At 40.1% G+C, this 144,179-nt stretch overlaps 2 protein-coding genes across 2 annotated transcripts in view; one reads left to right on the forward strand and one right to left on the reverse strand.

The window, feature by feature from the left end:
• The first annotated feature begins 13,538 nt into the window (after positions 1-13,538).
• On the forward strand, positions 13,539-119,032 carry LOC100564185 (cytochrome P450 7B1). The gene is made up of 6 exons (XM_008108519.2): positions 13,539-13,831; positions 87,032-87,168; positions 98,761-99,357; positions 99,825-100,031; positions 109,018-109,196; positions 116,983-119,032. The coding sequence occupies exons 1-6, from the start codon at positions 13,554-13,556 to the stop codon at positions 117,268-117,270; spliced, it is 1,686 nt and encodes a 561-aa protein (XP_008106726.2). The 5' UTR covers positions 13,539-13,553; the 3' UTR covers positions 117,271-119,032.
• A 21,117-nt stretch (positions 119,033-140,149) lies between these two features.
• The window catches only part of bhlhe22 (basic helix-loop-helix family member e22), a 5,925-nt gene continuing 1,895 nt past the window's right edge, over positions 140,150-144,179 (reverse strand). The window contains exon 1 of the mRNA XM_003219622.3: positions 140,150-144,179. This exon is cut by the window's right edge and continues 1,895 nt beyond it. Coding sequence (XP_003219670.2) covers positions 144,010-144,179 — 170 coding nt within the window. The 3' untranslated portion in view covers positions 140,150-144,009.

Raw genomic sequence — 144,179 nt, forward strand, 5'->3', positions numbered from 1 at the left:
ATTCATCTACCCCTTTGGGTGCCTAAACAGCATTTGTGATTGGTCAGTCCAGGTTTGAGGATACTGCAATGCTGAAGGGTTTGGAGACTGCAAGAAAACAGAATAAGAGGGCAGAATTCAAATTTAGTGCAGCAAAGTTCCCATTCTTCTCCCTACAACCCTTGGGAAGAGGCAGGCAACGAAGGAGAAGCTTGAAATATATATATATTTTTATCCAGAGCTAGGAAAGTTACATTTTGGACTGCAATTTTTGCAATCCCCCAATCAGTTTGGGAGCTGTAGTCGAAAAGTAATTTATCCAAGTTCTGTTTATATCACTGTAGTAGAACCGGAAAGAGTACTGAAAACCGACACTCTGTTGATAAAATGTGGAATCATAATTATTCTACTATTTTGGAGACAGAGTTTTGTAGTGAACAAATTATTTGCTTAAAGGCATGTTAACAGGTACAGTGTTTCATAATTTCATTTTTAAAAACAACAACACTTGCTTCTGTTTCTTATTTTCAGTATTTTGCAGCAATTTAGATCAGGCATAGGGAATAGCTAGCTTGGTGTGGATGGATCCCAAATCCTTTATCATGGCTGTGCCCTCTAGGAATGATGGGAGTTGCAGTCCACTATAGGAGGACTCATGTTTGGAAGGCAATAAAATAGTTTTGTTCTTTTCAGGTTACATGAGTTAAAATAGATATGATGAGAAAAATAGTCACATTTGCTGAGGATGATGGGAGTTGTAGTCCAACAAACATAGAATCATAGAGTTGCTAGAGACCTCCTGGGCTATCCAGTTTAACCCCCTGCCAAGAAGCAGGAAAATCACATTCAAAACAACCCGATAGATAGCCATCCAGCTTCTACTTAAAAGCCTCCAAAGAAGGAGCCTCCAGCAGAGCCCGGGACAGAGAATTCCACATAGAGAGGATCAGTTTGTGAAAGGTTGCTTCATATTCTCATTCTTGTATTCCAATGTTGGCAGCTAGGACTTTGTATATCTGAGGTGAGTTTTCAACATTTTCTAGATGGATATTCATCTGTATGGAGGTTGATCCATTTTTGCAAAGTTTCCCAATTTTAAGAACCTTGTGAAGTCAAACATAATTATACGTGTTACCCCTAGGAAGCAATATGTATTTCTGTTCCATTTTGCCTTGGGTCAACATATTTTTCAGAGCTTTTTTTCTGCATGTTATTTCTTAAGGAGTTGCATTTCTGCCTGACCTGTCCTCCAGTGGGCTCAAGGTGCTCTCATTATCCTCAAAACAAGCATTTGAGGAAGTTGGAAGGGCTGGGGGGGGGGGGAGACTAACAGGCCCAAGGTCACCTAGTACGTTTCATGATTCATTAAGGACATTACGCAATAGCAATATTATATCAGTCCCACACTCATCTGCCTTTCATCATTTGCCACACTGTGTGATATCAACGTCACTTAAACCCAGAGATTACCTCATGGGGTTTCTTGCTCAATGGATGAATCACAAAATATTCAAAGTTGCAAACAGAGCAATGATGAGTGGGGAATAACTTGTAACCAAGCACACTGGTAACTTCATGTAAAGTGCAATATGGAAAAATGTAGACCAGAAGTACATGAGCAGGGATGCTGGGAGTATGTCCAGAGAGTCTAAGAATCTGGACAGTCTGGACTACACTTGGGAGTAGGCTAGGTTCAAATCTCTAGTAGATAAGTCTGGACCAGGCATTTTGGGATGTTTGTATGGGACCACCATGTTTCACAACACTAACTCCTAGAGCAGTTGTTCCCAAACTTATTTGGCCTACCGCCCCCTTTCCAGAAAAAATATGACTCGGCGCCCCCTGGAAAGGGGGGCGTGGCTTAGAGGGGTGAGCGTGGCTCCTGCTCAAGAGGGCGGGGCTGAGCTTCTCCCCTAGTCCAAGATGCAGGGCTGGAGGGGGAGGGGGAGGTGGGCGGGGCCACAAATGGGCGGCGAGGACTGGGATGGGCAGAGTTACGAGCTCTGAGGCAAGGCTGAGCTTCTATCCCTGTCCTGCGGCGCCTGCCAGGACGCAGGGGGTGAGACTAGAGGAGGGGGTGGGGCCTCTTCCCAAGTGCCTGACAGGGCTGAACCTCTATACCCCACTCCCATGTTCTAACAAGTGCCTCAGGGGAGGTATACAGAGGCTCAGCCCTGTCGCGCGCTCTTGGGAAGAGGCCCCGCCCTCGTCCCCACCCCTAGCCCTGCCCGTTAGTCCTAAAAGGCCTCTCAGGAGAGGTATAGAGGCTCAGCCCTGTCTCGGGCTCTTGGAATGAGGCCCCGCCCCCTTTCCTAGCTCCGCCCTCTGTGTCCCAACAAGAGCCTCAGGAGAGGTATAGATTCTCAGCCTTGTCTCAGGCTCTTGGGATGAAGCCATGCCCACTCCTTTAGCTCCGCCCCCTGTGTATCCTAACAGGTGTCTCCGGTGCTCAATCTTGTCTCTGGCACTTGGGAAGAGGCCCCTCCCCTCCCCTGGCCCCACCTTGTGTTCTAATAGGTGCCACCACCGCCCCCCTGGATAGCTGCAGCGCCCACCAGGGGGCAGTAGCGCCCACTTTGGGAATCACTGTCCTAGAGAGTCAGTGTTTGTGAACCACCTAGATGTATTATAGAATCATAGGCCTGGATGAGACCACCAGGGATATCTAGTTCAACCCCCTGCCATTCAGTAACACACAATCAAAGTACCCCTGACATTCAGACATTGTTGGCAGCAGAACCTTGAACTGGGTCTCATAGAAAAGCTGCTCTTTGTGTGCTCTTCTGGGGTCTAACATCTTCTTTTCTAAATACTTTTGCAAACAACCTCATGCACTTTGAGCTTTCCCCCCCACATGACTCAATAAAGGATCACTGGGCAGAGTCTCAGAAGATGTGATGACTCAGGTCTACATTCAGAACCCAGTACATTTAAGCAATGCTTGAATAAAAATTTATTTTTTTTTTGAACTGCAATTTCCAGAAATCTCATTCAGCACAGACACTGGTCATGCTGGAGCTGCAGCTGAAAAAAGATACCCCTTTAGGCTCAGAACTTAGCAGGGATTTGCTGTTCATTCGTTGAGTTTTCCATCTATGATTTTCATGCTTTGAGCTGTTTCAACTCAAGTCAAAATGCTCTATAGTATCCATGAAAAGAACATTGCCAATTTTGGATAAGTGCATGAAAAGGGAAAAAGAGGAGCATGTCTTGGAGGGTGGCTTTTCTTTAAAAAGTTGAGTAAAGGGGCACCATAAATTTGAGAAGTGTCACAGACCAGCAGAAAGGTTGAGAGGACATGTAAGGAAAGAAAAAGCAAAGAGCAGCTTTTCAAATGGGTAGTTTTGAATGTGAACATGCAGCATACAGCAATTCTGTAATAAACATTGTTTGCAGTGCCTAATTCTTTGTCAACATCTCTCTCGCACGCACACACACACACACACACACACACACTGATGCGGTCATGCCAATGCGTTTTTAAAAAGCAGGCATTGTAAAAACTCAACAGGTAAAGAGTTTACATATTAAAGCAATTTTGTTTCATTTTTGAAATCAGTATTTCTTCATCAGATAGATATTTTCTAAAATAATATGAAAGCAATAGGGATGATAGCATTGTTCTTTTCTTATCCACTATTCCCTCCAACCCTAGGTAAACCTCTTCAGATTGGCTTCATATTGTCCACATATTTAGCCTTGTATGTTACCTAATTTTTTTTAGCCCCGGTGCTATAAAGATACTGAGGAATTCACTGCAGTCATTTAACAAAGCAGCCTGGGAGGTTCTCAATGGAGAGCTTAAGGTTTTATGGATTTTCTCAAATGAAGAATCACATTTTATTGTTCTTTTTAAAAACTGCCTTTCTTCTTCCTGATGGCTCAGGGCCAGGGCCTAATGCCCCTAATTTGACAGTCTGGTGACCCCATGCCATCAGAATGCAACATGTGACACTCTTCCACACATAAGGAATCATCATGCGTTGATGTGAACCATACACCAACTTTCCCCACTATATGCTTTTTAAAAACCTTCTTTGAGGAAGAAACTTCAGTTTCAAAAACCTTTTTGGCTGGCTTAATGAAAGCATTCCCTATATTTTGGGATTTTTGAATTTTCTTAAGCTCAACACACAGGGAACTACGTACCACATTTTTAAAATTAAAGAGCTTTTATTTTACTATTCAAAAGATAGTTATAATCCGCAGCAAAGCAACAGCTAAGATTTTGTTGTATATCTCGATGCACAGGAGGTCTGTTCCTGGGTAGGTTCATTGAGGAGAAATACCTGGGTTTCAGCTTGGGTGGCCAAGATGGGAGCATCACAGCCTCTGAGAGTTCAGGGCCAATATTTGAGGCCTATCTCTGCCGCAATGTAACATCACAGAGAGGGCCTAAATACCCTAGGCACCGATCCCATTTGATCTTGGAAGCTAAGCATGGTTACCTGGTTAATAATAATAAATTTAATAACTTTATTTTGGTACCCTGCCTCCATCTCCCCAAAGAGAAGAAAGAAAAACACTACTTTCTGTTTTTGCATGGAAAGCATATGGTATTTTGGCTACTTAACTTTTCAATATTTTTTTTCAGAAATAAAAATGTGTGTGACCTGGTGTGCAAAGAACCACTATTCCAATTTAATGAAGGGATGCATTTTTCATACAACTATTTGAAGATTTTCTCTTGCAGCTGTCAATTGTCCAGAAAAGAAAAGCTGGTTACTGTTCCCCACTATTTAACTTCTTCTCAACCATCTCATACTGAGATATCTGAAGAATTTGGTTTATCCACATCTTTTCTCCTAAACAAAACAAATAACATCCATTTTGAAAATGTAATCCATGTTTTAAGAGTAGTGGTAGACATGCAAATAATTATGACAAGGGTTTGAAGTTATTAACAAAGGATTAGACCAATAAGTGAACACTATCATTCACAGTATTGGAGATGTGAAGGTCTAAGAAAACCAGGTAAAACAGAAAGAAATATAATTCTATTGTGCCCCTCTTCTCCTTTGCCATTGGAAAAATTGGGGAAAGGGGCATAAAGGAAAAACATGTTGATTTATCCATCCTATGCATTAGTGAAAGCTCATTACTGTCTCCATACTGCAGATGTACACAACATTCAAATCCAAGATGCATTTTTGCACTTAATGTATGCTGTCATCTTCATGAGAGGAGCATACAGGGGGCCTTCATTGCTTATAATGATAATATGCTGTTGAAGAGTTCAGTATTTTCAGTGTTAAATGTTACTTCAAAACATGCTGCTAACCCAGTTCTAAAGACCACAATGATATGGCACTGTTTCTGTCTGACCTCCTCAGGGCCGGCCCCACCATAAAGGCCATTGACGCCGCCGCCTCGGGCGCAGGTCCCGGGGGGCGCCGTCAGGCTGGGAGGGAGGCGGGGCACCGCTCTGACGGTGCCCCGCCGCCCGACCAGTGCGCCCTGGCCTTGTGGCTCCCTCTTTCGCCGCCCGGGGAGGGGAGGAGGGATCGCCTCCTTCCCTCCCCGGGCGGCGAAGCCTGGTTCTTTCGCCGCCCGGGGAGGGGAGGAGGCGATCCCCCCTCCCCTCCCCGGGCGGCGAAGCCTGGTTCTTTCGCCGCCCGGGGAGGGGAGGAGGCGATCCCCCCTTCCCTCCCCGGGCGGCGAAGCCTGGTTCTTTCGCCGCCCGGGGAGGGGAGGAGGCGATCCCCCCTTCCCTCCCCGGGCGGCGAAGCCTGGTTCTTTCGCCGCCCGGGGAGGGGAGGAGGCGATCCCCCCTTCCCTCCCCGGGCGGCGAAGCCTGGTTCTTTCGCCGCCCGGGGAGGGGAGGAGGCGATCCCCCCTCCCCTCCCCGGGCGGCGAAGCCTGGTTCTTTCGCCGCCCGGGGAGGGGAGGAGGCGATCCCCCCTCCCCTCCCCGGGCGGCGAAGCCTGGTTCTTTCGCCGCCCGGGGAGGGGAGGAGGCGATCCCCCCTCCCCTCCCCGGGCGGCGAAGCCTGGTTCTTTCGCCGCCCGGGGAGGGGAGGAGGCGATCCCCCCTCCCCTCCCCGGGCGGCGAAGCCTGGTTCTTTCGCCGCCCGGGGAGGGGAGGAGGCGATCCCTCCTCCCCTCCCCGGGCGGCGAAGCCTCCCTCTTTCCAACCCTGGCCGCGCCTCCCACGCTGCGTGGGAGGCGGGGCCAGGGCGAATAGCATGGGAGGCGGGGCCAACCCTGGCCCCGCCTTCCACCCAGCGTGCCCTGGCCCCGCCTCCCACGCAGCGCGGGAGGCGGGGCCAGGGCACGCTGGTTGGGAGGCGGGGCCAGGGCGCAGGAGGCGGGGCCGGCGGGGGGCGCTTTTCAGCGCCCCCGCTTAATATTTAAATTTTTCTCCGACCGGCCCTGGACCTCCTCCAACATAATCACTGTTTGATATTATTTTATCAAAAATCTCATTGATTTTGTGTTTTATTTTTCATGTACATCTCAGATGTGGTTATGTATCACAGACTGCAGGAGTATAGAATATCTTAAGGTTTTATATATTTAACTTTTATAAATGCATCCAATAGTTCAATATACTAGGCCAGGGGTCCCCAAACTAAGGCCCGGGGGCCGGATGCGGCCCTCCAAGGTCATTTACCTGGCCCCCGCCCTCAGTTTTATAATATAATATTTTATATCAGTTTTAATAATATATTGTATATACATATAATATTGATAATAATATTATCATTTTATACAATATAATACTAATAGTAATACCATATAATAATATTAATTATATGATATATATTACATATAATATTACAGTATAGTGGTATAGTTCAGTATGGTAATATATAATGCTAATATTGTGCTATGCTAATAATATAATATATTGTATGTGCATACGGCTGCTCTGAGTTCCCTTCGGGGTGAGAAGGGTGGGATATAAATGTAGTAAATAAATGTAGTAAATGAATAAATAAATAATTTTAGACTTAGGCTCGCCCAAAGTCTGAAATGACTTGAAGGCACACAACGACAACAATCCTAATTCACTTGACTATTTCATTGGCCAGAAGCAGGCCCACACTTCCCATTGAAATCCTGATAGGCTTATGTTGGTTACAATTGTTTTCATTTTTAAATATTGTATTGTACTTTCATTGTTGTTGTTGTTTTGCACTACAAATAAGACATGTGCAATGTGCATAGGAATTTGTCCGGTTTTTTTTCCCATATGATAATTCGGCCCCTCCACAGTCTGAAGGATTGTGGACTGGCCTTCTGCTTTAAAAGTTTGAGGACCCCTGTAGTAGGCTGTGAATGAAGCACTTTATGTAACTAAAGCAGTAAAATTCCTGTATGTTGGGCTTGATTTGGAAAATAAATATTGGATCTCAGCCAATTGTTTTCTCGAATTTCCAATTTTTGTTGTAAAAAGTGGGGGTACTTGGAGTTTTCAGAACTATTCAGGAACTACAGGGCCTAATTTAATTCAGTTTGCCTTGATATACTCTTCTCTTTCCCCTTTTTCCTTTTTAATTGTGTATAAACAGAACTGATATCTCCATTTCCTTCTCTTCCCTGCTCCCTCCCTCTTTCCCCCATCATTTTTAATGGAATGTTTTATTTTGTTTGTTGTGCAAACAATTCTGATAACATTTTGGTACAAAACCAGGCTTTAAATGCTTTGAGGAAAAAACAGTCCATACCCTCCCCAATCTACTACAGAAATAACATTAGAATGACAACACAGAATAAAAGGCAGACTAACACATATTAAAAAGCATACTATGGCCAAGAGCCTTAGCTTTTTTTTAAGGCAGGACATCTATAAGTTGGTTCTGTATTTGATCTAAAGTTGGCCAAGAAGACCATTGTATATCTGAAAGCAAGCCCCACTGAATATGAGAGAACTCATGTTGTTTCAAAATGTTTTCAGAGATGACAGATTCCCTGTGAAGCTCAGCTTCACTCAGTTTTTCCTACAGATCAGAAAACATCCTGCTGTTCACAGAGTTGAGATTTAAGAGCTTGGCCAGGGTGCTGTTATTTATATTAATGTGGTCAAACTGTAATGTGCAGGCATTCCTTGTAGCTAGGCCCCCTCCAAAAATGCAGGGCAGCTGTATTACTTCATAGCAACAAACCAGTTTCAATGTATTGTCGAAGGCTTTCATGGCTGGAATCGTTGGGTTGCTGTGAGTTTTCCAGGCTGTATGTTCCAGTTTCAGCCATTTTCATCACCAGAAGCAGGTATTTAATAATGTGTCCAGTAAAGACCAAGCCATCCCCAAATACTTGGAATAACCTGAAAGCAATGCACACAGCAACATGCCATTTCTGGGGGGAAACAAAACAAAACATTTTTTCTGTTTCTGTACCAGTCTTGAAGAGGATTGCAGCAGGGCTGTTTAAAAAGAGTAAATACTTTAAGTGAACCATTTTTCCCACACTTTTTAAAAGAGCCAAACAAATACAAAGCATTTAACACCTCATTTATATGCTGTCATTTCTGTATAATACTCAGTCACTCTTGTCTACTGTACTCCAACAGTTCAGTTTTGAACCTGCCTTAGTTCAGAACAAGCCAATGGCTCTTCCACTAATATACATCTCAACTCACTGACACTTGCACCGGTGGAAGAGTCATTCCTACTACTGTAATTAAATACGTACTGCCAAAATGAATACCTCTTCAAACCTGAACAATCAATTAAAATGCCATTAATCAAAATTAATGAAAGTGGAGATTCAAGAAACCAGAAGACTCAGGGGCACTTCTACACCGACCACTTATGTCAGTTTCAAACCAGCAAGGAAGAAAATGGTGTGCGGATGGTTAGATTGGTAATGCCAGAGCCAGTTTGAGCTCTGAATGGTGATCACACACCACTGAGGATGGCCTTGAACAAGTTCTAGGATCTACATATCTGCATCTTGACAGCTGTGAAGAATGACAGCCACTTTTTTCTCCAACTCCTCTTCTAGCCTATTCCACCCCAAATATCCATATACAGAGCAGTGGAGCACTTCACATTCACATTCGGCAGAGTTGCTTCCAGTGTGAAATATGGTTTATACTAGAGTGCGCTAATGTGCATTGAGGGCTCCATTTTGGAGTATCCCTTGATTTTGCTTATATCAATGTAAAGGCCTTTTAAAGTATGCTGCGGTGTGCTTTCGCTGCATGCATTGTATAGCCACCTCACTTTCAAGTTGACTTCAAACTGCATTAAATGGTCAGTAGAGATATGCCCTAAGACCTAGAATGATAACTCTGAAAGAACTGCTGTAAATAAGATCCTTGAGTATTAAGATACATATATAGATGAATGCCAAGATCAGAATAATGTATGCCACAATATTTTTAATTTCTTTATAAGGATGTGAAAGCTGGATAGTGAAGAAAGTTAAATGGAAGAGAACCCTTTGAAATCTGACGATGGAAGAGAATTCTATAGATACAAAGGACTGATAAAAAGGCCCTAGAGGAAATTATAACTGAATTATCCCTAAAAACCAAGATGATTAAACTGAGGCTGTATTTTAGACATACCTGAAAACAATATTTCTCATTGAAATAGATGGCAAAGATAGGAAGCAATAGGAAAAGAAGGAAACTACACTGCAGGTGGGTTAATTCGATCAAGAAGGCCACAGCCTTGACTTTGCACAACCTAAGCAGGGCAGGTGATATTCAGGGCTCTACAAGATCAATTATTCATAAGACGCCATAAATAAGTCAACTTGTTGACAAAAAACAACAATTTCCTCCCAACTTCACATTAAAAAGACTAAGGGGTGTAGTGACTTTGGGGGGGGGGAGGTAGGTCCTTGCCTCTTAAATAAGAATACTTCCCCTACATGTAATTTTCCTCCATCTTCCAATTCATAGCATTGCAGTAACTTGAAATCTCATCTGAGCATTTCAAAATATAGTTTAGGCAGCTGAAGAAAAAGATGTGGTATAATCCTACAAAATCCCAACACTAACATTATATGAAGCCACAATACCCTTTAGCTACAGCTGTTTCTTTCTTTCCTGAAAATTTGTGGACTGGCAGCCAATAACATATAGCTAGTAACTATCCACAGATCACCACCTTAAGTAGCATTACAGAAGCTTCTTTTTTGCCCCTCCCCTCCCATTATTGTATCTCCCACCCCCCATGAAATTTGTGTTGCTGCACTCAACCTGGCCTGCAGATAAGTTCAGAAGGAACATGGAACTTCAGTGCAAGTCCAGCCAGTTTTTCTTGCCATTGTGCTTCTTATGTATGTTTTCAAATGTTTAAGAGCGGAAAATGACCTTTCATTTGTAGCTGTTGATACTGGCAATGCTGCAGAAATCTGAAAAAGCTTCTTAACATTCAGAAAAAACTGTCTATCAGAGACAAGATATGCTGCCAGTGCATTTGATGGTTTTTCTGCAGGTGTAATCTTTTTCCATTTTCTACACCACAGGTCAAACTCTTCCATCAGTGTGTCAGTATCTTTAACTGTAAAGTTCTTTGCACTTCTTCAAGTTGGATTTTAAATGGCCACAATTAATAGGGAGGAACACTTGCAGTTCCTGAACTACTTCCCTGTGCCTTATAAACCTTCCTTGAAGCTGACTGCAGATGACAGAAGCTTTCTTAGGATGTGTATGGTTACTACAAATTCAGCATTCAGAATAGCTAAAAGAAGATGTCCAGTTTGGGAAGAAGTCTCACAGTTATTTAAAGGACTCTCTTGTAGTTCTTCAAGTGTTCTCACCACAACACTACAGTTCAACAAAACATAAAACTGCATCATGTCACTCAACCCAACAGGTTTCACAAAGCGGCAACAGGTTGTTTGCTCTTGATTCAGGGAAACTGTCTTTTATATTGTTCTTCAAGTTCCAGTCTGATGGATGCTACTCTGAAGAAATTGTACACAGATGTTATTGTTCCTTGGCAGTTTTTGACAGATAAAATGCTGCATATCTTTGCTAAGGCTAGATTTAGTGAGTGAGCACTGCAGTATATGTAGTCAGCAATTGGATACTTCTGCAATATAATTGCCTGCACACCTTGGGGGCCTTTCACAGTGCACCTTTATAGTAATATTTGTTTGCTTTAACTAGCAAGGCTGCATCTTATGAATTCAAGAGGTTTGTAGCTTGGGGGGCAATAAAACTTTGGCTGTGAATTCTAAATCCCAGGATTTCACTGACTGGGACCATAGCAGTTAAATTGGAATCATAATGCTATGGTGTGAAAGCTCTACAAAACATACATACCAACAAAGATATACAAATTTTGTGTATTATTTGAAAAGGAAGATGCAAAAATATTTCATATAATTCTTGTAACTGATATGAAAAAATAAATGTATTAAAAAGAAAAAAGTATTTTTCAATGTAATAAGGACATTAAGAAAACTCTATACATTAATAAATGAATTTCCTCATTTTCTTCAACCCTTTCCCCTCTTCTTTTGTGACATAGTTAATATTTTTCATGGTTTAATCTACTAACTCCACCTCCCACTTTTTCCTTTTTCCCCCTCTTTCCTGTTTTCCCCTTTCTCCTTTTTTGTTGAATAAACCAATTTTTACAAAACATACACACCAACTGTCATGATTTGTCAGGGACAGTCCCCATTAAACTTCTGCCACTCCATTTATTGCCATTCTATCCCACTTTCTCTTTTCTCTTCCCATTTACCAGCTTACTTCAACAGCTGCAAACTGAGTTCAAAGTACAAAAGTAGTTGGCACTCAATTCATTCAGCAGGAGGGAGGGAGGGCGGGGAACAGAACTATGCCTTTCCCAGCAACCTCAAGCAAAAGGAACCCATTGCAGAATCTTCTAACAGGTGTCTTCTTCATCCTTAATATTTGCCATTGTGGCAACCCTCCTGAAGTTGCTCAGCATGAGTGCTTTTACACTATAGAATGAATGCAGGTTGACACCACTTTCACTGCCTGGGCTCAATGCTAGGGAATCCTGTGAGTTGTAGTTTTAAAAGGTCTATTGTGCTGGGGCCTTATCCCACTAGAGCTCCCATGATTCCATATAACTGAGACAGGGCAGTTAAAGTGGCAGACAAGACAGAGGTACTCCTGGTCAGTTGCAAGGCTGACCAGGGTATAGGGTTACAGCCCATGCTGGCTGGGGTTACACTCTCCCTGAAGGTGCAGGTTTGCAGTTTGAAAGTTCTGGACTCATTGTTGAGCCTGGAACCCCAGTTTTCAGCGGTGGCCAGGGGAGCCTTCGCCCAATTAAAACTTGTGGGCCAGTTGTGTCTGTACCTTGAGAAGCCAGACTTGACCATGGTGGTCCATGCTCTAGTTACATCTTGCATAGATTACTATGTGGGGTTGCCTTTGAAGACTGTTCGAAAGCTTCAAGTAGTCCAACAGGTTGCAGCTAGATTGTTAACTGGAGCAGCGTACAGGGAATGTACAATCTCCCGTAACATCAGCTCCACTGGCTGCCAACTTGCTTCCGAGCACAATTCAAAATGCTTGCCTTAGCCTATTAATCCCTAAAGGGTTCCGGTCCAACTTACCTGTCCAAATGTATCTCCCCCTATGACCTGAAGGTTGCTGTTTCAAATCTACAAGACAGGGTGAGCTCCCATCTGTCAGCTCTAGCTTGAGAGGACACGGGAGAAGCCTTCCAGCAGGATGGTAACACATCCAGACATCCTCTAGGCAACATCTCTATAGACATCCAATTCTCTCACACGAGAAGCAACTTGCAGTATGTTCTAAAGTCACTTCTGACACAATTAAAAAATATCCATTGTGATTATTAAGATCTTCTGGGGAGGCCCTGCTCTCGGTCCCACCCCCATTGCAGGCACAGTTGGTGGGGTAGTCTCACAGCTGTGGAACTCCCTCCCCAGTGACATCAGAACATCTCCCTCACACTTATGCTTTAGGAAAAATCTGAAAACTTGGCTATTTAAGCAAGCCTTTGGTGATTAACATGACCCATAAGTATGACAGATCCTGTATAAGAACCAATTGCGAAAGCAATTGGTTTAATGTTTATAAAGCACAGCTGGTGCTAGACCTTTGATATGTTTTAATCATTTGAAAGATTATTTATAATCAATATGTATGTTTTTTTACAGTTTTATAATATTGTGTTTTAGTATTATTGTCTGAACCTGGCACTGAATTATTGCCATAGTTTGTAAGCTGCACTGAGTCCCCCTTCAGGGTTGCACTCTAGGTTTCATCTATATAATATTGGAGAGTCTGAAAACAACAACCCTGCCTCAGCCCTTTTAAAGCCTGCCTCCACTTCACTTCTAGGACAGCTCAATAGCTACATTGAGCTATCCTAAACCCCAAAAGAAAAGTCGGGTGGCAAAGAAACTCCCTGATTCGGATTGGAATGCTGCTTGGGATTTTCCCCAAGCGACGTGCTGGCTTTTTTTGCTTAGCACAGTCGATCCTGAACAATGAGTTCTTTCAGCTTGCAGAGGGGAGGAAGGAACGGGAGGAAAGAGAAAAGCCCCCCCCCCTTCTCTTCCCTTCTTCTTTTCTTCTCTCAATGGGTCCTTTGCTCCCCAGAGGCGGGGCCGGGCCTCTCGGGAGTCCCGCTGGAAGCCGCCCAGTCCTCCCAGCCTCCAATGAGAGAGCCCTCTGGCTTCGGAGGCAAACTTCCAAGAGCGCTGCTGGAGGCGGGCAAGGGGAAGGTCAAGGGGGAGGGCTGGGAGTTTCCCCGCGCTTGGAGTAACTTTCCTCGCAAGGAGGAGGAGGAGGAAAGAAAGGAGGACGGAGAAGCAACAGGAGCGCGGAAAAGCGACGGGATGGGCCTGGTTGATCTGCTCCCCTTGCCCCCCTTGGGCCTGGCCTTGGCCACTCTCCTGGCGCTCGGGGCGTTGTGGCATTTCTGCAGGAGGAGAAGGTAAGGGATGGAGAAGGCGGGCGAGAGAAGGCGACCCCTTCCAGCATCTCCGTGCCTTCCATCCAGCGCTCCCTGGGGCCGGAGGGGAGAGACGGGAGAGGGAAGCCCTGCCAGCCTCCAGGTGGAATGGACGTGCGTGTCATTGATGCAGTTTGATACCACTTGAACTGCCATAGTTCAACGTGATGGCATCCTGGAGCTGGAGCTTGGTGAAGCTCCAGCACGATTTGGTACCCAGGATTCCATAGCATTGAGCCTGGGCAGTTGAGGTGCTGTCACAGCGTATTAATTCTGAAGGGTTGTAGATCAGAGCTTCCCATACTTTTCATATGGGTGACATATTTTTTAGACATGCATCATTTCATGACACAGTAATTCAGCTTCACTAGCAAACCAGAGGTTAAACCAACTACTTATACGTTTCCATGGCTTTTGTTATTTCTTGTTATGTTTTCATGGTACTATGGAGCTTCCGGTAGCTCAGTGTGTTAAAGTGCTGAGCTGCTGAACTTGCAGACCGGGGAGCGGAGTGAGCGCCCGCTGTTAGCTCCAGCTTCTGCCAACCTAGCAGTTTGAAAACATGCAAATGTGAGTAGATCAATAGGTACCGCTCTGGCGGGAAGGTAACAGCATTTCATGCAGTCATGCCAGCCACATGACCTTGGAGGTGTCTACGGACAACGCCGGCTCTTCGGCTTAGAAATGGAGATGAGTACTAACCCCCAGAGTCGGACACAACTGGACTTAACATCAGGGGAAACCTTTACCTTTACTTTGCATGACACTAATGTGTTGTGATACACAGTTTGGAAAGCTCTGGTGTAGATGCACCCCGTGTCATCTCCAGGGGACCACATAACCACGTTGGACTCCCAACTCAGGACACCAGAGTTTGCATCCCCACTTGGCCATGGAAACCTATTGTGTGGCCTTAGGCAAATCATGCTCTCTTAGCTTCAGAAAGTGTAAATATTCTCTGAACAAGTCTTGCCAAGAAAACAATGAGTGCATCTAACTGTAGGATAAAAAATGGTTTCACACTACTTTCACTGTCATGGTATCCTGGGATTTGTAGTTTGGTGAAGTACCACCACCACTCGTTGGCAGAGAAAGCTAAATACCTCTTAAAATGACAACTCCTGCAATTTCATAGCACTGAATTGTAGCAGTTAAAGTGATGTCAAACTGTATTAATTCTACAGGCTGCGTGCACTTAATGATAGGTTCACAATAAATCAGAAGCAACTTGACAGACACCAGCAATAACAGCACCCTGGTCTGTGAGGAGAAAAAGGCACTCTTCCGAAGTAAGGGTCAGGCAATATGATTTGCTAGCCTAAGTCTACTTCCTCAAATACAGACTTAGGACATATCTACACTGAACAGTTTGATGGCAGCTTGACAGCATGATAATTAGATGACACATGTGGCAACACATTTTTAAAAAAATTAAACCAGGATAAGCAAAGTTGGCCGATACTCTGAATTAGAGCCCATAACATGCTTCAGCACACTTAAGTTTAAAATCACATTACATGGTGAAATCAATTAAGGGATGGGGTGATCTGCATATGCAAATTGTGGTGGGGTTTATTGTTGTTTATTTGTTCAGTCATTTCCAATTCTTTGTGACCTCATGGACCAGCCCACGCCAGAGCTCTGTCAGCCATCACCACCCTCCGTTCTTTCAATGTCAAGCCAGTCACTTCAAGGATATCATCCATGTGGTGGAGAAGGTGACAAAAACCTAATTCCTCCATTGCTGTGAAGCCACAGATACTGTAGATCAGTGGTTCTCAACCTGTGGGTCCCTAGGTGTTTTGGCCCAGAAATCCCAGCCAGTTTACCAGCTGTTGGGATTTCTGGGAGTTGAAGGCCAAAACATCTGGGGACTCACAGGTAAATCCTGGAACTGGGACTGGATTGACATTTCCATATAACGCAGTTTAAGAATACAGATTAATTGCATTGAACTGGGTTATATGGCAGTGTAAACTCATATAATCCAGTCAATACAGTCCATCTGCATTCCGAAACCACATTATAAGGCAGTGCAGATCCAGCCTGAGTCAAAGCCAACCTCTGCAGTATGTATATGAGTAAGCACTGTACATGTTTCAATCTGGTTCTAGGGCTCCACATGTCATTTATATTGAAATGCTTCTTCCTCTGCTGGTTTCCCACTGACTCAAATGGTTAGTGTAGATGTGCCCTCTCTATATGGAAGCCTATGTTACTAAATTCATTCTCTAATTTTTAAGGTGCTTCCAGATTCCTTTGCATACTGATATTCCAGACTAATGGAATAATCCAATCTAACAGCCACCTAGATCTGTTTCAATCTCTTAAAGAAAACATTTTGATTTGTTTATTTTTCCCCTTGGCCTAATAAAGGATATGGACCTCAGAATTTGTCTCATGGCCAAGATAGCTAGGCCTGTGTTTGTAATACTAGTCTCTTGTTAGAGAATAGAAGTGCAGTATAAAAGAAACATGATAGCTCTCGTATTAACAAAGTAGGTCATAAAATTTAAGTTGAACTCTAGGTTAATAAAATAGGGTAGCAGAAGAGCCAAACATTTTTTGTTTGTTTAGTTTGTATGGACAAGGGAGGCTGGCAACAGGACTTTGGCAGTTTTTGTCGTTCCCTCCCCAAAAGCAAACCATTAAGAGAGAGCTGAATGAATGTGCCTAGGTGCTGGAATCTGTAGTCTTTTTCTCTCTCAGAAGAAGTATATGCACTACACTGTTGTAGCAGTTTTGTAACACTTCCATGGCTCCATCCTAAGAAAACCTGGGATTTGTTCTTTAGTGAGAAAGTTAGAAAGAGGGTCTGAGGATAAAATCAGTTTTAATTCTGGACTGCTTTAGGAAATGTAAGGCTGGGAAGTTTTCAGAAACATGTTATTAGAAAATTCTTAGTACTTAACCAAACTACAGCTCTCAGGGTTCTGTAGGATAGAACCATGATAATTAAAGTGATAATAAAAGTGCTATAACCAAAGTGTGTATGTACTCTGGGTGCTATAGAGGGTAGGATGGAAGTCCATGAATCCCATACATTTGGGTCCCAAAAATGCAGTTTAGGATTTTGAACTGCGAGTGCCAAGGAGGGGAAAACATTGTCTTTGCTTAAATTCTTTGTCTTTTTCTGGGAAAGGTGATAGGGGTTGTTGGACTTGTTCAGTTCAGTCCTTACTATCATCATGTTCATTGGAAGTATGGAGATGTGGTAAGTAGTGAGTAATGACATCTCATGCAAGGAAACCTGGGCTTTCTGGTTCAGAGTTCCCCAAACTGCGAAGCTGCATTTGCAGGAAGAGTCTAACCCCATCTAACATAACCTAAATCCATATTCACAGATCTGTCCTTCAACTGATTAAGAGTACCTCTCCCTTGTCTGGAGCAAGTTTCAATTTGTATGCCTTCATTCTGCCCATCACATCTCATAGGCACCAGTGTAGCACAGGAACAGCTTCACTGGAATTAGGTGAAAAGGAATAAGAGAATTGGGTATCATCAGCATACTGGTGACACCTGATATCCAGAAACCTCTGAACAACCTCTACCAGAAGTTTCATGTAGATGTTAAAACATAGGGGACAAGAATGAACCTTGAGGAACTCCACTGGCCAATGGCCAGGAGGTCAAGCAGAAATCCTATACCACTCTCTGAGAGTGCCCTTCCAGGAAAGAACAAAACCTCTGTAGAACAGTACCTCCAATCTCAGAGAGTTGACTCGGGAGGATAGCTAAAGCCACTAGGAGGTCCAGCAGAACTGAAAGGGCCACACTCCTCCTGACCAGTTCTCTCTATGGGTCATTTAGCAAGGTGATTAAATTTGTCTCTGTCTCATAACCAGGCCTGAAACAAGACTGAATTGGATCAAGATAATTATTTCATCCAGGGAACTCCTGGAATTGAGAAGCCACCACATGTTCCAGTATCTTGTCCAGAAATGGGTTGGTTACAGAGTGCCTGATAGTTATCTAGTACAGTAGGATCTAAATGAGGTCTTATGACAGGATCCCATGTTGGGACCCTGCCTTGATGCAAAGAGTCATTAATCACTCTCCTTACCCTCTGGCCCATTTAATGAGCCAGGAAGGACAAGGGTGTAGTACATATGTGCCAGCTCACATCTCTCCAAGGATCCAGGCTGCACAAGTTTAAAAGTGCCCATCAACAATGAACAAGCAAGCACATAGTTACATTTACTAGAAATATATGAACTTTGGTATCTAAGCATGCATCCACACTTTCACTGCCGAGGCTCAATGCTATGGAACCCCATTTGGTGAGACTCCAGCAGTTAGTGGTATAAAACTGTATTAATTCTACAGTGTAGATGCACCCTAAGTCAGCATGAATATGAGCAATTTTGTGAAATGGGCACATTATTTGCTGTAGGCTATTAAAGTAGGCCTGGTTTTTTTTCCTTTGGGCCAAACTGTAAGAAATCCATAACAATGCAAAACATCTGTGTTGATTGATTCTATGCTAATGGAATGGTGTTAGTTGCTAGCACAATGATGTATAGTATAGTGGTGGCAGCATCATGCTGTAGGGATGTTTTTCCTCGGCAGGAACTAGAAAGCTGTTTAACATTGAGATAAAGATGAATAGAGCCAACTCTGGAGGAAAAACAGTTTCAATTGCAAGTGACAGGGGATTGGGATGGAGGTTCACTTTCCAGCAAGACAATAAGGAGCCTGAGTTCTGAGCCATTTGAAAGCAAACACCTGAATGTCTTACAATGTCCCAGTTGAGCATTTGTGGCAAGACTTGAAAGTGGATGTTCGCTTTTAGTCTCCAGCTAACTTGACAGAGCTAGAGCGGTTTTGTCAAGAAGGAGGGCAAAATGTCAAGATCCAATTTTCAGTGCTGATAGAGATTTATTCAAGAGGTGTCATAGTAGAAGCACCTTTGGCAGGATTATAGCTAAGTACTATCTCAGGATATATGTGTGAATTGTTATGTAATCAACAATTGTCAGTTTGATTTGATTTGCTGAAATGTGCCACGTTAAAAATAATGTACACATGAAATATCTTGTGTATATTATTTTCAGTCGTGCAGACATGGATGCTCTGCTCTCCTCCACCCTGCCTTCCATTATGCATGCAAACAAATGTATATTCTATTAAGCGGAGGTGTGCTTATACTGATATGGCAGAATCCACACAAACTTTCTTTTTTAAAAAAACCTAAAATTAATCCCAATAATTAAATACTTCTTGGTGAGAATGCTCATTTCCCAACAACCAGTTCTGCCCACCACTAACTACTCCCCACCAGTGACACAGCAAAGCAATACCATCTGGAGATTAGGCCACATGCCCAAAAATCTGGATTTTCTGCAAAAAGCAAGGTCTGAAACTAATTAAAGCCCAAAGAAACACAATGCAAATGAATTGTCACAGATATCATGTATCAGGATCAGAGCACCTGTGAGATGAGTATGATGCGTTTATAGAATCCCTTGGTTTCTGAACAAGAGAGAAGCATGTCTTGTGTTCCTGGTGCCCTGTGAACTGGGTCAGGAGAAAGAGTGTGATCTCTATAAGCATTGTCCTGTGCAGGCAAGCAGGGAGGTCTCACACATCTAAGGGAGCCAAAATTTCCAGGAGCTATGGTAGCACTTTAGAAGATTCAACTGAATTTAGTGTTTCCTCCATTCTGCATGTTACAAGAAGGCTGTTCTCTTCCTCCATGGGTTGTGTGCCTGACCTACAGCTTAAATTACACTTTGGGTGTACTGGTTCTGACCAGCTTTTATTGACTTAGCTGTAGGTACCTACTGCTGTCTTCCCACCCACATGTTCTGCAAATGGTTATGCAGAAAGAAAGAGAGGTTAATGTAACATCATAAAAACTATAAAATTATATGTCTGCCAAAATACAGCAAGCAATACAGAGAGCCTGGCTGTTAAAGCATTCACAGAGCAAATATCTTTCTCTGAAACCTACAGCTCTGGGATCCCCACACAGGACTTTGGTGCAACTTGATTCTGAAATGTAGTACCATACATGTCTAGAAAATTAGCAGACTATGAATCTGGGGTGAGAAATGGCAATTTATCACATGTGCCCTTCATCCACATCCATAAACTCTTGGTATATTGCTTGCACACTTTATGAGGGCCCAAAACTTATCTTGGTCACCAAATTTTTCTTAGCTTTGAGGAGTAGAAAGAGGAAGGAGAGGCTTCTGGGGTTGGACCAATCATAATAGGGGAAGCATTTAGCTTAAGGGATTAGCACAGATTTGAACCTATCATTCTTGTCCAAAGTGGAAGGAACTTTGTCATGGTGGGTAAAGTTGTGGATACCTAGAAGGAAGCACTGGGTCAGATCTGAACCTATTCAGTCTTTTAAATATTTAATTAATTTTTGCACCTTTAGACTTCCTGATGATCCAGTTCCCTGAGCAGTGTTGAATCCATTAAAATACAGAAAGTAAAATCAGAACACTGATCTGCTGAAGTCAGTATTCTGTGCCTTGCGGGGCCATGTTCAAATCGTCCAAGGTCATAAATTAATGCAAGACGGAAGTCTTTGACCTATAGGCCCTCCTAGCCACATGTGTATTGTTATTATTTGTATATATTTAGATTTTACAATGTATATATTTAGATTTTACAAAACGATATATACAGTCTCTGGAACTGAGCTTTCAATGGAAACCCTTGAGTCCAGCAGATACTGGGTATGAGTTATTATGGATATGATTAGCAAGATTCATTTTGTGATAGTCAACTTAAAATCCTTACTCCCAACTTTCCAGATGATCTGTTGAAGTAATTTATTTCAAACACGTGACATATGGAAATGTTAGCATGTGCGTACTGAATCCAGTTCTTTGCTTCCAGTGCCACAGGACTTCAGATCTGAAGTTTATTTCAGATTTTTGAAAACTTGTCAAATGCAAAGCTGTAACCAATAGAAAGAGTTTCAACGACTTGTGGGAACTTTCAAGACCCAGCCTTTAACGATTGAGAGATATTCATTGTGTGACAACTTGACAGAATAACTTGGTCTACTTCTCCATAACATTGGTATTCCTTATCTCCATATGGTGCCAACGTGGCTTATACTAACATGATTTAAAACAATAAAAGACAACAAAAGCACCAAATAAAGTAATGAAATTGGCCAGTGAAAATCCAAAGTAACATCAATAAAGTGGATGGCAGTAGCAGGTGTGGTCATAGGAGATTAGGGTGGATTTTGGTTCCTAAAATACAGTAGAATTGCTTTCATGTACATATCTACTGAGAGAGTAAATGCCACAATCCAGATGCCACTATGAAGCCCTGCTCAAGAAAATTCTGTTTTCATTGTTTTTAAACTTTCTCGTTGATGATGCTTGTTTTGTTTTGAATGTATTTTATCTTGTTTTATTGTAGTTATTTGGGCTTGGCCCCATGTTAGCCACCCCGAGTTCCTTCGGGGAGATGGAGGCGGGTTACAAAATAAAGATGTTGTTGTTGTTGTTGTTGTTGTTGTTATTATTATTATTATTATTATTATTATTATTCAACATTGTATGACACAGCAAACAAGATAGATATGCTGGATTTTGTATCACAAAATCACAAGTCGAACACTTCCCAAGTGTCTAGGACTGTGTGATGTATTTTTGGATGATGTGCGCAGATCCCAGTAGGGTGCGATATTTATTATTAATAATAATTATTATTATTTTCCAGTATAAGATGTAATTGTCATTATGCCACAATGTAGTCATTAGCCATATAGATGCATTCAGTCATCTCTCTCTCTCTCTCAATCTCCCCCCCCCCTCAAATCCTTAATGATTTCCATGCACTATGGTTGGTTGTTTTCTTTCTTTGGCACATACAAGTGGGGAGGGGAGAACCTGGACCAGATCTTATGGCTCTTCCTAGCAGCTAGTGGGTGGTTTTCTTTTTCTATTGGGAACTCAAATAAGTTGAAAAAGCTGACAGTGGTTATTTTGCCAACACCATTAAATCTGATTGATTCATTCCTCTTCTCCTTTGAGAAAAAAGACTGAAGTTCTGTAACATAAACTTTCTCATGACTGCCTGTGTTGCAATCTTGCAACATGGGATCAAGATTTATGGCATCCATTGAGCTTGGATGAGAGTGGAGTATTTTTCAGCCAGATTTTTTAAAATGCCATTGTATGTTACTTTGATCTCATGGTGGGATAAAGGTAGGATATTAAACAAATAAACAAATAAAATGCTTGTTTGGATGAGAAGCATGAAGACCTCTCATAGGGAGCAAAGCTGATTTACAAACTGATCCATGTCTGAAGGTACTTTTGGAAGCCTTTCCTCTCATCTGGGGTTTTTGAAATTTTAACTCATGCAGAAAAGATGAAATGCAGATTCTTTATAAACTTCTGAAAAGTTTGATCTTAATGATTTGGCATTTCAAGCAAGCTCACATTCTTCCCTTAAGAACTTATGAACCTTTTGGATACGAAGTAGTTGCTACATTTTGCTTGCCTTGGCATGAATAAAGGGAATAGAGCACAGAAATGACTTTTCACAGGGAGGCAATGCCACAGGATGGTTTCGTGTAGCCTGACTCTTAGCTGTAAACACCACTACTATGTTCACACCACCCATGGCATGGAGTCCAACTGCAGCACAGCTTCTTCATTCCTTGGGAGCTTCCAGAGAAACTAGATAACATATGGACAGTAACGCAATCTAGTTCTGTGGACTGCCTTCCACTAATATTACCAGCACTTGCATGCGCATTCTTTCATACATGTCAGGTACCAGAAGAAAAGGTTTGAACAATAATTTGTAGATGCTCCTTGCTCTTGTGTAGGAGGCAATTCTGACTCAATTGTGACAAAAACTACACAACCAGGCTATAAAAATTAAGGCCTTTGCTGATATTTCTCCAGTAAGGACATAATAATTGTGTGGATGTTCTGTTGATGGTTATCTTATTGCAGTGGCAGATATCCACATTTCCAGTATTTCTTTTTCATTCTGTACATGCCAAGGACTCTTAAAACAAATCCATGAATATATAATCTTCTTAGGATATATTAGCGTGAGTTAGATAAACCATTGCCTCATTCTCGTTTAGTGTGCACATTTGGATATCCTGTTTATATATTTTTGCACTCTTTGGAGAGTGCCTGGGCTATTCGCATGACTTTTGAGCCAAGAATGCTTCTGCTGTTTTTACCTTTAAATTGTGTCTTTTAACATCTTCAAAGGTGCAAATGGTCCATTTAGAGGAAGAACGTAAATGGCAAATGACTAATTTTATATCTGAAAGGATGTTAGATGTTTTTAATTGAAATGAAAATAGCAAGAAGGTTTTACTGGGTTGTAAAATGTTAACGGCAAAAAAAGAGTGGGTTGCTTGGAGAACACTCAATTTCTATTGCCATACCATAGTAATGTGCACTACTTAGTGCCTTTTTGTGATGGCACTCATTCAATAGCTTACTGCGTTTCCTGCTAGATTTTGGTCAAAATACCAGATTCGTAGTAGGAATGTCTACCTACAGCAGAGGTGGCCAAACCTGCTTAGTATAAGAGTCACATATGATAAACTTCAAAAGATTGAGAGCCATAAGACAGGAACAAATATTACACATATCATGTCATTGTAACATGCAAATTTTGTTTTAAAAATGTATAATAAATGTTAAGAAATGTGTATATATAATATTTAAATGTACTTTGAATACATTTCAATACACACACACACACACACACACAAAATGGTTTCAAAACCCTGATTAGTGGTTTAGCTACAGTGAGCATATTTAATAAGGAAATAACTATAGAAACATCTGAATACAATCTGAATTTTAGGTGCTGCCCCATTATCTGGGTGGAGGCCACTAGGGGGTGCTATAGAGAGAAGGATAGTCCATTTTATGGGAGCAGTTGAAGGAGGGAAACTATTTTCCCCGTTTTTGCTGGTTATTCCCTCCCTCCCTTCCCATATCATAAACAAATGTTGTTTCTTCAATGGGGACATGGGTGGGGGGGGGGGGAAGCAGGAAAACAGAGGGAAATAGTTTTACTCCTTCAAGCCCTCCCCATAAAATGGACTATCCTTCGCTCTCTAGCTCCCTCTAGTGGGCTCCGCCTGGATATTTGAATAGTACCATTTTTTCCTATTAAATGAGATTGCCAAAAACAAAAAGGGGGTGAAACCAGATATTTTGATTATGATTATTTATCTTAATATTAATTTGTCTTAATCCCTGACACACAACTAGAATTAAAGTTACTCTAGTGGGCACTCAGTTTATACCTGGTAATTAATAATAAAGCTCATTTACTTATTTGTTTTGATGAGTCTTGAGGGCACAGGACCCCTGTGAAAATGGGGGAAACATAAATAAAAACCCATATTTTTTTATTCTGAGAGAATACCTCTCTAGGAATTTCTTTATCCTCCAAGGCCATTGAAGATCTAGAGATTCTTAGAGAGGTCATATTAAACAAACCCATGAATAAGTAAATCCACAAAAGTTCAACCCACAGATATGGAAAACTGGGCGCACAGTCGAACAGTGCTGCTTTATAATCCATCTGCATGTTTTTAGGAGAGTTTTATGACTCTTCCCCAATGTCATCAGTGTGTACCTTCATTTGGATATTTGGATCCAGAACTTGGAAAATTGATTTTAAGAAGAATGACTGTCATAATACACTGAAGCCAAACATTACGAAGCATTTCTAGGATGGCTTTATAGGATTCAGAGGGGTCTCAGCATGTCATGATAGTCATTCTTCTTAAAACTAACTTTTCAACCTCTGTTTGGCACTGTCACACCATTGTTTCTTAATCAAATGGAGGGAGAGGTGTGACATCAGATGGAAGCAGTGTCATTTATGTTGTCTTTCTGCTTATTCATACAGCACTTTTTCATAACAGATGAGCAAGGTAGCTGACAATAATAACATGCAACATTGCAATAATGCACCATAAAATAATGCACCAGAGTCCAAAAAGACAATGCAATACCAGCTGCCAGATAACAGCTGAGAATAATCAAAAAGCCAAATGTCTGCCAGAACAGAAAGGCCTTTGCATATCAGAGAAGAGTTATTGGATAAGAGATTTCATAGGCTTAGTCACCGGAAAGGCCTTTGCTTGTTTCACTGCCAGAGGCACCTGAGATATTGGGGGAGCTGGAAAAAGACTATCCGCAAAAGCTTAATGCACAGGCATGTTCATGGACAAAACAAGCGTTTCTCAGGTAACCTGGTCCTAATGATGATGAAAGTTTTAAGAGTTCTTCCTGAATTGCAGAAAGAGCTCCACTGGACCATGTGCAGATCTTCTTCCTTTGCGCCCAAATATGTTTGCAGGTCTACATATTGTGCTTTCTGACCCATGTCTGTTGAGATCTTAATTTGGTAACTCTGTTGCTGTCATCAAATCCTACCCAAGAGAAGATCTGTTAGGGAAATTTGTGACTCACACACCTTATGGAAAATTGCAGCTCACTACATATGTACTATCATTGTGACATCAGCAATATTGTGACTAAAATATAGCATTTTTCTGTATTCTAATTCTCACAAATTATTTTGTGATGGGTTTGAAATTTTTGCTCTGTAATTTAACTCAACTGGCTCTTCTTTTATAAACCTATTTATTTAACCAACAAGTATATAACAACGTGGCACCATAAACACAATTTGTCATGTTGCTGATTTTTAACTATTTCTTACATCATGTAGTCATTGACTACAGTAGAATCAACCTGTTGAGTCATATCCAAATTAGCTATCATCCTGGAAAGCTGGAACAAATTCTACTCTAAAACATTCTGCATGTGGGGAAGCTTCCCAGACCTTCATATGTTGACTAGGAAAGCTAATAAAGCTGGATTCATAATCTTGAAGGCACTGTAACCATGTTCAGACCCTCACATTTGGTGAGACAACTGTCAGGAGCATGTTGACAATTGGAGTGAGGCTTATGTGCCTTCCTACATCCTTGCCTGTGGTTTAGTCTTATGCACAAGGAGGCAAATGCCTATAGAGTCTTAAATCATTTGTGAAACAAAGAGAAAAGTGTAAGCTGACAATGTTGTCATTAACAGTAAGATTGTCAGACCCCTGGCTGCTGGGCACCAATAACCGTACACGGAGGCCAATCTCTATCTAATATCTTTATTAAGGAAATATATAAAAGCAATAAAAACAAGTGAAGAATATAGTTCAGAAGCAGACCTTTCAAATGAGGTCAAATATAGTCCAAAAATGTATTGTCCAATAAATGATATTAGAGTTCAAAGTTTTAATCCTCTTGACCGAAACACACACTTTTGCCAAGCAATAGTGTGGCGAAATGACAGAGTCTTAGAGTCCAATGAAGCTTGACAACAAGGCTGGAAATAAACTTGGTTCTTGGCTAGGTCCGTGACTAGAAACAAGGCAAAACGTGAAGCGTGGAGCAGGGTCCGTGGTTAAACAGCAAGGCAAGGCAAAGGCTTGAAAGCTTGATCCGGGAAGCAAAGAACTGGGGTTACGAAGTCCACACACGATCTCTCTCCTGAAGCTGATCAATTGACTCCGCAAAGAATCTCCCGCGCCAAACACCTATATTGGGTCTCGTTTTCCCGCCAACAATCTCTTTCCCTAGAGAACGAGAAGCGAAACCCAACTCTGTCCAGATGCATGACTCCTTAGAATTTCCCAAGGGAAGCAGTCCTAATCAGCCTGTTGTTTGGCAGCGATCCGTAAACTTCTCCGATTTGCTTCTCTAACTCCTCTGTCTCTAGAGTAAGATTCCTTCCTGGGAAACGGAGGGGAGTACTGTCCAAGGCCTGTTTTACTGAATTCTTGAGGGCAAACATCAACATCCGGCAGGTGAAGGGACTCCGGCTCTTGTTGAACCGGCGAAAACCCCATGTTTTCATCTTCATCCGCCACGATAGTACTTGGAACAGGACTACAAGGCCCATGAGGCATCACAAAGATGTATGCAGACTCTTATTTGTAAAGGTGAGTTGAGTCTCTGCTACCAGGAAGATGGGTTTTAGAGTTCTGCAAGCATCATGATGAAACAATAGTTTTTTTAGTAGTGTGAAATAATTAACTTGTATGATAGGGCCTTGGTATTCATTGTGGAGCCCCGTGGATACCAACATCTGTGGATCTTCAAGTCCAGTTATATACAATTGCATAGTCAAATGATATTCCTTATAGAAAATGGCTTTTTGATTTTTTTTTAAATGTACAAGCTGTGGATAAAGAATCTATGGATATGAAGGGATAACCGTAATAATGACTTTATTGGACACTCCTCATTAGCACAGCAGTAAGAAGCTGGGAAGAGCTATGAAAGCTAGAGACAAACTGGGGGGAAGAATTTCCCTCCTTTGCTAACTGACTTGTATAGTTCTCATAGCTATTGTAAGGTCACACTTGTGCACTATGGCTAAAAGAGGCACTTTAGCCGGTCAAGATCTCCTCACAGTTTACCATGCATTTAACAAAATGGGCTTTGGTCCATGAAAGTTTATGCCACATATGATAGTCTGTTCAGATGTCACCACATGTATGACCTATAGGAATTATGGTAGGTCTCTTTAGATACACATTAGGCATTATTGTAAAATAACCAAATCTAACAGGCCTGAGACCTGTTTTCAGTAGGAGTTTCTCTGAAGGATGTTGAATACCTTAAGATTCATTTCTCATATCTGGTTTCACTTACATTAGCATAATTTAATTAAGGTACTTATTTAAGAAATATTTCTAATTCAGCTTTCTTTAATCTCTACTGACAACCACAAAGTAGTTGATTTATATCTAGAAAGTGATGCCAGGTTTAATTTCTATATTCTTTTGCAATGCACTGCCCATAGTCTTTTACAAACCAAGGCAAAGAAGATCCATATTGTTGTAATGATATATGCATTTCTGATTATATCTATCACATACAGCCATACCTCAGGTAACAATGCATCTGTCTAGAAAATCTCCCTTTTTATATAGCCTCTTTATGCCCATCCAGTCCTCCTTTCCCCCTTATCCTCAGTGTAGTTGCAAGCGTTCTAGCAGCATTGGCAATGGGAACATGATGAAAGAAAGCTGAATAAATACAGTTTTTAGCATAAGGTTACAGTAGATAAACAATGCACTAACAAGCTTAAAATGGTAAAAAGCAGGATTTTATTCTAGCCAATCCGACTGTAGCTGTGCATGCCTGCCTACAACAGGTAACATAAAGAGCAGTTCCCTCCAGAATTCCTTACTGAACATGCATGAAATGCAGAAATGGGCAGACAGATAAGCCTGTCTTATAAACTTCCAGCAGTATAGTTGGTATTCCATCTATGGGTGGGCCACTACTGTACAGATATTATGCATTTATGGACTGGAGATTATTATATGTAAAAACTGAGGCCTATTAAAACTGCAATGTTATGAAATATGCCTTTTGTGTGTGTGTTTATTCATTTAGTTGCTTCTGACTCTTCGTGAACTCACGGATCAGCCCACGCCAGAGCTTCCTGTCGGCCATCGCCACCCCCAGATCCTTCAAGGTTGAGTCAGTCACTTCAGGGATAACATCCATCCAACCTTCCTTCCCTCTTCCTTTTATCTTCCATTTTCCCTATCATCATTAACTTCTCCAAGGTATCCTGTCTTCTAATTATGTGGCCAAAGTAATTCATCTTTGCCTTTAATATCCTTCCTCCAGTGAGCAGTCAGGCTTTATTTCCTGGAGTATGGACTGGCTTGATCTATTTGCAGTCCAAGGCACTCTCAGAATTTTCCTCCAATACCACAGTTCAAAAGCGTTCATCTTCCTTCGATCAGCCCTCCTTATGCTCCAGCTCTTGCAGCCATAGATTACTATAGGGAATGCCATTGCTTTAACTATGTGGATCTTCATTGTCAATGTGATGTCTCTATTTTATCGAGATTGGTCATTGCTTTCCTCCCAAGAAGTAAATGTCTTTGGGCTGCCTGGCTGCAGTCTGCGTCTACAGTAATCTTCGTGCCTAGAAATACAAAGTCTGTTACTGCCTCCACATTTTCTCCTTCTATTTGCCAGTTATAGATCAGTCTGGTTGCCACAATCTTGGGTTTTTTAAATGTTTAACTGCAACCCAGCATTTACACTTTCTTATTTTACTTTGGTTATAAGGCTTCTCAGCTCTTCCTCATTTTCAGAAGTGGCATCATCTGTATATCTAAGATTGTTAATGTCATAGATGTCTAAGCTGTGAGAAATAAAACCCCTATGGTAAAGATGCGATAATCACGCCAATCCCCAATCTTGTAACATTGTGATTTTTATTTATTTAGTAACGATACTAATTTCCAGTTTTTCCTTCTTGAACTCAAAACATTACACATGCAACTCTTTCAATCCATTTTATAATAACAGTGTAAGATGGGTTGGGTTAGGAAAAAATGATTAACCCAAGGCCACTCAGTGAGTTTCACTGCTTAATGGATAATGAAATCTGGCATTCCCAATTTCCATTTCTTCTCTAAGAACTAAACTACAAGCACTGTCACCAGAAGGTTGAGTGACAGAAACTAAATCTGGGGCAGGCGTACCTTTTTAGACCACCAAACCAAATGCTCTCTCGTTTTCTCTTTGTTCAGTAGAGGAACATACACCATCCGTCCATAACTATGACGGTAGGCAAAGAAGCTTTAAATAGTGATAAAATGATGGTTATTTTTAGTGGTAACACTTAGTAAAGTGTTATTGATTTGCGTTCCTTTCTGTTTTATTTTGGAATAACCTCAAAATTCTTTTTGTGAGCAGAGCTACAGAACCTATGAGTATGTATCTTTATTTGTGCTTGGATAGGTTATAACGTTTATTTTTATTTTTCTGGATATTTAAATCTAGTCCTTTCCTTGGGAGTGTGTCATACCATATGGTGCAGAGCTGTATGCCAGTTGTTAAAAATATTCTGAGAACATAGGAAGCTAGCAGTGGGTTCAAGGAGGGTGATGCTTCTTGACCAAAGTATTTTGTTACACTCCCCTACCCCCTGGGTGTATTTCGAAATTAGGAAAGTTTGTCCAAGAGACCTTCTGTCTCTCATTTCTTTAAACATAGCTTGTGTGTGTGTGTGTTTAGAAGTGCAAAGTACAGTTACAGAAATTTATTGTGAAAAATTAGTTTCAAAGAAAGATAATCTTGCTTTTGACTTCTACAGTGTACTTGCCTTGTCATCCTCCCACTTGGACACAATTAGTCATTCTGTTCAATGTTGTATTTGATACCTCTTCTTGGGCATCATGTGGACCTCTGCGATTGCATTTGAATGGTTCTATTTTATGTTTATAATGTGGGGATGCTGTGATGGGAATATAATTCCCTTCATTTGTGTCAGTTTCTAAGCCACATGGTTGCTATTTCTTTTGTGGCTGTTGATACAAAACAGTACTAGGAAACGGCCTAATACTGAGTCAGGCCCAAGCTTGGAAAACCGACGTTGCTAGTCCCAGAAACCCCCAGCCACCATATCTAGTAGCCATGCTGGGCGAAGGATCCTCAGAGCTTGTAGTCTCTGTCCTGGTCAGACCATTTGTCCATTTAGTTCAGTATCATTTGCATTAATAGCCAGTAGCTCTTCAGGATAGAGGTATGTCCTTTTGGGACACATGTAATTTCGTAAGTCCAAACTGATCTCTTCAGTACTGAAAATTTTACCAGCCAGAGAAAGTTTCTTCTGGTTTGGGAAAAATAATGTTTACAACCTCTGAATCTTCCCATGATCCCATCGCTCCTGCAAGGTATGGGTGAACTAAGTCCTTTTTGAAGATGGCATGGCCCACACCTGGGAGCATTAACATGTGTTTTGACACTGAGCTAGGCCCTTTCCTTTCCTTGAGATTTCTGGATCTGTGAAAACGTTTCCACTCTTTTGATTCTTTGAGCAGCATGATGTAACAAAGAGGAGCGTGTATCTTGAAAGATAAGTCATATTCATAACATCCCTACACCATAACTCATTTCATTTCAGTTTTAAAACAGGGGTTGGGCAGAGTGTGTCTATGAGTTACATGTTGTTCTTGGACCTAACTTTTCCAGCCCTTGAAGCCCCTACCAGTCCAGCTCTCCCAAACCCCAAAATTTTTCAAAAATAATTATGTACAATTTTGCAACAGTCTTTGTTTTATAACTGCACAGAAACTCATCCAGACACTTCAAAACCTGTGGAAACACCCTTACCTCATCCATAGAATATTTCCAGGGCTCTTTACTACTTTCAAACATCTCCTTTTACCTCTGTAGCTCCTTTTACACAGGTGACCAGTTACCCCTGTGTTAAAAGACAACTTCCATGCAAGATAGCAAGCGAGGAGAGGCAGCTTGATATCTGAGAAATAATTGGCCTGGTATTGCTCAGGTATTGTTCTTCCACCTGTCCCAATGCCTCTGATCTCACAATAGTCCCAGGCTTTTACACAGACAAAAGGTTCATCCTGACCAATTCTCAGTAGGATTCCTACAGTATCAAACACTTACATAGTGCTTTAGACACCCTTCTCATAGCAGTCATGCAAAAATGGAAGAACTAAATGTAATTGTTTCCACATTTCATGAGTAAAGAAATATTTTTACTGATATTACCATAAAACACCAGAAGCGACTTGCAGTTTCTCAAGTTGCTCCTGACATGAAAAAAATAAAATATTAAGTAAATATCAAAAGAAATATTAATTTTAAGTTCATCTATATTTTTATTTTAGAAGTAGAAATAAGTAAAATTACTAACATCCATGGTACCTTGAAGGTTTTTAATTAACATATAACATATATTACTGCCAGTACAGTTCCTTTAAATGCTGGTGCTGGCAGTGGTTTTTTTTTTCCATCTTAAACGGGAGGTATTTATCACTCAGTGGGTTAGGTTTTTTTTTTTTATCTCTACCCCCCCCCCCTCCAGGTGGTAGTGGTATTTTGTGTGTGTGTATGTGTGGAGGATGTTAGTTTTGACTGGTTTCTAGAAAGCATGGGCTCTGGCCATTCCCTTTTACATTTAATGACCTCTATAATATTTTCATTCAACCCATGAACCCATCAGCAATTTGTTTTTACAGGTTAATATACTTACAAATGATTTTCTAATAGAATATCCTCATCAGAGGGCAGATTTATTGACACTCCTCCTCTTTTGATTGTCTTTTTAAAATCCCATCTCCAAGTATAATTTACTTCTTCCTTGGTGAGTGCTTAAAATAAGAAGCCTGTCTTGCTGAAATACTTGAGCTTAGACAAATTTGCCTTACTCTCCTGGGCAAGATATGTTCGCTGCAAGCACCAGTTCCTTCTGAAAGGAACATTAATATTAATTGAAAGCTTGTTGAGGTTAAAAGAGAAGTGAATGGGTTAAGAGTAATAGTCAGGTTCAATATAACATTTGCCTAACATTTGACAAGTGATTCTTTTCAGTTAATCCCATGAGTACATATGGACAAACTCGCCGACCAGGAGGAGAATTTCTTGGCATGTTTTCTAGCATCAAGTTCCCTGTTCAATACTGTTACAAGTACTGTACAAGGTTATCCCTTGTGTAAGTTATCACATTGCTTTAATGTGTAGAACTCCTGCTAGAAGCTTTCAATCCAGGCTAAAACAAATGTTCCTTATGCTGCCTCCCTAAGTAGGCGAGAAGAAATAAAATCCCCCTATTTCTCCTTGATCTGGGAACCCCTTTCACTAAGGTTTCTCTCTTAGTTTCTCTCTGTTTGAAGGGCAAGCTATGGGCCAGTGTGGTTGCTGCTCTAGATTTCAGTTTTTGATCCAGAGCATTTGAGCAGTAACTATAGCAGTGCAATAATTGAGAACTTTTAAAGTGATGGACTGATGGACCTATCCTGGACTACGATTTGGACTTGCGTGATTTTAATTGTTGTTTTAATTAATTTATGTTTTAATGTTTGGGTTTAATTGTAATGGTTACTTTTGGAATTGTATGTTGGGCATCAAATTGTTGCTGGTTGTGAGGCCGTCCTAAGTCCCCTTTGGGGTGAGAAGGGCAGGATACAAGTATGTGAAATAATAAATAAATAAATAAAACTCAAGACTTGCATGCTTCTCAGCTGACAGTCACAGTCCTATTTGAAATATCGTTTTCCATCTTCAATTCTCAATGTTATCAAACTAAACCAGAGGCGCAGAAATTGGAGATTCTATTAATATGCTCTTTGACATAACTATAAGTCCACCACCATGGAATTCAGAACCCTGATACAGTGCTATTTAGCCCTTTAGGATAAAAAAAAAAGCATTTTAAACGATTTAGAAAACACGATTTCCCATAGCCAGTATGTTGTACCTTAGAAATCTTCATATTCTGTATTGATAGAAAATATATCAATGGGACCTATCAAAGGGTTTCAGCTATTCTGAACTTTATCTTGAACGATCTTCCACGGCACTCTGCACAGTTTACTCTGAAGTTCTGTCTACTTCTCTATTCTCTGTTTCTCCATTGCAAACTTTACCACACATACTGATTTTACTGGTGCTCCCCATTGACCTTTACTACTTGTCATTATGCTGGGTGTGGAGGGGAAAGTATGTTTATTTGCTGCTCCAGACTACTGCAATATTCTCCAGGAACTGGCAAATAGCTGTTCTGAATTGTGTTCAGCCATCCAACTGGGGAAGAAGTCAGAGTGAGAACAGAGAAGGGCTGGAGGGTATCTCAAATCTACCTGTATCTGGCCAGTTGAACTGCTCTGGGTTACAGTTTTCCAAGGCAAAGTTCAGCTGGCAGTCATCAAGTTTGAACAGATACCAGTACTTTGCACAAAGATACTTTTGTACTAGGCCTCCTCTGTAATTTGGCAAACCAAGACATAAACATCCATTGTAAAATCCTGTTGTGTTCTTGCTAAGCAGCAATTATCAAGGGCTAGAGTGGGAAGTTGGCTTTCATTTTTCATGTGGCCTTAAGGTTTTGGATTTTATCTTAAAATTGTATGTTACTTCTTCCAACTGTGTTAATTAAGGCATAGTACTTTTTCACTTGGAACTCAGTTTTTAGCAATGGAAACAAGCTTGAAGACAATGAGGAAAAGTGGAAGGAAGAGAAAAAAATGGGATATGTTAAAAACGGCTGAAAAGGTGGGATGGCAAAAGCTTACTTTTGATTCTCTCTGCTAAATAGGGACAATTAAAAAGGCATGCTGCTTTGCACTTGTCACTGCTTGCCAGACAGTGTAGAGTTCTGCAGCATAATGCTAGTTATAGACTATGGTATTGAATACGGTCCACTTCATTACATGAATTTATATCTAATCTCTATGCTCAGCTAAATCTGTTCAAATTATGCTCATTTAGGGACTTTAAGAAATTGAATCTGCATCTGTTCCCTGGTTTTGGGTGGTTTCCATTTCTCCATGCTCTCAAGTAAAACAGTGCTGCCTTTTATTGTGCTCCTGCATATGCATTCATAAAGACACATGGGACCCTGTTCAAGTGTACTCCCATGTGCAATCCCATGTGCCCAGGTTTTCAAACTGGTTTTGAAACAAGCAATTAAACTGAATTTCCCCCAGTTTGAACTTTATGGGAAACTATAGTTTAATCAACTGCAAACTTTCCTCCAGATAATTAAACAGAGGAAGAACGGGAAGGGAGGAGGAGGAGATGATCTCATTTCTTACTTTGTGCTCTTTTTGCCCTATGGTTATTTTTTTGGACTTGGTATATTGCATCTGAACTAGGCTGTACTCTTTATTGGCAGTATGCACTTTACATAAGAGATCTATGTATGGTAACAGGCCATGTTGTCTTAGGGATCCTGGGAGTTGCAGTTCAAATAAGAAATTTTTCCAATGTGTGGTCTGTTGCACCAAAAGCAACAAAGAATTTAGTAGTCCAGGTTGAAGATCTTTTGTCTAGTATTCCAAACTACAGTGTTCCCTCCCTACTTTGTGGTTCGCTTTTCGCTCCCTCACTGCTTTGCGGTGAGGTGCCAGCTTCCCCTTTGCGCATGTGCCCTCCCTCTCATCAGCGGCCAGCCGGGCCACTCTGGATACCGAAGAGAAGGATGCGCATGTGCAAAAGGTAAAATGACAGACACCGGAGAGGAGGCCACCATGAAGAAGTGCAGGAAGAAGGCTTGCGAAGGCGAAAAAAACCACCTAACTACTAATATAATGTGTAAATATTAAAATAAATATAGTGCCCCTACTTTGTGGATTTTCACGTATTCTGGGTGGTCCTGGAACATTGAGGGAACACTGTACTCCAAAATTCCAAATTGTCCATATGGATCATGACACTTTTGCTTTCTGAAGGTTCAGTGTACATACTGTATTCTTTATTTCATGCACAAAATTATTGTTCAAATTTATCTTCAGACTATATATAAGGTATATATGAAACTTAAATTAATTTCAGGTTTAGATGTGGGGTTCCTTCTCCAAGATATCTCATTATGTATAAATGTGCAAATACAGGTTTTCCAAAATCTGAAAAAAATCCAAAATTTAAAACACTTATCGTTCCAGGGAATATTCCAAAATTAAAGTGAGCTGTAGTTTATATAATGTTTTTAAGGTGCCACTAGGGGTACTTTCATACTATACAGTTATATCACTATGAGTTCACTCAGCTACCATGACAACATCCTATGGAATAGTAGTGTTTGTAGTATTAAGTGGTAAGATAGTAGCACTCTCTGTAGTCTTACCTTCCTTAAACTGCAAATTCTAAGCTCCCATTGAATGGAACCATGGTAGTTACAGAGGAGTCATAGTGCTGTTATTCAGCAATGTGAAAAGGTTCCAGACTCTTTATTATAGTTTTAAGGATATAGAATCATATAAGCACATAGTTTTTAATGTACATATAAAGAAGTATTTTGCTACTGTACATATAAAAAGCCGCCTTGACTCCCCTTTGGGGTGAGAAAGGCGGGGTATATATGGGGCAAATAAATAATTAATAAATAATACTGTTCCATGCTGCAATCTAAGGACAGCAAAGTCCTTTTTATATTTTCCTGTTGTAAGGTTAACTGAGTCAAATTTAGCATCTCTCCTTCGTTTCTCTTTTTATGCTGAAGATGGCTTCTTACACTGATATAACCTGCAAAATACTTTCTGTGTGAGAACTGTTCAAGGCAATCTTCTTTTCTAGGACATGTTTGCAAGAATTCCACAAACAAATCTGTAGTACAGCTATTTTAGTTCATTTCCCTTAGGATAAAAAGTCACACAGGGAGTATCTTGAAAACATAATTGCTTTTTGATATGTAACAGCCGCTGCAAACAAAAGGATACTTTACATTACAGATTCTGGGCAGACAGTCAGACTTTGAACTTTTGGAACAGTGTGGCCTCTTTAAACATTTTCCTCAGAAGACTAATGCAATGACGCTTGCTTTAAAAACATGTAGCTTGGCACACAGTTGAAGCAAATGGTGAAATGGTGAGTGAGGTTTTAGCCAACTAGAGTGGCCAAAAACTTTGCTTTCTTGTGGAGTAGGGAGTTTTGCATTTCATTCTATTATGTGTGTTGCTTCCACTATATCTTGATAAGCGTGGGGCAGAAGTGGTCAATTTGTAGTTCTTCAGATGTGATCAAACCACAACACATTGATCCTTCATTGCTGGCTATGGTGGCTCCGTTGGATGCAAATTGCTGTCACAAGGCATCTTGAGGTGGGACAAGCTTTCCACTGGTGCTTCGGGACATCTTAACTATCAATTCACGGAATATCTCTTACTAAGACATCCTCTAAACTTGCTGCATTACCTGGATGACAACTTGGAGTAACAGAGATGTGTCTAAATAGGCTTAAATGATTTTTTGTCATTATGACATTATCTCATCATAGTGGCTATTCAGGAAGTGCTGACTGGCTATTGAAGATGCGGTGTAAATGTCATAATTAGATGCAATGCAGTGTTTATTCAAGTTGAAGCTGATTCATTCATGCTTTCAAAGCTTTCTATCTTCATCTCCCCACTGTAGATAATGTGTCACAACATCAATTCCATGACTTGCATTCCCTGTGTATCAACCACTAGCTCCAGATTATTGTTGAGATGGCCCTTCTGGCTACTTTTCTTCCACCATTTCCTAGATTCCTTCAGGGCCAGGCCTGGCCAGTTTGTGGCATCCTTGGTATTTGGGATTCCCAGCCCGCCAGTTTACCAGCTGTTGGGAATCATGGAAGCAGAATCCAAAACACCTGTGACCTCTTCACATGGCCCTTTCAGGCCATGCCGTTGCACCAGCAATCACTGGTGAAAGGAAAGGCTTGTGGGGTGGCTTGTGTCACCCTGCACGCCCTCCCTCCTCCCGTCCTTAATGGTGGGGATGGGAGAGGGTGGTTTGGTACCCTGTTCCTATCCTCATCAGATGGCAGAAAGGGTGGCAATTCACAGCAACGCATGTTGCCCTGCCGCCCTTTCTGCCATCACATGGCAAAAGGGGGAGGAAAGTATGGCCATCTCCATTGGAGCTACCCAAACTACACTTTTCTCCCCGCAGTGGAGGAGAAAGCACCTTTTTGGCACTTCCCCTCCACTTTGGGAGGAATGTGGTCAGGGCCTGCTGTGCTTCATGTGATGGTGCATGGCAGGCCCTGCCTGTCCTTGCTGTGAAATAAAGCAGCAACAATGGGACAAAATGCCCTGTAAGAGGTCCCTGGAGTGTCACAGGTTGGCCAGGCCTGCTTCAAGTTATTGTATAGCCCTTCCCTTCACATACCTTAATTTCAATGTACTGGAATAAAACATTTGGCTTTCCTCCAGGGGTGTCACACACTATTCTCTTTCCATCCATATAGACATTACTATATGTTTTTGCAGACCTGATGTAACTTGTTTTTGCAGATCTGATGTTTTGCAGACCTGATGTAACTTGTGCTTACACGCAGTGCCACCTCAGCATTTTATCTGGGTGTGAACAGTGGAACTTTTTAAAGTAGTGAGTTATTATTTATTACAAAAAGTGAAAAGTACTCTATGAGCAAAGAAAGGTATGAGCTCTTCTTGTTGTATCTGTTTCCTGGCATTAAGGAATGGAAATGCAGGGCCCCCATCAATGCTATCTAATGTTCATAATATTTCTGTGGGATGTAATCACCATTCCAGAAGTGTAAAACTGTTTTCATAATGAATCCATTTGGCAGATAAATGTTCACTTCATATCTATCACTTTATACAGCACTGCTCATAAATGGTTTTTCATGGGGAAGATTTCATAGGTTATAAACAACGAAAGTTTAATTTCTAAAAACACCTGAGCAGTATGGTACCAGAACATTTTGTCTTGTAAGTCAGCTTCTATAAACTAGACTTTTTTTCATTGAAAGCTGGGACTCTATGATAGCCAGTAGGTCTCAAAATGCTAAACTGGAATCTACAGCTCAGGGCCTAATTTGGTGATCTACATAATAAAAGGTTTTGATATGATCTTTCTGTCTAGATCTTTCTGTCATATCCCAGTAGCTCATCAAGTACCATCTAACCTGGGAGTTTCATCTCTTGGCACTATCTCTTATGTAAATTTGGACTGTATGATTCTAGGATTTTCACGGTAAAAATCATCAAAAGAAGGTTAACTGTGGCTTCCTCTGTAAAGTGCTAACAAGCCTTAACTATGATGCCACTGTCATTGTCTCTGAGAGATCCTCTGCTAGTGTGATCCTCTGCTACTACTGCTGCCTAGTAGCTGTTTGGCACATTTTGTCTGGCTTCTCAACAAAAGCTGATTTGGAGGCTCTGCCAGCAGCACTGCTGCCCATCAGCATAGCCTGTTGCCTCACTGGAGCACACAATCCCACCACCATGGAAAGATAGTACCTTTGCTGGGTTCATAATTATTATTGAAAATAATTAGGGGCGTGGGTGTTAGTAATAGCATTTATCACCCCTCTAGGCAGTGGCTGTGTCATGCTTAGAAGATGATAGCCATATACAGCCTCCAGAATCAGAAGAAGAATACCTGTCAATGTCTGTTGCCAGTAATCATGAGTAGGATGATCTTATTTTGTCCATGCCCTACATGGGGGCCTTCATAAAAACAACTTTACTGTGAGATCAGAACTAGACAGGACTTTGGTTTTTCCTGGCACAACTCTTCTGTTCTTCCCTATATAGTACTGTGCACACTCTTGGCTCTCTGTACATGGGGAATAGTTGCAAAAACGGCTGTTTCCTGGATGAACGGTAGAGGGCAGATCGCACAGAATCTGCTTAGAATCATTGTGCTGTCTCCAGGCTTGAGAACTTGAAGTCTATTTTGTCATATTATAGTGATCTAAATCAGCAGCTATAATTTAAAAGGACATTGTCAACCCCTTTGAGGAGCTTAATGTCCATTTTTGGAGCAATTGGAGGATGCTGAGTTATGACTATAGGAATTTAATTTCTGTGTTTAGATTGTAAAACCCACAGCATGAAGGCAGGAGGGGGGAAAGCCCATCCTGAACTGCTGCTACTGAGTAGTGTGAGAATTATTATCTCTCTGTTGAATTCTGTAACGTGCAATCGTTTTTTCTCCTGTGCACTCCTATATCACTAATGGGTTGGAGTTGTATTCTGAAAAGCAATGATTGTTTGTTTAAATCTTAGACACTGTAGCAGAAACTGTTTATGACTGCTAGATCACCGTCCTGCCTATAGAGACACACTTCTATGTGTGCATATAAATCCAAAAGTCTATTCTGACACTGAAGGAAGTCAGTGTCGCTTTAATACATACCTGCCTCTTGTAGTAATTGAAACAGTGTTTGTATTTCAGCTGGACAGAATTCTTAACAGGTTCTGAGTACAGGCTCAAATCATTGTCACATGTGATTAACTCAACAGGGGGAAAATTTGTGGAGATTTAAAGGAGCATTCTTCTTAATTTCCCCACTATCTCTTTCCTCTAAATACATAGGAAATCAAAAGAAGGTCATGCTCTTTTGAGGACACGTATTTATGCAAACAGATCTACAGTTCTGTTTTTAATTCTAAGCAGAATGTTTCATGTCTGTTTGAACTGGACTTTAGTTGGGAAGATCAGGAAAGCCAGTAAACATGCACACTGTGAAATGAATCACTCATGAACAGGGTCTCCCAAATGTTTATAATGGATTCCTGTTCAAAAGAACAAGATACAGTTATTGCATTTTTCCTAGTCAGGTGATGTACAGGGTGTTTGAAAAAAAAACTCCCTATTCTCCATTTAAATTAAATGGTAAATAGGGGGTTCTTTTTCAAACACCCTATATTTTAACAGATTTTGGAGGGACTAGAATTTAGAAGCCTCAGGCCCCTTCCACACAGCTAAATAAAATCCCACATTTTCTGCTTTGGAATATATGGCAGTGTGGACTCAGATAACCCAGTTCAAAGCAGATATGGTGGGATTTACTTCCCTGATATTCTGGTTTACATGGCTTTGTGGAAGGGCCCTCAGAAGACTTTAACTAGCACAATGACATGCATATATAAAGGGTATTCTAAGATCAAAACCCCTTTAAGGCAAGTGTTGCATTCATCATTAATGTCTATGTATTGTGGATATTTTTTCCCTTTCAGAAGTGACCACTGCCAGATAAAATCCAGATTATCTGATATTATAGTCTGGATTATATGGCAGTGTAGCAGGAGCCTAAGTGAGCACTGGGAGATGGACATGAAGACAGGGGCTGGTCTTCATGTCCTGCCTGGCATCTTACTACATATTCCTTATATCTAAACCAGGGTGGATGACTGTGTCCCCTTCGATAGTGCCAGATACTCCGGGTTATCAAAGCCAAAAATCTACATTATCTGATTTGAACTGATCTGCTTTGAAATGTCATATAATCCAGCTCAAAGCAGATACAGTAGAGTCTCACTTATCCAACATAAACGGGCCGGCAGAACGTTGGATAAGCGAATATGTTGGATAATAAAGAGAGATTAAGGAGAAGCCTATTAAACATCAAATTAGGTTATGATTTTACAAATTAAGCACCAAAACTTCATGTTATACAACAAATTTGACAGAAAAGTAGTTCAATATGCAGTAATGCTACGTAGTAATTAATGTATTTATGAATTTAGCACCAAAAAATCGCAATATATTGAAAACATTGACTACAAAAATGCGTTGGATAATCCAGAACGTTGGATAAGCAAACGTTGGATAAGTGAGACTCTACTGTAATATGGATTTTGTATGGCATTGTAGAAGGGTCCTGTGAGAAGCTAGAAGGAGACTTTGAAGGTTTGTGTCTCTCCATAAAAACATTCCCCAAACTATTGCTAGGGAATCAAGAGAATTTTCACCATATTTTCACTAGTTCTGGATCCATTTTAGGCTCATTTCAACAGGAAGTGGCAGAAGTTGCTTCCTGTCCACTTCCATGTTTTTCCACATTTATTTTTTCCTAAAAGAAATTGAATTCAGTGAGGTTCCAAAAAAGCCCTAGGAGTCACATATGGCCCATGGCCCACACGTTGCCCACCCTACTCTAGTCCTTGACATGTTCATCAAAAAGTCTGAAAAAGGCAGTCATAGAAGTGTGCAACTGTAAGCACTATTCTTGCTAGTGCTAAGGGTGCCAGTTGAATTTTAGAGCGTTGCAACTTACTATCATTCTCTAGGGCCTCTTCTACATTGCGATATAATCCAGATTATCTTCTTTGAACTGGATTATATGAGTCTACACAGATAATCCAGTTCAAAACAGATAATCTGGATTTTATATGTAGTGTAGAAGGGGCCTAGATTTTAAGAAGGGGAGACAAATTACTGGAGAAGCAAGTTTTATTTTTGCATTGAATATAGCTTTGCAGTTATGTAGGGCCTGCAGGGAAACCGCCCCAATAATTAATAGTGAAGCTTGTGCAAGTGCCATCAACATAGGGCCCAGAAAATCCTCCGGAAATACACATGATATGGAAATCCTAGCAGGAATTGCAGCAACTGCTCCAACTGCTGGGATCAATATGCTCACTGTTCCGTATGGACACCACCACCACCAAATCTCTGGTTCTGAGTTGTCATCTCTTCTGGTGATTTGAGATTTATTTATTTAATTTGTCTCCTGTCTTTTGCTCATTATGAGACCTGAAATGTTTTACAATGTAAAACAAAATACAGCTAAATCAATATATAATGCAAAAAATTAAGAATCCATTAAACAATGACATTAAAGCATTAAATCAAAAAGTTAAAACACATTTCAAATATAGTAAAGTACCACACATTGTATTGAACATATTTCCTTCTGCTCCAACCAGTGACAAACTGAGTACCTGCTTAAATATAAAGTCCTTACCTTTTGATGAAAAGATAGCAGAATGAAGGCCAAATAAGCCACTCTTGGGAGGGAGCCTTATAGTCTAGGACTCTAGGAGTAGCTATGGAGAAGGCCTTCTTCTGTGTGTTCACTATCAGTCTGTGGAGCTGAGTAAAATCCATCCCCTGGAGATTGTAAGACGCACACAGACAAATTAGAGGAGACTAGGCTTTCAGGTAGTTACCCAGATCCATATACTCTGATTCTCTTATGTCAGTTTCCACAATAAGCTGATCCAGCTGTGGTTCCAGCACTTCTCTCAATCTTTGCCTGCTCTTATGGAATCCTGGATGTTGTGGTCTTGTGGACTCTGAGACCTCTCTTGCTGAGAATTCTAAATACTTTTCTCTAGACTGCAAATTCCAGGATCCCATAGGTTGGAACCTCATCGTGGAATCATAATGCTATAATTGTATAGTGTGAAAGGGCTCCTAGTAAAGCACATAGGTCATGACTGGGAAGCTCACAAGCTGTGAGTCCCAGCTGCTGCTAATTTGCTTCTGCCATTGCTGCTTTTCCTTTAAAAATGGAATGCACTGACCTTGTTTACAAGTGGAATTTCACCCTCTTCTCCTCTAACCTAGTTGCCTTTCACTTTCCCTGTGCTCTTTTTCCTTTGCTCCTGTCCTCCTTACTTGCTGACCTCTCTCCACCTCAGTATAGATTCAGCTTTTCTTTATGCTTAACCTGTTTACTTTTTTCAAATACATATAAAATGTCTGTGTGAACTATGGGACACCGTGACTTGTAGTTATGGGAGCTTAATGTCAAATAGGAAAGATCTGTGGCTCAAATCTTTCTAGCATTTACTCATGTTCCAAAAGATAAATCTATTTTTCTTTCAGACATGATTTTAAGTGAAATGGAAAGAACATGGATAATGTGTATTTGTCTTAATTACTAATTGGCAGTAGAAGTTGTAGTGAATCTACGGTGAGTGCAAGAAGAACACACCATATAATCTCAGATATTTCCTTCTTCTTTGCAGTATATTGCTGATGTTGTATGTCTCCAAGATGTTTCTGATCTACGGTGACCCTATCACAGGGTTTCATTGGCAAGATCTATTTAGAAGAGGTTCATCATTGTCTTCCTTTAAAGATGAGAGATCTTGTGTAGGCAAACCCTCCAACGCTTCGTAGATGAGAAGAAATGTGACCAAACAACATCAGAGTGTGGTCACAGCTGGTTGTTTTCTGTGAAATGTTGGAGGGTATGCCTACCCAAGCACCTAAAGAGGACACATCCTCTTCTCATCCTTCAAACATTCCTCCTCTCTCTTTTGCACATGGATTCCAGTGCATTTTAAATTAAGGAAGGATACATGGAACATGCCTTGCAAAATCTGCCTCAGAGTGTGGTGGAGTCTCCTACTCTGGAGGTTTTTAAGCAGAAGTTGAATTACTGTCAGTTGGGAGTTTTTTGATTGTATGTTCCTGCATGTCAAGAGACTGGACTGGATGGCCTGTGTGGTCTCTTTTACTTATTATTCTACTAGCTGTGTCTGGCCATGCATTGCTGTGGCAAATTGTGGTGGTATTGGAAATAAAGTTTTTAGTAATTGGTGGTAGTTAGTATATGTTATTTCCTAAAGCATGTGAATATACAATTTTTCTGGTTGTTAATTGTTTTGTCTGTTGGAGGCAAGTATGAAGGTGGCAGTTTGTCAGAATGATTTGCATGTAATGGCGTTTATCTTCAAAGCCTGGCTGCTTCCTCCCTGGGGGAATCTTTTGGTGAGGTGTTAGCTGGCCCTGATTGTTTCATGTCTGGAATTCCCCTGTTGTCGAGTGTTGTTCAGAGTGAATCCAGTTCATAGCAGAAAATGGGCGATGGCATTCAGCTGTGTGGAAGGGACCATAGAATCTCGAGGCAGGTAAATCACACTTGCTGCTTTGAGCTGGGTTATCTGAGTCCAGACTGCTGTATAATCCAGTTCAATGGGGATTTTATTGAACTGTGGAAGGGTCTTTAGGCATCCCCCCTATATATTATTTCCTTGGTTTGAGAGCACCCCCATTACCCTTTACTGTGAGTACCCCCCGTTCTTATTATATTATAATGATGATGATGATGATGATGATTTTCTCTCCCACCTTAAAACACAGAACAATTAATTAAAACATTATAAGTAGATCGATGTTGTTTGATGAGAACCAGTGGACTCTATGGCTCAAGTGAAGTTGAAGTGTCATAGGATGTGCAATTTTGCCTGTTTGGTGTGGTTGTTAGATTCACCTTGTTATGAACCTGATCTTTAACAAAGGCTTTCTTGTGAATAACTTTACTTTGAGAATAGCCTCTCTGGTTTGACTGACACATAGAAGTCAACTTTTTAAAGTCACTCTCAGTTTGTAGAATGTACTTGAGCTGTGGTTGGTATCTCCTTATGTGGTTCTTAGAAAGGGTTGACATTTGAATTTTTTGAATACTTAGTTAATCTGATGACAATTGTGGTTATAGTGTTTAATTTGTTTTCAGTGATATTATATAGCAGTGGTGCTCAACCTGTGTCCCCAGGTGTTTTGGCCTACAACTCCCAGAAATCCTAGCCAGTTTACCAGCTGTTAGGATTTCTGGGAGTTGAAGGCAAAAACATCTGGGGACCCACAGGTTGAGAACCACTGTTATATAGTGACCTTAAGTATTGGATTTTGTTAGGAAGAGGTAAAATAAAAAATTCACAAATGAATAAAATGAAAAATGATAACAGAAAGTGGGAGGCTAACAGCCATTCTCCATTGTCAATAATTTTATTATTTAGAAGCTGGTCATTAAGTTTGTGCATTCCTTGTTGGGCCACTGTATGTGTGCGGTGTTCCCACAACAACAAATAAGCTATTCAGGATGTCATGTCAATTTTTTAAAAGAAGCATCTCTAATGCTAAAAATACATTTCAAATTCTGTTCATACATAGTGATGTCACAGAACTGGCATCCCCCTTCTGCTAGTCACATTGTTGTAAAATATGGTATACACAAAGGGGGCTTTGGCTTCTTTTTTTAAAAAACAACTATGTGGTGTCACTGTATGGACAGAATTTGGAAATCTATTTTCAGTTTTTAGTGTCAGAAAACACTCCTTTTATGAGCCTGATGATAACGATGTCTTGAATAGTTGACTCTGGGGTTTTCACTGAACTGCCCATGAATGCTGTAACCATCTGTTTTTCTGGACGTTTGTCAGGGTGAGTGTGGCAGAGGCAGCTGTCTGAAAAGGGACGCTTTGGATGATGAACCAGACCATTGTTTTGGAGCAATTCTCTTGCATTCAGAGGGTCTACCCAAGCGTGCTATAGAGCAATCAAAATCAAACTATTGTTTGTACCGATCATATTGATCTGAAAGGAAGGTGGTGGGATGACCCCATTGTCGATGCAAAAGACTTGCTCCGAGCAGCTGTATCCTGGCCAAGATGTAACCACAGTAGAAAACGCACTTGGAAGCCAGAGGGCTCATGCACCCTACTGGGGGAAAAGAAAAGATCATGCCAGACTAAGCTCTAGCTTAAAGCAAAAAATGAAGACACAGGTCTGTTGGCATTGCCAGCAATTTGCTTTTGCAAAAATTGTTGACATTACCACTGCATTGCCACTTATTAATCAATTAAAGGGGATTGGTCTTGCTAAATGCAAACTGGAATTGTTCATAAGCAGAATAATTACAAAATATATTTACTTGGACTTTTAAATGTCAGCAAAGCAGGATTTTTCGTAGCAAAGAAAGATGACATTTTTATTGCTCATTAAGAATAATTCACTCTATTTTCATGCACAGTTTCAAGATTTCATTATTTATTTATGGTAGAAACAGAGCAACTGAATCAAAACATATTGTGGTGTTTGATGCTCTATTAAATATAACTTTTGTAATAAATAAAATCCATGATATAGTCTGTATTGTGACTGCAGTGAAGATTATAGATTTTAGTTTAACATATAGCTGCATTTCATTCATTGACACTTAAGCTTTTGCAGTTGGCCTTGTCACTTCATTGCATGCATACTAATATCCCTTCATATAAAATTTAATCTGTTGAACTAAATGAAGACATTAGTATCTGAAAGACATCTTTCATTAAGCAATTAACAAATCTTTCTAACAAATCTACAAAAGCATATGTGTTTATATTTAATAAGTATTTGTATGATCAGCCAATTACTATACATGAGGACATCTTGTTTTTATTTAATTTTGAGTATTTCACATTCTAAACTCAAATTCATATGGCAGTAATGAGTTGGTAACTGTATCATAAATATCAGCACTTCTCATTGGAATGGATGTAATTTATTCATTGTCTTTCGCAGACAGAGAAAAATCAAAATAAGGATATGGTCATGAACCAGTTGGTAACTTATTTTACAACCCAGGACATTAGAGTAACTCTATAAGATTGAGTCATCTTCAAGGTCAATTTCATATGTAAACATTCTGATCAGACACAAGGAATCTCAGGGTATTATGAATATGTGTGTGTTGTAGAATCATAGAGCTGGTAGAGACCCCAAGGGCCATTCCATCCAATCTCCTGCCATGCAGGAACACACAATCAAGCACCCCCAACAGATGGCCATGCAGCCACTGCTTAAAATCCTCCAGAGAAGGAGATTCCATCAGACACCAAAGAAGCACATTCAAGTGTTTCTTCAAGTTGCCTGTAGACTTATGCTTACACCATGAGTTTCTTAAGTAAGGAATACTTACTGGTGATTTTGTTAGTTACTCCCTCAGAAATAAAGCCTACAACATCTGGTATTTATTAACAGTCTCCCATTCAAGTGCAAACCAGAGCTTAGCTCTCAAATGGAATCTGATGCCTTTAGAGTAGTGGTTCTCAGCCTGTGGGTCTCCAGGTTTTGTCCTACAACTCCCAGAAATCCCAGCCGTTAGGATTTCTGAGAGTTGTGGGCCAAAACTTCTGGGGACCCACAGGCTGAGAACCACTGCGTTGGAGCATTTAGGCTTCCCTGGATATATGTTCAACATATGAGCCCAAGAGTTTTTCACAGCACTCTTGATGAAAAAGTAATAGAGCTGTATTCGTTATTACCACCTGTCTTGTAATGGGATTTATTGCTCTCCCACACAGCCATATTACCCAGAATATCAAGACAGATAATCCACAATATCTGCTTTGAACTGGATTATCTGAGTCCACACTGTCATATAAACCAGTTCAATGTGGATTTTATACAGCCACGTGGAAGGGGCCTTAGTTTAACCTCTTCTGAAATAACACATTATAGAAAGTCAAGATACATTAAAAAGGGGAGTTAAACTAGAGGCTTGTCCTCATCTCTGCATCTTGATATTATGTTAACAAACAGAAGATTTCTGATAACTAACAAAAATAACACTGCAATCCTATATATTCTTGGTACATCCCTCAGAACAAACATTCAGTATTTCGTGGATGAAAGCCTGGACACCTGTAGGCAAGTAACCTCAGCGTGGCCAAGATGGCAAAAATTATTAATGAGGAAGAGCATACCAGGAGGGGCTGCAACCAGGGCTTTAGCCAAGAGGGTGGGGGTGGGTGGTGGGGTAGGAGTTCAACTTCCCCCAAATTTTTCAGGTTTTTTTAAAAAACCTGGATTACTCATGAATGTTAACTGGTTAATCAAATCCCCATGAGTGTCCACTGAAGTTTATTAATGGAACCTGATTTCTAAATTATTTTGCGTTATTGACCTACTCTTCATAATTAGCTAAAAGAAAGTTTCAACCCCCTCCCCGCTGAATTATTTTCTGGCTATGACCCTGGCTGCAACAGTTTTTTTAATCTGATCCTTTCCTAGTGTGGCATCAATTTTATCTGTTCTATGACCTCAAAACACCTTCTTCTCTTTGTTCCTTTTAGGATGCCTCAAATTAATGAAGTTTGACACCACTTTAATTGTCATGACTGAATGTGATGGAATCCTGAATGTTGTAGCTTGGTGAGGTATCAGCACTATTTGATACAGCAGTGGTTCTCAACCTGGGGTCCCCATATGTTTTTGGCCTTTAACGCCCAGAAATCCTAACAGCTGGAAAACTGGTTGGGATTTCTGGGAGTTGTAGGCCAAAAACATCTGGGGACCCACAGGTTGAGAACCACTGCAATCGAGAAAGCTAAAGACCTTATAAAACAACAACTACCTGGATTCCATAGCATTGAGCCATGACAGTTAAAGTGATATCAAACTGCATTAATTTGATAGTATAAATCAACCCTAAGTGTGGAAGAGATAACTTTTTGAGTAGCTGAAACTAAATGCAGTTTAGGACAAAAGCTTTCTGCCAAAAATCTCCCAAAAGACTGGGTCACAATATTGTGCACCCACAGAGATCATCCTTTAAATGTGATTTTCCTGCTTTTTGGCAGGGGGTTGGACTGGATGGCCCATGAGGTCTCTTCCAACTTTATGATTCTATAATTCTATGATTCTATCCCATAGGCATTAGAAATGTTTTGAGATGGCTGTATTTTACATTGTCCTCTGTATGACATAGAATGTATAATACTTGCACAACATGCACAAACACACATTTTCTCCTCCCTAAAAAAATCAAGTCAGTTAAAGATCTAAACAGTAGAGTTTATTCATTCTAATTTAACTCTGCAATCCACTGGTTCAGAGTTAATGAATGTATGGCTTATTAATCGAATGTATGTAGTTAAAAGGAGCCAACCACTGTTCACTTACAATTGAGATTTAACCCTGTTTTTAATGTATTTTAATGAGTTACAGATTTGAATGTGGGCTTTGTTCCTCTGTTGCTTCCACTCAATTGCAGTCTCGCCCTAAGAAAACACAAGACAGATTGATCAGGCTTCCTTTCATTGTGAACCTTAAATGAAGTGAGTGGGGCCTTATGTTTCAAAACTAAATGAGACAATTTTCTTTTTTTTAAAAACAACACTTTGTCTGATGTTCTTAAATTTGATCAAGCTAGTGTTAGTCAGGTGCTATATAGTACATAGTATCTACTAGACATGTTTTGTCATTAGGCACTGGAACCAGTGAACATAACTTGGTACAATTAACAGTAAGAAGTTTTGATTTGCAACAGAAAACATTTTTATACTAAAATAATGCTTGTTTTATTCTCTTCAGCTGCTTGTTGGAAGTTGCTCACGTGGTCTAACAGTCAGCAATTGGAATACACCTATGATTTCCAACCCATATTTCATTAACTTAAAGCTGAATTTGGTAGTCTGGTTTCTGAAACAAAATTTAGAAAACATTTCTTGACATAGAAAGCATGCACAGTAGAAATAATGTTCATCTGTTATACTTTTTAAAAGGTGTATCTAGACATAAGACACCAGAGGGATCAGTGAACTGCAATATGATATGGTGACTCAATCAAGAATTCAGAATCAAAAGTGTAGAATTGATTAAGTTTGTCACCACTTTAAGTGCTATGGCTCAATGCTATGAAATCTGGGGATTTTTGGTTTTTTGTGGCACCAACACACTTTGGCAAGAAAAGCTAAAGACCTTGTAAAACTACAGTTCCTGTCATTCCATAGCAGTTAAAGTGGCATTAAAACTAATTAATTCTACAATGTAATATCAGTGATAATAGGTAAGTTGATTTACTGAAAATGAAAGAAGACACTTCTGCAGTTTTAGTCATGGATGCATCAACAAGAGGAAAAAGGAATGCAAATGAACCTTGGGATAATTAATGCTAGTTGAACCATAGTGGCTGCTAGAAAGGGCCCTGGATCACTATGATTAAAGTTGAAATCAACAAAATAGTTGTGAGTAAGCCAAAGTAGTTATCAAAAGCATGTTGAGATTTACTCAGCAGCATTTCCTTAGAAGTTCAAGATTTTGTTGCTTGGCTATTCTGTCCCTCGGCATGTGGTGATAATACCAATTGCTGGCAGTACTGATACTATGTTGTCCTCCTAGAGGGCATATTTGTTGTGTCAATTTAAACCAGTGCTTGTTCGTCTATCTGAAGTGAAGGACTAACAGTTTTGGCACAACCTGTTTTTTCATTCCTGGAAACTTGACAGTGAATGGCACAAGGATCAACGTTGTTCCAGGGACCACCACTTTAAACAGAATTGGTTTAAACAGCAACAAAGGATGAAAACAAGCACCAACATGCAGAGCAAATAAATACTAGCATAAGAAAGGACCTGCCTCTATTTCAGGGAAAGTATATGCCCTGTCAAAGAATCTTAAAATACTCTTAAGATTTTGCTCAGCCTAGATAGTCCATGGGTTGGCTGCATCAGAATGTCTTGGCAGGAGAAAAGGCCTGAGTGAGCCCACTGAAGGTGTTATGGTTGCTTTGACATGGAAGGAGGGAGCTTAACTGTAAACCTGCAATATAGCTGTGCGTTTGTTAATGCCTGCAAAAACTGCCCCAGTTCTTCTCCTTGTGCTTCAGATCAGCAATTTGTCCACAAAGTGATGACAAACCATACTCTCTTTGACCTTAGAGACCTTTCTTGCCCATAGACTAGCATCCCAACATAAGTACAAATCCTTGCACCAATAAAAAGGGTGAAGGATATGCTTGTGAGCCCACTTCAGCTGCTTTTATTGGTTTTCATGTTCCCCTTGACTTGGCTCTTAAATCCCTATCTGAAAACTAGAGAAAGTGGAAGATTTGTAGTAGTGTGTATCTTGATGGTGTGTGACAATAAGTATTTGACTTAAATGATTTCATCTGGGGAATAGATGAAGTAGTCTCTAAAGTGCTACCTTTTGTAACTCACCACTACACACCTCTCCAGGAAACAGGCTGATACATCTTAGGAATTTTTTGAACCAATTTTGAATCTGCAGCTCATTTGTCTGGTGTCCATTACTCCCAACTTCAGCCTCTGCTGTCTTCTCTGCTGCTCTGAAGACTTGGACATGGAGCAAATTGCGGGGTGCGGGGGAGAGATCTCACTTAAAAATTAGGAAGAACTTCTGATGGTAAGTGCTGTTCAGCAGTGGAGTATGGTGTCTCAGAGCATGCTGGAGTTTCCTTCTCTGGATGATTTTAAGTAGAAGCTGCATAGCCATCTGTCAGAGATGCTTTGATTGTGTTTTCCTGCATAGATGGTACATGGATTTCTTCCAACTCTGTGATTCTATGATTCTTCCAAAACAAGTAAGGTTACCCTTCTGAGGGAAAGATTCTCTGGGTCAGACTCATTAAAAATCCCTTTCTCCAGGTCCACTGCTGAAGCCCTTTTGCAAGACTAGACTGATTCTGATCAGTCAAGTTGAGACCCATGAGGAGGTTGGTCCAAGCTGCCCCAATGGAGAAAAGGATCAGGCCTCTACTTGTCTCTGAACTTCACCACCCCAAAGGATCAAGCATTGTATTTGGCTTACATAAGCATTATTAATAAAATAATAGTGCCATTCTTGCATTATAGACTTTGAGCATGTATTAAATGAATTTGAAGGCACAAGAGCATGATACAACAGATTTTCCTATAATGTTTCTAGATTCATTTTTCTTCACCGTCAGGCTATTTGGTAGCAGTGAATATTTCTTTGAAGCTGCACAGTATTAAGCAAATTTCCCTTGACATTCAGTGTATGTATGTAACTGAGAATATAGTTCATTTCATTGAGTGTGCTATCATCTACTTTCAGGGCATTTTGGGATATTATTATTTAGCTTTAATCACACTTTGTAGATTGCACAGTTACAGGCATGCTGGGTGTTCAGCCAAAGTTTCTGTGTTGCACAGGTTATGAAGTGTGGCTTTTATATTATTATTGCCCTCATAATAAGTTCAAGGTGAGGTTTTCAGGCAGTAAGCTGCAAGTCAGTTTGCATATAAACACAGCAGAAAAGCTCTCTTGACGTCTACTGCTTATGCAGTCTTCCATCTATAATGTAAATGACTACACCTGTATTCTGTTCAGCTTCTACTCTGTAGAGGACATGTATTTAGCTTGCATTTTTTAAACAAACAAAAATCTGTACAAATGCATGTGAAAACAGCCCTCTTCTTTCCCTAGTCATCCAGATAAAAGAGATGTTGCCGTGATAAACATAAAAGGTCCATGAAATTGTTGTTATAAGGTTCACGGCTGTCTGCAGCAAGGATTTAATTTCTATTATGTTTCAAAAGCCTCAAAAAGACATGGGAAGGAATCAAAGTTTTAAGTCAAATAAAGAGCACTTAAGTCAAGATCACATGAATGTATAGGCCAGTAATGGACCTTTCATCTAGGAAATAAAAACAGTTCAATTCAATTGAAATGAGGGTTCCCCCCTTTTGAAAAAGTCTGTTTTAATGAGTTTCCATTTTATGCGTGGGTTGCTCTTTAAACGAAGCTGCTCCATTGAAGTTTTACCCCAATGAAGACACAAGACAGATTGTCCAAGCTTGCGGCTATTGTTGAGAGTTGATGAAGTGTGCGGGCCCTTATGGTTGATAACAGAAGTAGATGGTCAAAGCCGATAAATAAAACTTTAGCTCAGATTGTTGGGCGCTTTCCACTGAAAGGCTTTCTATTAGCATGAATCTTTGGTTTTGAAGGACTTGTGAACCCAAAGGCAGCGCATAGCTCTGTCACACAAACTAAGTCAGTCAGACAAGCAGCAATCTGTCCCATCCGATAAATGCTGTTTTGTCTTTTAAAATTCTCGACTTCTCTTCAGGAATCAACATTGTTAATGTCTTGACAGACTATTAACTTCATAATACATGGCTGTTGGGACTGCTGATTTTTTTATCAGAAACATTTTGTTTGTTTGTTGGCAGAAAATTATTTTGTCCTTGGTAGGAACTTAATGATGTAAACATGAAAATCAAAATCTAACTGTTGCCCCACTCCATAGAATTTGGGGCAAAAGTAATAGAACGTCCTGAATGATAATACTAATGAACAAAGCACATGCAGAGGAAAAGAGACATAGAGTGAATGATCCATTAAGAAACTAGCCTTGTTGTGGCTAAAGCAATAAATCCTAAGGTTAACCTACTTTTTCAATGACATATGTGGTTCATTCTGTGGAGACAGCATTACTAGAGCTGGTCAATTTTGCTTGTCACTTGGACTGAATAGATTCTAGAGGACAGGAGGGCAAATATAAATGCCATTGAAGTATTCTGCCACATCTATGCAATAAGTTTTTACTCATTTTATTGTTCAATAAGTCAGTTCTTTTGGCTTTTTAAGCATATAATTGTCCCCTACTCTTTGAAGTAGTTTTATATGTCTGCTGTGGCTGTTACATGCCTTCAAGTTAACTCCAACTTCAAATGACCCTGAATATTCCTTGGCAATATTCAGATGTTTTAGTGATGGCAGCAGCATTGTATTGTGGTTTGATTATTGGAGTGCAACTCCAATTCTTGCCCTGCCATGGGAACCCACTGAGTGACTTTAGCAATCCCACTCTCTCCTGACCCTACACTGGCCCTGAACCCCACATTGGACCAAAAGTTGCTTCTGTGTGTCTAGATGGCATCCAGGGAATTCTGGTCCATAATGCAGGATAAAACTGCCTCTAATCTGAACTTGTCTACACAGTCCAGCAGTGCCATCTGCAGTGTAGAGAAAAGGAGATGGATCAGGCCTATGTCACCATCCCATTGCTATAACAGATAGTCACGGAGGTCCAGAAAAGTCTTAGCCAACATACAGTGCTCCATGGCAGTTTGGCAGTAGTGACAGGGATATCCAAAATAAAGTGACTGTCCAACAGGGCTGGATGGGCTGGAATCTGCCCCCACTGCCATCATGGAATAGATACTAGCAGTGTAGCAATCCTTGGGGGTTGCTGAGAGGGAGGCAAAACATATTGATTCTTCTCTTTTTCTTTTAACCCCCCCCCCCCCCGACCCCAGTTGCACTTCCAGACAAACAAACAAATTCAGACATGCTCTTTGTCGACAGGAGATCCAGGATTTATGTTATTATAGATAAAGGTTTTTCCATGATATTAGGTCTAGTTGTGTCCGACTCTGGGAGCCAGCGTTGTCCACAGATGCCTCCAAGGTCATGTGACTGGTATAACTGCATGGAGCACTGTTACCTTCTTGCCGGAGTGGTACCTATTAATCTACTCACATTTGTTTTCGAACTCCTAGGTTGGCGGAAGCTGAGGCTAACAGTGGGAGCTCACCCGCTCTCTGGATTAGCTCAGTGGTTTAACCTGCTTATCTGGTAAATTCTCAGATCTTTCAGCAACCTCTTCTTCTTCTTCTTTACCCCAAAATGTAGTCTTCCAGGTTCCTTGTCTAGCAAGAGCCAAAGGTTTCTGCCATTGTAAGAGCCATTGCTGGTATGATTATCGGGAGGCATCCAAATGCTACCAAAGAGGTCTATTGTGCTCGTGTCCTAGTACCATGGCCCTGCCATCCCATTGCATTATCTGCTTTATGGTGACTATCTGTTAATACATATTACTTTTTATTTAGACTGGCTGTGAATGATAAAATGCTGTTTGGCAAATATGCACTATGTGTCCACAAGTTTAGCAGCCTTGCTGCGAATGTGAGCATCATTGCTTACATATTGGAAATAACAAAGAATGCAAGTGGAAAGAAATCCTTGGTGACGGCATTTAAATAACCACATAGCTTTAGGTCTTTTTTTCCATTCAGTGAATCACTTGCCTTCTACTAGTAGACACATCTGGGCCTTGGGGAAGACTTCATACATGATTTGTAAAACTTGGTGGTTTCAAGCATTTCTTTCTTAATATACAACCTGATGAGTACTTTTAGAAACACGCTGTAATTTCAAGCTATTGTTGTTTTTTGGATAAGGCATTCATACTTACTTTGTGATGAAGCTCCCCACATTTGCAGTTTTGACTGCATCATTTTCATAGAAGGATCACATTTGTACAATGTTCTTACATTTAAGCTTCCTGCAAGTAAGAAACTAGCACAGCAAGGAAATTATTGATGGACAGATTTTATTCCATTAAAAACACATTTTTGTGCTATATCGCTTTCTTTCTTTCTTTCTTTCTTTCTTTCTTTCTTTCTTTCTTTCTTTCTTTCTTTCTTTCTTTCTTTCTTTCTTTCTTTCTTGTTAATTAATTTATTTTGTACCCTGCTTTTCTGCTGAAATGTGCATTGCAGAAGTAGTTCTATGTGTTGTCGAAGGCTTTCATGGCTGGAATCACTGGGTTGTTGTGCATTTTTCGGTCTGTACGGCCATGTTCCAGAAGCATTTTCTCCTGCCGTTTCATCCACACCTTTGGCAGGCATCCTCAGAGGTCTCTGGGCATGCCTGCCATAGATGTGGGCAAAATGTCAGGAGAGAATGCTTCTGGAACATGGCCATACCGCCCGGAAAATACAAAACAACCCAGAAGTAGTTCTGTTCATTCAACTACCTTATTCTCAAATCATCTTGATGTGAAGTTATTTTTTTATCCTTCCAACATAAGCATAAATGCATAGTCTTGGTTCATGGGCTTCAGGAGCAAGCATACAAGCAAAACAAAATATCTGATTTATTATTTTTCTAGGCACACACACAAAAATAAAATTTCCTAAATTCAATTTCTATTTTTAGTCTCTATACAATAATAATTTGGTCTAGGGAATAATTTGATGTGGTGATGTAGAGTTTGACATAGTTAATTATAAAAAAGAAGAAACTCTATTAATGTTTAGCTTCAGCGATGTAACATTCCCCCCCCCTTTTTTTAAAAAAAATATATTGGCTTTACTTTCTCTCCTGTCTAGCTCTTATTATTGCTGAATATGTATCAGAAAGGTACAATTGGCCTTCTTTTGTACCCAAGCAATGGAGTAATGAGGACAACTGTTTTCATATGGTTCTTGACACACACCACCAGAAATTTGGTGTCATGCTGTCCAACCTTGTACATCACTGCCTAACAGCATCAGATTTTCTGATTGATTCTGACAAGTCACTGACAGATTTTGAGGTGAAACACATACATGACAAAGGGCAAGCAGAGGCTGTTTATGTCAGCCACAACCCTCTCTTGTTGACTTAAAGGGGTAAAATTGAAGATTGATTGTCTATATTTACCCCCATTTGCCACTTAGCCTTTACCATCTTATCTTTCATTTTTTATGTCACTGTACCTCTATGACAGGAGGTGCTGAATAATTATTTGGGGAGAAACTCACTGTTGCAGAATTAATTCTATATATGAATTCATTATTATGCCCATGAGGAATGCTTTTTATACTTGAGTCATGGATTTGTCACAAACCATTTGACTATGTTTTTTATATGATTGGAGACTAGAAAGCTGCAGAAGTTCCTCCCCCTTTCTATTTTCACTATGTAGCACTAGCTAGTTTCCTATTTAAAAAGGAGTTGATTTAGGGTCTGTTTCAGTAAAATAAGGACAGACAGGCATAATTTGTTCTCTCTTTTTCTAGCATATGTGCTAGACATAAAGCAGGTATGATGTTGTTATTTGGCTACCTGATGTCTATAGTCACATTTAGCATTTCACAGGGATAATGTAGGTATACTTGAATCTGCTGTCTATTAATACTGACAACATGTTCTGTTGAGCTTTTTGTGATGCATTGCTATCCATAAAATATCAGTGATACCTAGGGATGGGAAGAAATTTTGTTAAATTGGACAGGAATTGTTTAGGCACTGTCAATTAAATTTAAGTGATAGAATTTGGGTGAAAAATTAATTGGCCTCCCAAATTTGTGATATGTGTGTGATGCGGGGGGGGGGGGGGGCTTTAGGGGGTCAATGAACATCCCATGGACTACATTGGACACTTCAAGGGGGTTGAATACAGATCTTGAGCTGTACAATTCCTACACCTGCTTTAGTTAATAGGGAAAGATTATGCAAATTAGGAGAAATGTAGTTTAAGTGTAAATTTCATTATGGGAAGAAAGCACAAAACTGAGATTTTGGTATTCTACCAAAGTGACTTCTGTGGAGGCCATATGCCCAGTGGAAGAGCATGCCCTCATGGTCATTTAGTGGTCATGCTATGTCACCAGCAGGATTCTGTTTGGAATCTTGCAAAATGATGTAAAAAAAGATGCAATGAAGATGCAAGTGGAATTCAGAGAAACTCAATGAAATTGAGACTCATTGGTTTTCACATCCCTAAAATCTCAAATATGTTTTTTCAAAAGCATTTTTCTTGTTCTACATATTAGAAGTATGTAGAGGATGTGTTTGAACAGCTGGAAGCTGGAAAAGTTTACTGACCTTGCTGTATCTGAATCAGGTCACTAATGGAATAGCCATAGTTCTTAAGCTAGGATAGCATTTTTGTGAAGTCTTGGCTCTGCCTTTTCCTTGCCTTTGCTTTAGTCCGCCCTGTTTATAGGTTTTCCCAATAGTATAGATACCTCCATTTGTACTAGTTTTGGGTGGAGCATAAAAAAACCCCTAGAGGCCAGCCTTAGTTGGTCTAGTCCATTTGCCTGCACAGACCTCTCTTGCTAGACTCCTCTCCTTTCTGCAACAGAGCTACAATGTTTAGAGTCTTGGGCACTGTCTGGTAATCTTAGGCCCAGGCAATCCAAAACAGGCATCCTTAGCACCAAACACTGCATCCAGCAATATTCATATACCACCAGTCCCAGAGACAACAGAAGCTTTTTGGTCAGCCTAAGTTTCACAAAGTAAAAGATTGAGACAGCTTATAAACACCAGCTTGTAAACCATCGCTTTGCATCAGAGGGAGGACTTTAAGGACTCCAGAGAGATGACTGCAACCATCAAAATCTCCCTTTGTAATGTATAGTTTTAAGTTATTTTATAATAGTACCGGGTGGAGTTAATCCTTTATTCATCTTGCTTTCAGTAAACTCATTTGATTATCTTTTCACCTTGCCTAATGTGCCTCTGTATGGTAAGAGTCTTGATCTTAACAGAAGGTATACAGATAGCCCCTGAGTAAAGCAAGACACCCTAGTTTTTCCAGAGGTTCAGGCATGCCATCACAGTTTTAAACTATATTTCTTTATTTTATTTTTATCCAGTCTTTCTGACAATATGAAACCCCAAACAGCTTGCGATATAAGTTTTAAAATATTCAGTAATAACACCCCATGACTGTGGAACTGATATCCACAATTTGCACTTGGTGGGAAAAATTGTCCTGGAATTTGTTAGGTCATCCAGGAAATTCTATGGCATACATCCTCTATATGTTATTATACAGTTCTGTTGGAGTACCTAGCAGTAAATATAGAATTAACATGAAGGCAACCAATTCTCCTTCAGGTGAGAATCCTAGATTCGGCCACTGAGAAGGATGTCTGTTTCATCAGCCCTTCTTGTGATGGCAGTGGGACCAAAATAAAGCCTTCTGCCAAAGATTGTAAGACTTAACGATGGCCATATCAGATAGTCCTGACTCCTGAGCTAAACTCTGTAGGTCTTTATCACCACTTTGAATTCTGTCTGGAAACAGTCAGTGAAGCTGTCTGAGAAAGGAAGCTATATGTTCCTTGTAACCACCCCCAATCAGCAGTTTAGCCATAGTACATCTTTCACTTCAGCATTAATCCCAAAGTTTGCTATCACTACTTTATACTCAGTATGGTGTTCTGGTTGCCATACTGAGTGTAAAGTAGTGATAGCAAACTCTGGGATAAATAAGTAAAGCCCACAGATGGACTGCAAATGAAGATACCTGGTTCAAATCCTTGGCTGTGAAGCTCTCTGGGTGTTCATAGGCCAGTCACTATTTCTCAGCCTTATTTACTTCACATTATTATGAGTATACAAATACAAAAGAGGAACACATATACCACCTTGAGCTTCTTGAATGAAAGATAATAATGATAATAGATCTCATTTGACAGAAATCACAGTTCTTGGGACAAACAGACTTTGTATAACTTTTTTGTATCAAGTTTTGTAGCAAACTTTTATATAACATGCTTTTATTAATAGCTAGCTTTTCCAGATTTTGCATAACTTCGGAGATTTGTTGACACTTCCCATTTGTTCATTATGCTTTTTTTTTTCATTTTCAATGTTTTGGGTCTTTTGAGTATATTTGGACACTCTTGAGGAATACTCAAGGCTCCTCAGCCCCAGGCCTTAAATTAAGTCAAAATGTTTTTGAGTTGTCTCTTGAAACTAAGTCTATCTGTATTTCCAAAATATTGCTTTTTGTCTTTGCTCTCAACTCAGATAGCAAATCTGCATCGCATTTGTGAGGCTTATTGTACAAGCTAAATGAGAAGCGGTAGCACAAGAAGAAATAACATATTCATCTCATTGGAATAAACAAGAACATTAATATCCTCTTTCTGTGTTTCAATTCAGGGAGTCACAGTTGTAATGACTGGAGTGAGGATGACAAGCTCCTTTTTGTTTTTGGCATCACTTCACTTAGGCTGGATGTACACTGCCCTATATCCAAGGATCAGATCCCAAATTATTTGCTTATCCCAGATTATCTGGCAATGTAGATTCATATAATCCAGTTCAAAGCAGATAATCTGGGATCTTATCCTGGGATATAGGGCAGTGTAGATCCAGCCTAAGTTTCAGTTCATTTGGAAGATAGATTTTTAGCATGGCAAGAGATATCACGTGTTTCTAGGTATAAGGGCAGCTGAAAAACTTCTGACTCATTTGTTAGCACATAGTTTGAATGGTGGGATCTTGTCATCTGGATCCCATAAAACCAGGGCACCCTTGGCACCAATTTCTGATCATGAAAAACCCTGATTTGTCTTCTGTGGTTCTCTTTTTATTTACAGGATGCAACATTGCCTAATATGAAAAAGTTATGTTCCTTTTCACAAAGAAATTTGCTCAACTGACACACATATGCAAATGGTTTTAAACACATCATCTTGTTCCCAAATGATGAACAGGACTTGTAATGAACATTAGGAAATCTGTGTCATGGCTTTTTGAACTGCAAAAATGGGCACACTTAAAGCAAAATTTGGGCCCCTGGTGGCACAGTGTGTTAAAGCGCTGAGCTGCTAAACTTGCGGAACGAAAGGTGCCAGGTTCAAATTTCGGGAGCGGAATGAGCGTCCGCTGTTAGAGCTGGGGCTTTTTCATCTCCTTGAGAGATGAAATGCTTGAGTCTCCATTCAAATGATATTTGGAACTGAGGAAAATATTAAAGATACGTTTTCTAGACATCTTCTTGATCTCTTCCATTGCTTCCCCTTTTTGTGGGCAAAACCACCCTGTGAAAGAACCATTTAGGGTAGAAACAGACATTATAAAGAATGCTTAAAAGATTAGGGAATAATTTAATCTTTCTTTCTTTCTTTCTTTCTTTCTTTCTCTCTCTCTCTCTCTCTCTCTCTCTCTCTTTCTTTCTTTCTTTCTTTCTTTCTTTCTTTCTTTCTTTCTTTCTTTCTTTCTTTCTTTCTTTTGTAGGCCATGATAAAAGCATAACATTGACATTTTTCTTCCACTCTCAGTTACTTAGACCTATGTACATAAATCTGTTGTGTTTGAAATTAGTCCCATTTCCCCCCTCAAACCAACATTTGGAAAAGTTGCATTTTGGACTACAACTCTCCAAATACTTCATCTAGTGGCCTCAAAACACAACCCTCTAGATTAAGTCACTGTAGAGAGTATGAGGATCCATTGTTATATTAAGGTGCATCTTGATCAAGCCGTTTATCAAGTCCATTGTTTAGTACATCTTTGCTACATTGTAGAATTAATAAAGCTTGGCACCACTTTAACTGTCCTGGCTCAATGCTATGGGATCCTGGAAGCTGTAATTTTACAAGATCTTAAGCCATTTCTGCTAAGAGTGCCGCTGCCGTACCAAACCAACTACCAGAAAAGTGAAAATGGTATCCAACTGTATTAATTATACTGTGTAGATGCACCCTAAGTTTGATTTTTTTTAGTGAGTTATATTAAATATATATTATATATTATATATAGTGCCTAACAGGACTAATTTCTAACTCTTGAGATACTTTTGGCATTGGACAAGAATGAACATATGAGGAACTGTAAATGAACTGCATCAAAAATCCACTTGGTTGCTAAACCTTTCCCTCCTTCCCCCATCTTCAAATAATGGCCTTCTAGCCAGAGGCAAACTGCAATCTGGCAGACACACAAGGCCCTGAAGACTTTAGCCAAACAGAAAAGGGTTGAGTAGCTCATTTGAAAGCTTTATAGAATAGCTTGAAATCTGTAGTCCTCTGAGAATTTGTTTGCTTTAAAAAGTCTGTCTCTCAGTACAGTGAATGGGAGTGAAAGGATTAGACAGACACTTCATACTTTTATGCCTACTTTACTTATTTTGGTTTGCCATTGCTGAAATTTTTAGGCTTTAATAGGTAGGTCCATTGGTAGACAATGTTGTCATGGTCACAAATTCTCAATTGTTTTTGTGTCACCTGCCTTTTTCAGGTTTTAGTTGGATTTGTTCAGGCATTTTGTAGAAGAAATGGATTGTCCTGTGCACATAGGAACAACTGAGCATGTGCTCCTTCAATTCACTTTCTACAGAGACCTTAGAACTGATCTCATTACACCATGGCTTCTAAAATATCCATGGCGTACTGAAAAATATTACTCCACCCTGCTGCTTTCGGACTCTGGCACTACAATAACTTACAGTGTTGCTAAGTTTTGTGCTGCAGCAATTAAAATTAGACGGATGATGATTGACCCCACAAGGCAGCACTTGGTTGGGAACGTAACCTGTTACAGCTGAAATGCTGCTAGACTTGTAATGCGCCCCTCCTGTCCCCTTTAGTGTCCCTCCCCAGTGCTTTGACCCCTCCTATCAGTCTCCTTAGGAGCCCCTGGTGGTGCAGTGTGTTAAGGTGCTGAGCTGCTGAACTTGCGAACCGAAAAGTCACAGGTTCGAATCTGAAGAACAGAGTGAGCGTCTGCTGCTAGCCCCAGCTTCTGCCAACCTAGCAGTTAGAAAACATGCAAATGTGAGTAGATCAATAGATACCGCTTTGGTGGGAAGGTAACGCCGCTCGATGCAGTCATGCTAGCCACATGACCTTGGAGGTGTCTACGGACAACACCGGCTCTTCAGCTTAGAAATGGATATGAGCACCAACTCCCAGAGTCGGACACGACTGGGCTTAATGTCAGGGGAAAACCTTTACCTTTACTACCTATCAGTCTCCTCCCCTCTCCCCCCAGTTCCATTCCTGCTACATTAACCTATGTTTTAAAACTGTGATTTCAAACTGTTTTCTAATCTATTTTTTAATAACTGCTTCGCTAGGAAACTGTGTTTCCCCTTCCCAGGGCATTTATGCCCCACTTTGTGCTGGTCATGGACCATAATAAAAAAAAGATTGGATTGTCTTAGGTGTTTGAATCTGAATTCCTTGCTTTTTCAAGTAGATTAATTCAACCTCTATCCTCTCTACTGGTTTTGTGTAGTATCTTAATTTTAACTCAGGTGTAAGGAAGTATACCAAGATATAGACTCTTTGCATTTACAGTATGCAAAATCTGACACAAACTGGAAGCATCTCTGTCTGTGTAGGCTGAACATTTTGACTTGAGTTTGGAATCATACTGGTACCAAGGAGTCTGCTAATGAAAGGAAAAGGGGGTTCTACCAACAAGACTGGAGGAGATATTGTGTTATGAGAACTGGGAATCCACTGGTCTCTGAAATAGGTTTGCACTTGAGAAACATGGATCTGTCCATGGGTTTCAGGTTTCCACAACATTGTTGGGAACCAAATATATTCAAGACTACAAATTGTTTCACTTTAGTTTCACTAAACTTAATTGCTCTTAGTTCTGAATTGGATCTTGGTCAGAATTTCCCAGCAGTAGGGACTCTCAGTACTGAGTCATATATTTCTGGACTTCAGTTCTGCTCAGAGGAACTTTGTGTGGATATGTGAAACCATGGATAAATGTGAATCCCATTGAAATGAAGGACTTCAGGCCCTAGAATGCCATGGAGTTTGACTGGAGGACCTAGATAATGCCTAGAGGACATATTTTGTTGGATGTGAATAAGTGAAACCATGGACTTGAAGATCATGTTGAGGTTGTATAAACAATTTGTATAGTTTTTATAACTATCTAAATAAAAAATCAATAAAATTGAATTTTTACAATATTAAAAATAATTAAAATTCTCATTGGCAAATGTAGTCTGAGAAATGAGATAAAAATATAAATAAATACCAACAAGATGCAGACTTCAACTTGTTGCCAATAGTATAAATTCAGTGATGGCATTATTTTCTAACTTTTAGGAAGACTACCATATGATTTTATAGTATCATCCAGCACCAAGTATTGTGATGAAGAAGATGGAGAGGACAAAATGATTTATGTGCCCATGTGTTTTCTGTATGTTTGACAAAATGCAGTTATTCTAGCTTGCAGCTACTCTTTAGCATGCCCTTGACCTGAAATGCAAAGTTTATATCCCGTGCAAGCATATTCTTGGCTTCAATGCAATTTGCTCCAGTCCAGTCTCAAACTATGCTGGAAAAGAGAAAGATGTCCATGGATTTAAAGACAATTTGTAATATCAGCATTTATGTTATGTACAAGATAAATACTTTAATAAGCTCAAAATGCACTGTAAAAATAAAATACATTCTTGGAGCATGTGCTATGGGAGCCCAAGACAAAGCTAATGTTATGTGCTGTGCAAGGCACTGACTTTTATTGTTGTGTGCATCTTTGCAACTGTTGGCCAGCCTAACCTTCACAATGGGATCTATACTGAAAAGAGTAACTTAGTAATAGTGAGCTTTGGAATTGGCCCCATTGATTTATCACTGCAGCAATAAAATGTTTTGTGCAAGCAGAAATTATGACACTTTGCAGTGAATAATGTGGACATCAATGGAGTAAAAAAAGTGCTGGCTACCAGGAATTACTGGAACTCCCTTTTGCATTTTGTATAAGCAATTTTCCAGTCTATTGTTTTCTGTCAAACATGATGTTCTGAAGCATTTAAATAAAGTTAATATGGCCACTTTGTTATAAATTGGGGAAATGAAAGCCTTGTAATGAAACTCTACACCAGGCACAGGAAAAACATGTCTGAAGTGGGTTCATAGACTGTAGTGAGTTGGGAGGCCTATCCATTGGGACCTAAGAGTGAACCATGGGAATGGATGAAGGAGAAAGGACTGCAGCTGGGATTGAAAAATAACCAAGAATGAAGGAACATACCAAGATTTAGGAAAATCTTGTTGCTCAACTACAAGATTCAACTGGAATGGAATGTTCTTTAATTCTTGCACTAATCAGTTATACATAAGTAAGTAGTATTTGTCAATTCCCATGGTATTTGTCATTGATGGAAAGAAGCTTGCTAGCATATATTTGTAACATTTGTATCTTTCGATAAATTGTGTCTGTAGAAGTACTTGCATTTATAGACGTATGGTATGTTTGATCAAAGTGGGATCTCTGTAAGGTATATCTATCTAGCCCCTGGTGGCGCAGTGGATTAAACCCTTGTGCTGGCAGGTCTGATGACTTGAAGGTTGGGTTGCTGACCTGAAGTTTGCTGGTTCGAATCCAACCTGGGGAGAGCACGGATGAGCTCCCTTGGTCAGCTCCAGCTCTATGCGGGGACATGAGATAAGCCTCAGACAAGCATGGTAAAAACATCAAAAAAATCTGGGTGTCCTCTGGGCAATGTCCTTGCAGACGGCCAATTCTCTCACACCAGAAGCCACTTGCAATTTCTTAAGTTGCTCCTGACACACACAAAAAACCTATGTCTCTGCTGAATATACTGTCTTGACCCAATAGGTAATAACAAAGTCTGAAAATAATAGCCTGGAAATGCATCGTTTATGTGTTCTTAAATATAAAAACACAACCAGCAGTTATTGTCCTTATCTAAACAGTAGTTTCTAAACAACTATTGTTAAAATAAATGGAAAATACACCCTATAACATTTTAAAGACTAACAAATGTATTAAAGCATAAATATTTGTGGACTGTAACTCACCACATCAAGCACGTGAATTTGGCAACACCCCACGGAAGATTATAAAAACAAAAGTATTTGTGTTTAAACTGCTGCATGCCTTTTTTGACACTTTTGCTGCAATTGATTAATACTGCTATGCTTCTGGAAAAAAGTTAAAGATCAATTGCTTTTTAGGCAACAATTCCCAAAATCCCCCAAGCTCATGTGGCCTTTTCCACGCTCTAAGTTAGGGAGAGAAAACCAAGGTCAAGATATTCTTTCCTTCTAGTTAGTAAGCCTCTTCTTACCGGGAACAGTTCTTCCAAGTCTAGGCACAGATTTTTCCTGCTACCTGCTTCCCAGTCTTTTCCACTTGCAATGGATCTGGCACCTTCTGCATGCAAAGCATGTGCTCTGCCACTGAGCTGTTTTTCATCCCTCAGCTAACTGGAATTTTAAAAAGGGAACTTTGCTTTTAATGTGTCTTGGCTAAAAACATAGATGGAAGGTGTTGGTATCATTAGCAGACCGGCTGTGACTGTTACGTAACGATTTTGATGCTCTTATCCATTAGAACACAACTCATTCTTCAGTGCCTTAAAAAGAATATCAAAAATCAAACTACACTTCTTTTGGTTGAAGTGAAACAGGCTTAACCTCAGGAAAGGGGACTGAAATTTCCTAGAAACCTGAATGGCATTGTAGACATTTGAAAGCTGCCCTTTTTCTTGACTGATATGTAGAGCCCATCTTCAGACATGGCGACATTGCCGTAGACAGTATTTGGCATCTATACATTTGCAGGGTTTTTTCTGTTCATTATTTTTAAAGCAAAAATAAAAAAACAAATAAAAATAAAAAATAATATATACACATGTGTTTATATCTCTATATATCTGGGGATATAAAATATCCAGTTACAGGTTGTGTTCTATTTAGCCCTTGATTGAAACGTATTGCTCCTCAGTATCTTTTAGCTATGAAAATTATAATATGGAACAGAGATTAGAATGAAATTATCATGGCTCGAAGGCATTTACTCAGTGGTGGCAGCCACATAAACCTGGGCCCGGAGAATGATGATAATGCATTAGGTTCTGCATGCCTGGTATTATTGCTGTACATTATGTATGTTTCATTTATACTATTTCGCATACACCAGCAATGCTGACAGATAGGTAATTACTCTCTGCGCCAATGAACACTTATCAGCGCCGCTGCTGTTTATTGCTGGAATGAAGTGCGCTTGTCAGTCAAGGTCACTTGTTTGTGTGTCCTCTTTAATAGTTCTTTCACAGTTGTTGAACTTTGCATACAGTTCTTATGGCAGGGTTTCCAGGGGTTACTTTACTCCATAATGTGTTGGTTGTGTTATCAAAGTCACTTATATTTATCACTTTAATTGATAAACAACTGGGCTTCAGGAAGCAGAACTAAAGATGTGAAAAAGCATATTTTGCAAGTCAACTGATCCCAGCAGGCACCTGGTAATGAATGGCCTGGAAATGGAGGTGTTCAGCATAGACATTCCTTTGTAAACTACCATATATGTTACTAAGCAGAGTTCTTTGTTTCAGAAGAAAAGAGCAAGTTCATCCTTACTACCACCACGGTGAACACCAATGTCGCTTTCAGACAACTGGAGCATTGTAATTTTGCACCCTATACCAAGACGTTTCCAAAACTGTGATAGGATGATCATTTTTATATCCCAGTACATTTCCATAAGAGAAACTGACCTTTTCATGTGACTTTAAAAATCTAGAAGCTTAACACGGTTCAAATGAATATCGTAGGAAGCCATTATTATTGTATTAATGACAGGATATTATTTCTCATGGATAATCATTTTTGTGCCAGATCAGTGGCTCTTCTCCTTTAAACATGTCAAGGATTCCCCCCTCCTGCTTCTTCTTCTTTTGACGTCAAAGCAATCACAAAGGCATTATGTCAAGCTTGTAATTTCATGGTTACAAAAGACAGTGAAATTCTTAAGCATTTTCCATTTCTCCCTTTGCTTTTCTCTCACTGCCCTCCCCCTGCCCACCCTGCCTTCACAAACGGGAGCGTTATTAGAAAAGCTGGAACAACCTTTAGGATATAATTTATCCAGTCAAGATAGCTGTAGCTATTTCCTTAAGCCTGTAATCAGCCTGAGTTTGTATGTTGCAAGATTTATACCATGGCTGGTGATGACCAAGAGGAGAGGGAGAGCTTAAGAGAATTTATGAAGATCAGGGTTTTTTGTGGAGTGTGTATATATATGCATGTGTATATACATTCTCTCCCACATACGTTTTCTTCCGTCTTTTACTGTGCTAGCATTTATTTATTTATTCAGGTGAATTTGGACTGGCTCTTTCAAATAACTGCTGCTTTTGTTTATAAGGACACATGCTGCATTCTGAAGCAGTGTGTATTTATTGCTAAAAGCTATGGGGAGCAGGCTTTGAAAAAAAAGTCTATAATTTGATTATTAATGGATTTCAACCATTGACAAGGTGCACGGTGTCCATGAAAGTTTCAGTTAATCTGATTATAGCCATAGAAAAAGAATTTGACTTGGGCTGGAAGCAGCAGGACTTCATAACTTTATGGTGCAATTTTGAATTCTAGTCTTGGCTGTAGACTTTCAGCGGAGCTTGACTGGATGTCCCATGCAGACCGCACAGAAATGAATTGCACTTGTTCAACAAGAGCAGTGCATAGCAGCTTGTGCCCTCTGTGGCTAGAGAACATTTGATGGAGGAGCACAGATCGCAGCTTCTGAATCTCTCCTACCCTACTTTCCCTGTTTTGAAATCTGTGCCTTGCCTTGGTTCTTAGTTACTAGAACATTACAAAGGAAGGGTTTTGATCTCATGTAGATAGCGTAGCATTAATTACCCTGACACTAATTAAACTGCATCAAACAAATACCACCGTGTTCCTCAGGGGGACAACAGAAGGCAGTTTAAAATAATTACTGGCGCTTCATGCATGTGTGAAGTTTTCATTACTCTTAGGACACAAGCAAAAGAGACTTGATATCATTAAAATCCCCCTCCCTCCATTCCTTTAGAGTTTTTCAAAAAAAAGAAAAGGAGAGGATAGGAAAATGAAATGACAAAAATTTCCTTGGAGCATATTGATGTCTAAATAGTCGCAGTTCCAGTTCTTGCGAGTAGTAACTTTCTTTTAAGAGCCGTAAGTCTGGGAAGTGGGAACAGGTGTTCCTGTCCACATTCTGGTATGATTATGTATTAGCTTATGTTTGTCAGACCATTTCATTAACCACCCACCGCTCACACATATACATATACTTTGTTCTTTCTGAACCATGAAATGAAATGCATATATCTTCACTAATGCTTGCTATCAATGTAAATGAGAAAAGGAGGCTTATTACCAATCTTGGCTGCTGTGAAGCACACACCTCTGTACAGTTACAGGTAATAAACATCTTTGCATAAGTAGGAAGCAAGATATATTAGGTCTGTGAACAGTGAAACAGCCACCCTTCCAACCATACTTCAGTATTGATTGATAGCAATGTTTTTACACATAATATGTTCAATGGGGTGGTCTAAAGCATGTTTTTTAAAAACAAAAATGTTAACCGTATATCTTGTAGTGTTTTGAATCCAATGAGACTTTTCTGTCCAACTGTTAATGGATGTGTTTTTCAGGTACCAATTTCTATATATGGATGCAATTGGCTTTGTGCAGATGTAATGTTTCCTAATAGTCTTTTGTGATCTGGACATAGGCAGTAATCTTAGGTAAGCCAAAGCTAGTACTTGGTAGCATATGCTTTTGTTAACTAATTCTAGTTCCTTGCATCTGAGGAACTACACTTAGTTTAGGAAAGTTTATGTTACCACTTCATTCTCTCAGTCTCCAAGATGCTATAAGATCTCTTTGCATACTAATATTATGAGTAACAGGGCTAGGTCTTTGAATTGTATCCTCTTGGGAGCAAGGAGTTAGTCTTGTAACCTAAGGTCCATTCAGGTGATAGGAGCAATCCAGACAGCATGTCTAAAGAACAATTACGTGTATCAAAGTGTGGAGAAGGCTTTGTTTAGCTAAAGAAACTTTGTGCCAGACAAACCTGTAGGAAAGGCAACCCTTCAAACACTTTAGTGGTCAAAATTAGTCCAGAACTTGAAGATATTTTACCAAGAAGCTTCCATCTAAATAAGTATATGTGCACAAATCTAGCAGGTCCTGACACAATCACTGAACAGTTCAGGCTTATATGTCCCTTTTCATTTCCCTACATTCAAGCTTTTTGTCTCTTCTGCCTTATTTAAATCCTGGCCTTTAACATAAATCTACATGTTTAAGTTAGTCTTAGTGACCAAACTAAAACTAGCTTCCAATCCTCTTCATCTATGAACAAGCCACTGCCACTAGCTAAACTTTCTTGAAGAAAAGGCCAAGGAAGAGCATGGCAGGTTGCAGAAGCAAGCCAGAGAGCATGGCTATAGACAGCAAACTGCTTCAAACTCCCCTCCCAGCACCCTGGTTAGTGTCATCCCATACTTCTTATCTCACCACCTTTTTCCAGCGGGAAGGGGCATTTAATGGAATGACAGTGCCCAGAGATACCTCAAGTTCTGTCTAGCTGCTGTATGCAGCTTTCTGTGAAGGATAAAGGTCTGGTAAGAAGCAGAGAAGCATTTGTGTTGTTGAAGGCTTTCATGGCCGGAATCATAAGGTTGTTCTCTGTGTGTTCGGGCTGTATGGCCATGTTCCAGAAGTATTCTCTCCTGACGTTTTGCCCACATCTATGGCAGGCATCCTCAGAGGTTGTGAGGTATAGCATTTGTTTAACCATTTGGCATGTTTGCTAAAGGACAATGCCATACTATCCATGGCGACTAGATTTGTTGAAGCCTGTCCTTTCTGGTCAGCACTGTGTGCATAAAGCTAAATACTACCCATAGTGATCCTATAATCCAAAATTTGAAACCATAGCAAGAAGCAGATATCAAACTGTGGTGAGCACCTGAATTTGAAACATATTTCATTAATCAAATGTAGTTATTAGCTAGCATGCAGGTCAGAGCCCACATTGCAATAGGACAGTAAAAAGGAGGAGAAAATAACACAAAAGATTGATGATTAAGAGAGAGAGAGAGAAATGTAATCCATTTTGAATCCTATCTGCAATAATTCCCATGCTTCCATATTTTAATTTCTGTGTTAAATTGTTTTTACTCATGAATTATTCCACATTTATTCTTATTTAAAGTAGATCAAATGAAAAAAGATACATTTATTGTTTTTAAACAATGGTGAACCTGGAAAGGGGCCAAGAGTGGGGAGCAATTTAGTGCAGAATCAGCTGAGACAGATGTTATCCTTATCATCCTATTCAGTCTTTCCTAAGTACCCAAGCCCTGAGAGCAACCCAATAACAGGGTTGCTCCTCATTTGGGTATCTATCTGAAGGTGGACCTAAGGAACTATATCCACACATCATAGGACTTAAGGGAAGTCAAAGCCCCCAGTCCAGACCAAAGATAGTCTTCCACATCCCTTGGGTCCCAAAACCTAAAGATGTAGCTCTAGACCCCTTCCTTTCATCAAGAGTGCCAAGGTATTTACCAAAACTCTTATCCCTTCTCACACACTACCTGCCAAGTGACATAATTAAAGGGATCACTGAAAGATAGTGATGATCACATTTGTGGTAATTGCCAGAAAATTCTGGTCTTCCTGTAAATGTTGCAGAATTTGAAGAAGAAATGACCTTGCATTCCCTGTTCAGCCCTGCAGCATTTGAGTCAATGGACTTGTCCATTTACAGTTGTGGGGAGTATGTGTGGGCAGTAGTTCCTGGCATGTCTCAGCATTGGCTAAAGTGTCTAAGCCAGGCACGGGCAAACTTGGGTTCTTTGGGTGCTTCAACTTCTACAACAGCCGGTAGGCTGTCAGGAATTGTGGGAGATGAAGTCCAAAACACCCGAAGAGCCAAAGTTTGCCCATGGCTGATCTAAGCTGATGAGATCTGCTGCCTAATATTATCAGGACAGCCACACATTTCTCCCATTTGACCAACAATTAAGTGGATTCTGACAGAAAATGGAGAGAACACGGTTCTCTCCCTTCATAGGCTTTGTAGGACTTTTTGGTGGTATCATCTACCTTTGGAAACTTCTAGTACAAAGTATCATTTTCATTCATCATGAGGCTGACTCCTTTGTTCTCAATTAGGCTGGCATTCTGCTTGGAACTTGAGTAGTTTTGCAGTTACCATGCAATGTATGGGCACTGCAGAATGGTGGAGTGGCTGGTGTACCATGACCATTGATGTGTATTGGGACACATCCCAGTGTGTATCAAGACACCAGCTAGAAAGTAGTATCTAGATGGGAGGTTTCCAGGAAACTTAGTAAAAAATAACAGTAAAATTAAAAAAAAACAGGAAAGCTACAATTTTAATAAAAACTGATTGTAATGGTTCTTGTTTACATTAAAAGATTGCTCACTTGGTTTCCTTAAATAGAGCATTCTGTTAATATTGAGAATCTTTTTCACTGGAGTAAACTAGTAGAAGGGATTCTGGGACTCTAGCAAACATGGCAGTCAAGAATATTTCAATTTCTTTATAGCCAGATGGTTTGTCCTATTTTAATCTGATAGATATCGCATACATTTCCTTGGGATGTCACTGATTTTAATTGCCAGACAGTATATACGTGTATAACTTTATTATTTCTAGACTATTTTTCAAAAGTAATTTTGGCACATATGGGATATCATGCTGTATGTGAAGTTAATTTTTCCTTACACTTAGCTCATACTCGAAAAAGTGTTTTCAATAATATTTTTTAAAACTGTCTGAAATGAACAGTTCATTTTTCCCCCCTTCTTCCTTTGACATGATGTTGACAGAAGTCGCTTTGATGTAGTTTAGAGTCATGAATTTTCTATCTGTTCCGTTTTTCCTGGGGCTTCATCTATTCAGACATCCTGATCTGTCATTTTGCAACACTTTGTGAAATGCTTGACAGAGAGTGGTTTTGACAAGTGCTGGACATCAGCAGCAATTCAGAATAAGCAGTGTATATTTCTCCAGGTAAAGTGACAAAACGTCCAAAAGCGTAAGAAGAACTGTACAGTCTTCAATCACATTTAATGTTATAAAGCAAAACCCTTTTTTCTGTTCTGTATTTGTTCTCAGAATTCATAGTCATTTGTTCTGGAGAGGATGTTGGAATTTGGGATTAGAAACATCCATCTTTCTGTATTCTATTAATAGAAAACTTAATTTTTTCATGCAGCGGACATTAAAAAGCTTTTTGAAATAATATAATGGCTGAATACATAGGTGAAAACAATCAATGAGTTTACTGACAGTCATAATTTGTGTTATTTTTCTAGACTTCATCAATACTTGCTCAAAGTTCTGCTTCACTTTTGCATAAAATTCAGTGCATCCAAATTATTATAGAAGGAAAGAATGATATTTAGAAACTCATCCAGTAACCCCTCTTTTGATTAATTGTTGTATTTGGTCTTTAGATTGTGGTCATTGCTGTACATGCATGTTCAATACTGAAAATGTAAAACATTTTGTATAATTAATTTGCATCTGTATTCACTCAAGAAACAGCTGTTGAAAGTTGAGGGGGGATGTAAAATGGCAGAGCCTCGAGATGTTCGTGTTCATTCGGCTAACTCCTTTTGATGTGATACCTACTGGCAGAGTAGTGTGGTGAATTCAACTTCTTTGACAGCCATCAGCCTTGCTGACCAGTAGTTTCAGGTTTTATAGTTAGGGGAGAAAAGAAGGGGAAAATTTCCATAATTTAGATTTTTTTTTTTACCAGCTGAATCGAAAGGCCCTGCCAACAGTTATCTAAATCAACACCATGCCAACATGTTCTGTAGTCCGAAGGTCACTCAAACATCTGGCCCTGCAATCTTGTTCTTTAAGGTTTGTCACTGGGCAGCATCTGTTTATGGATCCCTTCTCAATGTCTCTTTGATCACTTTGACAGCAAAAAGAAGCTTCTATCACCCTTGAAGTGCTAAGAAAAAATATTGGGCACATCGACCATTTTAAAAACAGCCACGATTTCTGATAGCCGTATATCTAAATATTACAGTGGCATCTCCCACCACAGTCTAGTGCTGCAAATTATTTTAACTATTGTCAATATTGTAATGTTAATGTATCTGGAAGGGAATTTTATTTTAACCAAGAACATGGATGGGCTTTTTGCCAAGACATTCTGATGCATTGTTTTGAACCATCCGAATGCAAATTTTATCTAACTGAAGAAGGGTTTCCCCTGTTCCCTTGTGACTCCAAGTTAAAAATGTGAGGAGCAAAAGCCAAACAATACATTACAGACTAACCTTTGTAAAATATTTAAAGCTCTTTTCAGGAGGAGGTCAATTAGATTTGAAATATGTTATGGGGTGCTTGACACTTTGATTCCTTCCTTTTCTGCCCTCTTAAAAACTTAAGATTTCAAGTTCATATTTATCCTTCCAAAAATTACATGTAGTGCTTAATTCGTGGTTAAGAATATTGTATCATCTGTGGTATACCTGCTTCCTTTGAACAAATCAGCATTCAGAAATACTTCCATATTTTCACTCATCGGAGCAAAAGGTATCAGTGTCATTAGGGGAACAAGCTGAGTCCAGCATCCTAACAGCTTAGTTGTTGTGATCAGTCTAGTGATATACTAGGCATTACAGTGCAGTATTTATACTCCTCCGATTCCAAGGTTGAGAGAGAATTTGGGCAGCATGTTGACCATGATATGACACATTACTAAATTCTACCCACATTTCCTACTCCAGCATAGGGAAGGCTGTCAGGGGGTCAAGATGTTACTTGGCCATGATTCTTGGAGCCCTCTTTGTTGTGAGAAAGGATATGAGGGATTTACCTTCCCTAAAGTACCAGGGGCCAGCTTGTTTGACTATCTACCAAACATCATGGCTAGGAAGCATCAAACGAATGTTTGGGTCTGAAAATTAGCCAGTCTCGTCCTTGGGCAACTGTTCCAACTATAACCTAATTCTCTGTCTAAATTAGGAGGAGGAAGGTGAGAAAATGTAGTAATCCAGGAATAACTAGAAAAATGGGTCAAACATATTGTTGAGCTGTTTCATAAAGTGGTAAGTCAGTATGATGAAGTAATCTTAGAATGGATCTTGATTATGTGGAATTTTAAAATCAGAATTCAAATGTGTTGACTGAAGAATTTGTTCTTTGCCACCTGCATAGTGATTGTGTTGACTGCATAACTTCACTTGGCAAACTGAATAGCACAATCAGCACAGACCCAGTCCACACACAGTATTTCTCAGAGTTTTGTAGAACCCATTTCAACAACTTGTGGCTTTGCATGGTACAACATGTAGGTTCATGAGACTCCCAGATCTCTTTTTATCCTTGTATGCTATCCTTTAAAAAATGAAAGCTAGATAACTTGGTTCTGACATGCAGCTGCAGTCCTCTCCTCTCTCCCTCTGGGGAATTTACCAGAAGTGGGAGCGAGTTTTTTTTTTTCCGTGTCAGCAACCTGAGTTGCTTCTGGTGTGAGAGTATTGGCCGTCTGCAAGGACGTTGCCCAGGGGACGCCCAGATGTTTTGATATTTTACCATCCTTGTGGGAGGCTTCTCTCATGTCCCTGCATGGAGCTGGAGCTGATAGAGGAAGCTCATCTGCACTCTCCCCGGGTGGGATTCGAACCTGGCAGCCTTCAGGTCAGCAACCCAACCTTCAGGTTACAAGGCTTTACCCCATTATGCCACCGAAAAAACCCAGAAGTGGGAGCGAGTAGAATATGCTAGTATGGGGCACATAATACATCTGCTACTATAGAGGTAGGGAAGAGTATTGTTGCCCATTACTAGTATTATCACACAGCCTGTTGTCTCATGACAATCACATCATTTAAGCAAACAGAAACATATAATTACTAGAACAATCACTTTCTCACCTCCCTACAGTTGCATTATCCTGGTGCTTTGGTTATGCAAATTCCCACAATCACTCTTCCACACAGCCTCACTTCCCACCCCATGTTCACCCTACCCAGTGCATGCACATTGTTCTTGTTTTTATTTTTCTGCAACTATGCAGTTGTGTAGTTTCAACATTGTGGTGAGACCATCCTTCTCTTCACAATATCAGATCTACAGCAGAAGCAAACTATTAACACGAAAATAGTGTCAGAACAATATCAGGTTCATTGACAGTTCCCCCCTCCCCCCTGTCAATTAAAAGAGACAATCCATTCCTGATTCAAACACAATGCAGCTACAAGACAGGCATCATGTCATGTGATAAGCCCCACCAAAGGGGCTTTTATCCTGTTGTAATTGCACTTTATCGACTTTGTATGATAAAGGTCTTAATTCCATTTGCCTACTGACAATTGTACACTATTCAAGCAAATCAGACCTCCTGGTATCTTTTGGGGAATCTTTTTTTCCGCCATTGTTTGGTATTAGAATTTGGGAAAATATAAAGTATTCTTATAGAGTCAAACCATTGGTCCATCTTGCCCAGTTTTGTCAGCTCTGATGGCAGTGGCTCTCTGGGATTTTAGGCTTTTCTAGAGATTCTAGGAGTTGGACCTGAAATAGTCTGCCTACAAAGCAGGTGCTTTGCTAATGAGGTACAGACCCCACCAGCAGCTCAGGAAAGAACTTGATGGAATATGCTTGATATTTCTCCTGTTTAATATACTGTGCAAAACTGCAGCCTCACTCATTTCCTTATCCTGATGCAAGTTGGGCAGCTCGATTAAACTCTGTTCTATAGTTCATAAAACTCAATGTAGTGTGTATTAACAAACAAGTGTGCAATTGAGTAGGCGCTAGAACAACCAGGCCACCTGTTTTCAAATTTAGTTTCATCCAGGCACAAACATTTTTAAATTTCATACTGAAACTCTGGCTGCACATCATTAGTATTTCAACATTCCCTGGTGACCATGCTAAACTAAAAACTTCAGCTACTTCTCTGGAGCCGTATTACCATTGACCAGTTTGATGGTGAATGGAGACAGATCTAACATTTGTGTATATCAAGAACATGATTGGATTGCATCAGTTGGGGCAAACCCTATGCATTTATCCATACAATAGTCACACACATTGTGGCTATTGCATGATCTACATGCTTTTTATCAGAAAAAAATGAGATGATTCTATCACCTGCCTCAAGTTCAAGATTAACCTTGCATGCTACAATATACTATGGAACAATTAAATAAAACCATATTATGTGTGTTCTAAATGCTTGCATATTTAGTTCTTAGTGATAAATAGCATAGATTCATTTTTCATGTGTTCTCTCCTAGTTTTGTACAGTTATTTAGTAGGGTACTACCATGAGCAGTAGGTAATTATGGAGGTCATGGCATATCTTCATTTTATAATTTGCCAGTTATGTTTCCATTCTATGGTAGGTTCATGGAATGGGAACAGAGGTCCCATCTCTTCCTCCGACAGCACATATGCTTAACCAGTGATGTTGGGAAACCCTTCTGAAAATTGTGGGAAGTAGTGCAGTGTCTATTGAGTAAAGGTGGAATTCTACAAAATCAGTTTGGGGTCATAAGGACGTTCACAAAAGTTGCCCATGTCCTTGCCAGTAGTCCTTTTACCCCATTGCTAGGAGTGAGGTCAGAAAGGTTGTAGGCAGTTGAGTGAAACAATTTGGACATAAGGGATTTCCCCAAATTATCTATGTTAGGATCTAAACTGTTTTCTCCATATATTTATTTACATAAATATTTCTTCTGAAGAATTCTTGCTTCTGATGCTGAACTTTCTGTGACAACTATGAACTCAGGACAAATTTCAGATTCAAGTTTGCTTCCCAGTGATTTAATGCTTAATGACTTTGAGTACTGGCCCAAGAGATTTTGCTGCTGGAGACAAAGGGCAGCAGGTCACCCCTTCCATTCTGTGTGCAAAAGCTGGAAGCTGAATCTTCCTGGAATACCTGGAAGTTGATAGTGTTCTCTAGAGCAGGGCTTTAAAAACTTTTTCCAATTGTGATCCCTTTCATCCCAAGAAATCTTGATATGACCCCGGGTATGTAAGTATACAATCCAACATTTGCTGATAAAAATCAGCATTTGCAAAACTTGCGAACAGACTGATTTTCCTTTTTATGAAATAGCTGAAGCATTTTCTGCCAAGTCTATTGTAAACACTGCATGTTCTTATTGACAGATTTATGTGTATGGGTGGTGTTCAGAAACCTTTTACTGATGCCAATTTTTTCATGACCACAACATTGAGCTAAGAGGATCCCATTTGGGGTTAGGACCACAGTTTCAGAAGCAGTGCTCTAGGGCAGTGGTTCTCAACCTGTGGGTCCTCAGGTGTTTTGGTCTACAACTCCCAGAAATCCCAGCCAGTTTACCAGCTGTTAGGATTTCTGGGAGTGAAGGCCAAAACATCTGGGGGCCCACAGGTTGAGAACCACTGCTCTAGGGCATGTGAGAGCTGACAGTTAGTTTATGGGATATGGGATGGACAATATTCTATGCTGCCCTGTCCTTCAAGAGAGATTCAAGGCCTCAGGAGAAACTTGGCACATTAAAGCTACCATTGTTGACCCCAAACAGCTTCTTCCTGTAGTAGCTGCTGCATTCTGCATAATCAGAGATTTACTCGTGGTGCAAATGTCTAAAATAAAACTGGCTTCATTTTCTGATAATGATAGACACGGACTAATTTTTTATTACACAGCTTTCATACTCCTTTGAAAATAACAACAAGGAAGATCCCTGCATTGCATTTCTGCAGAGTACTTTCTGGGTCGCAAAGCCTCTGGGTTCATTGTACATATTACAGTCCAAGTTTCAATAATGTTAGAAGCCTCCAGGAACCTATTTCATGTCAAGTTAAAGCTGCTTAAATTTTTTGATAGAGTGAGTCAATGTATGGAAACTGTTCTGACACATTCACATTAGCTTTTGCTGTGTGTCTACATGCCAGAACATCCATCCCACTCTAACCAGTTTTAAGAGAGAGGAAATGATTTTTTGTTGCTGGATTGTAAAATATACATCCTTTGATAAGGAGAGTGAATATATTGTCTTGTTTCTAAATTCCAACTCAAATCAGAATGGTGTTTTTAGTCAGCTCCTTCTAAATGTGTATTTGCCAGTGAACCCCAGTAAAACGGGGGGAGAATATTTTCCATGGAAATGCAACATTGTTCACTCTTTTTGGGATCCTTTTGGCTTTTGTTTTTTCCCTCCTGAGAAATATTCAGTGAAACGGCTGGTTCCCTGCAGGGTGACATCTTCATGGCAGTCTTTTTCTATTATTCTTTCTCCTGCAAAAGTTATGTTAAGAGCAGATGTCAGTCATCACATGCTACCAGTGGATTTGCTAGATGTAGGACAGGAGGGTTGAGGATGAAGGTTAACAACAGGCCAGTGTACAGATTATCATAAGCAATAAACTTGTGTGGAAGTGCGCATGCATGCACATGTGTGCACGTATTGTAGACAGATCTGGATTAATGTTTATCCCAAACGAGAGATTATTATATGTCTGTTCTTAGTTGTAAACAGACATTATTAGACAGAAGGTTTATGTTCATGAAAGCAACTACAGGTGTTACACATTTATGATCTATTATATTATATTGGAAGAATTCACCTGTTCACATCCTGCACTAAGAACTACTTTGTAGTTGAATTGAAAATAATACGGCTGTTGCTTCATGAAACAAAAAAATCACAGCAGACCAAACTTTAATGTACATTGTTTTTGGACAGTGGTACTAGAGCAGGCATGGGCAAACTTCAGCCCTCCAGGTCTTTTGAACTTCAATTCCCAGAAATCCCAGCCAGCTTACAGTCTGTTAGGAATTGTGGGAGTTGAAGTCCAAAACACCTGCAGGACTGATATTTGCCCATGTCTGTACTAGAGAGTTGGAGTTGTGTAGCATCTCAAATATTGTTGAACTGCAATTCCAATCTCTCTTCACCATTGGCTAGGGCTGTTCAGAGTTGCAGTTTTGGAGAGTAGTGCAGTTGCATCTTTGTGTTAAGAGAATAATAAAGCCCTATTGGTAACAGTGCTGTAGCTGAACTATAGTTTAATAATCACAGCCTTTGTCATGGTGTGAATGGAAAAACAGAGAATATCCAAGGAGGCATCCACTGTAAAGGCAGCAAGAACTGGGAAAAAAATTGATAGCTCTTCACTAATCATGATTAGAATTGTGTCCTTTTTCAAATAATTTTTAACACAGTTATTCCATACACTGCATTTTCTGAAGAAAATAGAGGTAGTAGTTGCCTTTTCGTCCAGACATGCCTACACTAGGAAACTGAATCTAAGAACTTTGATTTTAAATATTCAGTGGCTAGAATAACACTACATACTTGTAGTTCTAAAGAGTAACTTTTCCACTCTAGGTTGTGCAGCCATCTGGTTGAGGTGCCTTCCAGACAGGCCCAAAAGTGCAGGGCCTGTTGTACTCTTACCAGAGGTGTCCAAACAATGCCTCTGGTAAAAGCAAATTAATTCAGAATAACCACAGTTATTCTAAATTAATTAAATATCCCATTAGACCAGGATCTTCCTGAAAGGTCCGGGTCTAATGGGGTATTGTGCCTGTGGGGACTGACTACCTCATAGTCCTGGGACTACCTAAGGGTCAGTCCTCATAGCCATTTCACACTTTTTGGGCTCCTGCAGCCCAAAGGTATGAGATGACACCCACCCCCTCCCTCCAAGCCCCTCAAAATGAGCCTTAAAATAAAAAACGCTTACCAGGCCGCCATTAGACTGCTCCGTGATTCCTTCTGGGATGTAGAAATGATGCACCAGGAGATCGAGGGGAGCAACCCCCCCCCCCCCCGGTCTCCTGGTGAGTTATTTCTACACACTAGAAGGACTCATATAGCAGCTTAATGGTGGCCTGGTAAGCGTTTTTATTTTAAAGCTTGTTTTGGGATTTTGGGGTGGCTGGGTGCCATCCTGGTAGTCACCAGGATAGCATCTAGACACACACACCCCAGGAAAACCTGGGTTTTTTGGAGGGGGGGATGTACTCAGATTTGGGTGCTGTCTGGAAGCACCCTGAGACTCATCGAGGCTTTTGAACACAAAGAACCAAACCACAGGATCTTACTTTACATTTAACTTAAGTGTGTTATCTGAAAGTTGTTTAATTTCAGCAAATTTTTATCCATCTTCCCCTAAAAATAGTATTTTGATGGTACAGATTTTGGTGTATGTATTGAAAACTAGTATTTTGAAATTTGTATTGAAATAATTTGTATATATTGCTCTATTCAGATATTTGAAATGTTTTGTCTATTAGATGTCATGTAGCTCTGATACACAGCAAGATCAGTCCTCAATTTTACAAAATAATATGCATGTAAACTTGAATTTAATTTGAAAATAATGTTGAATGATGCTGTTTTAACAGCTTTTTGGGTACACCTGTACAACTAAGTAAATTGAGTAATGTTTATAGGCAGCTTGGGTAAAACTGTTTCCTCGCACCAGCTTGGACACTGAGCAGTTTGTGTAACGTGATCATACATCAAAACAGTGTGAGATCCTAGCAGTGGTGGCTGGTGCCCAGCAGGAGTAGTAGGCTGGCATTTCCAATATGAATGTGGAGTTACCAGTAGGTAGAGCAAGCTAATACTGTTTCCTTCTTCCTGGTCATGATACTGCAGTAGATGTCCTTTGTATTTAACATCTAACCCATTGGAGACTGGTGTTTCTGATGTCAGTGCAGAATGAATCTATTCTGGTACTTAGCTTGAACTTTGCAGGAATTATCCAAGGTATTGAACCCAATTGCCTTAATAGATACAACATGTGGGATATCTCCTTTGAAATCTGAACTAAAACCTGAAGTACATTCATTTGTGGACACTGAAGCTCCTAGCCATCACTGGTTACACTGAATGGAAGAAAAACATTTTATGTTAATTTGGTAGGCTACAAAATTATCATGGGTATATATCTTTGGGCTGTGGGGGAATGGAGACTCTTCTTCTAACTGGACTGGTTTTAAACAAGGAGACTAGCAGCAGTAGCCTTAGTATCTAGGCTGAGATTTGACTTACTGTACAACAGCACTCAGTTTGTCCTAATAGAGCTGCCTCTAGTTCTAATGAGGACATTCATGCAGACACTTACTGAATAAGATTCAAACGGAGCCCTTTTTAGAGTAAGGCCCCTTCTACACTGCCATATAATCCAGATTATTAAAGCAGATAATCCACATTATCTGCTTTGAACTGGATTATATGAGTCTATACTGGCATATAATCCAGTTCAACACAGATAATCTGGATTTTATATAGCAATGTAGATTGGATCTAATTCAAACGTGAGCTTCAAAGGATTTATCCAGGGTGATACACCTTATCTTCCAAATGGATTCAGCACATCAAATAGCTTCTTACAAGTCTGGACTAAAATCCTGACATGGGTGAGGCACTCCTTTGCTTTATGTCATAATGAGTTCATTGGTTCAGGTGTATGTGAGGTGGGGCCTGGAACTATTACATTCCATTTTTTTACCAGTCCTCATGTTGAGAAATTATTTCTGACCCTGAATTTAAGGAAGTTGTGAGGAAGTATAAAATAACTTGTGGTTATTGTTTATATTTTATTTTTAAATTTTCTGCCAGCACAAATTTCATTCACTAGTTCTCTGGGAAGCTACTGTAGGTTCCCATTTTTATAGGTATAGCAGAAAATCAGAAATAATTGAAATTACTAGCACATTCTTAAGTGGATATTGGTGTCTGTTATCAGTCTGCTATGGGCTATATAGTCAGCCCGTGTGATAAATGAAAAAAAACGTTTCAGTGTTCATTACTAAATTTGGGGGAGGGGGGGTGAAAACCGTTTTGAAACTGTTTCTAAAATATCATAAGGGGTCCGTATGATAACCATAACTAACTTTTGTTACTTTTTCATTAAGTAATTGTGCCAATGGGGAAATTTCAGGGAAATTTCCTTTCTCCCTCATTTTAGAGCAATTAGGATGAAACTTGCTACAATTGTAGAACACATTTACCACTGTTACCCCCCCCCAAAGTTTCAGAATGTTTCACTCATCCACTGCTTTTTGGGGGATTTTTAAAGTTTTGACAAAAAGCCACAACAGCTATCCCCTTGAATGTCTCTATATGACACACAACACATAGCATAGGACAATGTGTTAGGGAAAGAAAATTGATGGAAGGCTGAATGAGGTATACACACCCCTTAAAAAGGTGTTATTATAGGCAGAGGGGACAGAAAACCTAGAAGAGAAGGGAGGGAAGGGAGTATCCTAGAAGTGGTGATAGTTGATTTATTGGATGCTCCTGAAAAGGAGCACTCCACACTCAACAAAACGTCATGTATAAACATGCAGGTCATGTTTATACTGTAGCATCAAGCTTCTTATAGCTGAGCTAAACATGTCTGAAGTAAACGATGACCCTTGTGTCTGTGCGATGGCAAGATATCTGCCTGATGTGATCCTGCAGACTTGGAGCATTAAGTTAATTTCCTCCTGGACTTGTGAGCTGTGATCTTTTTTACCCTGCGGAGAGCTTGTGAAGGATACAGCTTTTGATCGAACGGCAGAGCAGAGAGGTTGGAATTAGGTGCATTCAATTAGAATATGACAAACTGCCTATTTAAATGTATCTGTCACAGTGTTGCTTCAACAATGTATTGTTCTGTTCCTATAGTGAAGATGTGTCTCCCGCTCCAAGAAGAGCAGGTATGCCATCCATATAAGTTAGTCTCTTTGAGAAGCTAATTGAGCACTGCTATGATGCTGAGGGTATATTTCCATCTAAGATCCACTTCATTCCTTTAGTCACTTCATGGACAATTTGTATCCAGAATGGTTTTTGAGCCATTTCAGTTGATACTAGCTGCTAAGAGATTTCTTCTGTATAAGCTTGTTTTTAAAAATGATGTATCAAAGATCACAACACCTAGTTTCAGTTTTGTAGCACTGCCACTAAAAAGGAGAAATGTTCACATTCCTGCTTTGTCATGAATGTACTGTTAATCTTTGAGGCAGTTGTGATAACTGAATCACATGTGTCATGTGATAATGAGAGTGACCTAGATAATAACAGTTGAAAAGACAAATAAGGTTAATATTGAAAATAATTATCTTGTTGGTGTATTGGACATATTGATTGTCCAGTAGAATGAAAACAGATGTAAATCTTTGGATGAAAGAGTTTCACCTTAATTTAATAGCATCCAGAATTTGAAATGGGAAGAAGTTTAGGACAAGTAAAGGCTATCTCATCCTAGCTCAGGGAATCAGTCTGGAGTTCATTCCCTGCCCACCATGGAAGTGACACTCTTCATTGGCCACCATCCAGTGGCAGGGGCTATAATAGAGGGACTTGGTGATACATCAGTCTGGGGCCCAGAGAGGCAACAAGGGGCCCATGAATTTCTGACACCCAAAGCTATCTACTTGTTTCATGTTTATAACAATATTTTTCTACACAGAAAAACTAAAACTTTAGAATTTCTTGTTATACCACTGTATTCACTGAAAGAACTTTATTCAGTGTTGACTGGAGATTAAACATTGAAAAGACAATCAATTTTGAGAGGACACCCACCCCCCACCCAACCTTGCAAAATTTTCTGTTAGAGGCTCTGTTTAGTGGTCCTATGGGCCCCCAGAGGGCTATTTCTCTTACCAGCCTCTCAGGCTGGTCAATGATCACACATAGGATGGGCTAGCAATCATTCACCTCCCCAGTGCCTAAGGGTGCTTACTTGGAAAGGCCTGGGATCTTACTCATATCACATCAGCCAAATTACTGTCATTCCAGAAATGTATAACAGTGTGAAATGACCAATGAAGATGTTTCCATACAACCAATTAGGACATATCTAAAATAATCTATTTTAAAAATCGATTGGAATGAGTGACAAGTCAATCTTGCAGTATTGTACCAAATGAACAGGCAATTGCTCTTGTGCTTTCACTATCTTTCTTAGCTCCTTAGTACTATAATCAGTTTTAGCTTTTTTTCTTTGTTGTCAGGAGTGACTTGAGAAACTGCAAGTCGCTTCTGGTGTGAGATAATTGGCCATTTGCAAGGACGTTGCCCAGGGGACAATGGATGTTTGATATTTTACCATCCTGTGGGAGGCTCCTCTCATGTCCCCACATGGGGAGCTAGAGTTGACAGACGAGTGCTCACTCCCCGGATTTGAACCGCTGACCTTTTGGTCAGCAGTCCTGCCAGCACAAGGGTTTTTTATTTAAAAAATCAGTTTTAGCTAAGGCTATTTAATATCTTTGATTTTGTACTTGGGATCTGATGCCGGGATATAAATCACAGGACTGCGTTGGGTTCTATATTACACCTAATTCAGCAGGATTATGGATTTAAAATTTGTGAGTAGAAGAATTCTGGTGTGATTATTTCTGAAAGAGAAAGATGGGGTATAAATAGAGTAAATAAATAAATAAAGTTGACTGTGTGTATCAATTGTAGAAAATTAAACAGTATAAAATATATAGAAGCATAGAATAAGAAATGGAAGTGGATGGGCCAATTTCTAATGTGTGTCCATTCTAATGTGTTAATTCTTTCATCTATGGAATCATATTTCTGTAGTAATGTGAGAAATTATTTCAAAAATGAGATACAAATACATATTTAAATATTATTTTGTACATGCTTTCTTTAAAAGTACGCATTTCTCAATATGTTTAATCCCTATACTTTTCTGAAAGACTTTTGTTCTACAGCACATGCATTGAATACATTTTTGTGCATTTTCTTGAGCCAAGGAAAGCACTGGAGGATTATCTAAAGAATAATTGTATTTTAATCTGCATATTATTCTGGAGGTATAGATCAAATAAGTTTGCATACATCAAATTCTTAATGCATTTCTAGAAAAAGGCCAGGGCATTTGTTAAATCTGTTTTAAAGACCACATCGTTTTATCCACACGGATAGCAATCTTGGGATTTGCTCCATATGTTTAGCTTGTACTCTGGAACTGGGTTCATCATCTAAATTATATGATACAGTTCTCCAAAAAGTACAGTCCTGAACAGTCCTGAACGTCCATTGGCAAGAAAGGAAAAGATTACTCCAGCTCTCCACCCTTGGTGAATGCCTGTGGAGTGGCCACTAAGAGTAGCCAGTGGAATCTGTGATTGCAGGAAAACAACTTTAGAGTGTCTCCACACAGACTCTTTATCCTGGGACCAATCTGGAATAGCAAATCAATCCTGAGATGGCCTTGATAACTAGCCTCCCAACTGATGTGGAGCAAGAAAGAATCCTGACCATCCAGCAGCCCAACAGACAGTTGCCCTTACCGTCATCCTTCCATTTGCATTGTAGGCCAGCCAATGTGATATGGCTCATTGCTTGAAGTGACATTGACCAGAGTACCAAAGCAATGTGGGAGTGGAATGGAGGAATTTCCTCTTCTTCCTCCCTTCCTTTCTCCAGTTGCCTTGTTGCTCTGACTAGTATCACTCCAGGTGATCAACAACAGACACTAGTCATGTTGTGCTCGCTGGCTGCCCTTGGGTTGTCCCCAGGGACTATCTTATGTCCCTGGAGACAACAAGTAAGTGCCTTGGGTGTCCCTGGAATACCCAAGCCCATGAAACGTGTAATGGCTATATAAACTGGCCCAAGCACTTACACAAGCTCAAAGCCGTGGTTTGCTCGTGATTATCGGGAGAAGTTTGGAGTAACCCACAACTTTGGTTAAAAAGGTTCAATGCCATGTTCAGTGGCCCTGGCCTGTGTTAACCTAAATCAGCTCTGTTCATCAGGGAGCTGATTCGCTGCCCTTTTGGGAAAATGAGCCTATCAGATATGTCCTTAGTTTTTCTCCATTAGTGCCCTAGGTTGTAAAGGGATTCTCCCAGTGCTGAACCTCTCTTCTGTGTGAACAAAATGAAATTAGTGCCAGAGGCAACATACTTCATATACAAAATACATGCTTGCTCAAAGTTGTTTTTTTTAATGCACATTTATGGAGATTTAATCTACTTCATTTTAACCAATTCATTTTTTCCCTTCATTGCAGGACACTCTTTGCTTTATCAAAGCTGAAAAATGTTTCTTTTTCCACTCATCTTTCAACTAGTTGTTTTTACCTTTAAAATAATCTTGAGCAAAATATTTCTCTTTTCATTTAAAAGGCTCTCTTCTAAACTTTCACAGCTATGATAGGGTTAATCCAGCCACATAAATTTCTATGCCATGTATGATTGTAGTAAAGCCTGTGATCCCTTGATCTTTGATTAGATTCAGGCTAGTAAATATCTTGTGATTAATCAAAATGAGTTGTTCTGCATGTAGAATAAGTCACCTTTCCAGATGGGGCTGCAGCATCAGTATGTTTTAAAAATATTTATCTTTGTTTTAATCCTTTCTTTGACAGACCTGGCTTCTTTTCCTTTGTATGAAATCATTTTTGTGAACCTAAGCCAGAATTTTAAGGAGACAAATGCCGATTGCATTTGTACATTCACTATTTCATCAGTATTATTTGAATTGTACGGATAGTTCTATTTAATACAAAATCTAAGTGGGATATGTTTATGTATTTCTATCTATTGGATTTGTTTCAATCTGTTGTACTATATAAAATAAAAAAAATTAATTAACTTATATATGTTTCTGTACATAATGTGTGGTCCTTTTTAAAAACAACAATGCAACAGTGACATAAAACCTGTTTAGTCTCTTTTTTTCCTATTAAAATATGAACCTGATTATCTGATTTGGACATTCCATGCAGAATATATGCCTTCGATTCAGAGACTATTAGAAAGCTCATAACAACAGCAGCAACAACAACAAAAGTGTCATGGGTTGAAACTCTTAGTAGTTTTACTACACGTGAAACAAGAAACTCTGCAGTGTCTAATGATGCTCCATGTACAGGTCTAAGATACTTGAAGCCTCCCAGAACAGAACAATTGGTGGGGAAGTTCTTACCCCATGAAAGAGATGTTTTGGACATGATATTTTTCAACTAATGCATGAAAATTATATGTTTATTTGGATTAATAATTTTTCTTTTCCTATCTTTTGTTTTCTTTCCAGGAGACCTGGCGAGCCTCCTTTAGAAGCTGGTTGGATCCCATTCTTGGGAGAGGCTCTGAATTTTAGAAAGGATGCAACCAGCTTTTTATTGTCCTTGCAGAAAAAACATGGAGATGTTTTCACAATATATTTGGCTGGTGAGAGGATTGTTATTCATTTTTTCAAAGACTCCTTAGTAAGCAAAGTGAAAATGTTTATGCTCTTTGTTTTTCTTTTTATGTTCTTACAAACATAATGGTGTAACATTAGTAGTAGCATCTAGAAACTGCCACCTGATAGATACTTCTGGCTACCTCAAAATTGATCTATAGGGGATTAACTATTTTGTGGTAGTACAAAATAGTATGAGAATATACATTTTAAAATATTAGGGCCTAAATTGTATTGCTTATTCCCAATTAGAGTTGGTTCACTGAATCAGTTGTTGGATGGTAAGTCACACAGTGGCAAATCCCATTGATTCAGTAGACCTGTTCTAGATGGTCCTTTCAAATCCCAGCCAAAATAAATTGATGAATAGATTATAAAACCCACATTTAACTCACATCACCGTATATGCAGAGGCTTTATAGTATAATATACATTATATCAAAGCTAGTAGTGATATTGTTGTGGTTTATTGGAAGGTGAGGTTTACTACTCCTCTCAATGGTTGCAATTCTACTGATAACCCTCTTTGTCCCCAGAGGCAAATGCAGTGCATCAGTGGGTTTTTTTCTCCTTAAAGCCCTATACCTGTGGAAAGTGGGGGATAGCTAATAAAACTGAAGCTATGGAGGGAGGAAAGTACCGAAACACCCATTTTCATGCATGCAGAGGAGTTATTAATGAATAACAAGAAGGTAAAGATTAGTTAAAACTAAAACTGTACTGTATTAGGACAATACAAATATTTGGGTTTTGGAACAAGGTAAACACCAAAATAGTACGGTCATATATACCTATAACAATAAAAGTAACAGAATTATTTATGTCCTGATTTTTGGAAAAAGAAGTTACTTACAGCTTGCTTTTTGTAATGAGTTACTTCTAAGCAATGTTTCAACTATTTCCCCTTGAGTTCTCAATGATCTCAAATATTAAATTGCTGATCTCTATAGGGATGGGCTCTGGTTCAGTGACTGAGCATGTGTATGAAAAGGGTTCTAGATTCAGTCTGGGTAGAGCTAAGAAAGACTTATTTCTGAAACCCTGGAGTTGATGATGACAATATTAGCTAGATCAGTGGTTCTCAACCTGTGGGTCCCCAGGTGTTTTGGCTCACAACTCCCAGAAATCCCAGCAAGTTTACCAGCTGTTAGGATTTCTGGGAGTTGAAGGACAAAACATCTGGGGACTCACAGGTTGGAAACCACTGAGCTAGATGGATAAGCAGTTTGAGTATAAGACAACTTCAATTAAATTAGAACCTAATAACAGGTTCTGTACTGGGAGATTGGAAAGAGGCTCATGTAACACCATGGTTTAAAAAGAGAGCCATGATATTGCAGACATGTTAGAGATAAGTAAATTGGTTTAAAAAATCAGACTTACAAAGGAACATTCCTACTGAAGAAAAATCATATGGCTTCTGCAATGGTAAGATAAATCTCACTATCCTTTCATTAAAAGAAAGTGCCGAAATAAATTCCTTATCTGGAAAAAAATATGATTAAATGAGGACATCATTTGCCATTGGACCTGATGTGTGGCCATTGGATCAGGAATCATCCAATGAAGCATATTTGAAAATTCAGGTCAGATAACAGAAAATAAATTATGGGTTTCCCTATGACATTGTACAGTGATTGTTACCAAGGTGTTTGGATGAACTAGACGTTGTTTAGACAAGCTGATGAAGGATTGTGCTATCCAGTGACTGCTAATCACAAGACCTATATGTTCTCCAGTAACAGAATATATCAAAACTCTAGCATTCAGCATCAATTGCTACATGTATAGTACATGTGCATGTAAAGGAAGGGTGGTTTTTTTTTTGTTTTTATGTCTTGCTTATAGGCTTTTCATTGGGATTTTGCTGACTACTGTGGAAAAAGAATGCCTATCTAGCTCAGCTTTTGATTTGATCTGGTATGCTGTGTGGCATACTTATATGCTTATGTTCTGATACTTTTTTGTGTCTTTGATGAAATTTCTGTTTTCTGTGGCACTTGTATGAGAGTGTATGTCAGATTGGACCTATGGCGTTCTCCACACTGGAAAATGAATGTGGTCCTCTCTGCTGCTATTTAGACAACCATTGAAAATAACTTCTTTTGATCTGCTTTTGAAATGAATCTGCCTCTCCTTTTTTATTCTTTTATTTTGTTTTATGTTATTTGTCTCGCTGTTGTAGCTTTTAAAAAAACAGTGTTATGCTTACTATGTGTGCTTATAGTGCTCAACTGTTTGCCATTAGAGATGTCCCAAATATTGGATGGAAAGTGGAACAGACATATTTCAAGTAAATAAGCCCCGGTGGTGCAGCGGATTAAACTGCTGAGCTGCTGAACTTGCTGACTGAAAGGTTGGCAGTTCAAATACATGTAGCAGGGGAAGCTCCTGCTGTTAGCCCCAGCTTCTGCCAACCTAGCAGTTTGAAAACATGCAAATGTGAGTAGATCAATCGGTACCGCTCCGGCAGGAAGGTAATGGCACTCCATTACGTGTGTGACAACACCGGCTCTTTGGCTTAGTAATGGAGATGAACACCAACCCCCAGAGTTGGACAGGATTAGACTTAATGTCAGGGAAAACCTCCTCCCCCTATTTCACTGTTGTATCTGTGGGCATTTAGGCTATTTGTCAATGTGAACAATGTGAGTGAGGAGCAGAACTGCTGTGGTAGTTGCAGCAGTGGTAACAACACCAGCGAAGAAAAAAAAGGAGAGAAATAATATTGTAAGCCAAAAGGATAGAGAAATTCACTCCAAATAAGGCCAAAGGCTTGATTTCAAGCTTTCAGCCCACTGTTAAGTAAAACTAAAACTAAACTGCACCTAAATTGACACACTCCCTCCTAAACTTTCCATAACATGTTGGCCCTTCTGAATATATTCTTAGTAAACTGTTTTTGATTTGGCTTTTATACACTATAAAATGGCAGTCAAGAAAACCAATTTAGGAATCCCAGCCATCCCTCTCCAAATCTGCAAGAATAATATATCTTTTTGAACATCAGCAAATGAAAGTGATAAATACTGTGCTTGCACAGTATAGGTATTACTGGGTTCCTCTTCTTTTACCTTTTTTTCTTAAAAATATACTAGTGTTACACACTTCAAACATATGACAGCTAATTAATTCATCTTTGTCTCTTGGGGTAATCTCTGTGTGCGGCCAAGTTAGAAGAAATGGGATGTATTTATGATTCAAATTTCACCTTTTAACCTATAACATTATGACTGCCACAAAACAGTGAGGAGAACAGACTTAGGAGTTATCGGTGGTGTTCTTTTTTCTGAAACGGCAGAGTTTGTATGACTTCATGACACTTATTGTTTTAACCGTCTCGCTTTCTGTTAATATTGAATACTGGAAGCCTATAAAATGGAAAGATCAATAAATCCACTTCTGTGCATTATTATTTGAGATCCCAATATACACAGTAGTTCACTATGTCTTTCTGAAATGACAGAATTGAGGTGCTCAGAACTATCAAACTATTCACAACATTGCTATTCTGCTGTGTGTGTGGTGTATGTGTTTGTGTGTGTATATAATTGTTACTTCAGTCCCTTCGATGTGCTGCTAAAGGTCCTGTCAAAAATCGCTGCCAATATATATTGTTCTAATTATTAGTTCTCAGAGTAGTTCATTTGGAAAATGCGGAACGATGCTTGGAGTTTCTGGCATTGCCCTAGACTGGTGACGTGATTTCACTGATTGTTCTTTCCCGAGTGATGAGCAAATGATTGTCATCCTGAAAAGTCTTAAGGGACATGGATGTCATCTTAATAAAGAAATTAAAAAGCACATCTTTCCATGAGAAACAATGTAAATTCCTGACCTGTCGCAGAAAATAGTTCTCTAATTGGTTTTGTGTGGTGGTGCAGCAGAATCGTTTTCTCTAAACGTCATTCCAACGAATCGCTACTGTACATCATTGTCAACAGTTCAGCAAAATCTTCCTAATAAGACCACTCTTACATAAATGTGATCATCTTCTTTCCCCTCTCCTCCAACCCCCAAAAGAGTTTTTTCTTAGAAGCCCAGTCTATATAACTCAGTTGTCTAGCTAGGCAATGCATTAGCACTGTATACTTGAAAGTCTCTCTCTTTTTTTTGTGATTTCTCATGAGATGTTCTGAAACACTGTGACAAATTTATAAGGAGCCAACATTAATCAATTATAGCAAAACAAGTGAAGATCTTCTGACATGTTAAAAGCCAATAAACTTATCAGTAACATCACATAGTATACGCTTTCACGCATTGGAGTCAATTTGGCTAGGTGCAGTATTTGTGATGGAGTTATTGTATACTTTATAGGAAGGTGGACCCGTGTTTATTCATTGCCCCATGTATATTTGCTTACTGTTCTAACAACAGATTACTAACAGCTGTAAAAGCTTTCTGGGGAGACAAATGCATTTTTGTGCTTTTTGAGGAGGTGTACCTGATGTATACCCAATGATTCTTCAAAATGCCCAACAGATGTAAAGACACTAGCACTGATGGTGTCAAATGTCATATTCTGAAGATGGACAGATATAATTTTTCATTTGCTAAAACCAAGGCCTCTTAGGTTGGTATAAGTAATGTCCTTTCCTGTTTATATCAATGGGAGGGGAATCTGGTAAGAAATGCAAGGCAAGGGGAGAACATAGGCACCTTTGGTAGAAGGTTTCTGCAACTTCCTTTCGCCTTACCGTTCTCAGTTCCACTTACAATTCATCTTTTAGAAGCCACTCACTCTACAAACTCACAGACCTGCTTAGGCCATATTGCCCAAGCAGGCATCTAACCAAATAGACTCCAGTGCCTGAAAGCATGTACTTTTTAGCCATGACTATGCCATAGTTGTGGCTGATAAAGCACTGCTGCAAGCATGATGTTGCATTCTGCACAAGTATGTTGGTACAACAAATCATTGAATTGTAATTCATAAAATAGTTAAGAGGCAAGTTTAGAATTCAACTGCTCAGTCCCCGTGTCCTGAATAAAGCCTAGTAATTTTAGATTTGCTTCCAAGTAAATTTACTTCCATATAAGAAGTGAATTTTATTTATTTATTTACTTTGTTTTATATCCCGACCTCTCTCCCTCACAGAGGGACTCAGACCAGCTAACAGATGCCGTTTCATCATTAAAATAAGTTGTTGTCCTGGTTTTCCCTTTCTTATGGATAATTTTGGGGTTTTGCTGCAAAATTAACTGAATGAAGATCCAGCACATGGGTTGTAGCTGACTTCAGAAGTTTATGTGTAAATAGCTGCATAATCAATAGAAAGAAAGACATTAAAGACCTTTTAATCTTCAAGGTTTGTAGGGTTTAAAAATCTTTTCTTATGCAATTAGATAGAAGAACTGAGTCTGCTTATTAAGCAATAAGGAGTTTTCCCATAGCTCTCATACTGAGATGTCTCTTCATATTCCACTCAGAGAAAGGAAAGGTTTGAGTATCAGCAGACATTGCCAGATCCTTAAAAAGGACTTCATTAAACTGTCACTGTGGACCTAGTATAAATGGGTCTAATACTGAAAGCAGGCTGCTTTTAGGAAGACTTGTGGTCTGATCCCTTGAACTCCTTGGCAGATGTGGGAATAAGCTCCTGCAACTCATTAGACAGACGCTCCGGCTTGTGAGGTGGTGGTGGTGGTTCAGCTTCCAGGGTTTTCAAACAAGAAATAAAATCCTTCTCGGGTTGTTACAACTGACCAGACATTTCTATCCATTGGGAAAGAATGTTTGCTTTTCAGTAGGTGAAGAACAAGTATAGGAAAGACACAGTCTTGACTGCAGGTAAGCAGGAGAGTGGGGAGTGCAATAAAATGAATTTTCACAGCTGACAAAAAGTAAGTACATGCCATTTAAGTTCATGCATGTATCATGCTGTGTGATTTTTATGTGAGCTACACTGGCCTATGGAAAGGGGATGTGTACATTTGTGTTTCAGTCTCTTTTTGTATCAATGTCTGTACATGTCTGTGGATGCATGCTCTCACATAGCAACACACGCGCGTGCACACGCACACACACACGCACACACACACACACACATATACACACACATACACACACACACACACACACACACACATACACACACACACACACACACACACACACACACACATAACGTGTGCACATTTTTCATTGTTTGCCAGTGTCTCTTGCTAGATTTTTTTTAGGTGATAGCCTTTGACCTGAATGTTGTTATTAGTGCCAACCAAAGTAGATCTGTTAAATCAAAGGCTGAGAGATAACTAAACATAAAGGTAAATCAAACTGATAAAATGGAGTTGACTCTTGTTGTGATTGACAGTAAGATTCAAGCCAGTGAGGATGAGTACTAGATTCTGTAATAGGAAAATCACACTTCTAAAGATACTCATGGCCCAATCCTATGTGTATTCAGACCTACAGCACTTACCCCTAGCATGTCTTCTTTTTTCAAGTATAGGGGTGAGACAAGGTGTAGCTTGATTCTTTGATGGGGACACCTGCTAGAGTGAAAATAAATACAATTTGCCAGAATAGAATTGTAAATCTGATTTAAACCATGGAATCCAACCCTAGGTATATTTGCTCAGAATTAACTTGCTCCATGTTTATTGGGCTTAGTCCCAAGCTACAATGTGTAGAGTGTGTATCTGGCTTCTGCTGCAGAGAAATGATGACAGGTTTTCCCTTGCTACATACTCCTTTCTTCTTTTGGGGTTTGCTTTTTAAAAGGAATGAAACTTCACTATTTAAAATGAGGCTTCCAGAAGGCTTGTTTGCTAAGTCACAATGTAGAGAGAAACATTTGTTTGATTATTTTAATTTTGTTGCTTAGCATAATTTGACGTACTACAAAAATATATTTTCCATATTAGAATTCTGCATGCCCTTTCTTGTTTTGTCTTTAATTCTTCCATTTTTATCTCTGCATGGACTTGAATATTGAATTGGCAAAAAGAGGGTTCACTTTCTGGCATGTAATAGCTAAAAATCATCAGACGAATGGAGGTGTTGATGTCCTGACACTTCCTTTGTCAGGGATGTATTGCATGAAGCCCTACACTTGAATGGACTTACATAGAATAAGTGTGCATAAAGACATTGAGCTGAGACCTAAACAGATTGACTTGGAAACAAATCCAAATGATTCCTAGGGGAGCGTCGTTTTGGGGCTGATGTAAGAATTATATAGGATCCTATTCTCGACAAATGTGCTCACAACAGGGCTGATAATCGACTCTGTGCCCGTGCTGGAAAGATGATTTGCTTGAAATTATGTTGATATTTAAATATATAAGAATTGGGAATTGTTTTGCAAAATGTTGGAGTGGAGATCACAAAGAAGGCAGCTCGTATTTTTCATCTGAAAATAGCAGATGGCGGACAGATGGTTTAAATTAATATTAATTAATTTTTTAAAGAAATCTTAAATTGTTTACCCTGAATGCTCAAAGTTGGGAAGCTAGCTGACATCTTCAGGTTAATAGCATTCAAAATCAGCTTGTTAAATACCAGAACAGAGTATAGTGTCTTCAGTCTTTTGGTCACAACTTTGATGCCTGGAATAAGAAGTGACTCTCAAGATGATTTTATTTTAAATGGTTGGGCTGTGGCCAGGGGAAAAGAATACTCAAATTGTTGAATAGTTTGGGGCTAAACCTTGCATACAGCTCTTGTTTATTACCTCTGTCTGCACACTGTTCAGATGTCTATATTTTAATGCATATATACTGAGCTTATGCTTCAAAGATTGCTTCTACCATTTCGAGAAAATTTTTATAACAGGAAAATAGTAAGCTGTTATATTTCGAAGTCAGTCTTTATGAGTGTAGTAGGACTTTTATTTAAATGGATACAATATTTCATCTTCTAATAATTTTTGTATAAATACAATGAAATATCTTAAATTAGGATTGTATTTGTAAATGGAAATGTTATCTTTACATAAAATCATTGTTGTATATTATATTTTAGGATCACCGTGATTTTATTTTACTAGAAATAACCACAAAGATAGGAGCCCTTGGTGGTGCAGTGAATTAAACCACTGAGCTGTTGAACTTGCTGACTGAAAGATTGGCGGTTCAAATCCAGGGAGCAGAGTGAGCTCCCACTATTAGCCACTTCTGCCAACCTAGCAGTTAGAAAACATGCAAATGTGAGTACATCAATAGGTACTGCTTCTGCGGGAAGGTAAAGGCACTCCATGCAGACATGCTGGCCAGATGACCTGGGAGGTGTCTACGGACAACGCTGGCCCTTCAGCTTAGAAATGGAGATGAGCACCAACTCACAGAGTTGGACACGACTAGACTTAATGTCAAGGGAAATCTTTACCAAAAGATAGTCAATGGTTAGTATGTGGGAAGGGTTATTGCCCTTCACAGTAAACTTTGGGGAAAATTTTGAAACTTGAGTTTCTAGATCAGACTAGTTTCTGACTTCGAAATTACATTTTTATTAATGGGTGGATTTTGACAGCAACACACCTTAGAAATGAAGGAATGGTTTTTTTTTCTCTCTTCTTTTTAACAGAAGAGAATGTTTGACAAATTGAACCAGTCATGTCATTCATCCTTCTTTATTTAATCTACCTTTCTAACAACACTGTGTTGGATCCAAAATTCCCTTTCACAAACAGAACACTCCTTTCATTGGAAGAAGATTCCTTCTGTTAAATGGAGTTTTTTCTATTTACAGAAAGGAAACTAATTTGAAATGTTTAGGATCAGAAATTGTTTGGATTTCAGTTTTTGGAATATTTTCATAAGCATAATGACATATCATGAAAGGTAAACACAAATGGTCATTTATGTTTCTTATACACCTTTTCAGAGAGCCAGAGTGGTTTGGTAGTTTAGATGTTGTACTAAAATTGGATATCAGGGTTCAAATTCCCTTTCAGCCATGAAAAGCTAGTCAGTGTCCTTGGGCAAGTCACAATCCCTTAGCCACAAACAAAGGCAATCTTAACATCCCTCTCAACAAACCTTGCCAAGAAAACCCTGTGATGGGTTTGTCTGGGTCTCCATATGTTCGAAATGATATGAAGGGACATGACAGCAATAACACAACTTCTTAAACATATTGGCTAAAGATAATTTTATGTAATATTTGCAATAAATGTGTAAGTGAAGCAAAGTTTCTGTACACTGGACAATTAGAAACCCATGTGGTGAGTTCAGATTTTGGAGGATTACACATTCAGAATTCCAGATAAGAGATGCATACCCTGTATTGTTGTTTTTCCAGGACATGTCTTTGTTCATTTTTTTCTATGGGGCCTTCAGATTTTATTTAAAAAACCTTTACCAGTGAAATGTATTTTGCAGCATAAACTATTGTTCTTAAGCTTATCTTAAACAATAACAATTTACATTAAACGTGATGGCTGCTACTTCATAGTAATTTTATCAGTTTATTTGGCTTGCAGTATATAGAATGGCTCCTGACCCAGGCAGTGAAAAAAATATTACACCTAAGTGAGTAAAGATGCCACTCTTGCCCTAACTTTTGACAGGAGCAGTAGAATCCTCAGTGCTCATCACTTTGGAGGCAGAAGCAGTTGGGGAAAGCTCTGACAACTGTCCCTTTTGTCCTTCTCCACAGATTGTTATTAATAGCGATATTCTTATGGAGTGCTCTTGGAAAAATGAGGAAAGAGAAATCTGTTCAAGAATCACTCTTTTTAAATGGAAATAGTAGTTGCCAATCTCATCAATATAAATCTCACAATTTTCAGTGGTCTGGAAAAAGATCCTCCTGCACCCTGCCTCTCAGATTTTATTCTGGACTGATGTTATATTGGGCATTAGCAAGGGAACCAGAGCTACACATATAGCTGAAAGCTTGTCAAGTTCATTTACTATATCACCAATTTCAACTACATCTTAGCAAGCATGAGAACCATGCAAGCTTTTGCATGCTACAATACATTCAGATGTTCTTTCAAACTTCTAAACCATACAAACTACCTAGCTGACATGAGGTAACCATTTTCCATTAGACCAATGAAAAATAAAAAGGGGTAACTGATGCTATGTCAATTGGAACAATGAGACACAATGGAGAAGACCCTGCCGATCATCAAATAGTGTGGATTACATTGGGGGTGGGGTAAATGTCTCATCCATATATTTTACAAAAGTGCTCAAAATAGTATTCTGAAGATTTCATCTTTTAAAAATACAATGTAGTCAAGAACTTATGTGGTTGAATGTTTGCTTATGTTTCAGAGGTTTTAGCTTGTTCTTCATATCTTGAATGTGGGAGACTATTGTGTCGAAGAGTATGATTTCAACTTTTTAAACTGAAGATGGCAAAATAAACATGCAATTTATGCTCTCTCTCCCATCTCAATGTGTAGATTTGTTCCAAATGTGAGCCCAGAATGGAATCAATAATACCCATTTACAACAATGATCATAAACTTCCCGGAATATTGAGCCTAATGTGTTATAGTAATAGTGTGTACACTTACACCCATGTAAGCTGGTTTGGACCCATGGGACATATTATCAAGTAATGATACTAAGCCCCATTGCAGACAGTTGACTTGAGTTGGTGTAGTATTGGGGTGTTAGTCAAGAAACCACATAAGATATTTGAGAATTCATCATGCTGATTATATTGTTGAATAGCTTAAGAAAATGTATAAAGGAGAAAACTAGAACAGTTACCTATGACTTGTTTACAAGAGTAAGAATGTTTGTTGTAGAAGAATAGGAAATTAGGTAAAAAGTCATTAGTGGAGGAACAGTTTAGGTCAGATTGTAACAAACTGATTATGTGTAAGTGAACTACAATGGCTTCTAGTGCAAATCAAGACTGAAGTCTTCCTCAATGCCAAAATGACTACATTTAGGTTTTTGCATTTTGGATATATGATGAGAAGACATGACATATTGGGAAAGCTCATTGGGAAAGCTGAGGGTGGTGAAAAAAGCTAAAGGCAGTAAAGAAAGACCATACTGCAGATGGATTGCCTCTGTAAAGGAAATTACAGTCTTGAGTTTGTAAGACTTGACCAGGGTTGTTGATGTCACAATGTTATTAATAGTAAAATCTCATTGATGTCTTTCATTCCTAAACAGCCATAAGTCAAGGCCAACTATAAGTCAAAGCCAACTTGATGGCACATACGGTAATAATAAATGAGCTATTATTAATAATACATGTCAATGCAACAATAGTCTGTGACTTAAATTTCTTGATAAAAGTTAATGTGCAAATAAATATGTGGGCATAACTATTTCTTTATGTGAGGAAGATCTCTATCTTTCTTCCTTCACCTTCCCTCTAACCAACCAGATAGGTAGATTTTGTTCAAAGAACAAGTATTTTCATGCCATAAACTGATTTCATTCACTGTGCTCCATGTATGTTGCCACATCTCAAACTTTCCCTGAACTGTTCTTTATTCTAGTTTTAGAGCACTGGATATTTGTCATATCTTGGCTTTTTTTGAGATTCTCAAAAACTCAGGATCACAACTGATTCTCAGATTCACAACTGAGTTGATGCAAACTGAAAAAAACTTGGGTTAAATTGGTATATTGAGTTTAACCTTTTTTTTCTTTTTCAGGCAAATATATTACATTTATATTAGACCCCCTGCAGTTTCCTTCTGTAATCAAGAATGGAAAACACTTGGAATTCAGTGAAATAGCAGATGAGATATCATCCCGAGCATTTGACCATCCACCTGTTTTAAAAGAGATTTACTCAAACCTAAGTGAAAATGTGCACAGGGGTTATCAGTACCTTATAGGGAAATCATTGGATGAACTCTCTGACAGCATGATGAAAAACCTCCAAAGTCTATTTAAGGCGAAGTTCTCACACACAGCAGATTGGGAAAAAGAGACAGTGAATAAGTTCTGCTTCTCCATCATATTTGAAGCCAGTTTTAGAACGCTGTATGGAAGAGATCCTGATGCAGATGGCTACAGTGTAACTGATGCCATTGGAGACAAGTTTCTCAAGTTCGATGCCAGTTTTGCCTATTTGGCTGCAAACATACCAGCTGAATTGTTGGGAGAAACCAAGGGAATCCGGAAAGAACTAATCAATTTCTTTAAACCTGCAAATATGTCAAAGTGGTTGGGATGTTCAGAAGTAGTCCAAGACAGAAAGAATGTGTTCGAGATGTATGAAGCACTTGGAGACTACGACAAATCAGGTGGCAAACTTTTGAATGATTGCTTGTCTAGAATACGATAATTTACTAGAGACCTTTGAAATAAAATGGCAAAATTGCGACCTTGAACATTTTTAATGTTTTTTCTAATTGGCTAATGATAAAATGTTTTATTCTGAAACAACCCTGTATGATAATTGATTCTCTCTTTCTCTCTTTCACTCTTTTTTTGGCAGAGGTGGTAAAACAAGATACTTAATGGCGATAATGAGAGAGCTTATAACAGAGCTGCATTTCCTCTCTTTATTTCGCCCCCGCCCCCACCCTGAAATTACATTTCAAACTATTCTCATTAAGCAGAAAATTAGACTTCAGAAGCCTATTGGTCCTCATTAGCATTCACTGATCCTTGCCTGGGTCTGTGTCCTAACATCTTTTAATTAGCACACTGCAAATCTAATCAGTGTAATAAACGCTATTAATCTTCCTTTTCACTTACTTTCTCCCAGCACATCATTTTGCCTTCCTGTGGGCCTCTGTGGGAAACACGATTCCAGCTACATTCTGGGCCTTGTATTATCTTCTGCGGCACCCAGAAGCTCTTTCAGTGGTGCGTGACGAAATTGACCATTTGCTGCAGTCAACAGGTCAAGAGAGGGGGCCAGGATTCGACATCCACGTCACCAGAGAACAATTGGACAACCTGGTCTACCTAGGTAATTTATTTTATCCCTCCTGATGAAAAGTAAGTATCTCCCTGTAAACTCGGTTTATCACTCATTCTGTTTAGTGAGAAGGTGGAGAACACAGCTGCTTAATTGACATAATAAGAACCATTTACATCAATTATAAATTATGTAGTTTATAGCTAGAGATACACTTGCTGCATGTAAACATAAAAGGCCCAGGTAATTAACTAGGCACGGTATGGAAAAGACGGAATCAAAGCCTTGCAGTTATTTACAAAAAGTTTATGCATATTAAGTTGGGTTCTAAACATCTGCTGAAGTGGCAATGCATTTCCAAAGCATCAGTGCTCTATTGAGAAGGCAGACCTTTGCCCAAATTGAAAGGAAGTTATTTGGAACAAAGAATGTGCCTTCAAAATATAATCTCTCTCTCTCTCTCTTTTTTTTTTTTTTTTAAAAAAACAAGTTCTTTTAAATAAAGAGCATATTCTAATTTACCTGTGGATGACAGTTTATTTGCAAAGCTGAAACAGAGGCAAATATTTCTGAACCAAAACAGTTGTTTATTAAAAAAAAAAAAGAAGAAGAAGAAAGGGTGTGGGGTAAATAAAGCAAGAAAACCACTTGGTTCCTAAGTTTTTAAATACTTCATCTTAGAATCATATGTGATACAGAACCCCTATAAAACTATACCATTTTGCAATACATGTGAGATGATGTGAACTGGAAAAATAGTGCTGTGTGTCTATGTCTATACAAATAAAATAAGTTGTCTGAAAAGAATTATACTTATTTACTTACAACCCCTTGATGGATTGTCACTTGTCACGGTGAAGGAGAAAAAGAATTATAAAGGCAGTCCCCAAGTTACAAACAAGATAGGTTCTGTAAACACAAAACGATCTTTATTGATCAGCCAATTGGCCTTATCAAAACAGATAATATAAACACAAAATACAGTATACATCTAGTCCGAGTAAAAATATAAATATACAAGTACATATATAAAACGTGGGGATGGCCGACTCGTAACCAAATATACCTTAATCTTAGGTATATATACATCAGATGTCCTTGTTCCCCTTACACTGTATAAGATAGATTCTGTAGATTTTTTCCTAAGTTGATTTTTTATGTAAGACAGTTAAATTTAATTCCAGTCACACACACATTATAAGCTTTGGATACCATAGGGAAGGGTTAACACCCCTGTGATGTTTGTTTTGAAGTCTGTGTCGCTGTTCAGAAGATTTCACCTCACTTTCTGTCCCTGTGAGAATTGGATTTTGAAAAATTTGGCACTAGGAGCTTGAATTGCCAGACTGAAAACTGGAAATGGATCCTCTTTTCAGTCTGGGGTATGTAGAACAGGAGATTGCAATGAGTGTTCCTTGTTGTGCAACCAGGTAACAAGAGGCACTGCTGAAATTTCCTCTCCTAAACAACCATTAAAGGTATTCTGACAATTCTACTATGGGTTGTCCTTAGGACTTGGATTTCAGTGCTGAAATTAGCCTTGGATAATCTGACTTTGTAACCCAACTCCCCAGTGGTTTAACTCCCCATGTCTCTTTATCTGCTCCCGTTCTTCCAGAAGCTTTAGGCCTCATCTACACTGTGGTGGCAAAATGTGTTAAAGCGCTGAGCTGCTGAACTTGCAGACCAAAAGGTCACAGGTTCAAATCCCAGGAGCGGAATGAGCGCCCGCTGTTAGCTCCAGCTTCTGCCAACCTAGAAGTTCAAAAACCTGCCAATGTGAGTGGATCAGTAGGTACTGCTCCGGCGGGAAGGTAACGGCGCTCCATGCAGTCATGCCGGTCACATGACCTTGGAGGTGTCTACGGACAACGCCGGCTCTTTGGCTTAGAAATGGAGATGAGCACCAACCCCCAGAGTCAGACATGACTGGACTTAACGTCAGGGGAAACCTTTACCTTTGCCGTACACTGCCATCAGGGGCGGTTCAACCATTAGGCGAAGTAGGTGTTAGTCGGCCCTGGTTGTTTCCTGTTTGGATTTCCCCTGTTTTCAAAATGTTGTTCTTTCTTTATTGTCCTGATTTTAGATCTTTATTGTCCTGATTTTAGATTCCCTTTTGGTGGCCTTTTAATTCCTATGGATTTCTAAGGACCCTTAGGGCTCTTCCACACAGCCATATAACCCAGAATATCAAAGCAGAATAACCCACAATGTCTGCTTTGAACTGGGTTATCTGAGTCCACACTGCCCTATATCCCAGTTCAATGATTGGTGCTAAATTCGCAAATATAGTAATTCCTACATAACATTACCATGTATTGAACTGCCTTTTCTGTCAATTTGTTGTAAAACATGATATTTTGGTGCTTAATTTCTAAAATCATAATGTAATTTGATGTTTAATAGGCGTTTCCTTAATCCCTCCTTATTATCCAACATTTTCGCTTATCCAACGCTTTTACTTTTCAGTGATTGGTTTTTTTTTGGGGGGGGGGGAATTCTGTTCGCTTACAGTTGAAAATTATCTTGGGCCAGCCCTGACTGCCATATAAAATCCGGATTATCTGCTTTGAACTGGATGATATGGCAGTGTAGACTACTACCCAAAGCAGACAGTTTGGATTTTATATGGCAGTGTAGATGGGACCTTAGAATCCTTGACTTCATTAGATTCCTTGTTTCTCAAAATTAGAAATCCAGCCCATTTCGGTCCATCCAGTGCTGGCTTCATACCTGCTTATCCAAGCCTCACCTCTCGCATTGTTCCAACATGTGCTGTTTTGAGTAAATCTTCCCTATAGTTAATTTAACTTGGTTTGCAGCTATTTATATTATACAACTTTGTTCCTGCTTCATTTTTTTCATTCTTGTGTGTAGGTTCATTTGTAGTGTAATGAGCTAATTAATTCCCTAGTAGGCGCATCTAGTTCTGCCAAGAAGTCAAAAATTATTGGCAGTTCCCTTAAAAATGTTTTTAAAAACTTTAAAGGTGTTTAACATTTTAAAAAATCCACCTATTTCTCTGTAATTTGGCAGGTTTAATGTTCCCCTAAGGAGCTATTAAGCTTGCAAATATTTTCCAATGAGGATAAAGAGAGAAGAAAATATTATAACTATATTTGGAGCTCTCATCTTAATCAATGGTAAATACAAACCTTTGGGCTTGTAAATCTTCACTTGGGTTCATGGCTCAAAATGAAACGGAGTGGTTCCAGATCTCTCTCAATAGAAACAGAATATCTTTCAAAGCATGAAATTGGGATTAAAACTAAATTTTGCGATTGGTACACATATTTATTAGATTTTGCTTCTGGTGTTGCAATCACAAAATTTCCTTATAAGGAACAAGGTTGTTGGCATTTTTGCTAACTGAGTGGCTCATTATATTATATTTTGGCTGAGTTTCGTTATTACGTCCCTTCAAGTTGATTCTGACTCCTATCCTTGGGTCTTCTTGGTAATATTTTTCAGAAGAGGTCTGTTGTTATCTTCCTCTAAGAATGAGAGGGGATGCTTTGTCAAAAGTCACCTAGGTGATTTTCATGACTGAACAAGGATTTGAATCTGGGTCTCCCAGTCTTAGTCCAGTCCTCAAACCATGACACCACACTGACTACCTTGTTTGCGATACCTAAATCTAGCAAAATCTTGAGATCAACAGATTCCCCACATTAGACATTAAAAAAGGAGCTGCTTTTTCAATTGGATTTCCTTTCCTTTTTACTTCAAGATGGGGAAATGTGAGAGGATTAAAAGAGAATGAACTAAATTTAGACAAATGATCTTATTCAACTAAAATACAACTATCTGATATAGATACAGCTACATGTGGCTATGCATTGCTATCTAAATCCATGTTTCCTTTTCACAAAACTAAATATTTATTCAAACATACAGTGCTAAACTTGCTTTCTTCCACATTCTCCTTACATTAAGGAAAGTGTCCATTTGCCTGTTTTGTGTATGCATTCACATAACATTTGTAGCCTTCATTGTTGATTATAAATTAATTGTGTTAACGGTTTCTTCATCTCCATCATGCCCTGCAGTATCCATGTTTATGACCAAACAGATTGAACATAGCTAAGCAGGCACCATTAAAATTATAGGCTCAATGACATGAAATCCTAGAATTTGTAGCTCTGTGAGTGATCAGCATTCCTTCCAGAGGATGCTAAAGATTTGTAAAACTACAACTCCATTGTAGTTAAAATGCTGCCAATATGCATTAATTCTACAGTGTAAATGCACATTTGGGCTAAAAAAACAAACAGTCCTGGCAACCTTAATGTGCACTACAAGAATGTCTTAACTTGGATTTATAAGAGTTAACCAGGCAAAGCCTTGGTGGAATTGCTGGTCAAACTGCCCAACTTCCATATGTTTTTAAACTCATTTTTTCTAGCATTTACATGCTGAAATATGTGAAATTGGTGAAGTTTGTAATAAAAAAATGATGAAACCTGCTATTTTTTCACATTTTAGGATTCCTTGGAGCAAACTACAAGATACAGCTGCCCTAGTTAATCAGAAACCCTTGTTTTGGGGGGAATTTTCAGGATTTTTGTCAAGATTTCCCATGTATAGCACAGTCACTTCTTTTCAGAATATCAGTCTCCACATGAAAAAGGCAACAGCAGATGGGTGAACCTAGACTGCTCCCTTTCCAATTAACCCTTTTCTAAATGCCTGGATACAGAATTCACCAAGTCTAGGGATATCCGGGAATTTTGTTCAGCTTTTTTTTTGTATGTTCAGAATTTTTCAAAACTGATTTTTAAAAAGTTAACAGAAAGAATTTAAGATTTTAAAAACTTGAACTCGGAGGATTGTAAAATTAATAAGTTTCCCATACATGGTATTGAATGTTTAGCCCTTAAAAAGTTTTGAAACTTTCTTTATTCAGTCCTGTTTGTTGACAGTTCTTTTTTCTGAGTTACTCCTCAACTTCATGTTGAGTAAATGAGTATTCTGTTGGAAGTAGCATGTCTGTTGAAATTAGCCAATGCAAATGATCAAGATTGTTATTCAGTTTGTACTTTTTAAATAATAACTTAGGAAAGAGTACAGTTTTTAACAAATTTAATTTTTTAAAAACCTGAATATGGGAAAACCAATATCATAACTAAACCCCGTTTTTCAGATTTCCCTTTTTTCAAGGAATTGCCATAACAATGAGGTCAACTTTTGGCTGTTATCTTGTGATTTGTGGGAAACGTAGGAGAAATATTACTTGTGCATTTCATAGCACTTGAATATCTTATTGAATGTTATAGGTTGACATGAAACCTTACTTCAGATACTGAACCACAGCAATTGTCTGTTAGTTTTTATTTGTACACAAAACTCAATGGGAAAAACAGAGATATGTTTAGCATTCATTTAGCTTTGGTCATATTTTATTTGCATACATTTAATTTGGTACATACATTCCTATTGTGAATTACTCTTGCCTCAGGGTATTACTGAATGCTCACCATTTACATAAAACACAATCATTGCATAGGGGGAAAAACTATCAAGATGTAGAAGAGAAAACTAATCCATGCTGCAGTAGACATGAACCTTTCATATGTGCATCTATACTGTAGAATTAATGTGGTTTGACACCCCTTTAACTACCATGGCTCCGTGCTATGGAAACCCGAGGGTTGTAGTTTCACAATATCTTTAGCCTTCTCTGCCAAAAAGGGTTGGTCACCTCACCAAACTGCAACTCCCAGGAGTCCATAGCATTGAGCCATGACAGTTAAAGTGATGTCAAACTGCACTAATTTTACAGTATAGATGCACCCTTATAATATCTTTGAGCTCCTTTAATTCCTAACAAAGGTACAGGTGAATCTACCATAGATGTTATTTATGCAGTAGAACACTCCAGGTGGGACAAAACCTTATCCAAAATATTTGCATGCCCATCAACAATTTTTTTCCATAAGTACTTATAGGATCTTATTACCTGATAAATACTTATTATAAAATTAGCAATCCATTATACACAGTAAGTTTTTTTATTAAAGAGTTACAGATGAAGATCATGTTTAATTAAAATTAACTTGCTTATGGAAGCCAAATGCACTAATGATTCACAATGACCTTTTATTACCTGCAGTCCCTTGTTTTGGCTGGATGATTGACAGCTTGCTGTTTGGCTACCGTGTTGTATTTCAGCTGACAAGACTTTTCATTTTAACTCAATTTGCCTGCCTATCACAAGCTGGTGGCAGGCCAGACTCAAGTCGCCCAGCTTTGCCTCAGCAGCTTGCTCTATTTCTCATTAGTACGCATTTATTCAGTGGAAATTGGAAGACAAATGCTTGAAGGCATGTGAACTAAGTATAGCAAATTAGGTTTAAAGACTGAATATTTATAAGTATATTGAAACGGCGTCGACTTTTAAAAAAAGATCTTGGGTGAATCGAATGCTGGCTGTGTAAGAGAGAAGAGGAGCAAGGGGATTCTAAAAATAACAGGACTATGGGAAGTCGGTGGGTCCCCCCCTTTCCCCCCCTTCTCTACATAGAAATTATGTCAACTTTTCTGACAACCTCTGTTTCTGGTGGTGAAGTTTCAACCTCTCCTGTGTGCAGGAAGTGGGGTGGGGGAAGATGAGGGTCATGTTCATTTGCTGCTTGGTTATCCCTTGGTATGCTTTAAATTGCCTTGTTTGTTCGGCACTAGCACAGAAACAGATGTTGCTCTACCGTGCTGGATAATTTACTGTACCTCATGGTGCAGAATGGAAGGCCTCCCAAGCTTCCCAGCTGGTCTGACAGGAGCACTGCCTTCTGCCTACTGAAGTATGACAACAGCAAGTGCAGGCTGCAGCTTTATCATCCAGTTGTCATTCTCTTCCGCTTAGAATTCCAGCATCCAGACAGGGACTATTGGGGTATTGCAGTGTATGGATGGCGGGGGAGAGAAAACATCCCTTTTTTGTTTGTTTATTTTAATGGTAGACTGCCGCACGGACCCACACAAATTCCCTCCTCCTCTGTTGATCATAATGTGACTCATTACTTTTGTCATCTAAGGATTATCAGCCTGATCGCTCAGAGCGAGAGCCAAGCTCGCCTTCCCCCACATAACTGGTACTGGAAGGTAAAACAGATTTGTCATTTATGATCTGACCACTAAGCCACACTTTGGAGCTCCATTATTGTGATTAACTCCTGCATAAGATATGCTTGCCCGATTGTCATTTGCAATACCAGAGTGGGCAACAGACTGCTACGCTTCCCAGGGAAACCATCAGCCAATCTGATGTGACTGTCGAGCTTGTGCTGCTCCATGTAAACCTGCTATCTCAGCATCCCCACATCTCTGATTATTTTGCTCACTGTTGTTGTTGTTCTGGTTTTTTTTTCCTGCACCCACACCCCCCCACCCCTTCCCGACAAACACAGCCGTTTGGCTCCTCTGGTGTACATTGGCGTTACATATGTCAGCTACCATTTCCACACAACAGAATAAAATGGGTGTCATCAGCTTCATTTTGCCAAGGCTGGAGACAGCCTACGAGTAGACTCTCTGGACCTGCTTTTGTAACCACGTAAAGTTTTTTCATAGCCACGACACTGCCAGTTGAAATCTATCGTGTCAGGTGCCTTGTGGCTATCCGCAGTAGAGGCCATGTTCTGGAACCGGGGTTCTTTGCTGGCTTCGTCACCAACAAGCCGATTTGACTCTCCCTGATTATAGTAACGAAGGCAGTCCAAAAGAATATGCACAGCCTCACTGTACGTCACATTGAATCACGGCGCTGGCCACACAGAGCTGACCGCAGCCTCATTTCTTTAGACAAATGCACGCTTAAGGAAAAAGAAAACAACTCTGGCGAGAAAGCATCCAAGGCCACTTTATTTGCTGTGCACTCCACAACAGATTTAATTTTTAGTGAAAGAACATTTTTTATTATATTTTTCAGATGTTTCCATGCTGGGGTTCCTCTTTCGAGTAAAGTAGCCTTGGGGCTGGGGAGGGGGTCACCCAGTCTGGCTTAGGGTTTCTGAGATATATTCCAAGAAACATAGTATCAACCATCTAGTTGATCTTTTATGGGAAGAGAGTTCTGGTTGGGGGTGAAAGAGTTTCCTCCCCACCCCCAAAATAGGCTAATTTTCACACTGATGACTTGAAGGAATCATACCGCCTATTACAGCGCCCAGCCACGTTGGTAGAAAAATAGTCAGTTTTGATTACAAAGTGAGAGATGCAGGCCCAGACAGGAGCTACATGCTGGTATGCATGCCATCAGAATGATTTATGCAAATTATGCATATTATTCCCAAAGGAATTCCTCCTCAAACTGCCAGGATAAATTGCCGGAAATTAGCCATAAAATCTGTCGTGCTAGGAGCAAGAGAGGTGAAGGCCACTGGGAAACCAAGGACATTTGCCTTCTTGAGCCTTCCAGGTTTATGCTGGCTTTCTTGGTATTTCTGTCAACATACTACAAAATATACAAGTTCCCCACCACCACCTTGACTTGTGAAAACACCTTACATTATTTGAATTTGTTCAGCAAACAATCACAATTGTGGTGTAATGATGGCACTTTCAAGGTTTCCTTAATATCTAGTACCCATTTTCTGATTATAATATGTGGTCGAAGTGTCCTGTGGGGCTTCTAAAAAGGAGCCTAAGCAGCAATTTTTTTTGTAGTGGCTGGTATTTGCTAGCAAGCTCCCTGAAGTGAGTAAATGTATGAAAACATACCTGCTTTCAATATAATGTCCAAATAATGGTTTTCAACTCAAAATCCACTTCACTGCCTCAGGTCTAACAAAAATCATTTGGACCTATCAGTAAGAGTTATATTTAAAAGTTCAGATTGCAAAGTACCCTCTAGCCCTCTGGGAAAGTGTTATTATTACCCATTTTTACACTTTTCCCCTCCCCACATTTCCTTTGCTAGTCTGCTCTAGTAAACCTGTAGATTCCTGGCAGCTGTAGCAACTTACAACTTCCAATCTCCTTCTATATTTTAATGCTTTGGGGTTATTTTCCTCCTCTCTTCTTTATTTAAATTCAGAGAGTGCCATAAATGAAAGTTTACGATTGTGCTCGTCTTCTATGAACCTCCGCCTCACAAAGGAACGTTTTATTCTGAAGCTTGAAGGGAATCTGGAAGTCAGTTTGAGAAAAGGAGATTACATCGCTATTTATCCTCCAACTCTACACATGGACCCTGAGGTCTACCAAGATCCTGAGGTAAGCATTCAGCTGGTACATGTTCTACTTCAGGCACGTTTCTGCAACCAGACATTTTGTAATATATAGATTTCTTTTGTTAAAGGCAGGAGTGGGGGGAGGCATAGCTGTTCCTTCTTGTGGAACAAATCTTCCTACTTTTAGATCTTTTCAAGGTGCCTGCAGGCCACAGTATTCATGGCTCTAAAGAGAGAAATATGGTGATCAGTCTGACTGCGTCTCCTTTGAGAAGAACTGACAATTGTGCCTTGACTACCATAAACTTGAGGCTAAATGTGGGCTTTGTTTGGAAGTGGATCATTGGATGCCCAAAGAAGGCTGAATAATAGAAGGTGACTTAAAGAGCAAATAATGTGGGCCATTTAGCTAAGTGCCCCCAAAGCATCATTGACTCTCTAAAGCCCCTTTAATAGCAGAGTCTTCTGTAGCCGTATGCTTTTTCACCTCTCTTTATAGGGATTGGCCCTTTCGTGGTCAATTAGTATGGCCGTCCTGAACTCAAGATTGTAAAGCTGTTGCTTTGCAGTGAAGCTTTGAGGATAATTGTGTCATCTCCTTATATCTCCCCCCTTCTGAAACTAAAGTTAATGAATATCAAAGACAGGGAATTAATCCAGTCTAGCACAACCTTAATACAGCTTCAGAAGTTCATCACCTGCATGCAGATTGAATAGTCACATTCCTAAGATTATTACTGAGGCTGTGTGTTACTATTGACTTGAGGATTTACTACAAGAAGAAAAAAGGTTTAGGCTTATTTTGACCTCACAACCACCCCCCACCCCCACCCCCACCCCTGCCCCCGCCGCTAAAATTATGTGTAAAATCACTGTCATGGCTTTTTGTGTGCCATGCATGAATTAGGGACATTTTTGCTGATAGTACATGGAATTAGTCTCATCTTTGTTTCTGGTGTTTTTGAATTGCACTCTGTTTCATAAAAGAAAGGGGATATAATGGGTTGGATTGAGGGTAATATTCCATTGATGGAAGTGGAAAGAGGCAATTTTTGCCAATTTCCTCTCCATTTCCAATTTCTAATCACACTTCTATAACTTCATTGTTCTAGAGCTGTGGTTCTCAACCTGTGGGCCCCCAGGTATTTTGGCCTACAACTCCCAGAAATCCCAGCCTGTTTACCAGCTGTTAGGATTTCTGGGAGTTGAAGGGCAAAACATCTGGGGAACCACACGTTAAGAACCACTGCTCCAGAGATTACCTAGCTCTCCATAACAGATTGGGGAAGCATACAGGACTTCACACGCTGATTCCAGATACAACCAACGGAAATAAGAGATTTGTTGGATTTGTATTTTTATAAAATTATAAGTAAAACAGTCTTTTTTCCTATGTTTAGGAAAATTTCTATCCTGTCATATGTCTGCAAGTTTCTAGGCAGTTTACACATTTTAAGAGTAGAACAACATAAATATTAAGCATACAAGCATAAAAGCAGCAAATGGAACACAGGTAGATGCTTAAAATTGCCAACTGAAGTTTTAAAAGCCTTTGTTGGCAGCTGTAAGATGATAAAGTTGGTGAACACCACCAATAAAGATGGCAAGAAGACCAGGATGTCAGTTGAAAATCTTAACATTTTGCTTAGGTTTGTATAGAATGAAATGTTCTCTAATGTATATTAGCAATGGAGCTGGGAAAATAGTTTTGTGTAATCTGCCTTCAAAAGTGAACCATCCTAATTTGGACTTCCCAGACCAATATGTGGATTTACAAGCCAAATTTCTCTCTTCTAAATTTTGAAATAGAGTTCTCAGCTCAATAATGACATTCAAAAATGCATATATTGGGAGTAATTTGATACAAAATGTGTGTTAAGGCCATTAGAGTATGAAATCTAATGTTAATTGTTAGATTTAATTGTTAGATTTAATTTTGTTACTATACAAAATTATTGAGAAATAAGATCTAATAGGATTTTACTCAGATTTCACACAAACCTTTTTTAGATTAATTAACTGATTCATTCATTCCTAACTGGGGATGTTATACGTTACCATTAGTGGATACATATTGCAAAGAGTTGGCACATATTACAAATCTGCTTTGGGTTTTCACTAAAAATGTGCTTTGATGGTTATATATTTTTCTTTAGCATATATACTGTATCAGAATAAAGGACTCTTCAGTTCTTCAGATGCTGATAAAGTCCCATGACAGGCTAGCACTAATGGGAACTGGAATTCATCAATATCTGAAGGGCTGTAGGGTTTTAGGTACACATAGTATCTGTAACTGACATAAGACTAGTTGTTAGTCCCAATTAGGGAAGTGCCACTAAATCAGTGGAAAATGTAGAAAGTCAACATATGCATCAATTCCCGTTGATTCATTTAACTAGTTGGAACTAACAAATGGATTTAAACTACCATCTGTAGTCATGTTAAATAGTGAAGTGATTCACATTTGCTGCAATTTTTGTTCTGTCCTTATCATACCATCACTTTCCATTTCTGGACTTGCACACTGCTAAATCCATTGCTACCGCATATACATTTCATTGAGTGATGTATAGTATGTATACATTGTCTCTCAAACTGAGTTCCAAGGACTGCTAACAGAAATCAGTTAGCACAATAAACTGTTCCTCAAATCACATAAATGGAAAGCAGGCCAGCAAACACAAATAACAGCTCAAAATAAAACAGGTTCTTCAATGTCAGTGAAAACTGGAGAGAACAAGATCAACTGCATATCTACAATCAACAATCTATCTATATATATAAAAGAGTGATGGCATCACGGCAATTCACAAAACAACAAAAGTACAGGCCCCCCAACCTCAAAATTTGACAACACAACCCATCATCCACGCCTCAAGGTTGATACAACAAAAAGAAAAGAAAAATAAAGTCCTAATTAGAGGGAGAGCAATAAATTTTTTTATCCAATTGCTGCCAGTTTAGAGGGCTAATCTCTGCCCACTTGGTTGCCTAGCAACCAAGGGACAGCCAGGTTTCAGTTAGGGGACAGGCAGATTTAGGCCTCACTGAGGCTTCTTCCACAGATTATCTAATTTGCACTGGATTATATGGCAGTGTAGACCCAAGGCCCTTCCACACAGCTATATAACCCATTTATAATCTTATATTATCTGCTTTGCACTGGATTATCTTGACTCCACACTGCCATATAATCCACTTCAGTGTGCATTTTATACAGCTGTGAAGAAGGGGCCTCAGATAATCCAGTTCTGAGCAGATAATATAAGATTAGAAATATACAGTAGAGTCTCACTTATCCAACGTAAACAGGCCGGCAGGATAAGTGAATATGTTGGATAATAAGAAGGGATTCAGGAAAAGCCAATTAAACATCAAATTAGGTAATCGTTATACAAATTAAGCACCAAAACATCATATTATACAACAAATTTGACAGAAAAAGTAGTTCCATGCGCAGTAATGCTATGTAGTATTTACAGTAGAGTCTCACTTATCCAACACTCGCTTATCCAACGTTCTGGATTATCCAACGCATTTTTGTAGTCAATGCTTTCAATATATCGTGATATTTTGGTGCTAAATTCATAAATACAGTAATTACTATATAGCATTACTGTGTACTGAACTACTTTTTCTGACAAATTTGTTGTCTAACATGATGTTTTGGTGCTTAATTTGTAAAATCATAACTTAATTTGATGTTTAATAGGGTTATCCTTAATTCCTCATTATCCAACATATTCGCTTATCCAATGTTCTGCCGGCCCGTTTATGTTGGATAAGTGAGACTCTACTCTACTGTATTTACAAATTTACCACTAAAATATCACAATGAATTTAAAACACTGACTACAAAAGCATTGATTATGAAAAGGCAGACTGCGTTGGATAATCCAGAACATTGTATAAGCGAATGTTGGATAAGTGAGATTCTTCTTTAATATGAAATAATTACTAGGATAGAATAATGCAGAACAATATAATCTCTAAAACCAGGACAGTAAATAAACAGGGGAATTCCACACAGGAAACAATCAGGGCCAGCTAACACCTCCCAACAAAGTATTCCCATCATCAAAGTCTGGCAAATCCTGTTTTCTCAGGGCCACAGACAGTAGAAGCACATAAAATATCGCAAACAACACCACTCTGAAAACAAGGGAATTCCAAACTGGAAAGAATCAGGGCCAGCTAACACCTCCCAACAAAGTATTCCCATCATCAAAGTCTGGAAAATCCTGTTTTCTCAGGGCCACAGACAGTAGAAGCACATAAAATATCGCAAACAACACCACTCTGAAAACAAGGGAATTCCAGACAGGAAATCAGGGCCAGCAAACACCTCCCAACAAAAAATTCACTCAGGGAGGAAACAGCCAGGCTTTAAAGCTGCAAGGCCATTACATCCTAATCATTTTTCCTAATTGCAGCATTCATACTTGCCTCCAACAAACAAAAAAAACCAATCAGAAATATTGTATATTCACAACCTTTAGGAAATAATATCCCCTGATGGCGCAGCGTGTTAAAGCGCTGAGCTGCTGAACTTCTGGACTGAAAGGCCACAGGTGTCAAGGACAGAACGCCACAAGATTCAAAGTAACAGAGTTTATTAGATTACAGAACTCAAAAATGCCCGTAAAACACAAGGGCCAGGCAGTTTTTGCCTTTAGGAGCAAAAAGGGGCAAAAGCAAATGTTCAAAAGATAAACCGGATTAAACCGGAGTTTAATCCGGGTAAAAACAAACTGCTTGCTTCAGCCTGGGTATAAACGAAACGAAAGCCAAGGAACAAAAGATACAAAGAATGCAACTAATTGGCAGCAGATTCCTCTCTGCTGCCAACACTGTGCTTAGAGTAACTTGCGTCGCTCCCCCACACACACAGCAGACAGGATCTCCAACACGAGTAAATCAGCCAAGGATTGTAGCAGTTGAGTAGACCAGTTCCGTTCCGTAGATCAAAGCCAGAAGCAGACGTTTGTAGTTTTTCCAAGTCCAAGAAGGGGGGAAGACAAGCCGTGGTCAGTTCAGTCCGAGTTCTCAAAGCAGGAGATGGCGTCCGTCAAGAAGACGACGGAAGGTCAAGGTCACAGCACAGGAAAGCACACAAGTCTTCAGGGAAGCGTCCCACACACACACGGATCCCAAGCGTTTGCCCAGATTACCTTGCCCAACGCAATTTGCAATTGCTCTCAAGCCCCATTTTATGCCAGTTACAAATCTTCATCACTGTCAGCTGTCCTCCTTAACCCGGGCGTTTCCTCATCACTTTCCTCGTCAGAGCTGGAACACCTCTGACTACGCCCAACAGCATCTCCAGCTGTGGATCCCGTCCCATCCCTCCAGCTAAACCATGGGTCTAATCCTGAAGGTCCCCATTCATCTTCTGTCCCATCATGGCCAGTGGCACCCACTTCCTCCCTTACCCGAGTCCAATCCATCTCATCCTCCTCTGAGCTAACCAGCCCCTCCTCCATTCTCTCCGTAAATCCTTCGAAAGACTCCTCGTCAGATGGTGCTGCAAATATGTCTCGCAGTCTTTTTCTCTCTCGCTCCTCGAGAGTATCTGACTCTCGAGGAGTCTTACGCCCACGTCTGTCAGTAACAGAGCCATGAGGCTCAATCATAACAACAGGTTTGAATTGGGGGAGCGGAGAGAGCCCCCACTGTTAGCTCCAGCTTCTACCAACCCAGAAGTTCGAAAATATGCAAATGTGAGTGCATCAATAGGTACTGCTCCGGCGGGAAGGTAACGCCGCTCCATGTAGTCATCCCACATGACCTTAGAGGAGTCTACGGACAACGCCGTCTCTTCGGCTTATAAATGGAGATGAGCACCAACCTCCAGAGTAAGACACGACTGGACTTAATGTCTGGGGAAAACCTTTACCCTTGACCTTAACTACCACCAATTCCTCAATACTTTATTTCCCATACCACCAGACTTCGCCACAGCAACGCGTGGCCGGGCACAGCTAGTCTATCTATAAAAAATTGTAATGTGTGTTTTTCCTGTGGAGTAAACAACAAAACCACTGAACCAAATCATACCAAATTTGGCCACAAAAGACATAGTCATCCAATCTATGTCTTTTAATTAAAAAAACCTAGAAAAATAAAGACCAAATTACAGAGCTGTTCTCCCCTTGGCTAACAGTTAGAAAGGTAGGCCCCGCCCCCTCTAGGCCTTGCTCACTTTGTGTCCTAATAGCCGCCTCAAGCATTGAAAAACTCTAAAAACAAGGGAATTCCAGACATGAAACAATCGGCTAACACCTCCCAACAAAAGATTCCCCCAGGGAGGAAGCAGCCAGCCTTTGAAGCTGAAAGGCCATTACATGCTAATCATTCTGGCTAATTGCAGCATTCATACTTGCTTCCAAAACACAAAAAAGGGAACAACCAGAAATATTGTATATTCACAAGCTTTAGGAAATAACATATACACAACCCCCAATCCCTCAATACTTTTTTCCCCATACCACCACACTTTGCCACAGCAACGCATGGCAGGACACAGCTAGTGGTATCTAAAAAAGAAGGGATGGAAATATATCTAGATGAAACATTTCATGTTTGGATAGCACCACAAAGAAGACCATGAGTTTGTTGCCACTTGCCTGGTGACAGGACAGGATACCGTGAAGGCAGATCAAAGATAATCCACACTTTTGCTTCCTTTTATGGATTGAAAATGTAATTTGATTACGGGAATTCTGTATCTTATGGACCAGAAACAGTCCTTATGTTTTATGTGGTTGTTGTGTTCCTTCAGGCAGTTTCCAACTCATTGTGACCCTAAGCTCAACCCATCTCAAGGTTTTCTGGGCAAGATCTATACAAGACTTGCCTTCGTCTCCCTCTAAGGTTGGTAGACTATGAATTGTACAAGGTCAGCCCATGAATTTCCATGGCGGAATGGGGATTTGAACCTTGTTCTCCAGAGACCTAGTACAATGTTTGTTTGTTTGTTTTTCATGTCAGGAGCGACTTGAGAAACTGCAAGTCACTTCTGGTGTAAGAGAATTGGCCGTCTGCAAGGACATTGCCCAAGGGACACCCGGATGTTTTTGATGTTTTTATCATCCTTGTGGGAGGCTTCTCTCATGTCCCCGCATGGAGCTGGAGCTGATAGAGGGAGCTCATCCGTGCTCTCCCTGGGTGGGATTTGAACCTGGATTTGAACCCAACCTTCAAGTCACAAGGCTTTAATCCACTATGCCATCGGGGGCTCCAAGTCCAACATTGAAACAACTATACCATACTGGCTGTACCAGCTTTTAATGTTTTTAAACTTTTAAAAAACCCTCTTTAATATCAGGATTCCAAGGAGTATACACATATAAAAGAAATAATATAAAACCATATATCCTCATAATAAAAAAAACAAATAATAGGAAAATACACACCGCATCAACCTATTTAAACACCTTGCTGGATAACAAGGTTTGAGGGAGCATTGAAGCAGTCAGGGTGTTGGTGCCAATCACTCACAGGAGGGTAGATTTTCATTTAACATTAGAAGGAGCATTTTGACAGTGAAAGTGCTTTGGCAACGGCTCTTTTTCTCTGGATATGTTCCATTAGAACTGGAGAGCTACTTAGTAAGAGCCCTGCCTCCTGAAGTTACAGGAGTGCTTGTTAACTTAGATCAGAAGTGACCAACTATGGTTTTGGTCTGCAATTTTCCCTCTAGAGCGCCATATCCCACCCCACCCCCCACCCCATCTTTGTCTTAGATCCTTACCTGATCATTTCTTAAATCTGTTTTTCCATTTCTGAATACACTACATTATTTTTTACATTTTGTTCTCTTTCAGCAATATAAGTTTGACCGTTATATAGAAAACAAAAAGAATAAGACAGCTTTCTACAAACAAGGAAAGAAGCTGAAATACTTTCTGATGCCTTTCGGCTCCGGGGTCAGCAAGTGCCCCGGCAGGTTCTTTGCAATCAATGAGATTAAGCTGTGTTTGGTGTTATTGTTGTCTTATTTTGATATGGAATTATTGGAACAGAAACCAATTGGAATGGACAAGAGTAGATTCGGCCTTGGAATCTACTTGCCTGATTCTGATGTTCTGTTCCGTTACAAGCTCAAATCTTAATATGGAAATTCAGTTGTTGATTGAACATCCTACTCTGATTCATTCTGTCTCTTGCTATTAAAATCTGTATGGCTTTCATATATTTCCAGTGTATTTTAAATATGAAATTTGCTGCATTTTGATTTATGCAAAATATTTCAGATTTTGTCAAAAACGCTGTCATATTTGCAAAGAGCCAAGGCCATTTATGCATGAGGCAGGAAGCATGGGTTTTAATCAGGAGTGGGAATCATATGGACTTCCAAATGCTGTTGAACTGCAGCCCCTAGTATTACCATTGGCAGTGGTGGATAAGGCTACTGGGACATGAAGCCCAGTCACATCTGGAGGGCCTTACAATTACCACAACTGGTGTGAATCAAAGTGCTAGTCCAAGCTAAAGTACACCCAGTGAACCAACAGAATTTGGCAAACAAACACATATATAAGTTTCATTGATTCAATGTAATTGACTTGGAATTTATATAAATTATCTGTTGAATCAATGAAATTATCTATTGAATCAATGGAAGTTCAGTTAATTCAATAGGATTACAATATTGTTTTGGGGCTCAAAATGACATTGAGGACAAATAGTACATTCTTAGTGAAACATCATAAAGAAGGTTTGGTATGTATCAACACAAGAGATTTGGGATTCAAATTGCTAATCGAAACTGTGGGTTTTATTCTTTTGACTTTGTTTCTTATGAATGTTGTTCTGGATTAATTTCGAAAGAATCAAAGCAGTTACATTGATTCAGGCCTAGCACTGTTAGAAGTTTGGGTTTGAGACCCTGCATATTCAGTCATGTTAGTACTAAATTAGTACTGAAATCTTTCTCTTCAAGAAGGATAATGACAAGCTAGTATGTTTAGCTTGAAAAGAAAGCTGAGAGGGGACAGGATAACCATGTTTAAACACTTGAAAGGATGTCACATGGAGGAGGGGGCAAGCTTGTTTTCTACTGCTCTGGAGACTAAGACATGGAGCAATGGATTCAAATTGCAGGAAAAAAAATCCTTAGGAACAACTTCCTGATGGTAAAAGCTGTTCAAGACGGGAATATGCTGCTTTGGAGTCCAGTGGAGTCTCCTTCTCTGGAGGATTGTAAGCAGAGGCTGGGTGGCCATCCATTAGGGATGCTTTGATTGTGTTTTCCTGCATGGCAGGGGGTTGGACTGGATGGCTCTTATGGCCTCTTCCAACTCTAGGATTCTTTTTTTCCATGATAAACCTCACTCATTTTTAACAGAAACAGCAGACAGGTGCAACATGGATGTCTCCATTTTAGGAATAACTGCATTATAAATTTGGCTGGTACAAATGGGAAAATTACATTTCAATTCATATTTGAATTTGCAAAACACATATTTGTCATGGAAAGTGCAAATGTTGCAAACTGTGTATTTGGAACTGAAAGAACTGGATGCTTTTTTAGTTTAAAAAATGAACCACAGAGAAAAATCAAATTGACATTTTTTTTCCATTTGAGCCATTAGTGGAATTTCTGGCCTGTTGAAAGGAACAAGACACTAAAGCTGGTACAAACCTTTTTCTTCTAACAGGCCATTGAACATCTGAACTAAGGTTTTGTTGAGAGAGGATTTAATTTATTTGGGGTTGTGGTTTTGTTTTTACTGATAGGTTTGTAATTGTGTTTTTAATTAGTCTTTGGTGTTTTAATTGGCTTTGATTTTTCGCCCTGTGGGCTGCTTTGAATTCCATTTGTTGGTTGAAAGATGAGATGTACATTTAATAAATAAATGTCAAAATGCCAAATTCAGTTGTAAAGAGTTTTTTTATTATTGAGTATGAAGGGGTTTAATTCAGCATACACATGCCAAGGAAACTCATATTTCTGCTAACATCACACTTACCCCCACACAAGTAGCTGTTATTCACAGTGTATCCTGCTCTTTTCCTTTTGCCATCTGCATGGACCACACTTGGAAATTACTACAGTCTCTGACATGATGAAGTAGTATGGAGGCTGTTGGAAAATGCTCCCCAACTAAGTATTTAACACTATTCATTTGTTTGTTTATAGACAATGGGTCTTTAGACAGTAATGGTTTCCTTAAAGTTTTTAACCTATACATACTGTTTTCCCCATTTGCTAATTCATCTATGGTGGGGATGTCTCGAAGCAACAAACCTAAAGGCACCAGATCTTGCCTGATCTTGAAGCTGAGCAAGGCTGGCCCTGGTTAACACTTGGACTGAAGGCTGTCAGTGAATTCCAGACTATATATTAGGGGAAGAACTAACAAAACCATATCTGAGTATTCTTTGCCTAAGAAAACTCTGTAAAGTTAATGGGAACATCATAAGGTAACTTGTAGCTGTGTACATACACATTTAAGAAGCACACCATATAATCAAAGAACCTTCCAGGTGTGTTTGCAATCACACAAAAGACTTTTCCTCTGCCCCCCCCCTTCCTTAAGATGCAATGTGCAGACTCTGCTGAATTGTTCCTCTTCTTGAAACTTTTTTACAGTTAGGTTGGGCTTAGGCACTGCATATATATATTGTTGAATGTACCTTGAAATATACTATATAGCAGGTCCTTGGTATCCACTGTGGTTTGGTTTCAGAGGACAAACACCAACCAGTCCATGGGTACTAAAATCTGTGTATGTTCAAGTTCAATTATATTCAAGTGTGCAGCAACATTGTGTACATATAGCATCAAAGTTTGCTTTTGGGATTAAAAAAATATGTTCAAACCATATTATATGGCAAAAATGTTTTCAATTTATGGATATAAAGGGTTGCCTAATGTTTTTAAGCTGTGAAGTCTGCATACTGCCTGTTTGCCTAACTTTGCTAAAACTAGGTTTGGAGGGAACCAAGAGGTTCTGCTAAAAAAGGCCAGGTTTTAATTGGATGAGTCACCATCTGTCCCAAAAAAGAGAATCTGTTAGGACCCCAGGAATCTATATCTAGCCCAATAAAGACATTTTATGCTTCACAGTGATGTTGCTTCTACCTCAATATAGCTTTGCACAAAGCATTTTCAGGTCCAAACTGATAGGAACATGCTCATACATGATATGTCATGAGACTACACAATCCCTTAGCATCTCCACTATAAACTGATCATTTTTCCAGGACCTGCATATATATTTTCATATGGTGACATTCAGTACTACTGAATGGTTCTCGGTCATACTGGCACTGGTGATGATGTTCAAGGAAGCAAACTTGAATGTTCTGGGTATGCACTCACTGGGAGGTTATAAAGAATGAATTCATGGCTATAAGGATATGTCAATTTACTCCAAATATGAGACTGAAATTATTGCATGGGGGAAGAACAGGGTGCCCTTGTATTGCTGCAAATCTCTACCCCTCAGTGAGCAATTTATGCATTATGTTTGAAATGTGCTGTTATAGACAGAAGATGGGCAAGACGCCTCAGATCATTTAGCCCTAATTGAGGAATGGGGGTAATGGATCAAGGAAATGGGGAATTTTCTGGGTGAGGGCAGCACTCTGGAGAGGCTGTGTGGACTTCAAAATAGACAGTAAAAATTAAAACTGAAAGTGGCTGGAAGTTCACGTCCGATATTGACAAAAGTGCACACTAAATAGTCCATACACACACCATTACCTATTTAAAAGGTGAATCGCCAATCCTGGATATTTCCTAGGAACAATTCATGGATTTTGTTATGTGCGATTCCAGACATAATGATAAGATTTGATAGTCTATGGGAGTGTGCCACAAAGCAGGCAGTGTAGGCCTACTGGACATATCTATTTAGGGCCCAAGTAAGGGGCCTCACAACTTATCAGAGGGCCTTATTTGTCCTAAATCTGACACTGCTTGTAACATATTAAAGATTGAAAGTCAGTGGTTTGTAGCACACACTTTCATAGGCTCTTTGACAGATGCAACAAAAGTTTGCGTTACAAACTATCTTCTCCCAACTACTCTCAAAAGTGCTACAAAATCCCATTGCATACAGGCCAACATGGTTATGCCTTTGAAGATGTCAGCCTGTAAGTCATAGCTCACAACACAGCTAAAGCTTTACATTCTGTTTTCAGGATCAGCAGGAAACTGTGATATCATTACAGTATTGAATTATAGACATTCTTGCATAATTGTACACTGTCAAATGTCTCTTGCTACGGTTGTGAAAATCATGCTTTGGCACCCTTTGCGTAGCAACTGTGAAAAAATGAGAAGCAGGTATTTGTTTTAAACATGACCTGTATTTTGATTCACACTGTGCTTTTGGGATTTTTGCATTTTAAATATCATGTGTTGGAGTATAAGATGATAGGATGCAATGGCATTCTGTCAAATATAAAAGCAAAGCATACATCTGATTAATCACAAAACCGTAGCCAAAGTGTCTCTGTGGGAACCAATAGCAGAACATTTGTGAATGTGGAAGTGAAATCTGTCGAAGAGCACAATTGGCTGCTAGGTGCCCAGCTGCCATTCAAATTCTCTTTCTCTGCAGAGAGGAACATATTGAGAAGTGCTAGACTGAGCCCCAAATTACAATAGGATTTGCTGCAAAGTTTATAATGTTTAAAACAACAATTAGTGCAGTTTCACCAGTTCATGAACTATGAAATATCGTTCTCATAAATGCTGTGACTCTTAGTTTATTTCAAACAGGAAATGTAAGTGAGCATGTTGTTCCATTGAATAAAATAAATCTACAAGTGGGTAATATCTTTATAGAGCAATTAACATTCCACAATAGTGTACATGCTTCTGATTTCTATAGAACTGCTCATCAAAATAAATGGCAAAAATGGAAAGAGGGGTTGAGAAAAGACACATATATGAGGCCAAAGATTGAGCTGTATGATGTTTTAAACCATGGCATCTGCAGTTCTGCTCAGTACCAAGGTGGTGAATGAAACACACAGTCAGTATCCACCTTTTTAATTTAAAAAAGTACAGTTGACCCTCCACATTTGCAGGTTTGTCTTTTGTGGGTTTAATTCTTCATGAATTTCATTAATTTCTCTCTCTGAGTATCTTTATGTCCTGCAGCACAACTCTGTGGTTCATTTCCACCAGAAGTTGCACTGGAGGACCAAGAAGTTCCTAGAGAGATCACTTTTCTACAGGATTGTAGGTCCTCCAGTAGAAATCTATGGTCAACTTCAGATATATCCCTAGAGAGGTGTATTCCCAAATAAAAAGGTGTGTGGGGGGATATATAAATTATATATCTATATCTACATCTATATATATTCCTATTTTCATGGAAGTCCTATGTCCCTAACTCCATTGAATGTGGAGAACTTGCTATCATTTAAGATGTGAAGGGTCCAAAAATGTGTATGTTCTCACAGCATTTTAGCTAATTCTAATGATTATATTTCCTGCTTGTGAATTCAGACATTTGTTCTATTTTCTGAAAAGTTCTGTGGCCAGAAAGGTCATAGCAAAATCCTGTCCTCAAGAATTAGATATAATCTTGATGCAAAGAGAGATTAAAAGAGCCACTGTGCTTCCCTTCACCTCATCTTTTTAAACATCAATTGACCATCATTTGAAGATGGAGGATGAAGTAGTAGTAGTAGTAGTAGTAGTAGTAGTAGTAGTAGTAGTAGTAGTAATGGGATGGTGGTAGTGGTAGCAATAGTGTGAACTACATTGCCCACTTCAGACCCAGCCAGTAATACAGCCCTTCCCCCCTTTTACTCACACATTCATCTAGAAAGTGAGGGAAGACTACTGTTCCAATGCTTTTGTGGTTTTGGACATGATGACTATGTGGATGAAAGAATTTCAAACCAAGATTGTGATGCTACCAGGATTGTTGTATCTCCACTGCAAATTGGAGATAGGAAGAAAGGGCAATCTCTATTATGAGGAAAGGCAGTGCTGTGTCTGGAGACCAAGGTCAATTCCCTCACTTAACCATGGAAACTCCCTGGGTGACTTTGAATGAGTCACACATTCCCAGCCCCAGAAACCCCAATGACTTGAAATGACTTGAAGCCACAACAACAAAACCATGAGGTGAGAGAAATTTTAACTTCCTAACTAAACAAACCATCCATATTCCCATCTCCAGTTCTCAGTTCACAAAACAGATGGACCTAAACCTCTTCCTTTCCACACTCTGAAATGGTGAAGCAAAGACTTGTCTTTGTGTGTGTGATTGTCCATGCAGGCAGGCCTTTGTATACACATGTGCAGCATACAATCCACTACATGGTCCCCGAGATCCAAATATAACCCCTTCTCCCATTTAATATTAGAAATGGATATGAATTCGCATGCTCTTGAACAGTACTCAGAATGACTCCATCCTGTTTAATTCAATGGCACATATTCCCCAGCAAGATGGCAGAGGATTGTGAATAATGTCTTAAGGAATGCTGAGATATTTTTAAACTCTCTGAAATTTTAAGATAATGCTGAAGTTAGCATATAGTTACTTGCTTTTTTATGGACTTCAGGTGGTCTTAGCAGGCCTTGGCTTTGGCTGAACCCTGCCCTATTAAGCATTTAAAAGTTGTCTCACACACATATCAAATGTTCTTTCAGTCTAAAAAATGTATTTTTAACTTGGTTTTCCATTTTTGTACAAATAAAGATCTTTGCTCTTTCACGTGCTTGCAGACGTTTGGCTTATGATTGACTATTTCAAAACAACAGCATTGGATGTAGTCTTCATCATTTGATTTAGGGTTCATAGTCATAATAAAAGATGTACTTGAATATTTATCACAAACTACAATTTTATGTGTCTATAACAATGTGTAGGTGTCATGTTTCATAGGCACTGAATTATTAGTTTTAATATGATGAAACAATTTATTTTTCTTTATTATTAATACTTTAGAACAATATTTATAATACAATATTAAGACGGATCAGAACTTTTTCTAGTTTCTCAGTTTGCCTTTTATAGCATACATTGTCCAATGAGTACAGGAAATAATCCAAGGCAAGCCTGCTCAGAAATATGTGGACTTCATCCCACAGTGACTTGTCCTGCACAAGAGGGGGATGACTGGGCAATGGCAAATAATAGTTCTTAATTGCCAAGATCTCGAAGCCATCAGAGGCAAGTTCATCCCTCTGCTATAGCTGCATTCTTGATTACATTCCTTCACTCTAATCCCAAAGTGATTATTCTAGACCTTTCATTGGCTTTTGATGCTAGCAAATATTATATCCTTCTGTGCAGACTAGCAAAGACAGAAATTATTGTGATATAGACAGTGGTTTCAAATCTACCTAGAGGCAAATTCCAGAATAGATCGCCATGACGCTATTGCTAAATTCCATGTCCTTTCTTCAAAAAGCTAAACAAATAAAAGTGTTAATTTGGGGTGTGTTGGGCTGTTGTATTTGCCTTTTTAATGGGTGTTCAAATAATCTTAAATTGGTCAATGCTTTTTAAAACAACTTTTATAATACAGTAGAGTCTCGCTTATCCGATGTAAACGAGCTGGCAGAATGTTGGATAAGCGAATATGTTGGATAATAAGGAGAGATTAAGGAAAAGCTTATTAAACATCAAATTAGGTTATGATTTTACAAATTAAGCACCAAAACATCATGTTATACCACAAATTTGACAGAAAAAGTAGTTCAATACACAGTAATGCTATGTAGTAATTACTGTATTTACGAATTTAGCACCAAAATATTACGATATATTGAAAATATTGACTACAAAAATGCATTGGATAATCCAGAACGTTGGATAAGCAAGTGTTGGATAAGTGAGACTCTACTGTATAATGATTTTTAAAATTTTAATCTGTTTTGTCTTTAAGACACTCTGGGTCCCATTGTTGGAGAAAAAAAGATATAAAATAAAGGAATAAATTCCTAGTAGAGACATGATGCTCTTTTGCCTCACATGTTATTCAACATCCCTATAAAAGTCATCCAAAAACAACTCACTGTTTTTCCTTTTGATCAAATTCATTTGGAGGAAGTACTTAGAATGAGTGTTCTGCCCATAAGGGTTTGCCTTATTGTCATCTTATTCAGGGAATACTATTGTATTTTCCTGTCTTTTAAAAACACTGTTTTAATCCAGCTGGATTTTTCTGCTGCTTTTGAATGTTCTAGCTTTCAGCTTAGTAAGTGTAAAACTAGATTAAGGTGATTGAGACCCTGGAGCAGTTCCAAAAATAGCACTCCCTTCCTGTACACGTGTGACCTATTCTAGGGGTGGTGACAAAGATATTAATTTAATGCATTTAATGAATGGTAAATAAAAATACATACATAAATACAAAGTAACATAGCAGCCCAAAGTAACATAGACAGCAGCCAAAAAAGTTCATATTCAACCCTGCAACAACAATGGCACTAACAGCCTGATGCCATGCATTTTTCACACAGTTATTCTGAAGTTGACAAAAGCATCAGGAGATTCAAAAAATGATTGTGGTAGAAGGATGTGAGGCACAGGTTTTCATCTTCAGTTCTGGGTCTTTGCCTGTGAAGGACCTGGTGCAGTGGCATCAGCTAAACTATTGATCATTTGGCCCTATGGTCTCTCTCTCTCTCTCTAAATATATACATATCATATATATACACACACATACATATGCAATAAACATATTGCTTCACATTTTTATAATAACCCTGAGATTATAACAGAGCCATGTAAAAATCAAATAGCTGCCATTTATTCTCATGAGGACAAGGACTGAACTTTGTGTAACCAAAAAAAAATCAAAGCGCTGGATTACCTGCCTTCTGTTGAAAGAGATCCTCTTGGGAGCATAAATTTGTTTTTTTACTACGCTATCCAAGATCACTTTAATGAACATGTCATCTTTCTAAAACCATGCTTTGCAGATAGTTTGCTAACAATGGCATAGGGTTACTTTGGCCACATGGGCCATAAACAAACACTTTTACATGCTGCTATTACCAGCAGTCATATTATCCAATGTAAAAATTAATTCAGTCCCATTATCACACAGAATTTGATGACATCTCCCATTTAAAGCATATATGTTGTGTACACCACTTGAACATGTCCAAAAAGGCATCAAATATTTGTAGTATTTAATACATTAGCTGAAATTTGAAATTGCTAAATGATTAAGTTTTCACCATGTCTTTATATTAAATCTAATTGGTATAGAATGCTGCTGGTTTCTTAATATACTTTTTATTTTTATAGTATTGCCCTTACCACAAAGTAAAAATTAATGCAATAATAGTTCTCCTGCATGACATTAGATGCTAATATTTACTTGACATTAGCTATATGGTGTGTAGTAAATTATACTATATGCTGGAGAAGTTAAATTTTCAACTTAGCTGAACTTTTAATGCAGTGAAAAAAGTTATTTATAGGCTTTACTAGCTGTGCCCAGCCACACGTTGCTGTGGCTTAGTCTGGTGGTGTTGGTCAGTCTACATTAGGTTGTATTTATGCTGTGACCTCCACCTTCTTTATACTCACATTAGTAGTAGTATTTGAAGTCTGTTACCTTGTTCAATTTTTGTGTTGATTGATAATTGCTTGAGATCCCTGTTGTCTTTGGTTTGTTGTTAGTTGTAATGTCTGATTCTGCTGAGTGCGGTTTATATTTTTATTGTGGTACAATAGTCTTTTTTTTGTTTTGCCTATGTAGGTGTTTATTATTATTGTTGTTGTAGTGGTCATGAAGGTTGGATAAGTTAGATGCTACTGTATTGTTTTTTGGAGGCCCAGTGTAGCACTGACTGGCCTCTCAGCCTCAGTGCCTGGCTGTTTCTTGCCTGTGATGGTGTTGATTCTTATTGTTGTTGTTGTTGTTGTCATTGTTATTATTGTAATTGTTTTTTTGGAGGCCAAGGGTGAATGTAGGGATTGGGGAGGTGGATGAGTTGTGTTGTCAAATTTTGTATTTTTTATAGTCACAATGCGTTGTTGTGAGTTTTGTGGGTCCAGACTGTGGTTTTGTGGTGTGGTTGTGTTGTTACAACTGAGAGGCAAGGTTTTTGTGTTGTGTTGGCAAGTTTTGTATTTCTGGGGCGTTTAGTTGTGTGCCAAGTTTTGTATTTCTGGGGCGTTTAGTTGTGTTGTTATAGTCACGATGCATTGTTGTGAGTTTTGTGGGTCCGGATTGTGGTTTTGTGGTGTGGTTGTGTTGTTACAATCGGGAGGGAATGCTTTTGTGTTGTGTTACCAAGTTTTGTATTTCTGGGGCGTTTAGTTGTGTTGTTATAGTCATGATGCGTTGTTGTGAGTTTTGTGGGTCCTGTGTGGTTTTGTGGTGTGGTTGTGTTGTTACAACCGGGAGGCAAGGCTTTTGCATTGTTTTGCCAAGTTTTGTATTTCTGGGGTGTTTAGTTGTGTTATAGTCATGATGCGTTGTTGTGAGTTTTGTGGGTCCTGTGTGGTTTTGTGGTGTAGTTGTGTTGTTACAACTGGGAGAAAAGGCTTTTGTGTTGTGTTGTTAAGTTTTATATTTCTGGGGCGTTTAGTTGTGTGCCAAGTTTCGTATTTCTGGGGCATTTAGTTGTGTTGTTATAGTCACGATGCATTGTTGTGAGTTTTGTGTGTCCGGATTGTGGTTTTGTGGTGTGGTTGTGTTGTTACAACCGGGAGGCAAGGCTTTTGCATTGTGTTGTTAAGTTTTATATTTCTGGGGCGTTTAGTTGTTATGCCAAGTTTTGTATTTCTGGGGCGTTTAGTTGTGTTGTTATAGTCACGATGTGTTGTTGTGAGTTTTATGGGTCCGGATTGTAGTTTTGTGGTGTGGTTGTGTTGTTACAACCTGGAGGGAAGGCTTTTGCGTTGTGTTGCTAAGTTTCGTATTTCTGGGGCGTTTAGTTGTGTTGTTATAGTCACGATGCGTTGTTGTGAGTTTTGTGGGTCCTGTGTGGTTTTGTGGTGTGGTTGTGTTGTTACAACTGGGAGGCAAGGCTTTTGTATTGTGTTGCCAAGTTTTGTATTTCTGGGGCGTTTAGTTGTGTTGTTATCGCATGATGCGTTGTTGTGAGTTTTGTGGGTCTGGATTGTGGTTTTGTGGTGTGGTTGTGTTGTTGTAACCTGGAGGCAAGCCTTTTGCATTGTGTTGCCAAATTTCGTATTTCTGGGATGTTTAGTTTTGTTGTTATAGTCACTGCGCAAACAACTTTATCATTTTATATATATAGATTTAAGATCTTGTCTGCAAACTTACAATTATACTTCAAAAAAGTTCTCAAATTATCCTTGCTAATGGGATTACCCCATAAAATGATGTATTTGTGTATTCATTTATCAACTATATTGTATGAAGCAGTAAGACACTTTACACATTTCAAAGGTTTGCAATGTAGCAAAGCATTGCCTCTTTATTCTATATTTGGAATAAGTGAAAATATACAGAATACAGTGTGAACATGGTTAGATAATATTGAAAAAATGCTATTGACTTTTGATTATTGTCCTATTGTGAAGCCTCTTCAGACATTAAATCTGGTCTTTTTCGTAACCCTGATCTGTACATGCCTTCACATGACTAGTTAAAATTATTCTGCTTTGAGATGAACATAGATTAAAGAAACGTGATTTCCAAGTGATGTGTCAATATTGAATGCAGGCTCTTTTCTGTTTTAAAACATGGTGGAGAACAGTTAACAGAGAACCCTTGAACAGTTAACATCAACACAGGCAAGAAAATCCAAGGTGCTTCATACAGATCAGTAAATGTATTACAGTACTACCGATGATATATCATTCTGCACTTGCCCTTATAGGTTCTCTAAATAGTCCTGGTGTTAATCTTGGGCAGGCAGAAAGTCAATACTTTTGTTATTTCTTGCCTTGTGAACTACTCTAATACCTATTCAGCACCATCCATTTTGCCACTTAATTTCTCACCATGAATTATATCCAGTAATGTTTAAAATGTGAACTGAAAACCAGTCAACCCTAATTAGAATTTCAGGTGTGGTGCCTGATCTTTGGAAAGAAAATACCTGGACCTGTAATTAAACAATCTGGCAGTGTACTTTCTAGTTATAATCTTCTTCTAGACTGTAAATAAATAACACATGAATTATGTTGTAAAAATATAGTATACTATCCATTCTACAATTATCTGTGTGTGCATGGAATGATTTGAAGCAATCCTAAAGTCTTCTGCAGCGCTGCTGACATTGTGTCACAATTGTGTATTTAGATTATGGTGAGCAAGTCATTCCGAAAGACATTGTTTGTATTCGTTATTGTGGAAAATTTTAAAACAGATTGGACCAGGGTTCCTAATCATAAATATATAACTTGATGAGACAAAAGGCAATAAAAATAGGATATTGTTGCAGATAAAGAACAGTCTATCTCTCTGGGTTGCTGTGAGTTCCAGAAGCATTCTTTCCTGATGTTTCACCTGAATCTATGGCAGGCATCCTCAGTGGTTGTGAGGTATGTTGGAAACTAGGCAAATGGGATTTGTATATCTGTGGAATGTTCAGGGTGGAAGAAAGAACTGGTCTGTTTGAGGCAGGTGTGAATGATTCAATTGGCCACCTTGATTAGCATTGAATAGCCTTTCAGTTTCAAGGTCTGGCTGATTACTGTCTGGGGCAGTGGTTCTCAACCTGGGGTCCCCAGATGTTTTTGGTCTACAACTCCCAGAAATCCTAGCCAGTTTACCAGTTGTTAGGATTTCTGGGAGTTGAAGGCCAAAAACATCTGGGGACCCCAGGTTGAGAACCACTGGCCTGGGGAATTCATTTGTTGGGAGGTCTTAGCTGGCCCTGATTGATTCATGTCTGTTTTCTGATTGGTGTTCTTTATTTACTGACCTGATTTTAGAGGGTTTTTTAAAAATACTGGTAGCCAGATTTGGTTCATTTTCATGGTTTCCTCCTGTCTAATGAAATTTTCCACATGCTTGTGGATTTCGATGGCTTCTCTGTGTAGTCGGACATGGTAGTTGTTAAGAGTGGTCCAGCATTTCTGTGTTATCAGATAATACGCTATGTCCCTCTCCCTTTGGAAATCTGGCTGATTTTTGTCACAACTCAAGAAACAAATCCATCCTTACAAGGGGCAGAGATACAGACTCAGACTGCACAGGCTCAGAGCAAGTATGTAGTCGTATTTTGTGTTGTTTTCTTCTCAACTTAGGGCGCACTTACACTGTAGAACTAATGCAGTTTAACACCACTTTAACTGTGTAACTCAATACTACGGAATCCTTGGATTTGTAGTTTGGTGAGGCACCAAAACTCTTTGGCAGAGAAGGCTAAAGACACTTATGATTCCATGGCATTCAACTGTGGCAGTGAAAGTGGCATCAAACTGCAGAATTCTACAGTGTAGATCAGGCATGGGCAAAGTTGGGCCCTCCTTCCAGGTGTTTTGGACTTCAACTCCCACCATTCCTAACAGCCTCAGGTCCTTTCCTTTCCCCCCTCAGCCGCTTAATGAAGGGGCCTGAGGCTGTTAGAAATGGTGGGAGTTGAAGTCCAAAACTCCTGGAAGGAGGGCCCAGGTTTGCCCATGCCTGGTGTAGATGCATCCTTGGTCCCACACAGCTTCATGTGCCTGGCCCTTGGGGCAGTGAGCACAGATGTACACCCTCACATTGTTTCATTGTGACTCAAATTCCTTTAGCTTTTTTGCAGGAGACACCCTTACCTGTGGGCCCAGCTAATTCTCCTTCCTGCCCTGAACCCTGTCAAATGAGCCGCACATTTTAGGCCCTGCTGCGTCTCTGAGTGTGTTTGAATTTTAAAACGCAGCCATAAAAGAGGCTTTGGAACACCTCGTAAATCGCCTTGCTTGCTCTTTTATTGCAGCTCCTCTGCGTCGCCTGGAAAGGAAGGGCAAGGGCAACCACGGGGCTCCTGGGGAAAGAGTTCACTCCTTCGGTGCCTGGGCCTTTCTAAGGGCAGCTTAAGCCCATTAGGCCGGGTTTAAGGAGGAAGCGGGTCTCAGGCGGTGGGGCCGTTCAGCAAAGAGGCTTGCGTGCAGCCATTCACCTGCCCTTTCCCCCCACAAACTACTCTTGGAGGGATTTGTGGCAAAGAGAAAGAAAGGGTGGAGAGGAATCCTTCAGCTGGGACTGGGGGTTAGGCAAAGCGAAGGGAAAAGAAAGTCCCTTCTTCTAAACTCTGGAAAGGGGTTTTTCTATTGAAGGAAATGCAGCTCTGGAGCTCTCAATAAAGACCTACCGATGAGAGCAGGCATGTGGGGGGACCACCCCCGAAATTCTCAAGGTGGTCCGCGAAAAGGCCTTACATTTATTATTTAAACTGTTATGTTTATTCATATCATGCTCAATATATCCCATATGCATGGGGGTATTGGGATAACGATACAAAAGGTTTGCTAGGGTAGATCCTCTCTCACTCAGACTCAGCCCCCCAACCAAAAATCCCAGCCCATCCTTAACCAAAATCCTGGCTATGGGCCTGGATGAGACAAAGTTCCTTTATATAGAGCTGGGCATGTTTAGCCTGCAGAAGAGAACCACTGATCTACAATATCTAAGAAATGCCAGTTTGAAACCACTTCAACTGCCCTGGCTCCCTGCTATGAGTTGTAGTTCGCCGAAGCACCAGAAGCCTGAAGACCTTGTGTGCCTACAACTCCCAGGATTCCATCGCATTCAGCCCTGGCAGTTTAAGTGGGGTCAAACACTGCATTCATTCGGCAGTGTGGACGCGCTGACGCGCTCCTCGTCTCGGTGGCGAGGCCTCGCAGTGGGCAGGGATGTGTTTCTATCAGGTTTGGAAACCCACCCAAACTTTTTTCGCCGAAGAGTCCAAACACGCGCCGAGACTCCGAGGAAGAGCGCAAGAGTGTGAAAGGGAAACAGAGAGAGGGGGGGGGTAGGGGGGGAGAGAGAGAGAGAGAGAGAGAAAGGGGCGTGGAAAGGGGAGTGTCCCAGCCTCCTCATTGGAGGAAAAAGAGGAGAGGAATCCCAGGTCAATTAGCAGATCTGGAAAGAAGCTCCGGTGGTGCAATGGATTAAACCCTTGTGCCGGCAGAACTGCTGATCGACAGGTCAGCCATTCGAATCTGAGGAGAGCTGGTGAGCTCCCTCTGTCAGCTCCAGCTCTCCATGCAGGGACATGAGAGATGCCTCCCACAAGGATGGTAAAACATCAAACATCCCGGCATCCCCTAGGTAACGCCCTTGCAGGCGGCCAATTCTCTCACACCAGAAGCGACTTGCAGTTTCTCAAGTCTGTCCTGACACGGAAAAAAATTCAAGCAAAGATATTTCTGCTCTGATGTTTCTCTGGCCCTGTTAATTGCATGCCGAGGCGCCCCTTCCGCTCCTCCCGGCCCCTCCCCTTCTCCTCTCCCCTCCCTCGCCTTAAATCACCTTTTCATTAAGGGTTTTTAATAAGAAAACGCACCCGGCCTCCATCCATCCATCCATCCATCCACTCTCCCCTCCCTTCCCTAGTTCACTCACCCGGCCATCCGCGGATTCCCTCCTTCCTTCCTTCCTTCCTTCCTTCCTTCCTTCCTTCCTTCCTTCCTTCCTTCCTCCCTCCCTTCCTTCCTTCCGGGTGCCGAGCGAGGCCAAAGAGGGAAAGGGAAAGGGAGCGCGCCTGGCGATGTGTCGGCCAAGTGCCGGATCCCCTTTTCCTCGCCGTAATGAGTTCCCATAGCACCCCCTGCGTCAATGTGCCCAGAGCACACCATTAACAGTTAAACGGAGGATTCAATTTAACACATGATTATATCTTTCATAAGTCATTACATTAGGAGAGTCAATGTCACTCACGCTGGGACGATCGCGGGATTAGAAGGGGGGCTGAGGAGAGGGAGAGGGAGGGAAGGGGAAAGAGAGGGATAGAGGGAGCAAGAGAGGGGGAAGGAAAGAGGGGGAAAGACAAGAAAAGGGAGGGAGGAGAAAGGGAAAGAGAGAGGGAGGGAGGAGAAAGAGAGGAAATGGAAAGGGAAAGGGAAGGAAAAGAAAGAGAAGGAGAGAGGGAGCAAACGAGAGCAAAGGAAAGAGAAAAGGGGGGAAAGGCAAGAAAAGGGAGGGAGGAAGAGGAAGAAAGAGGGAGGGAGGGAGGAGAAAGAGGGGAAAGCGAGAGAGAGAAAGCGAAAGAAAGAGGAGGGAGAGGGAGCGAGAGAGGGAAAGAGAAAGGGAAAGGGGGAGGGAGGGAGAGAAACAGAAACAGAGAGGGAGTAAAAGAGAGCAAAGGAAAGAGAAAGAGGGAGAAAGACAAGAAAAGGGATAGAGGGAGCGAGAGAAGGGGAAAGAGAGAGGGGAAGAAAAAGGAGAGAGAGGGAGAAAAACAGAAACATAAAGAAAGAGGGAGCAAAAGAGAGGAAAGGAAAGAGAAAGAGGGAGAAAGACAAGAAAAGGGCGGGGGAAGAGGGGGAAGGGAGAGAAAGAGAAAGAGAAAGAAAAAGAAAGGGAAACAGGAGAGAAGGAAAGGGAAGGAAATAAAGGGAGGTGAGAGAAAGAAGAGAGGGAGCGAGAGAGAAAGCAAAGGAAAGGGAAAGAGAAAAAGGAAGTGGGGGAGTAAAAGAGATGGAGAGGGAAGAGAGAGAACGGGAAAATAAAAAGAGGGATGGAAAAGACAGAGAAAGGAAAAAAGGGAGCAAGAAGGGAAGAGCGAAAAGAAAGAGAAAGGGAGGGAGATAGAAAGGGAAAGGGAAAGAGAGAGATTGCCTCGCCTTGGCAACCAAGGTTTGTGTTTTTCGTGTCAGGAGAGACTTGAGAAACTGCAAGTCGCTTTTGGCGTCTGCAAGAACGTTGCCCAGGGGACGTCCGTCCGGATGCTTTACCATCCTGTGGGAGGCTTCTCTCACGTCCCTCCGCGTGAGCTGGAGTTGACAGACAGGAGCTCACCCCGCCTCACGGTCAGCAGGCTCTACTTTGGAGGAGGGGTGGGTTGAAATGAAACAAAAATTTCTAAGGGGAAGATTTATTTCTGATGAAGTGATCCACCCAAAGGGCGGGGGGGGGGGGGGGGTCGAGAGAGAGAGAGAGAGAGAGAGAGAGAGAGAGAGAGAGAGAGAGAGAGGAGATCATTCAGGCAACTCTCCGGCCCTTTTTGGTCGGTGCTTGAGCTGCCTGGCCGACCAGAGCGAAACCTTCGAAAATGCCGAAGTCTCTCTCTCTATGCCTCTGGTTTCCACACCTAATTGTACCAACAGAACTTGCTGGAGAAAACGGCGGGGAAAGGGGCGTGTATGGAGTGGACTGGAAACATGTCAGGGCTGGCTTTGGGACAATCTATCCCAGACCATCCAGTGCGTTGGCCCTCCTGTCGAGGAGAAAGCAGACTCAGTTCTCCAGCTGCAGATCAGAGAGGCGCCTGCCCTTTCCGATGCCCCCCCCCCTCCCTGCCATCCCACTCCGAAGTAGAACTTCTTGGGACTCTTGAGTTCCTGGAGTCCCAGTTTACTCCTTGAGGACAATGTTTCTCAAAAGAGGGTGGACCATTTATTTCTTCCCAGACTGTCAAAATCCAAAGGGTTTATCAGTAGCTCAAGGGATGCCTGGTAGGGAAAACTACCCTAAAATGTATCAGAGCATCCAAAAATCCAACAGGATACAAAAAGTGGAGCATTCTGCGCATAAGCCAGCAGAGCGTGAGGTGCCCTTGGTTGTGGCTTCAAAGAATTCAGAGCTTAGGCAGGCAAAGATGCAGAGTCCGATCTTAAAAATCACAAAAGGTTTATTCACAATAAAAAAAGAAAAACTGCATTTCTTAATCATTAAAAACTTGGTCTGAGCTACTCTAACACCCATCTCTTCTAAGGTTTCAAAGAGAGGGGGAAACACCAAGCCCTACACCTCTCTGTCACACACGCAGAGGGAGATCTCTCACAGCACACAGAGCGCATTCTCTCCATACTAAGACGAACTGAAATCGGATTTTAAAAAGCTTGCAGTCGAAAAGTATCCATTCTACACAACCAATCAGAATAGGAGCAGAAACAGAGAAGAGAGAAGAAATAGATGCATTCCCAACTGTCATACAGGAGACCTGGAGGAAGGGAAACCCTTAGTCTTGACTAAGCTAACTGAACTGTTCCTCATTGAGGACTTGAGACATGGGCAGTGTGGGGTTGAATTCCAACAATGCCAACTCCTAGAGCACTGAGTTAGCTCTCATGCTGATAGTAACAAAGAGGGGGAGGGGGTCTGTGAATGCCCATTCAAGAAACAAAATCTCACATGGGTCCCAAACTTTTCGTCTTCTCCTTCAAGAAAATGGAGTCTGGTGAAAGCCAGAGACATAGAGTCCTAGAGTTGGAAGAGACCTCAAGGGCCTGCCATGCAGGGACATGCAATCAAAGCACTCCCAACAGATGGCCATCCAGCCTCGGTTTAAAAACCTCCAAAGAAGGCGACTTTATCCTGTTGGCGCCAGCAGCATATTCCAGTGCGGAACAGTTCTTACTGTCAGCAAGTTCTCCCTAATGTTAGGTGGGATCTCTTTTCCTGCAAATTGAATCCATTGCTCTATGTGCTAGTCTCCAGAGAAGCCCCCTCCACAATGTGACATTCTATCAAATATTATGTCTACAATGTCACCCTTCTGAGCCCTCTTTCCTCCAAGCTAGACACACCCAGTTCCCTCAGAAGTTCCTTATAGGGCTTGGCTTCCAAACTTTTGATCATTTTGGACACCCTTCCTTCTCTTGACACCTTCGACCTTGTCAATATCCTTCTTGGATTGTGGGGCCCAGAACTGGACGCAGTATTGTTCCAGGTGAGGAATGAAATATGTAGAACAGATCTAAACACTGTACTCCTATTGATGCAGACTAGAACTTTTGAAGCTGCCCCATCACACTTCTGACTCATGTTCAGCTTGTGGTCTACTAAAACTCCTCCATCCCTTCCACATGGGCTATTTTCTTCTTCTCCAAGCCAAACATACCCAGTTCCCTAAGCCTTTTCTCGCGGGGCTTGGCTTCCAGGCCTTGGACCTGTTTTGCTTGCCCTTCTCTGGACAGGAAGGCAAAGGGTTTCGTTGGAAGCAACCCTGAGTTGTCGAAGGCTTTCATGGCCCAATCACTGGGTTGCTGTGAGTTTTCCGGGCTGTATGGGCATGTTCCAGAAGCATTCTTTCCTGACGTTTCGCCTGCATCTGTGGCAGGCATCCTCCGAGGTTGTGAGGTCTGTTGGAAACTAAGCAAGTGGGGTTTATATATCTGTGGAATGTTCAGGGTGAGAGAAAGAACTCTTCTCAGTTTGAGGCAGACGTGAATGTTTCAAATGGCCACCTTGATTAGCACTGATTAGCCTTTCAGTTTCAAGGTCTGCCTGTTTACTGCCTGAGAGAATCCTTTGTTGGGAGATGTTAGCTGGCCTGATTGTTTCTTGTCTGGAATTCTCCTGGTTTTGAGTGGTGTTCTTTATTCGCTGTCCTGGTTTTAGAGTTTTTTAAGATATTAGTAGCCAGATTTTGTTCATTTTCATTGTTTCCTCCTTTCTGTTGAAATTGTCCTCATGCTTGTCTGTGTAGTCTGACATGGTGGTTGTTAGAGCAGTCCATCATTTCTGTGTTCTCAAATAAAGAACATCATTTAGAAAACAGAAGAATTCCAGATATTAATCAATCAGGGCCAGATAACACCTCTCAACAAAGGATTCCTCACAGCCAGACTTTGAAGCTGAAAGGCTATTCAATGCTAATCAAGGTGGCCAATTGCAACATTTACACCTTCCTCAAACAGACAAGAGTTTTTTTCTCTCATCCTGGACATCCCACAGATATATAAACCCAACTTGCCTAGTTTCCAATAGACCTCACAACCTCTAAGGATGCCTGCCATAGATGCAGGCGAAACGTCAAGAAAGAATGCTTCTGGAACATAGCTATACAGCCCGGAAAACTCACAGCAACCTGGACTTCCTATTTCTTCTCCAAGCTAAGCATACCCAGTTCCTTAAGCCTTTCCTCACGGGGCTTGGCTTCCAGGCCTTGGGCCTGTTTTGCTCGCCCTTCTCTGGACAGGAAGGCAAAGACTTTCCTTGAAAGCAACTCTCCTTGAATTTATTAGTCAGGAAGAGGGTCGAGGATTTCCGCCAAAGACTCCAGGAAGGGTGTCAAAGCCGCGGGCTTGCTTTTTGCCGGGCAAAGTGGCACCTTTCTTGACCGCCAAGCCTCCTCTCTTCGAAGGGAAGGTGGCTGGTCCTTTTTTTGGCAAGGGGAAATCCTCTCCGCTATTCATGTGCAAAAGACCTGGGTGCAGGAGAAAGGGGGGGGGGGGGCAGCCCTCCGGTCTTTTCTGCCTGGGCTGAATTCCTCCTCCGAGTGATGGACAGCAGAGACAGAACAATGCAAACGAATGGCCGCGTTGCTGCTGATCACTTTACCCCTTGATTAAAGACACCCAATTACGGCGCCGAACAGTGTCGTAATTATGTTCCTTAATCACATCCAGGAGGTCTAATTGCCTTAACGATGTGTTTCATTAAATGAATTTAGGTATTATAGTCGACAGTTTTCATACACAGTTGTTTTCAAATTAACATAATATTAGACATCGTCATGGAAATTGTTTTAATAATCATCATTAGGCGCGCCGGGGCTTTGTCTGGGAAATAAATACCGAGCGACGGTTGTCTCCGGGCGCCTCGGGGCTGAAGGAGGCCCACCGGCCGGGCCTGGGCGCCCATCCCGCCTCCAAAGTTACCGGTTGGCATTCGTGCTCCTCTCCTTTCCCCTCACCTCCACCCCTCATCCCCTTTCCTCACGAACCAAACACGGAGTGGAGAAGAAAATACCCCAGCTCCCCTCCGCTCTCCCAGCCTTTTGAGAAGCAGGGCGCAGGGGAAACTGGGACCCATTTACACCCACCATTTAATGCAGTTCGATTGCGGCGGCCAGAGAACAAACCCCCCAGAAGCCTGCGAGAGACAGCCCTTCACTCGCAGCAATAGCCTGTGGTTTCTGCCATCACCATCCCGGCCTCGAATTGGTTCCAGGATTTCCTATTTCTGCACAGCCAAAGCACTTTCTTCAGTACCAGTTTGAAACCGCATTATGTTGGGGAAACTAAAAAACAACCCTCAATTGGGGTGATTCCACCATAAATATAGCAGTGTAACAAAAGTAAACTTCATAACCAGCAGAAACTTACATGGGATGGGCTGGAATAAAAGATGGTTTAGGATTGCAGAATCAGAAATTCAGGTTCACAAATATTGATAAAACTCAAATAAATACATTGTTGATAGAAAAAGTCTTGGAGCTATCTCAGCTTACTACATCTCATCTTCTAAAGAGGTAAAGGGTAACGTCCATGGAGTTACATTTTGCCTAGAGAGAGGCAAAATATGCATCCTCGTAGATAGAAAGAACAGCAGAAGACTGAAAAATGGGGAATGGCTAAGGGCAATAAAACTTAAAAAGGAAGTTTCCTTACAGAATTCCATTGCTACATCATCAAAGGGATGAAAGACAGCGACAAGCAGGAAGAGGAAAGACAAAGCCCTTTTGGGAAAGCATGCATAGGAATGTGGGGAAAGGAATCCCTCAGCTTGGCCCTGTCTCTAGCTACTCATTAAGGACTGGAAACTTGAGGATACAAGAGACTGGTGCAGTTCAGGGATGAAACCCAACACATTAAATAGTCAGTGTAGACTGGGACCCCACAGGGGTTGGACTGAAGTTGCTTTTTGGCAGAGAGATCTGGCTGAAACTACAACTCCCAGGATTCCACAGCATTGAGCTATGGCAGTTCAAGTGGTGTCAAACTGCATTCAACTGCACAAGTCTCCTGTGTCATCAAGTCTCCAGTCCTCAATGGGTAGTTAAACTAGAGACAGGGCTAAACTGAGTGATTCCTTCCCCAACTTTCCTATACATGTTTCCCAAAAAGGTCTTTGTCTAGTCTTCCTGCTAGCCGCTGTCTCCTCCTCCTCTTTGATGATGTAGCAATGAAATTCGGCAAGGGAACTTCCTTTTAAAGTTTTATTGCCCTGGGATGGCCACGTGGCCATTCGCCATTTTTCAGTCTTCTGATTTTCTTTCTATCTATGAGGATGCATATTTTTCTCTCTCTCTAAGCAAAATGTAGCTGCATGGACATTTAACCTTTTACCTCTTTAGAAGATGAGATATAGTAAGCTAGTTAGGTCCAATACCTTTTCCATCTTCTCTTTTACTTCAGCAAAATATTTTTGAATCTAAAGTTCTGACTCTGCAATCCTGTGCCATCCTAAGGAACAGAAGCTTATCCCATCTCATTACAGGTAAGTTTCTGCTGGTTATGAAGTTTCCTTCTGGTCCTCTGCTATATTTATGGTGGAATCACCCCAACTGAGAGCTATTTTGAGCCTAGCACCTCAGATTCCCCAACAAAGAGTGTAGATGCACCTTGAGGTTCTGGAAACCCACTGGTCCCATTCTCTCAGTGGAAGGAGAGACCCCTCTTAAAGCCACCATTAGCCAGACAACACAACTTGAAGGAACACAACAAGAAGATCCTGGGGAAAAAAGGATGGAGAGTGTCAACTGCTATTCTAGAAGCCATGCATGGAAACCCACTGGGTGAACTTGAGAGTGTCACATACTCTCAGCCCCGAAAAGCCCGGGAAGGAACACACACAGCAAGAAAAAGAAGAGTGGGATTTGGCCCACTTCTCGTAGGACTAACAAGGAAAACGTTGGGCCTTTTTGGGGGTCGAGGGGTCTCGACGACACAGAGCCTTTCGTCCCTTTCTGAGAGCCAGCCCAAGCAAGCCGGCAATAGCAGGCTCTCCTCCGTGCTTTCCTTCCTTCCTTCCTTCCTTCCTTCCTTCCTTCCTTCCTTCCTTCCTTCCTTCCTTCCTTCCTTCCTTCCTTCCTTCCTTCCTTCCTTCCTTCCTTCCTTCCTTCCTTCCTTCCTTCTTTCCGTTTCCCATCCCTCCTCCTTCTGCCCAATTCAGCCCGAGAGGAGCAAAAAAGGGAACGGGCGGGAAGGCTTTTCTTTTCTCCCTCCTTTTCACAAAGCACATCGGGAGAAAGATTTGTTCAAAATAGTTTAATAATAAAGATTTTTTCCGAGATTACACACAGACAAACCGCCGTACAGGGCTGTCATCATCTGATTGACCTATTTAATATAGATCTCTCTCTCTTTCTTTCTTTCTCTCTCTCTCTCTCTCAGGCGCACACGCTTTACACATCCATGACCTGCCAACAGAGCCATCGCGGCCCTCTTTTTGCCATCCAAAGCTGACAGACTGCATTTGGATTAGCAGCAAACAAGTGAAAAAAGACCAAGCCTTAGAGAGAGGGGGGGGGGGGGAGGGAGGGAGGGGGGGGGGGAGAGAGAGAGCAGAGGGGAAAGAGGGAAGAAAGGAAAGAAAGATTTGCGGGACCCACTTGGATGGAGCCAATCCAGTTCTGCCAAAGGACTTCGGTTTAAGGTGGCTCAGGCACCGCTGGCCTATCTCTTGGTGATTTAAGGCTCAGAAGAGAAAACAAAACCAAACAACAAACACGTCTCACTACAAAGAAGGCTGTATCTACGCTGCCAAATAATGCAGTTCGAACTGCATGGTATGCTCAGTGTACTGCCACATAATGCAACTTGAACTGCACTGAGCTGCATGATAGGGGTCAACACTTAACATTATCATGCAGTTCAAACTGCATTATTTGGCAGTGCAGATCCAGCCTCCTTCCAAAGAAATGAAGTAGGGTTGCTGTGATTTTTACAGGCTGTATGACCATGTTCCAGAAGCATTATTTCCTGATGTTTCGCCCACATCTATGGCAGGCATTCTCAGAGGTTGTGAGGTCTGTTGGAAACTAGGAGAAAAGGGTTTATTTATATATCTGTGGAAGGTCCAGGGTGGGAGAAAGAACTCTTGTCTGCCTGAGGCAAGTTTGAATGTTGCAATTGGCCAGCTTGATTAGCATTGAATAGCTCAATGCTAACCATTGGCATTGGTGGGTCTTTCTCCCACCCTAAACATTAGATGTGGCCAAAATTTCAGGAAAGAATGCTTCTGGAACATAGCCATACAGCTCGGAAAACTCACAGCAACCCAATGATTCCGGCCATGAAAGCCGTCAATAACAAACTGAGTCTGTTTGTGATTCTGTACAGTACTTGGGATGAAGGCCCACAGAACTTAAGAGCAGGTTGTGTGTGCTCTTCGGGTGCATCGACACTATCAAATTAATTCGGTTTGAGGCCACTTTAATTCCCATGGTTATAGAACCCTGGGATTTGTAATTTGGTGAGGCACCAGCACACCCTAGCAGGAAAGGCTAAAGACCTTGCCAAACTATAACTCTCATAATTCCATAGCATTGAGCCATAGAAGCCAAAGTGGTGTAGAACTGCATTAATTTGACGATGTAGATGCATGTTAAATCTCTGGAATGAGACTAGGGGATGCATACAGATTATAAAATGAATGCAGTTTTTGACACTACTTTAATTGCCATGGTTCAGTGCTATGGAATCCTGGGATTTGTGGTTTGGTGAGGCGAGGCAAACAAGTGAAATTACAACTCACATAATCCACAGCATTGAGCAATGGCAGTTAAAGCGGCGTCAAACTGCATTCATTATACAGTGTAGAATGATGCACCCAAAGTCCATTTGGGAAAGGTGGGGGGGGGGGGGTCGAACAGTCAAAGCCATTTAATCTTACAATGCCAACAACATACTCTGCTGGAAGTAAATTCGATCAAGGAATTGACAGGACCAAGCAAATACAGTTGGGATGAGTGTGTAAAGGACCAGAAGTAACTTTCTCTGGATCCTTGTCTGGCAATTGTTAAACCACATCAGACCCCAGTACTTCGGTTAAAGGCTTATGGACGGGCTTGAAAAGAAATCCATACAAAATCATTTTGTTTGAGGGCAACAAGTATCCCTTTACTCTTTTGCCTTCTATCATCATTTATGGACAATGCATATGGTAGAAAAAAAGGAACTCAGACTGGATCTACACTGTCAGATAATGCATGATATGGTCAGTGTAGACGCATATAATGCAGGTCAAAGCAGTTCAAACCGCATTATTTGGCAATGTAGATCCAGCCTGAGCAACAACGATAAGTTTCAGCGAATATAACGTTCATAAACAGGTTTTCTTCAAACACACACACACAGACACACATATGCAAATCTGGCCTTATTCTCTCCCTCTGAGAAACAGAACACTACCATCTGGAAAAGGCGGGTTTTTCTGCAATTTCTTGACAAAGAGCCACTGCCTGATGCCTTGTTGTCACAGCAAATATCTAGAAACAGAAAATCCTTTCATGCCGCAAAGAGTTTCTCGTCGCCAACAGTCCAGTTCATGGAATCATTAAGAATACACCTTTCTTCTCATGTTTTTTTTGGACTGAAGCAATTTATTAAAGCTCAATTTATTACAAATACAGGGATGATGCAACTAAAAATCCAAGCGACCTTTCAGAAGCTTCATCAGGCTGGGAATACATCAAGAGATCTAGTTCCCTGGCAAATCAACGTTTGAAACACTTGGCACAAAGTTTAAGTTATCGGTCATTTGAAAAAAAGCATCTTTCTTTTAAATAATAATCATAATCATAATAAAATCATCACATAAAACCCATGACCTCAACACAGGAAGAGGGTTCTTGGCGTGAGAGGCAGGGCCACTGAAATAAATAGCATGTCTTCCCGCACACAGCATTGCAATGTGAAAAGAAACAAGGTGCACGTCTTTTCCAATTGAAAAATAAACCCGCAGAGCTTCCGCCACAGGGAGAGGAGCTCCTCGCCTCTTAAGAGTCCACCTTTTCCTCCCCAGCTCTGCGTACTTTCACAGGGAATTCAGTTCAGAGAAAATAATCATAATTCAAAATAATACACAGGTTTTCAGAGAGATTTTTGTGCAGACCTCATTATCTCAAGAAGTGAAGTCTACATTTCAAGTTTGCTCGGCTCAGAAGCAATAAAATCAAATAATAATTGTAGGTGGGGGCATGGATGGATACCTTTTGAAGTGCCCTTCTTGATTTGTCTGAGTTTACAATCCACCACTTGCACAAACCTTCCCCAGGTTCCCTTCCCAGTCCTTGGTTGCTTTGTCACAAAAGTTCACCCCAAACTCGGAAGTTTTCTAGAACTCAGGCGGGCAGAAGAAGCAGAAGGAGGCCGTCTCCCCCCAAATGCAGTTCCCTTTTTGGGTTCACACACACCCGAAGACATACACACCATCGCCGCGGCTGTGTGTGTATGTGTTTGTGTGTGTCTCAATGCCGCCCAGGCCCCAACTACACTGCTCATGTCGTGCAGTTCAAACACCGCAGAAGAACCAACTCTCACCAAGCAGCGAAAGAAAGAAAGCCCTGGTGAATGTGCCTCGATGCTGTTTGTTTTGGGTAGAGTGGCCATAAGGGCCTCACACAGGTTTCTTGCACAGCCAAAGCACTTTCTTCAATACAGGGTTGGAAACTGCGTGAGATGATGAGTGTAGATGGGGCCCTAGTTGCACTTCAGTCCCCCAAATCACCTCAATGTAGTTGTCCTTCAGATCGACTCAGTATAGATGGGACCCTAGTGGCGTTTGAGTTCCCCAAACCAGCTCAGTGCAGATGGGGCCCTAGTTGCACTTCAGTCTCCCAAATCACCTCAATGTAGACGGGGCCTTGGTTGCACTATAGTCCTTCTGATCGTCTCAGTGTAGTTGGGGCCCTAGCGGCGTCTGAGTTCCCCCCCAAGCAGCTCAATGTAGTTGCACTTCAGTCCCCCAAAGCATCTCCCCAAAGGCAGTTGCAGCACCAGCCGAAGCTGCCGGCAGGGTCCCGTGGAGGGAAAGAAGGGCCGGAGGAGGAGGAGGGAAGGAGAGTTCCCGGGAGTCCGCGCGTGTGAGTGCGCGCCTCTCCGCCGCTCCTTCCCTCCTTAAGGCTTGTCCGTGCACTGTTTGCAGAGGCTGGAGGAGACGCTGTTGAAGAGGGCGCACTTCTCGGGGCAGGCGGCGGAAGGCGGCAGGCCGGCGCTGAAGGGGTAGCCCGCGGCCGCCGCCTGCTCGTAGGCGCCCAGCGCCGGGTGCAAGGACGCCGCCGCCGCCG

The sequence above is a fragment of the Anolis carolinensis genome, chromosome 4 (genome assembly GCF_035594765.1).
Source record: "Anolis carolinensis isolate JA03-04 chromosome 4, rAnoCar3.1.pri, whole genome shotgun sequence".
In the NCBI taxonomy this organism is placed as follows: Eukaryota; Metazoa; Chordata; class Lepidosauria; order Squamata; family Dactyloidae; genus Anolis; species Anolis carolinensis.

Excerpts from the sequence above, each read along its gene's own strand:
- LOC100564185 (XM_008108519.2), top strand. The coding sequence starts at position 13,554 with ATGAGAGAGCCCTCTGGCTTCGGAGGCAAACTTCCAAGAGCGCTGCTG. Across the intron at positions 13,832-87,031 it reads CATTTCTGCAGGAGGAGAAG|GAGACCTGGCGAGCCTCCTT; the intron begins GTAAGGGATGGA and ends TTTTCTTTCCAG. Across the intron at positions 100,032-109,017 it reads GGACAACCTGGTCTACCTAG|AGAGTGCCATAAATGAAAGT; the intron begins GTAATTTATTTT and ends ATTTAAATTCAG.